General features: G+C 43.8%; 3 protein-coding genes across 8 annotated transcripts; 2 read left to right on the top strand and 1 right to left on the bottom strand.

The window, feature by feature from the left end:
* Positions 1 to 3248: 3248 nt before the first annotated feature.
* RTP4 (receptor transporter protein 4) lies at positions 3249 to 6693 on the bottom strand. The gene is made up of 2 exons (XM_060100119.1): positions 6465 to 6693; positions 3249 to 4318 (listed from the first exon to the last, which is right to left on the bottom strand). The coding sequence occupies exons 1-2, from the start codon at positions 6644 to 6646 to the stop codon at positions 3325 to 3327; spliced, it is 1176 nt and encodes a 391-aa protein (XP_059956102.1). The 5' UTR covers positions 6647 to 6693; the 3' UTR covers positions 3249 to 3324.
* A 27972-nt stretch (positions 6694 to 34665) lies between these two features.
* LOC132490516 (olfactory receptor 8K5-like) lies at positions 34666 to 60344 on the top strand. The gene is made up of 3 exons (XM_060098844.1): positions 34666 to 35257; positions 35895 to 35941; positions 60063 to 60344. Exons 1-3 carry the CDS (start codon positions 34666 to 34668, stop codon positions 60342 to 60344), a joined length of 921 nt encoding a protein of 306 aa, XP_059954827.1.
* A 19067-nt stretch (positions 60345 to 79411) lies between these two features.
* Positions 79412 to 142052, top strand: MASP1 (MBL associated serine protease 1). Of its 6 annotated transcripts, none has more exons than XM_060099277.1 (16): positions 79779 to 79866; positions 85861 to 86092; positions 104861 to 105038; positions 106680 to 106811; positions 108955 to 109151; positions 110721 to 110868; positions 112406 to 112524; positions 113507 to 113585; positions 119841 to 119978; positions 120773 to 120847; positions 129892 to 130029; positions 133155 to 133268; positions 134139 to 134324; positions 136129 to 136196; positions 138203 to 138302; positions 142002 to 142052. In XM_060099277.1, the coding sequence occupies exons 1-16, from the start codon at positions 79862 to 79864 to the stop codon at positions 142034 to 142036; spliced, it is 1944 nt and encodes a 647-aa protein (XP_059955260.1). In that variant the 5' UTR covers positions 79779 to 79861; the 3' UTR covers positions 142037 to 142052. The 6 variants fall into 6 exon arrangements, with proteins under 6 accessions (XP_059955258.1, XP_059955260.1, XP_059955261.1 ...); XM_060099278.1 differs by having other exon boundaries at positions 141998 to 142032; XM_060099274.1 differs by lacking the exon at positions 142002 to 142052 and adding an exon at positions 138747 to 139241.
* Positions 142053 to 144179: the final 2127 nt, after the last annotated feature.

Raw genomic sequence — 144179 nt, 5'->3', positions numbered from 1 at the left:
ACACATCTTACTTTCCTTGCATACAGAATTTTTCCCCTTATTATTTCTAGTAGTTTACATATACAGTTGACACTTGAACAACATGGGTTTGAACAGCATGGGTCCACTTATACACAGATTTTTTTTCAATAAATATGTACTACAGTACTATATGATCTGAGTTGGTCATTTCATTGGAGGAACCCCCTTCCCCGATTTCAGTATATGTATTTTTTTCTCTCTCTTGAGCTGATCAGTTTTCCCAATGAGGAACTGTCCATTCTTTGTGTATTTGAGGGAAGGGTTAGTAGGATATAATGCTGGCTCCTAGATTTGGGCTAAGGGAGGGCCTCTAGTCAGTATGTAGACTTTCACCATCTTTCTGATTGCTGGTTGTTACCCCCTCCCTTAACTATGCCCAAGTCCCTAAGCCCAGAGTCCCTCTGGGTCAATGTCTTCAGAGAATAAACATCCATTCCTCACCCTGGAATGAGTTAAGAGTGGGTACAAGGCTGCATCGAAGTGGGGAAAAGGAACTTTTTCTAAAGGCTTTCAACCAATCCTTCCACTTCAGGCTTCCTAACACCCACATTCAGAGCTACTTGTTGCCTACAGTTTTTTTTTTTTTTTTTTTTTTTTTTTTTTTTCGGTATGCGGGCCTCTCACTGCCGTGGCCTCCCCCGTTGCGGAGCACAGGCTCCGGACGCGCAGGCCCAGCGGCCATGGCTCACGGGCCCAGCCGCTCCGCGGCATATGGGATCCTCCCAGACCGGGGCACGAACCCATATCCCCTGCATCGGCAGGCGGACTCTCAACCACTGCGCCACCAGGGAGGCCCGCCTACAGTTTTTGAACTTTTATGAAATTGTGCCACATCAATTGCCTTGCACCTTGGTTTTCCTTTGCCTAACTTGTATTCCAGATCTCTCTGCTAAGTCAGTAACCCATCACTAATCTATCTGTTTTGTAGCTTCCACCCATGCTCTTTGCCTTGTGAATTGATGCCTTTTTCCCCCCTTTTACTGTCACGCAGTGGGATTTCAAGAGTGATCAGAAGGAAATGTATGTGTTCAATCCTCTATGTTTAATTAGAAGTCATTAACCTGTTTTACAGATGGAGAAACTGAGGTTCAGGGAGGGATAATGACCTGCACCAGTCATATCTCATAACCAAGCCAGAAATAAAGTCTCTAGTCCTCATGTGTATGTTCTTTATGAAAGAAGCAAAAAGGTATGAAAACAGGAGGAATGCAGACATTTAGTAAAGTGGTTTGAGGATGGGGGCATGTATAAATGGAGAGTGCTGATGGGAGGCAATGAAAAGAGATGGCCAGAAAAAAAAGGAAGTGTTTTCATCCTTGGGTTTTCTGCCATCTTGCATTTCATTGTCTTCAAATTCCTTCAAGATATTTATTGTCTGCAAGAACCCCTCTCTGTGTTTACCACTCTCCTATTTCAAGCCAGAATCCTAACTGGTTCTATCCTATACTCCGTTCTTTTCCAGAAAGATATAATATTTTTAAACGGTTATTCTACTCAAATTGCCCATATTCTCAAATGCTTGCAATGACTCCCCACTGTCTATGAGGTAAAATCCAAATCCCCTCATTATTTCAATAATCCAAGTCCCTGAACTGGTTGGGGAGAGGGGTTGATAGGAAAACTTAGTGGCAAGAGATGGGAGCAACTTGACAAAAGAAGGGACAATAAGCATTGGTGAAAAGGAGAAGTTAAAAATGACTCTAAGGTGATAAGCTTGAGTGACTAGGGCAAATTTGAACAAGAAAGTCAGAGATGTTGATGAGCTTGATTTTGAATGTGGGAAGGTAGAGATGGTAGTACGAGAACCATGTAGAAATGCCTAGCAGGCAGATGGAAAGAGAGAGTGAAAGATGTAGCTATGCATCACAAGATCTCAGGATTGGCATGTTCTTACATGATTCCCAATCCAATGCTAGAAGGAGTGAGAGAATATGATAGCTCCAAGGGTCACCAAACTACTTAAGCCCACCCAAATACCTCCATTTTAAACAGATTCCCTTTGATTTGATAAAGCTTTAGAAAATCTCTTTAGGATGGGGATATTTGGGTGGGTTTATGTAGGAGAGAAAAAAGAAAAAGAGGGGATGTGTATGTCAATATTTCTAATCTATACTCTTTTTTGTTGTTGTTGTTAAAGCTAAAGCATACCCAAAACATAACTGCCTGATCCCTGCAGTGATACTGATAACTGTATTAATTTCCTTTTGCTGCTGTAACAAATTACCATGAATTTAGTGCCTTAAAACAACACAAATTTACTTTCTCATGGTTTTGGAGGTTAGAAGTCAAATATCAGCCTCACTTGGCTAAAGTCACGTGTCAGCAGAGCTGGTTCCTTCTGGAGGCTCTAGGGGAGAATATATTTCTTTGCCGTTATGAGCTTCTAAAGGCTGCTTGCATTCCTTGGCTCGTGACCCCTTCCTCCACCTTCAGAGCACATCACTTCAACCTCTGGTTCTATAGTTAACTTTCCTTTTTCTGACAGTGACCCTCTTGCCTCCCTCCTATAAAAACTCATGTGATTACACTTGGCCATTTGGATAACACAGGATAATCTCCTCATCTCAAGATCCTTAAATTAGTTACGTCTGAAAAGTCCCTTTAGCCATGTAAAGTAACATATTAGGACATGGGCATTTGGGGGGAACCATTATTCAGCCTACTACAATAACTTTCTGATGAAACTCAGGACCCTCAGTTCTTGTCAAGATATGGTCTATATATATTGATATCAATGAATGAGTGAATGCATGAGTAAAAATCTTTTAATGATTTAACAAATATTTATTATTGAGTCCATTATCTGCTAGGTCATGGTTTTTCTTTTTTTTTTTTTTTTTTGCGGTATGCGGGCCTCTCACCACTGTGGCCTCTCCCGTTGCGGAGCACAGGCTCCGGACGCGCAGGCTCAGCGGCCATGGCTCATGGGCCCAGCTGCTCTGCGGCATGTGGGATCTTCCTGGACCGGGGCACGAACCCGTGTCCCCTGCATCGGCAGGCGGTCTCAACCACTGCACCACCAGGGAAGCCCTAGGTCATGTTTTAAACTATCTGCAAAGGAGGTCCAGGAACCAGTTCTTATTCTATAAATTTGACCTTGCATTGGTCCCAAAGCAAATTCTGTCATATTAAAATGGCAGCCAGTTCATTGATTACCATGGAATTAAGACAAGAGAAGACAAGTCTTTTTTCATCGTTCTACTTATAGGCATTTAGATACCAAAAAAAAAGTTAAACAGAGCAACAACATAGACATAGCCCCAACTGAACTGCTGCTCTTGGTTAAGGGAATTTTTTGGTGGCCTACATGTAGTCATGGGGCCTGTTCCCCGTGTGGGCTGTGAGTTTGACCCCAGTGGTGAGGGACCTGCCCTCCTTGTAGCCTGAGTGTCTGACCTTGATGTGGCCCTTGGGATTGTCCCCCGTGTGGGCTGTGGATCTGTCACCTTTGTGGCCTGACGACCTGCCCCTTGGGTGGCTTGTGCGTCCTGTGTCAACTGCTGGCCTGACATCTTTATAGCCTGAGAATATGTCAGCCCGGGGGGTCTGTGGTCCTGTCCCCAGTGTGGATTGTGAATGTGCCAACCCTTTAGGTAATGGACCTATTGCTTGTCTGGGCTGTGGGTCTGTCCACCCTGGGGGACGTGATCCTGCTACTCGGATGGGCTGTGCGCCTGTTCCCTGTGCAGCCTGCCGGTCTGCCCCTGGTGTGAGCAGTCGGCCTGTCTCCCATTTGAGCTGAGGGCCTGCCCCAGGCACTTGGATCCCAGCAGTGGCATGGCTGGGCCCTGGGCCTCTATGGGTGCAGGAATACCCACTTCCCTGAGTCTCCTGTGCCTCAGCTGACTGGTTCCTAGCTTGGTTTTGGCCACACACGTCACCAAGGTGAGGAGAGGAGCTCCCAGTCTTCATGTAGGAGAGAGAGGATCTGGCCGGCTCTGTCATGCAGTTATATAAGTTCTGTATACAGAAGCCCAGAGCACATGCCTCACAATTGACCACATCATGGTGCCCATCCAAAGGCACCTCCTGGATCACTGGCTTCTCCAAAATCTTCCTGATGCCATTTCTGTAGAATCTCTCCAGAATACGCTGCACCAGGTTGTTCAGAATCCTCTTGGTGCTATCCAGGGAGAACTCAGGCTTCTCAAATTGAGACTGGGAACACTTCCGGCACCTCTGACCAAAGAGCCGCACAAGCACCTTTCCCTGGGACTTCTGTTGCTCCAGGTACATGTGAAATAGGATCTGCACTTGGGCGGAAGCCCAGCTTCGATGGCATGAGGAACACTGGAACCTACAGAGAGAAGATCATCGTGCCCTCAGCTGATTGTTGACCAAGGCCAGGGAAATGGGCCTGGCCTCAGTCTCTAAGAACCCCTTCAACTTGAAAAAGTGTATGTGATATTGCCAATTTGACAAGAATGAGAGGGACTGCATTTCTAGTAAAGCTTTCTCCTGTGGCCCATTGAACTCCCACCTATATGTGGTACCAAGTCTGCCTCTTTGCCAGTAAAACACCTCTGGATGTCTCAGAGGGAAAAACATTTCTGCCATTTGCCAGTGAAATTTGGTCTTCACAAGGTCATAGAAAACTCTTATAAAGTACCTATTTTGAGGCAATGTTTTATAATGTTATCCCATTTTATCTTTAAAGCACTCTTCTGAGGTAGGCATTATTGAGCCCAATATGCAGATAAGGAAACTGAATCATAAAACAATACACAACTTGCTTAAGGACACACAAAGTTAAGTGGTAGAGCCATGTTTCCAATCCCAACATTATCTACCTACTATACCACATCAAATCTATTGAGCAATGTGGTTAGTTTTGTACCTGACCTAGGACCTGGAACCATAATACATGGGCTGGAGACTCAAGTCCATAGTTTACAACAGGGGGAGTTTGGAAAAAACACTACTCTAAGCCTCAACTTTTACATCCATAAAATATTCAAGGGAAAAATATTCAAGGGTTATATTGTCAACATTAAATGAGATAATATATGTGAAAGCATTTTGTAAACTACAAAGTGCTTTTCAAAAGCTGGTTGATATTTTTCTAAAACTATGCTGATCCGTTGCTTTTCCCAACTCAGAATGATTATCAGGTCAATTCATCTGAACAAGAAAAGCACCTGTCCATTTGTGGCAGTGCCAAACTGATAGAAGACATCATGAGTCCCTCAAAGAGCTCTGGCTGGTGCAAAGAGAGACTCTTACATAGTTCACCAGGTTCCAAGCAGAACAGAATGACTGCTATGTGGGCTGTGGCCAATGGCTTGAAAACTGTGTAGAGCCCCGTGAAGCTTCATGTAAACAATGGATTCTGCAGCTAAAAATAATTATATATAAATATATATGTTCTGTAGTATGTAATATATGAACATATGTTATTTATAAATGTATTAGAAACATATATATATATATATATATATATATAGAGAGAGAGAGAGAGAGAGAGAGAGAGAGAGAGAGAGAGAACCATTCACTATCTTATGGGAATGGAGAAGGAAGAAAGAACACTTACTCTCCCTAGGAAGACCAGGGTTCTTGAGTTAGTCCTTGAGGGACAAGTAGGGAGAGAGGGAGGGAGGAAGAAAGGGCCTGCTGAACAGGCAGAACATCATAGACAAGGGTATAGAAGTCTGAAAATTTATGGCATGGCTAATAACCCATAAGGAATGGAACAGAGGACACCTGAGGCAGGATGGGGGCAGGCAGGGAAGCAGGATAACAGGTGAGGTGGAAAGTGAAGCAAAAGTCCCTGCATGCCATATAAAAAGAGAAGACTTGATTGTCCAAGTCTTGTCCAAGTCAGCATTTCTCACCCTTCTGCATGGGCAAGGAAGCTGGCTCCTGCAACTTAGAGGCTCATTGGAAGTTAAAGAGGGAGACAGACAATAAGGGAGGGGCAGTATTTAGGGACGCCAAGAACCAGGTTTTAATTTCTTGCAGCATCAATCCCTCCGATTATCTTCAGGCCTTCAGTAAAGTAATGTTCAAAGCCATTGCTTGGCCTTAATCAATTCTTGGGGCTATAAAGGAAGGCCCCAGTCCTAGGCTGGTACTGACCAGGACTAGGCTCTTAGGGCTCCTGCAGCCAGGGGAAGCCAGACAGGACTGATGGGGGAGAGCAGGTCTCTATATAGAAGCAGTCTAGAATAAATTGTGGTGAGCGAATAGGAGGGCAGATTTATGGTATTCCCTGGGGATTTCCAGAAATACTTAGGGAGGAAGCCTAGTAAAAGAAAAAATTTCCTACCATTAAGCAAAATAGAGGCTTAGAGCCTTATCATTTCCATCTTAAAGAACACTGTGATTACAAAAGCATGAAGAGCCTGTTGAAACATATTCTTTTAACAAGCTCTCAGAAGAATCATCAGTGCTCAGCTGAACCTCTTGGCTCAGAAAGGCCCATGGCTGGACAGACTCTCACATACCTGCCAAATGCTCTCTGCTTGTATTGCTTCCACCCTAGGGCTGCGCAGTCTAGCCGAAGGTTCTCATCTATCTTCAGGGTCCATCTTGCCTGGGGTTTCTCCTGCCAGATCAGTCCTTGAAATGTCTGCTCCCATGTCCCAACATCCAAAATCATTCTCTTGCTCTGAAGCCTGGCGTCCATATTGACAATAACTTTCAGTTTCCAGCAGGAAGAAAAAACAGTTTCAGTTTCCCGGTCAGGACACACGTCAACTGCTTTTTTTTTTTTTTTTTTTTTTTAACATCTTTATTGGAGTATAATTGCTTTACAATGGTGTGTTAGTTTCTGCTTTATAACAAAGTGAATCAGTTATACATTTATATATATCCCCATATCTCTTCCCTCTTGCGTCTCCCTCCCTCCCACCCTCCCTATCCCACCCCTCCAGGCGGTCACCAAGCCCCAAGCTGATCTCCCTGTGCTATGCAGCTGCTTCCCACTAGCTGTCTACCTTAGGTTTGGTAGTGTATATATGTCCATGCCACTCTCTCACTTTGTCACAGCTTACCCTTCCCCCTCCCCATATCCTCAAGTCCATTCTCTAGTAGGTCTGTGTCTTTATTCCTGTCTTACCCCTAGGTTCTTCATGACCTTTTTTTTTTTCTTAGATTCCATATATGTGTGTTAGCATATGGTATTTGTTTTTCTCCTTCTGACTTACTTCACTCTATATGACAGACTCCAGGTTTGACTTTTGTTTCAGACTGTTTGAGTACACAGAGCAAGTTTTTGTTCTGAGGACAGGGGGCAGCAGGGATTTGCTAGTTTGTGAACAGGTTTTGCTAAGGGATGTCTGAGTACAAAACTCTGGTCTGGATTCTGGAGGCACCTATAAGTTAGTTTTTATTTTATTTTTCTCTTATTTTTACACTAGGCAAAGCACTATGCTCGGCATTGGGACAAGTAACATCGACTAAGAATAAGTTCCTACGCCCATAGATGCTCACGCCCTCGTGCAGACACTGGGTAGGGGGGGTCGGTGTGGAGGAGCACGTGTCCAAGGCTCCTTTCGTGCACCTGATGAGACCTCACCACAGTCCCTTAGGGGGGATTATTCCTGGTATTTTTCAGGTGAGTGGCACAGAGAGTGGAGGTACCTTGTTCAAAGCCACCTGGTTGGTAAGCAGCTAAGTGAGACTTGAACCCCGTCCTGTGAGATTCTAAACCTGTGATGTCTCCAGCCACCTCCCTCCCTGAGGAGAGCTCAGAGGGAGCTCAGAATGGTGTTTTGGGTTCCAGGTTGGCACTCTGGAGCCAGTGGGAAGAGCCATTGCGAAACCCTGACCTAGTGATTTGGTCTAGTGAGATATCCTGGGTCATGAGGCAGGACTCTAGGCCAAATGAAAGGATTACTTAACTCTGCCTTTCGCTGTGTAAATTATCATGTAACACAGTATACGAGCAGGTGTGAGAGCCATCTTTGGATGTCACGATAGAGTTCCCATTCCTGGGGTGAGGGATTGGAGCTAGATGACCTATAAAGTCACTTCTAACTCAAAAGAGTCTGAGATTCTAGAAAGTAAGCTCTGTCCCTCTGGAGTTCAAATTCAAATGGGGGAGGTAAGACAAGCAGGATGCTTATGTCCTTAGAAGCCCCTACAGTTATTGTGTCCCAGACAGGATAAGCCTAAGTCTTCTCGTGCTTTCTGGATTTTAACGTGTTCTATTTGGGAGTCAGAAACCCCCTCCCCTGTCCCCCCGCCCAGGATATTCTGTTCTGTACAAACTCTCTCTGCTTTTATAACTTTACACATTGAGGGTGCTTATGTCTGCATAGACAATATAGGAAACTCTTGTCTGCACAGATAGTTGGAGGAACTTAGAATTAAACCCATGGGATATTAGAACTGGAAATCCCTTAGGAATCAACTTGTCCTCTTTTCTCTCTGATTATTATACATAAGAAAATAGAGACAAAGAGGAAAGAAGTCTCCTGCCCAAGGTCACACAGAAAATTATTGCCAATAGAGGGCCAGAACCCAGACGTCCCGTGTCCTAGCTCTGAGCTCTGCTCACCTGCTCCAACCATGCCTAGGCTCTTTCCCCACCCTTCCTCTCCTACTTTATGCCGGGTTGAAGAACCCAAGCCCACTCTTTTTGTCCTGTATCTTCAGAGCATCCCTGTCTCCTGACTCCTCAAATGGTCTTTTTTCCCAAAATGTAGCCTTGACTGATCCATTGCACTCCCTGCCATTTCCCTCTGCCTCTGCTTCATGTGCTTCCTTTGACACACACAACTGCTCCAGGCCAGCCTGGTCCAATGGACAAGGGCATGGGGAGACCAGGGGTATGTATTGAGATTTGAGGGCTGGAGGAAGCCCACTACCTTCCTCACCACCATGACGAAAAAAAGAAGAAAGAGAAAGAAATTACAGCCCTTTAAAAACCCCATGGATCGGGCTTCCCTGGTGGCGCAGTGGTTGAGAGTCCACCTGCCGATGCAGGGGACACGGGTTCATGCCCCGGTCCGGGAAGATCCCACATGCCCCGGAGCGGCTGGGCCCGTGAGCCATGGCCGCTGAGCCTGTGCATCCAGAGCCTGTGCTCCGCAAGGGGAGAGGCCACAACAGTGAGAGGCCCGCGTAACGCAAAAAAAAAAAAAAAAAAAAACCCATGGACCCACTCACTGTAAGCCACTTGTTTCCTCGTACCAAGGCATCGTGACTTTAGGATAATCAAATCATGGAACTTGTAGTTGGAAGAAACCTCATATATCATCTTGTGACCTCCCCCTCCCATGTCATTGATAGCCAAGGTGTCAAAACGACTTACCCAAGTCACACAGGGTGGTGACCTCTAGGCTTTCGTCAACAGTTGGTGCCTTATCACAGATTGGCTGAAGAGTTCCTGAGAGACAGTCAGAAAAGAGGAAGGATCCTCAAAGGACACAAAGCACAGGTCAGTTCTGAAAAAGGAAAATTTAGATTCTCAGCAGTTTTGAGCTGGAATGAAGCTACAGGGTCATCTAATCCTTGGATGGCGCATCATGTCACTCTCCTATTCTTTTTCAAGGCAGACATTGCTAATCGATGATTGCACTCTTCTCTCTGGGTCTGGGCATAACTTCAAAATCTCTTTCATCAATGATCTAGGCAGCCACTGCCAACTGATTGATAGATTACAGTTTTTTTGCCATTCCTGCAATAGTCCAGCTTCCTTATTTTACAAGTTGCAGAAACCAAAGCCAAGATAGATTTAATTTAACTAGGACTAAAGTACAGTTTTTGTAATCTTAGGCATGTACCCATTTTCAGAATATCACATGACCTATTACAAATAGGTCTAGCACAAAGTTTAACACAAAGAGATGTATTCTTCTTGGGAACATTTTAGGCAGAGGAAGAAAGGAGGTTAGACATTAGTGATAGGGATTGAGGGGGTGGGACTGAAAAAGGAGATGGAGACCCTATCTATGGAAGTAATCCATTTGATACTTTATTTCCATAATTACTCTAGCTTGCGAGTGGATGGGATGGAGGGATTAGCTTGGTTAAAGGAGAGAAACAAGAAACAAGAAATGTAGTCCTTAATGTGGTAATAATTTTACATTTTAAACATCTCTTTTCTGGAGAAAACTCTAATTCTGAAAGATATATGCACCCCAATGTTCATAGTAGCACTTTTTACAGTAGCCAAGACATGTGAGCGACCTAAATGTCCACTGACAGATGATTGTATAAAGAAGATGTGGTACATATACACAATGGAATATTAGCCATAAAAAAGAATGCAATAATGCCACTTGTAGCAACATTGATGGACCTAGAGATTATGATATTAAGTAAATCAGAGAGAGAAAGACAAATATCATATGATATCATTTATATGTGGAATCTAAAAAAAACCAAAATACAAATGGACTTATTTACAAACCAGAAATAGACTCACAAATAGAAAACAAATTTATGGCTACCAAAGGGAAAAGGGAGGGGAGGGATAAATTAGGAGTTTGAGATTAACATATACACATTACTCTATATAAAACAGATAAACAACAAGGACCTATTGTGTAGCACAGAGAACTATATTCATTATTTTGTAATAACTTAAAAAATATCTCTTTGATTAGTTAGCACAAATACTATAGGTATATGGAACATAGATACAAAAAAATTTTAAGGTGATTGATCTGGGGAACAATGAGGCTGGATGATCCCTAACCTAAATCCGTGTCTCCTGCCTCAGTGCTTCAGAGTAGGGAGAGGTGAATTCTGGACTAGGAGTCCCTGCTGTGTTGGTGATGCCAGACAAATATCTTCATCTCTTGGACCCTGGCATGACTTGTCCAGTAAGTTGCAGGACCAGGCCTCAAATTTCTCTGATGCCACACTAAGTCCCATGAAAGAATGGGCATGTCTAAAGAAAGAATGAGTTGCTAATGGTTGAAGAACAGGCAGAAGGCGTGGGGAGCTATTTGGGGGAATCTAAGTGGGGTCTTCATGCTGCTCCTCTAAGGGTTGTGCTTTCTGAGCTGGGGCCCCTGGGCACATCCTAGGAAGAACTGCCATTCCAGTTAGGATGACTTCTCAGCAAAAGGTCAGCCTGGAGGGGAAGGGAGGTGTTGAACTCACATTGCCTGGAATGTAATGGAAGGGGCTGTTTCTACTCTCATCATTGCCCCTTCGCTGCATGTATGGATAGTCACAAGCACAACAGGGAACCAGCAAGCTCAAGGGAAAGCAGAATTAGACCATTGCCTTGAAAAGATCAAATAACACATTTATCAAATACCTATAACCTGCGGGTCCTTATCCTCAGGCAGGGAACAGCCCAGCAGGAAAGACAGGTATGTATATAAAAGAGCATCTAGCCTTACTTTGCCCTGTCTCACTTTTCTCAGCTTATCCTTTTAGTTAAGAGCGTAGAAGTAGAGCCAGCCTCCCTGTGTTGAGTGCTAGTTCCACCATGTACACCTTGGTGGCCTGTGCAAGTCCCTTTAACTTCTCTGTGCCTCAGTTTCTCCATCAAAAGAAGTAGGGATAATAACACTACCTACCTTATAGGGCTGTTGTGAGGCTTGAATGAGTATAAAAATAGTTATTGTCATTTAGTAAGCAAATAGAAGTGTTCGCTAGTTTTCTATTGTTGCTATGTTGCATGTTTCTTTGTAAGTTACCATAAAGTCTTTCACCTCTCTATCTATCTATCATCTATCTATCTATCTATCTATCTATCTATCTATCTATCTATCTATAGTAGTACAGGGTGAAAAAAACCACAAATAATTGTGTATATAAGGCCTCCAAGAGCACAGCAGTCACTTAGGAATCCAGTCTGAGCAGAGATATGTATTCCTATCATATCTTACTATCTATCCCCAGCCCCACTCTGTTCCATGCAACTCCCTGGGCGGGGCCAGTGCTCCCCGAGGACTCATGTCCAGCCCCTGTCTGGATAGTCAACTCCCCTGTAAAAGTGAAGTAAGAGTTGTGAAAGGAGCAGGAAGACCAGAGCCTGCTGCCGCTCAGGCCCAGGGCTAGGCCTCCTGGGAACACCATTCCAGACAGCAAAGATCACGCTCAAAGGACAATAAAGTAAACCTTTTAGAAAGAACAAGAAGTAATGTGTAAAATCAAAAGAACTGAAACAAAAGCTCACCAATTTTCAAAGAGGCAGTTTGTTTCACAGTTTCTGTGAAAACCTGTTTGGTGTCAGGCCTCGCACAGTCCATCTGGGAAACTGGGGTTTGCCTTGATAGACAACTATTTGGATACTTTGGGGGTAAAAAGACCTTCTGTGAACTTGAAGAAAGCTGACCCCAGAGAGGAGAGTGGCCAACCCCAGGCTGCTCAGCCTACAAATAGAGCCCCAGACTCCCATTCTTGACATCCACCTTCTCTTTTTCAGCACAGGTTGTTTTAAAACCAGAGTCAGAAATATTTGGACTCTGTTCCAAAGCTGTGGTGAAGATGTGATAAAGCAGAGTCTTTAGACCCCCTTCCCCTGCCACCGCAGGCCAGGCCAGGAAACCAGTAGGTGGAAGCTATACCCACTCATTGGCTTTTCTTTTCTGACTCACTTTACCTAATTCCTCCCTCCTGCCCCCAGGGATCACCCCTCACATTAACCACCTGCACTAAGTTCTTGTCTTGGGCTGTGCTTCTAGAAGAACCCCAGCCAAGACAAAGAGCAACTTAATTTTCCTTCACTTCCTGCCCATGTGTAAAAAAGGCATTTTCCAGTCTGACATGGAAGGAGCCTAGAAGTCATCACTTCCATCCCTACAACAAGAAAAAAGCTGAACAAACTGAAAGTCAACAACCCTTCTTAGATTCATAAGAGAATTTGGGGTCACAGGACAAACCACTGCCCTGAAAACTGGAGGGACAGATGGGTGGATACAGAGGATCACAGCTTACCACAGTCAAATGCTCAGAAGCAGAAGCCCCCACGGGAACCAGTACCAGCAGGAACAGTTTACACTGTCAATGGCCAATTGCTGGAAGCTCAGTGGACAAGCTTGAGAATTAAAAAATCCAGGGGACCCAGTCTTAGGGGGGTTTCCCACCTTTTTGTGAGTTTTACCTCCAGGAAAATCTCACTACAAAGATGGAGAAAAATCTTCCTGTGCTTCTGACAGGGGAAGGAGGAAAAAAAGATTTTTTAAAACACCCAGAACTCTCTGTTCTTAAAGTCTGCCTTTAAGGAAAACTGTTTCACTGGAGCATAACACAGCTGGGTTTTACAGAAGCCTAACTGACCTGGGGGAAAGGAAATACCCAAATGCCAGCCCCTTCTACCCTTCACTGTGAGGGATGGGAATGACTTCACTCCTTTTCTGATCGATAATGAGTACAAAGCCCACCAAACTTGCAGTGACAAGAATGCAGAGCCTGGCATACACTTAAGGGGGCAGGGCTACCCCTGTGCTGCTTTCTGGGAGAGGTGCCAGGTCCCACACAGGTCAAACTAATTCTCAACTCATCTGATAATATTTGGGGGAGGAATAAAGAATTTAGCTATCAAGATTTCTAAATATACAACTAGAATCATTAAACCACCAAGACTTGGAAGAGATTTTAGAGGCCCTCTAAGTCCTATTCTTTACTTGCTTGCTTTGTAATGGTTACCATTTGAATTATGAGTAAAAATTCAGATACTGTTTCTAGACTGACTCAGGGAGAAATGCATTGGATTTAAAATTAGAAGACAAGGTTATATGTTCCAACTCCAACACTTATTGAGTTACTTAAGATCTTTGAATCTTTTTTTTTTTTTTTTTTTTTTCTTTTTGCGGTATGTGGGCCTCTCACTGTTGTGGCCTCTCCCGTTGCGGAGCACAGGCTCCGGATGCGCAGGCCCAGCGGCCATGGCTCACGGGCCCAGCCGCTCCGCGGCATGTGGGATCCTCCCAGACCGGGGCACGAACCCGTATCCCCTGCATCGGCAGGCGGACTCTTAACCACTGCGCCACCAGGGAGGCCCCAGATCTTTGAATCTTAATGTCTTCATCTACCAAATGGAAATAATAATACCCATACCATTAGATTTAATGGTATATGTACTGATATGGTATAGATATGAACCATAACTACAAAACATCAGTATTATTTCAAAAAAAGAAAGAACATGTAGAGGCTTGAAATAGTAGCTCTTGGATGGAAAGGAATATTTGAACCAGATATTTAAAGGGTAAAAAAGAGATAAGGACCCTTATATGTAAAGGAGAGAGATATGTAAGACCAAGAACCTAGAAAGTGTTTGTGTCTGTATGTTATGGAGAAGAGAAGCGGAAGATAAAATGCATAACTAAATTTTAGAGCACTTTGTCTCTTAGATATGTTTATCACCATATCTTTGTTGTTCCTACAATAGCCCAATGGCTTATGACCCTTAATAAACAATGTTTCAGAACAGGTGCATATAATGGAGCTTTGGAAAATACAGAAGTCCAGGCCTACCTTTGGAAATTCTGATTCTACATGTCTGGGGGTAGAGAGGCATGTATTTTTAGAAAACTCCAAGAATGATGCCAAAATACACTCCTGCATAAAAATCAATATAAATTAAAAATCTGAGGCTCAGGAAGCTTGAGCAAATCCTAAGATCTAACATATGAGTGGCAGAGATAGGAGATGAATCCCAGTGCTTTAAATCCCACTTGTGTGCTTTTTTCCACCATGCAGATCTGGAAGGCAAGGTCAGCCTTCATTAGTCTAGTCATCATGGCTGAGTTGACCTGGCACCAGAAAGCAGCTTGCTCTCTGATGGAAGGAGGCCACGAGATGGCCACAGTCCTAATGTACGAATTGAATTAACAGCAGCACACATTGAAACCCAGGGAGGGGAGCTATTGAGAAATGAAGGCAGATCATCCAGGGCCAAGGCGACATGAAGCTGGGAGTTGCTGCACAGCCTGCTGATGTTCACACCAATAAGCCAAACTTGGCTTTTCACCTCTGCGGCTTCAGTCTGTCCATGAAAGTGCAGCTTGGGCCTCGGTGAGAGCCCTGTGGCCCCTCCTGATGTCAGTGAGAACTTTCGACTGTGCAAAGAGCAACCAGGGCCCCAGGCCAGTAACAGGAAACAAGCAGGCTCAAAACCACAGACTCACCCAGGGGTGGTTTGGTGAGTGCATTAAAGGTCACTGATCTTGACCTCAATGTAGGTGTTTTGCAAAAATTCAGGATTAACCCCCTAAAGGATAGTTCATGAGATTTATGCTGGAGTTGTTTTACAGTCTGACCTAGAGTCTTGCATTGAAGTTATTGACTTCTCCCAAGTTCATTCTGACAGGCCATTGTGATAGCCTGTTTTGTGTATCTCTCTGTGAGGCATTCTTCATTCTCAGCCACAGACTGAAGATTAGGTTTTCCATTGTTGTTGGGGAAAAAGAGGTCAATGCTATCTCTCTCCCTGCCAACTCTTCAGAGATTTTTTTTTTCCATTTTGTTTTAAAAAATCCAGGTACATTATAACCCTGATTCAATGAGGAGGAGCCTGTCTGGCCCTGTGATCACCTTTAATTACTGGGAATCAGTTGAACGTGTCAGGTCTGCAGAGAGAGATCAGTAAGGGCTACTGCTTCAGACCAAAACCTACTGTGCACATGACCTGCTCAGAAGATGGAAAGGCTGGGAGATTATAGGTGATGAATGCTGCTTGAGGCATCAGCACTATTGTACTCTTTTCTCTCCCTGTTCTTCCCTTACAGTCCCATGATTTATAATGCTCTGTCATGTCCAATTTTGGTAGCGGCCTGATGATTGTCATAAGGCTGTAAACACGCTGAGGGTTTACTTTCTTGTGTGTTTTCTCCCACTTTGTATTTGTTGTAATCCATGTCACCCAATAATGGATTAATTTTTTTGATCCATTTTTCTGTTCTTGTTAAGCTCCTGAGGTTTGGGAAATGAATATTCAGAGTGTCAATATGTGGAACTGAGCTGAAAAATTATTCTGCCATAGATATTTAGGGAGAAGAAAGTGAGATACTGTTCCAGAGAATTTGATAAGCATAAAGAGGATCAGATTAGGGGCGAGAGGATCTGGATTTGAATCCAGGCTGTGCCACTAGCTGATTGCCATGATCTGGACACGTTGCTTCAACTCCCTGCCTCAGCTTCCCCTCCTGCATAATAAAGCATTGGACTAGACGATCTCCAAGTTCAGTTGCAATTCTGGCATTCTGTGGATGGATCAGGACTCTGGATCTACATTAGGGGATGTGAAAGAGTCCTCCTGTGTCCCATGCTAGTACTATTGACAGCATCAGGTTGTCCCAATGTCCCAAGTGTGCAGTAGAGTAGTGAACTTGAGTGCCATCCTCCAGAAGGTTGTATCTCCTGGTAGGCTTTTCCCTCAGAGAAAAGTGGGGAGTCTGTAAGCTAAGGAGGAGATCTGGAATGTACCTGCTGGAAGAGGAGAAAGACAGCATGTATGTACTAGTCAGTGTCTGAGAAGAGGGAAGAAATGGTGAAGTAAATGGGACTACTTACCTTGAGGAAGGGAAGATGCACTAGACAGGTGGCTACCTGGAATGACCAAAGATTTTTCATGTGCAAGAGGAAGCAACCTTCAAGTCATTTAGCACATCATGGGCCGTACTCATTTGTAGCCTTCTGAAACATTTCCATTCTTCTCTGCATGATTTCCTTAAGTGTAAGTGCTAGAGAGATTTGAAGTGTAACAAGTACTATTGAGTCTAGATTTAAGGATAAAATCCAATTGAGAACCAAAAACAAAACATTACTTAGAATCTGCACATACCCCAAGAGGCATGATATAGTTTTATTCTGCCAAGACAAGTCAGCTTCAATGAAGAAATTCCATCTTAAATCCCTGACCCCATTCATTTTCAATGACCTTCACGTCCATTTATTTGTCACCCGATCCCATGGCCATGTACTTGACCTTGTCATGTTCCAGATTATCCATCTGCTTCCTTCTCTTTGACTCTACTATAGCTATTTCAAACTGTGTCCACTCTCCACAAAATTCTAACCCTGCCATTTCACTGGCTCACCCTCAGATGACCTTACCTCATCCATGGGGAAATTTGAAAACTTCAGATGAAAATATCCTCAATTTTCTGCCACCAAAATTATAAACTCTCTTTTGTCTGCATCCATACTTTTGTCCTTCTCTAGTGATAGCAGAGACGTCCTTCAACCAAAGTTAAGCAATGACTTCAGTCCCTCCCCCAAGCCTTGACATTTTAATTTCTCTATTCTTTTTTTTTTTTTTTTTTTTTGTGGTATGCGGGCCTCTCACTGTTGTGGCCTCCCCCGTTGCGGAGCACAGGCTCCGGATGCGCAGGCCCAGCGGCCATGGCTCACGGGCCCAGCCGCTCCGCGGCATATGGGATCCTCCCAGACCGGGGCACGAACCCGTATCCCCTGCATCGGCAGGTGGACTCTCAACCACTGTGCCACCAGGGAGGCCCTTAATTTCTCTATTCTATATCTCTAATCTTTTTGTCTGCCAACCCCTTCCACTCAGCTTTTAAAGTGTTGAAGTCTTGGGTTTCCCTGGTGGCACAGTGGTTGAGAGTCTGCCTGCTGATGTAGGGGACGCGGGTTCGTGCCCCGGTCCAGGAAGATCCCACATGCCGCTGAGCAGCTGGGCCCGTGAGCCATGGCCGCTGAGCCTGCGCATCTGGAGCCTGTGCTCTGCAACGGGAGAGGCCACAACAGTGAGAGGCCCGCATACCGCAAAAAAAAAAAAGTGTTGAAGTCTTTTTTCTCAAAAAGCCCCCAGTCTGATCCCCACATTCCCTTCCAGCTACCACTGATCTCTCTCTGCCCTGCCATGGCCGAGTCACTTACACTTACTGCACCAACTTTCTTACCTCCCACTTACTCTCCAACCCACTACATCTGACTTCTATCCCCGACACACCACTGAAACTGGTCTTACCATGGTCTCCCTCAAACTGCTGTTGCTAAATCCATTGGGTAATTCTCAGTCTTCATATTATTTGATCTCTGTGCAAAATTTTCTACTCTTGGCCTCTTTGAAACAATCTTCCTTTGACTTCTATGTTACCACACAGTCCTGTTTTGTGTTGTTTTGTTTTTCTCCTCAACTTTCTGGCTACTCTCTTAGTCTCCTTTGCAAATTCCTTTTTCTATGCCTGTTAGTATCCCTCAGAGTTCTTCCTTCTCATCTCAAGCCTCTCTCCTTAGGTTATCCCAGGAATTCCCATGTACAATTGCCTTATATACCCTGATATCCATCTACAGTTCCAATCTCTCCCGAGTTGCATAACTTTATCTTCAATTATCCCCTGAACATCTCCACTTTGATTTCCACAGGACATTCCATGCATCTAGAATATAATCTCTTATTTTATTTCACAAACCAACTCCCTTACCTTTGTTTCCTACTTCAGTCAATGGCATTACCACCATCCAGCTTCTAGCACAAGCTGGAAGTCTAGATGCCAACCTGCCCCTCTTTCTCCATATTTTCCTGAACTCTGAATCAAACAAATCATCACATTCTGCCAATTGTTCCTCCTAAGTTAATATCTTTCAAATCCCTCCATTTCTTCTCCTGCCATCCTAGTTGGGTCATCGTTATCTCTATCCCCCTGCCTCTTCAATCCTTTTTCTAGGCTGCACCGTAAGTGATCTATCTAAAATTCAGATCTCACCATGCCAATCCCCCATCATGGTTCCTTACTACTCTTAAGAGGAAGGCCAAACTCCTTGACTTGTCCCCATAACCCTTCATGACCTGAACTCTGCTTGCCTCTTTAGGCCAGGATTTCTCAACGTCAGCACTACTGACATTTTGGGTTAAATAATTCTTTGTTATAGGAAGCTTTCCTGTGCATTCTAGGATATTTAGCAGCATCCCTGGCCTCTACCCGCTAGATACCAGTCATATCACCTCCCCAGTTGTGATAACCAGAAATGTCTGCAGACATTGCCAAATGTACCCTGGAGGGCAAAGTCAACCCTGGTGGAGAACCATTGCTTGAGACTAATCTGTCACTACACCCTACACCCTATATGTTTGAACTTCTAGCCATAGTAGCTTTTCCTTATTCCTCTACTGAACCATTTTTAATTTATTTTATATTTGTGACAGTTTTTTAAACATGTAACTCACATAGCATACAATTTATCCAAAGTATACCAATTCAAAGGTTTTTAGTATATTCACAGAGCTGTAAAACCCTCATCACAATCAATTTTAGAACTTTTTCATCACCCAAAAAGAAGCGTCATACCCATAGACAGTTACTCCCCATTTTCCTTCAACCCCCTGAGCCCTAGGCAGTCACTAGTCTATTTTATGTCTCTATTAAGTTGCTTTTCCTGGACATTTCTTATAAATGGAGTCATGCAATTTTATGGTATTTTATGACTTAGCATAAATGTTTTCAAGGTCCATCCATGTTGTAGCATGTATCAGTACTTCATTCCCTTTTTTTGTTGAATAGTTTTCTATAGGATGATATTTTTGAGGTTTGTTTTCTTCACATTTTATGGATACTCTGCTTTTTTTTCTCTTTCATTCAGACACTGTCATTCCTTACCTTCATTATATGATTCTGTCCTTGCACACTTCAACTCCTTTCTAGAAAGAGTGATGTTATGAAGTAGCTTCAACAGGCCACTCTGGAAGCCATCTTGCTCTGATTTTATATTAATACTTGTTTTTCTTCTCAGTGAAGACTCTAAATACATTTTTCTCTATCTCTATTTTCTCTATGCCCCCTTTCCTTGCCTCTCTCCTCACCCTTACAACTGGACTTGGTAAGGTCAGAATTTTGGGATCATTACCATGGTGCCCTGTGAATAGTTTTATCAAAACACTACATTATTTAGTCTGTCCTCTCACTAGTCTCACTAATTTAAATCTTTTGAAGACAAAGACATTGTCTTATTACTAATACTTCCAGCACCTGGTGTGTTTTCTGGCACATGTTAAGCATTTTAATAAATTTTTCTGTGGAATCAATGAAAGAAAGGAGGAATCATTGCTTTGATAACTTGCCTGGCATTATGGTTTCCCTGGATCTGGACCTGGCTTTGTCCTGGTCAGGCTTCCCAGAGATGGAGTCTTGCCTCTGTATGGGGTCTGGAAGCGTTGACAAGGACCTGCTGTCAGTCTCTCTGACAACCTGCCCAGATGGCTGACTGCTGCTTTGCCCCTGCTTTCACCTTCAACATATACAACTCTCTCTCCTGGATTCCTCATTGACCTTCCTCGCATTTACTTGCTGCCCTAGCTGTCAACTCCCACTCTCACTGTTCTCTTGTGATCTCACACTTTCGCCTCTCTTGAATGGACAAGGGGTTCAGTCCAGGAGGACTGAGTGGACAGTCTTCTTCATGCAGCTGGACCCACTATTGTGGAGGTTAGAGAAAAAGCATGGCTCTCTTGAACAGAAGACACCAAAAAGTAACTTCTTTCTTACTCATTGTTGACTGAAGCAGTGTGGAAAGATGTGTTTTATGGTTTATGTAAGATTTATTTTGTTTCCTATGTAACAAGCGGAGCACTGTTCTTAGTGCTTTACAAATATTAATTTATTCAGTCTTCATAAAGGTATGAGGTCACTCCCATTCTTATCTGTTTCTCAGATGGAAACTTAAACGTTCCCTCTCACACAGCTGCTAAGTGGCAGAGCCAGGAATCAAACCCATGTGCTCTACCTCTAGAATTGCTCTGCTGCCTCTCTCACTTCTGGGCCTTTCTACACACTAACCCTCTAACTAGAAGGCTCCTTCGTCTCCTCTTCATCTGGCCAACCCTTACCCATCACTTAAGTTTTAGCTCAGATGACTTTTTTCTCTGATAAGTAAGCTTTGACTGCTTCCTCAAGCCTGGATTGGGCACCCACCCTGTGTGGTCTCATAGCAGCTGGTATTTTTCCTTTTATTTCACAAATCTATTGACTTTGCTATCATCTTTTTTATGACTTAAGCTCTTTGAGAACAGGAGCATTTTCTAGCTGGTATACCACTGTATCCCCACATTTAGGAATGAAATGCCTGGCAATTAGTAGGTGCTCAAAAGTATTTCTTATATATATAAATGAATCCAAATGTCCAAAATCTAGTATTATTTTGTGAGATTCTCCTAGTCCAGTTTCCTTTCTCCCCTCTGATGGATTTTGGATTGACAGAGTATCAAAGTGAAATAAAACCAAAATAATAGCTAAGGGGCTTTCCCAAACTCTCATTCTCAAAATTGGATTTTAATAAACTGAGTAATTAATATTATAGACTTACATAGCCAAAGAAATTTATCCCTGCATTGTTTAGACCAATTCTGGAACTTGTCTCCAACTCTGAGAACACACTAAAAGGAACACTAAAAATCTGAATATATTATGGGTGACTCCTCACCACCCGTTGTTTCACCCTTTCCCCTGGGTAGCAGCCGTGTGGTGGGGTAGGGAACAGTGAATTGCCCATCCCAGCCATGGGGGCAGGAGTGCCAATATTGGTCTAAGCTAATTAGTGAAATTGCATTCCCCTTCAGAAGTCACATGAAGTTCAGGTGCCCTCTTCTGAGCTAGTCAGCTTCATCACCTGCTGTGCCATGTGGTCTGGAACTGCTGCAGCTACCTTGTCTCCTTAAGGAAGTTCAGCCTAGGAGTGGAGCTGACACTTCAGAGGCAGAGAAGGGAGATCAAAAAGAAACTTGGTCCTTGACAACATCACTGGGCCGTGGCAAAAAAAACCCCAAAAGCCGAAAAACCCTTGTGGAGTTCACCTTATCTCAGTTAACTGAGCACATCATTCTCCTTTATAGCCTGGAACTATTTGAATTAGGTTTCCTGGGCCTTTTAACATAAAGGTATACTGGTAACTGGTGCATGTCCAAGGACCTATGAGCCAGGTGCCATGGGACCCTGAAGGTGGGCAGATGAGGCTACTGCTAACTCCCAGATCACGCAGAATACAAGAAAGGAAAGGAGCCCTGCAAAGAATGCAAAGATCCCAACCATCACTGCCCCTGGACTTCTGCCTCCCCTTCCCAGGCTTCAGGAATGCAGAACCAGAAAGGAAAAGTACTGCAAATCTAACCTTTTCTGGTCTCTCCTTGTTTAGACCTAAATGTCTAAAAGGTCAGCATATAATTGTTCATAGATTCAGGCTCAACATCTGATATTGAGAAAGCATGGACTTCTGGAATCAGAGCATCATCTTTCTATTAAATAAAATTGCTAGGGAAAGAAAGAGAGGATACTGTATTTAATTTATATTCTGAGAAAGTTTAACTAAGTAGATATTTCTTCTAACAACATCATGCAGTTTTATAAAGGAAGGCCTATCTTCCCTATGTTAGCCTCACAAAGAATAACACCAACAAAATACAAACAGCAGGGATACCAAGGAAAATCAAAGTAGGAGAAAGTTTCAAAAATGTCTCCACAAATCCAAAGAAAGGGAGAACAAGGTGAGCAATTGAAGATAAAGACATAGGGAAAAACTTTAGAAGATGCATTTAGTTATTAAATAAAACCTGGAGGAGAAAAGTGCAAATTGAGTAGAAACAATAAAAGGGAAAGAAGAAGAAGCATTTCTTGAGTCAAAGAAAGACAACGTTTCAGTTTGAAAGGATTTCAAAAAGAGCAATCAAATTAATTGAGTCCTGTAGAATTCTTAATTAACTGAGTGGGAGGAAATGGCTTACCTACAAAGAAACAAAAATTAGGTTGGCTTCAGATAATTCCTCATTAATATTAAATGCCAAAAGGAAAAGAAGCAACATTTGCAGAGTTTAAAGGGAAAATATTCAAGACTGAGAAATCTTGCAAGTTATTTTTACTTGCAAGGGCAGGAAAAGATATTCTTAACAAGTAAGAATCCAGATAATATATACATTGCCTCTTTCCAGAAATCTTACTAAAATTGTGCTCTGAAAGATAAGTAAAATAGAAATCCTAGGATGAGAATATCTTTTTTTTTTTTACAACTTTATTGGAGTATAATTGCTTCACAATGGTGTATTAGTTTCTGCTTTATAACAAAGTGAATCAGTTATACATACACATCTGTTCCCATATCCCTTCCCTCTTGCGTCTCCCTCCTTCCCACCCTCCTTATCCCACCCCTCCAGGCGGTCACCAAGCCCCAAGCTGATCTCCCTGTGCTATGCGGCTGCTCCCCACTAGCTATCTACCTTAGGTTTGGTAGTGTATATATGTCCATGCCTCTCTCTCGCTTTGTCACGTCTTACCCTTCCCCCTCCCCATATCCTCAAGTCCATTCTGAAGTAGGTCTGTGTCTTTATTCCTGTTTTACCCCTAGGTTCTTCATGACATTCTTTTTTCTTAAATTCCATATATATGTGTTAGCATACGGTATTTGTCTTTCTCTTTCTGACTTATTTCACTCTGTATGACAGACTCTAGGTCCATCCACCTCATTACAAATAGCTCAATTTCATTTCTTTTTATGGCTGAGTAATATTCCATTGTATATATGTGCCACATCTTCTTTATCCATTCATCCGATGATGGACACTTAGGTTGTTTCCATCTCCGGGCTATTGTAAATAGAGCTGCAATGAACATTTTGGTACATGACTCTTTTTGAATTATGGTTTTCTCAGGGTATATGCCCAGTAGTGGGATTGCTGGGTCATATGGTAGTTCTATTTTTAGTTTTTTAAGGAACCTCCATACCGTTCTCCATAGTGGCTGTACCAATTCACATTCCCACCAGCAGTGCAAGAGTGTTCCCTTTTCTCCACACCCTCTCCAGCATTTATTGTTTCTAAATTTTTTGATGATGGCCATTCTGACTGGTGTGATTTGATATCTCATTGTAGTTTTGATTTGCATTTCTCTAATGATTAATGATGTTGAGCATTCTTTCATGTGTTTGTTGGGAGTCTGTATATCTTTTTTGTCTATTTTGTCTATTTTGTCTATTTAGGTCTTCTGCACATTTTTGGATTGGGTTGTTTGGTTTTTTTTTTTTTGCTATTGAGCTGCATGAGCTGCTTATAAATTTTGGAAATTAATCCTTTGTCAGTTGCTTCATTTGCAAATATTTTCTCCCATTCTGAGGGTTGTCTTTTGGTCTTGTTTATGGTTTCCTTTGCTGTGCAAAAGCTTTGAAGTTTCATTAGGTCCCATTTGTTTATTTTTGTTTTTATTTCCATTTCTCTAGGAGGTGGGTCAAAAAGGATCTTGCTGTGATTTATGTCATAGAGTGTCTTCAATATTTGATGTAAATTTTGCTGTTAGCATGTGTCAGATACTTTTTACCATATTTAAGATGGTTCATATTCTTACTATTTTGTATAGAGTTTTAATCACTGATATGTAGCTTCCATAAGGCAGGGAGTTGTGCCCATTTTGCTCACTCCTATATCCAATGACTAGAAGAGTGTTTAGTTCATAGTTGGTGTTCAGGAAATACTTGTTGGAGGAATGAATCAATTACCCAGAAATAGATGCTGAATCAAGTCCAATGCCTTTCCTCCATATTTTTTTAAATAATTAATGTTATGATTTGCATTCATGGACTTCTTAATACTGAACCATCCTGCACTCCTGGAATAAACTCTTCTTATTGACAATATACTATTCCTTGAATATGTAACTGCATTTGATTTGCTAAGATTTTATAAGCAATCTTAAATTAGATGTTGTTTTATATTTTTTGTCTGTTGTGTGTGTATGTCTTTTTTTTCTTTTCCTTTTCTTTCTTCTTTTTTGGCTTACCCTGAATCCATTCTCCTATTCTCCCTTCTCTTAGAAAGAGGTTCAGTTTTCCTTTGGAGAATTACTGCTTTCTCACTCCCAGACCAAGAGGATCAGATCAAGCTAACTCTATCCCTGCTCTAGGAGTGGACACATAATCCACTCTTGGTCAAGCTGGAGTACCAATCTCCTGGCCACAATGAACAGTTCAGTGATGGGCACTGGAGCCAAGCCAGACCAATGAGACTCCTTATCAGGAGTTGTGCTGGAATTGTGAGGAGAGAGGTTCTCTTATTCTGCTGCAGTTCCAAGCTGATAGAATGTTAGCTTGTACAACTGGTAAGCACCTTGCCACAGCCAGGTGGAAGTGTGATTGGGAATGAAACCAGCACAAAGGGAAGCTTTACGCACTTGTTCTAGTGTGCCAAAAGACATACTCCCATATTTTTTGGTAACATGGACATAAACATAAGCTCCCCTTTTCCCTTAAGTCAGTTGATACAATGTAACATTCATAAACTAGAATTGTCTGTATTTTAATTTTTTGTGCTCTCTTTAGCAAATGTTGGTGTCAGGTCTTTGTTGGTCTCATAAAAAGATTTGAGAAATTTTTCATTTCATTTACACTCTAAATATGTTGGAAAGCTAATTACTCACACTTCCTTCTATTCATATTCAGAATGCATTGAAAAATAGACACTGGACCTAGGAGGGAATGAAAACACAGTATACCCTTTATTACTGGCAAAGCTGGACTGAAGAACATAGGGAGCTCTGCAGCTCTAATGGTGAACTGAACTTCCCAGTCACTGAAAGGTACTGGAGAGCAAAGGCCTCTTGCCCCGATACCCCTGTGCCCACATAGCCAACGTAGGAAAGCCAGAGAGCCCTGTTGCAAGTCAATTTTGGTTATTTCAACTTTCCTAAAGAATTATATGTTTCACTTAGCTTCTTAATGTAGTTATACCTTTCTCATTCCTAATGCTTTATATTTTTATTTTCTCCCTTTATTCAAAGCCCAAATTCCTAGGGACTTGTTTATTTTATCTTCTTGAAGAATCACTTCCTTTTTTCATTAATTCTGTTTTATTAATTCTTTTATTTTTAGTATTCTAGGTTATTAATTTCTGCTTTTATTAATTATAATATATAATTTTATATATTTGGCTTATTTTATTAATTTTTCTGTTGTCTTAAGTTGAGAGCTTGGTTGTTATCTTTGGCCTTTTTTGATTAATAGTAAAAAAATTTAAATCTGTAGTAGCTCTTGTTAGCATCAACCCATAGTTTTGCTATGCACTGTTCTTATTTTTGTTGATATTTAGATGATCTCAGAGTATGATTTTGACATAATTTACAATTACTTTAAAGAAATTGTGGATTTTATTTGTTTGGTTTTTGTTTTGTTTTGATCTACCATTCATGTGGCTCTAGTTTGATTGTGTGATAGTCCCAAAATGTGGTAAGATTTTTACATTTTGAAAAGTATTATTCAGGATTTTCTTTATGACTAAACACATCTTTCTTCTACTTCTATGGGCATGTGAGAATATATATTCTCTATAAAGTATCAAGTACTAGATTATCTAGTATGTTTATCCTACTAATTATAGGCTTAAACTCATTTATATCCTTTTTATATTTTTTTTGTCTTATTTGGTCAATCAAATTCTGAGACAATGATGTTTAAAAAAAACCTCTTCAATTCTGTTTTTATCAAATTTTGTTTTTGTCTCTAAGAGTTGTGTTTTGTATATCTTGCAAAGTACTGTTTAGTGTATAGTACATGAAAGTTTATGACAAATATGTAATCTTGGTGGGCTTTTATTTTTTTTGTTTTTTGGCCACACCGCGCAGCTTGTGGGGTCTTAGTTCCCCAACCAGGGATTGAACTCGAGCCACAGAAGTGAAAGCACCAAGTCCTCACCACTGGACTGCCAGGGAGTTCTAGTCTTGCTGTTTTTAATCAAACAGGAAATATTCTCTTTTTCCATTTTTACTCTCGGACTCAAATTTTACTACATCTGATATTAACATTGCCACTCTTAGGTGTTTCTTTTTTCTTTTTGTATTTTAAGGATATACATTAAATTTTTACTATGAAATATACAGAAAAAGATGCATAGAATACAAACGTATGGCCTAAAGAATTGCTCGTCTAACCACTACCCAGTTCAAGTAGCTGAATGTAGATCATTGACAGAACTCTAAAAGCCAACAGTTATTCTCAACCTTCCCCTTGAATGTTATCATTATCCTGATTTGTGTAGGAATTTCCTCCTTTCTCTTCATATTTTAACCACCAAGCTGTATATTCAGTACTTTAGCATTTAGATTTGCCTGTTTCTGAAATGTACATAAATAAAATTATTCTGTATAAATCTTTCATGTCTTACTTCCTTTGCTCAGTATTACATTTTAAAGATTTATTCATCTTGTTATGTGTAGCTATAGCTTTTGGTTGTTGGTGGCGATGCTGTATAGTATCCCATCATATAAATACACAACAATTTATTTTTCTTTTCCACCATTGTCTGACATTTGGGTTAGTTCCAGCAGCTTGGGCTATTTTATAATGTGGCTATGAACATTCTTGAACAAGTTTCTTGTGCACACATTTCCATTGGCTATGTAACAATAAATAGAATTTTTTGAGCATGGTGAGTATCTTTAAATTTAGTAGAGATTGCCTAACTTATGTAAAGGGATTGTGCCTGTTTATAACTCCCACACATATGAGTTCCTATAGCTTTACATTCTCCCTGATATGAGATATGGTTAGTCTTTTTAATTATAATCATTCTGGTGAATATGTAGTGATATCTTCCAGTGATTTTAATTTTTTATCTCTGGGATTACTATTGAAAGTGGGTGCTTTTTCATATATTAATTTCCTACAATTTTTTGTCTTTTGTGAAATGCCTGTTCCAGACTCTTGCTCACTCTTGAATTGTCTGCCATTTTCTTACTGATTTGTTTCTTAATTATATTTTGGGATACGAACTCCTTGAAAAAATATTCTCCCACTCTATGGCTTGTATTTTCACTCACTCAGTGGTGTCTTTTGATGCACGTAATTTCTTCATTCTAATATACTCAAATTTTTCATTCTTTTATTATATGATCATTGCTTTCATGTCCATTTAATTAATTAATTTATTTATTTATTTACTTTTGGCCATGCCGCGCAGCTTGTGGGATCTTAGTTCCCCAACCAGGGATTGAACCTGTGCCCCATGCCGTGGAGGCGCAGAGTCCTAACTTCTGGACTGCCAGGGAATTCCCCTTTCATGCCCTCTATAAGAAAAATTTACTTTCCCTGAAGTATAGAGAAATTTGCCTGTTTTATCTTGTAAAATGTTTTTTGTTTGTCTTTTGCATTTAGATCTCAAATCCCCTTGGAATTAATTTTTGCATATGTTGTAATGTAGGGGTCAAGCTAGCACCATTTACTGAAAAAACTGTCTTTCTCTACTGCTCTGCATTGTCACCTATATCACATATCAGACATCCATGTATACTGGAGTCTGCCTCTATGCTCTCTATTCTAGTCCCTTGGTTTATATTCCTGTGCTAAGTTTACACTGGTTTAATAACTGTAACCTCATAATAAGGCTTCTTTTTTTTACATCATGTCTTCCTACCTTGGTTTCTTTTTCAAAAGTATCTTGGCTATGCTTGACTCTTCATATTTCATATACATTTTATAATCAGCTTATCAAGATAAGTTTTAAGATTATCATAATCATAAACATGATCATAATACTTTAAGATTTTGATTGGCATTGTATTGCATATTTAGATCAATTTGGAAGAAAGGTCATGTTTACAATAAGTCTTCAGTCCGTGAGTATACTGTATCTCTCCATTTAGTTTGGTCTTCCTTAACCTCTCAACAATTTTATGCTTACCTGCAGAGAGGTTTTGAACATCTTTTATTAGATTTTATCCTAGATATTTCATATTGTTATGCCCTTATAAATGACATACTTTTAGAATTTTATGTTTTAACTGCTTGCTGCAGGTATGTATGAATACATTTGATTTTTGTACACTGTATATGCTTATAGTCCCTCAAGAAGAGACTTTTAGAATGCTTTCCCTCACTCTATCTTCTTTCTGCCTGTTAAGATGATTGGAAGTTTTACTCTGAGTTGTTAAAACATTTATTTCAGTATTCTATTCTAAGAAACCTGATTTATTCTTAAAAATGAATTCATTGAAAATCAGTATTTTTCTTACATATTTTATCTTCCCCAATCTGATATTTTTTTTCTAATTACATTTTAATGAAGAAGGCATATTTCTTCAAGTCCTTTGTAAGAAGTCCATGACTGCATGCTTTTTGAGTCCTTGCAGTTCTTGGTTGGCAAACCAAAGAATCACAATCCTTTCCCAGTGATATTCTTTAAATATTTCTCAACGTCTTCTAGCTTCCAGTGTTGTGATAAGAACTCTAGTGTCAAAATAATTATCTTGCCCTTGTAAGTAAGCTGTTCTGTCTTTCTAAAAGCTTGTAATATATGCTTTCTATTTCTGGAAATTAACATTTTCCCAAGAAAATGTTTGTTTATATTATTTTTATTAATCTTGTGACTCTGTGACTTTTAATCCAAAAATGGTCTTTTTTTAGCTCCAGAAAATTTTTTTATTTCTATTTTTTAGTATTGTTTCCCCATTTTTTATTTTGTCTCTTCCTGAGCTGCTTGTCTTGTCAGTTATGTATCCTGAGTCTCTCCTCCATTTCTCTCATTTTTACTAATAATTTTCATTCATTTGTCCTTTTTGCTCTGTATTCTGGAGTATATTTTTAGGTCTGTTTTTGAGATCAGTAATTCAGTTTTCTGTCCCTCCATATATTTTCACTCCTTCTACATTGTTTTAATTTCAGAAATTGTTTTTTAAATTACTTTTCCTAATTTTTGAGAGTTTTCTTATCATCAGCTTTCTCTTTGGTAATATCTTCTTGAATCTCATTGAAAATTTGTATCAGAGAATTCTCTTTCTTGCTCTCTTGCCTCTATTCTATTTAAACAGCCTCCACTTTATTTATTTATTTATTTTGCAGTCCATGGGCCTCTCACTGTTGTGGCCTCTCCTGTCGCGGAGCACAGGCTCCGGATGTGCAGGCTCAGCGGCCATGGCTCACGGGCCCAGCCGCTCTGCGGCATGTGGGATCTTCCCGGACCGGGGCACGAACCCGTGTCCCCTGCATCGGCAGGCGGACTCTCAACCACTTCACCACCAGGGTAGCCCAGCCTCCACTTTATTTTGATTTCTCAATGTTATAGCTCTCCCTTTAGGCTTTTCATTCTTTCAAATTTCCAGTCTTTCTTTCTCTTCTTCTTCTTATCATTCTTTCTCCTTCTGCTTCCTCCTCTTCCTCCTCCTCTTTTTCTCCTTCGTAGCCTTCTCCTTCCCATCCTCCTCCTCCTCTTCTTCCTCTTCTCCTTCTCCTTCTTCTTCTGTATGTGTGTATTTTTATTTCTTATGAAGACAGGCCTAGATGTACCAGCACCATCAGCCAGTGTAGGTTCGTTCAACACTGTTGAGGTCAGGCTGTTGGTGACTTGAAGGTGTTGGACCCTTTCCAGGTAGATCAACAGCAAAGGGTAGACAGGCTAGGATTCCTGAATTTAGGAAAAGGAAAGGCCACTGGGTCCATGAAGTTGTCCAGGTTCATGAGAAGAAAAAGGGGGCACTGAAAAAGATCGATGCCCCTCAACAGGACTGACCCACCTAGGACAGCTGGTGCCAGGATGTTCAGCTCCTCCTGGCACTGTCAACAGCACACTAACTGGAAGGCTGGCTTTTCCTGGGCTTTACCCCTTGCCCTCTGAGATGAAAGCCATTATCCACTGCAAGCAAATCCCAGGTGGTTGCCTGAATCATCTCCATGGAAACTGATACTGTACTCAGGCCAGTGGGGCCTCTTCCAGGCTTCCTTGCTTCCCTGGACTTTGGTCATAGGGGTTAAGCCATCTCAAAAGAGTACTGAGCTGGGAGTGAGTTCAAAACATGCAGTTAGAGTATTTTATTTTCCCTCTACATCTTCAGAAAATATATTTCATTATTTTAAAATTGAAGGTAAAAATAACTTTTATTTGTTAAAAAGGGAATTCATGGCATAGTAGAATCACCTCATGTGTGGACTCCAATACCCTGCACAAGATCCATGACTTAGAGCCATCCAGCCCTAGGTTCCTCCTCAGTGAAGTAGGGGTGATGGAACCAATGGGTCCAGGCCTCTTCCAAACAACCTTGTGAAAATCAAACATTATGAATGTGAAGATACTTTCTTGGAAGTAAATCACCATGAAGATGCAAGCTGATGTTACATCAATAAGAATTCAAGTTATAATAAAAAAGAGGGCTTCCCTGGTGGCGCAGTGGTTGAGAGTCTGCCCGCCGATGCAGGGGATACGGGTTCGTGCCCCAGTCTGGGAAGATCCCACATGCCGCGGAGAGGCTGGGCCCGTGAGCCATGGCCGCTGGGCCTGTGCGTCCGGAGCCTGTGCTCCGCAATGGGGGAGGCCACAACAGTGAGAGGCTCACGTACCACAAAAAAAATAAAAAAAAGAAATGGGCTGTCTCATGTAACAGTAAAACTCCCTATCACTGGAAACATGTATGAGAAAGTGGCTCAGCGCTTAGAGACATTTGGAGAGATGGATGCATCAGACATTAGAATCATTAATTTCTGAGACCCTTTTCAATTTTCTAAAAGTCTATGATTCATCCAGCACTTGGAAGTATCATAGGCCTGGGAACCAAAATTTCTCTGAAGTTAAACTCAACTCCATAAATGTGAAATCAAGTAGGACCAAATATATATTCCAAATTGGGGTAAAGTATGGCCTCGATATGTGGCTAATGCACACAGACTTCTCTCTCACTAATAACAGAAAAAAATTACAGTGGGAATTCTTTAGTAAAATGACTAGCTGCAGTCCATTGTCATCATCCTGGCAGGCTGAGGGAGAGATGGATCCCAGGCTTAATTAGCAAAACTTGACAAATTCTCTCTCGAGCCCAAGGCTCTAAGCCCACCTGCTCCTGCTGCCTCATAGGCGTAGAATTCCAGTCTCCAGTCTGCCTAGATGTGGTATAAATGGATGAGTTCATAGGGTACAAGTTATCAAGAAAAACCATCCACCCATACTCAAATGAAACCGGAGTGAGAATCACATCTCTGTCAGTTATATATGTCCAGTATATTCTGAAAACTAATGAGCCTGTTGTTAAACTTCTACTGGAAACTGACAGTAGAGTCACATCCTCATGAAACCAAGTATCACAATGCAAAATGAAAGGGAAAATAAAAGCCGGCTGTTGAGACTTTTCTTGATTTACTTCATTAATTCAACCAACACTTACCAAGAATCCTTTATGTGCTGAGGTACTTTGCTCAGCATCATGGAGGGGATCCAGAAAAGAACTGGTGACACGTTCCGTCCCCAAGATATATATAGTAATAGGTGCCAAAAAACTATGACAAAGTAGAAAATTACCATGAGAAGTAGAGAGAGAGATCAAGGTATGAGAAGGTTATTTGTCCCATCAAGGACATGGGAAGGTTATTTCTTACCAAGGGGTTCAGGGAACTCTTCCTGGCCAATCAGTATTTGAGCTCAATCCTGAACAATGGGAAGAATACAGATGGGCCAGGATGAAGGTGAGCCAAGGCCCAGAGGCAGGTAAATATGAGGGATGTTCATGGACAAGGAGATACTAATGGCACATGTCAAGTGCTTACTGTATGCCAGGTACTATGCAAACTCTTTAAAACTAATTATTTCATTAGACTGAGAAAACTGAGGCATAGAGAGGTTGAATAGCTTCTTTGAAGTCACAGAGCTTAGAAGTGTTGGAATTGATACAACGTCTGGTGGTGGTTACAGGAGGGTATGTAAAAGCCACTGATGATAAATCAAGAGGATATTGGATGCCAAACTTAGGAGACCAGTGTGTCCAGCTCTTGATATATTCTTCCCAGATGTTGTTATTGAAAAGATTCAACACATCTGTTACTAACTAAATTTTCCACTCGTCATAATGGTTTGGGAAATCTTGAAAACCTAGACTTCTTTGACAGAGTGAAAATGGTCAACTGTTACTACCTGCTTCACCACAAGGTTCTTAGCTCTGAATTCAGCAGAACTCTGAGATGATCTAAGCAAAGGCTTACTGTAAGTTGGGATCACTTTACTCTGGCAGAGGAGGAGTAAGGAGCTTTGGTGAGAGTCTCTTCATGAGATAGGCAACTGAGTGGTATAGAATGGAGTCCCCCCACTCAGTTCAGACAGAATAAGAAAGTCCTACTATGTGGAGAATAGATAGACTAGACTAGAACAATAGTCCACAAACCTGGGGTCAGCAAACCAGATTCAGCTTACCACCTGTTTTTGTAAATGATGTCTTATTGAGACAAAGCTGCTCATTCATTCATGTATTGCTACTTTCATGCAATAATGGCAGCACCCAATAGCTGCTACAGAGACTGTGTGGTGTGTGGACACTAAAATATTTGGCCCTTTACAGGAAAACTTTGCCAACCTCTAAAGCAGAAAAATCGGAATCCTAGCACATTCATGTTGGAAGGAAGAATGGAGGTCATTTAATCCATACTCTTCTCCCCTCTCCACTCTACAGCCCCTGCAACATACTCCACACACACAGATAAAGAGGCTGAGCCCCACAGAGAGGAAGAGATTTACCTAAAATTACCGAACTGGAAGGGACCATGATTGGGTCACTAACCATTAGACTCGTGTTTCTTCTACCACACCAGTTCTGAAAGACTAAAGTAACTTCTAAACAATTACTCAATAACTAGGTGCCCAGCACCATGCTCTCTCAGGGTTCTAAGATGAGAATAGTAGAAGATCTGGGGCCTGCCCATCCTGTGGTCCACACCAGACATGGTGATAGACCTTGCACAGTGGAGTTGTACCTTGATACCCTCTAAAGTCGGCATATGAGGGAAAAATCAAACAGTACCTAAATTCCCTTTAAACTCCCGCTGGAAGACCTCACAACAGAAACAGACTTCATGTCTCTCATAGGGTTCAGCACCACCAGTCAGTCCTTTGAGGCTGGAACTGATTTCTGCTTTTTGGTGATGCCTCAGCTGCAGTAGCTGGCTTGTGTTCAGCAGCCCTATATTCAAGATACCTCCCAACTCTGAGTGGCACACAGGGAATGAGACACAGTGAGGATACGGTGGCAGGCGCTCACTTCCCATCTTACCTCCGCTTGGCCTGGGGCCTCTGCTTATTGAGTGGAAGACCAGGAGTCACCCCCATGTTATTCAAATTATGTTCCTGCTCTCCTTCCCCCTCTAGCTTTTATAGATGAATGAGTGTAAGATGTGCCTCCACCAGATATTTGAAGCATTTGACGCAGTGTGTGGTAACATGCTCTGTGTCTCGTAGAGATTTCCATGTCAGGGGCGTGTGTGGAGTGTGTGTGTATGTGCATGAATGGGATTCAGACACAAATGTGCAGAGAGGTGAGAGAATTTCCCAAACAGGAAAGTCTCTGTGGAAGCAGCAAGACTTGATGTGGCTTTTGTATCAGAGATTTACAGAATCTTGGAATTAGAATGTCATTTGAGGGCCAAAGACTCCCAGACCATGCCCAGTGCAGGAATTGCACCTATGGCATCTTGACAGACAGCCTCTGCCCGAATCCTCCAGGTGATACACTCACTATTTCCTGGGGGAGCCCACTTTGTGCTCAAATAACTTCAGTGGTTATGACACCTCAGAATGCATTTTGGGACTCAGTAGAGCATAGGTCTGTCTCGGTGCAGAAAGAAAGCAGCGAGAGGCAGAGTGATAGGTAAGGAAAAATTTATTAGTATAGGACGCTTGTGAGAAATACAAGTGGTAGGCAAGGGGGTGTCACCCCGAAAGCTTAGTGGGCTACAGTTTTTTGTTTTTGTTTTTTTCTGTCTATACATATTATACTTTATTTAGATGACCCACAAGGAAGCTAATAACAACCTGTTTCTTTCCAGAAAAGCTAATTGGACTAAATGGGCCAACAGAATCTATCATTGCTGACTAAATTCATTCTGATGGGAGTCACAAGGCATCCTGAGCTGCAGGCCCCACTTTTCAGGGTCTTCCTCATTAGCTACATAGTCACAGTGGTGGGAAGTCTGGGAATGATCATCTTGATCCAAGTGGATTCCCACCTACACACACCTATGTACTTTTTTATCAAACACCTGGCTTTCACTGATCTTGGTAATTCTACTGTCATTTGTCCTGAGATGCTGGTAAATTTTGTTGTGGACCAAAATACCATTTCCTATTATGCATGTGCCACACAGTTGCCTTTCTTCCTTATGTTCATTATCTTGTCAGCCATGGCCTATGACTGCTATTTGGCCATCTGTAACCCTCTGCTCTACAATGTTATCATGTCCCAGAGACTTTGCCATGTGCTGGTAGGCACTCCATACCTCTACAGTACCTTTCAAGCACTAATGTTCACTATCAAGATTTTTACATTGACGTTTTGCGGCTCTAATATCATCAGTCATTTCTACTGTGATGATGTTCCCCTGTTACTTATGCTGTGCTCAAGTGCACAAGAAATAGAATTGTTGGTCATACTATACAGTTTTATAATCAAAGGAAAAGGGAGGAGGGGGAAAAGACCACCTTCCTCATTTTTGAATAGACATCAAACTTCCATCATCAGCTCCTCCTCCACATTGGGCTGGGGGAGTTTTCTTGTTCCTACTTGGTCATACTGGGACTTTCATGGTGCTATGGAAATGGTCCAAAAGGTGGTAACATACTAAAATATGGTAAATCATCTCAGGTTTCAGTATAATGTCACCTTTTCCCTATATTTTTGTTTTTAGTTCGTGCATAGAAGCATGTCCTAGGAATTGATAACTTACTGACCTCACTGGGCAGGATGTGGACCTCATTCCACCATTGTTTTATTGTTTGAGGAGCATGCCTCATGCTTTTGTTGCATGGTTTTCTTGCTACAAAAGTGTACTTTCTTGAGTGATGATTAACTTACAGGGGTCTCCCATACTTTTTTTCTCTATTTACAATCCCCTCGTGAGATTAACTATTTAATCACGTACTTTGTCCCTTTACTCTGTCCCTATCAGTTAAATATCTATTCTGAATATTAAAATGAACTTAATAGTTTCTAGTCCCATCTTCCAAAGTCATAGAGAATGAGTCCCTTCTCACTTTCCTAATGATTGTTCTTAGGGTGCTTGCCCAAGTCAATCAGATCCCTTTCCTGCCCTGTCTTCTGTTCTCCTGCTCATGGAGCAGCATGTATGGATGGAGTGCATGTGTGTGTGTGCATGCACACACACACATGTACATATGTATTGGGACATGTAAGGGAGGGAGGAGAGGAGAAATTTACAGCAGTTCTGAATTTAAAACCATGTAAAAACCATGTGAAAGAGGGAGTAGAAAATTAGGCAGACCACACTGCCCAGGACATTATGTGCCAAGCTAAAAAGGTTGGGCTTTTAGGTAGGAGAATCATACAGCCTGATTGGCAGTTTAGAAAGATTATTCTTCCTATATTGCAGAGGAGACATTTGCAGGACCAGGACAGGAAGGCCCATTAAGAAAATACTGTAGGAGTCCAAATGAAGGACGATGAGGTCTGATCAAATCAGAGCCACAAAGATGGAAAAGCAAAGACACGTTCAAGAAGTGTTCAGGTGAGAACTAAAGACTTGGTGATGGATGTAGACTTTGAGGTGGGAGGGAGCAGAGATGATGCCAAGGGGTGGTGGGACAGGCAGCAGATGGAACATCTCCAAAATCCTGCCACTGCCAGAAATGTTCATTCCAGGGCCTCAGAACCCTCCCAAAGGAGTCTCTGCAGAGAGGGAAATGATACATTAACTGCAGGAGCTGGCAAGGAGTGAGGAATAGGAAACACTAATTACAGGCCAGGATAATTAACCAGCAGGCCTGGGATCAGCTGCATGTAACCTCAACTCATCTGCTGCTGCAAATGGCCAAGGGAGGATGCGAGGGGAAGAGTGTGGGCAGGACATTCTGCAAATGCTAAGGGAGCAGCTGAGTGCAGAACTTGGTGACGTGAGTTTGATATGCTTGGCACTTCGGCTCTGGTTTCTGGGACCCTTGGGGTGCCAAATGCACTGTAGCCAGCTGGCCAGTTGTCCAAATGTCATTTATGCCTCTAGGCCTCTAATGACCAGGCTCCCCTTTAGCCTTATAGCTACACTCCATTAGGGGCTTGCTGGCCACGTGCACAGGAAATGGATTTGAGGCCATTAGACCATCCAGGATGAAAAAGGTCAGGTCTTGCCTCCTGGGAGAAAAGACTAAACTCCAGCTTTGTAATGTGCTGCTTGAAGCCAGAGAAAGATCTCAGGACTAGGAAAGAGTCCCAGCCCAGCTATATGGGCTTGAGCAAGCAAATTGTTTCACTTCGCACAGTCTTGGTTTGCTTATGGGGCATAAATAAGCAATGTTCCCTAACTGAGAACATCGGATATGATATCGGAGCCAGGGGGGTATGCATCTCAAGAGCTGTTGCTGATGTTAACTGCTAACCTGAATGTATAGGTGGTGGACTGGGAGTGAAGAAACCAAGGTTTTAGTCCTATTTCTGCTAGTGTCCTGTAGGACCTTGGGCAAGTCACTTCTTCTCTCTAGGCCTCAGGTTCTTCATCTGAAAACTGAAGGGACTGGTCTAGCTCAGTGATTTTTAACCAGAAATATACACTAGAATTGCCTGTGGAGCCTCTTAAAAATGCAGGTACCCACATCCCACCCTGTTATGTTGAAGCAGATTCTCAGTGGATATTAGATGCTCACTGAGAACCACTGGAATGGATGGTCAGGTGCCACCTGCCTCCCACCTCTGCCTACCTGCTCCCCCCACACCTGGAACGACTTGATCCTTGCCCTTGAGATAAGCCTCCCCACAGCCTCCAGCACTGATCCTGTCCTCAAGCTCTGGATCTCGGCATCAAGCCCCCAGTGCTGAACTGTCTCTGACCTCCTGATTTAGTCTGAACCCTGAGCCCGAGCCAGCTGCTGAGATGTGGTCTCACCTCGTTTCCTGAGGGAGCTGCACTGCTGGGCTTGTCCAGCACTGATTGGCAGAGCATTGTTTTGCTTTTCTCAGCATCTGGGGTCCCATCCCCCAAATCCAGACTAACGGGAGGAGACCTGCTATTGGCTGAAAATTGCCTTGCTCTGGACCACCTGCTAGGAGCATCAAAATATCCCCTGCTGTTGGACCCCTCCTGTGGTCGTGCCACACCAGTCTCCATCTGCCTCACAGAGAACCCCACTCCCATCCAAGATCCGTGTTGGACCCTGTGATGTGGCTTCCTTCCCAGGACTGCTTGTGGCCTGTTGCCTGACCAGGCAGGTGGCATTTTCTGCCTTTAGTGTGCCTTAGGCCTATGGCTTCATTCCTTTCCTATTTCAACCTGATTTCTGCTCTGTCCAGCTGCAGCTGTGGTCATTTTAATGAGCTCTGTCCCACCATGTGATTTCTGGTATCCCTCCCAGCTGAAAAGTCAGAACCAGGGAGGTTGCTTGGGACCTAGTCTCTCTGGGACTGGGTTCTCCTCTGGACAACATGAGTGCCAACATCTGCCTTGTAGAAGCACTATATCTCTTACTCGAATGCTGCTCGCCATCTACGAGCTGAACTAAGTCCTACTCATCCTCAGGCCTCCGACCTTAGACGTTGCTTCTAAAGCAGGTCTCTCTTACCAACACTGCCCCACCACTGTTATGTGCTCTGATGCAACCTGTACTTTTCCTTTCACCTCCTTAAACTCATGTAATTGTTAATTACACACTTTGAAGTCTCTCTCCCCTACTAGGTCATAAGGTCTGTGAGGGCAGAAACTGCCTTACTCACCAACATTAAACCCCCCATGCCTGGCACATAGAAGACAGGGGACGTGTCTAATGACTGACAGATGAGACATTGGATGTGCCTCGTCACAGAGCAGGTGCTCAGTGAACATTATCCCTCCTCCCTGCTCCTAGAGAATACCACTGAGCCAATCCCAGGATGTGAGCACCCACCCAGCACAGGGGAGCACCAGGGCATGGCTGACCTGGTTCTTGGGGTCTGTGCTGGCCTTCCTTCTGGGCCCTGTGCAACCTGCCACCCTGGCAGGAGCCACAAACACCTAGAAGTCTGGTGAGAATGATACCCATATAATTCCCAACATCAAAAGAATCCCACCTGAGGATCTTTTTAAAAATACCTGTACCTACACCCAACCCATAGATACTTCGTTTTAATTCATCTGGAATGCAGCCTGGGCTTTGGTATTGTTCAATAATCCCCCAGGTTTTCCCTGTATACAGCCATCAATGAGAATGATTGGTTGGGTTCCATTTTCCAGATACAAAGGTGAAGCACAGGAGGGCAAGGAACTGGCCCAAGAACACAGAATAGCCATGGCATAGCTGGATGGAGCTAGAACTTAGAAGACCTAACTTTCCACCACGGCTCCTCCCACTGTACCAAGTAACAAACTGAAATTCCCTTTATCAATTGCAGAGGCAGCTTTCCTGACATCAAACAAGGCTGCGGGCAGAGAGCTTGTTTTTTCCTACCCTGGAAAATCTGTTATTAAAAGCTTGTTGATGCAAGAAGGGTATAATTAAAAGTGAATGAGTGTAATTCCTTTATCGCAATGAATATTAATTAAAGGTGAACACAGCATCAGTATTCATTTAGAGGAAGACAGAGGCTGAAAAGAACACTGCTCGTAGTATGGTTGTCCATCACCTCAGAAAGTAACAGATGACAGGACCCCAATAGCAGAATGTTGCTCTATTTTTCTCACATCCTCTCAGATTTAGAAGTTAGCCAAAATACAAACCTTTTGTCAGGTTGGGCTCCATGACCAGGCACAATTGCATGGGCACAGCCCTGTCTTGTTCAGGACACAGCTCTAAGAAAGTTGTGGGGGTTTTTTTGTTTGTTTTTTTTTTCCTGTGGTACACGGGCCTCTCACTGCTGTGGCCTCTCCCATAGTGGAGCACAGGCTCCGGACGCGCAGGCTCAGCAGCCATGGCCCACGGGCCCAGCCGCTCCGCGGCACGCGGGATCTTCCCGGACTGGGGCACGAACCCATGTCCCCTGCATCGGCAGGCGGACTCTCAACCACCGCACCACCAGGGAAGCCCGTGTTTTTTGTTTTTTTTAATACATCTTTATTGGAGTATAATTGCTTTACAATGTTGTGTTAGTTTCTCCTGTATAACAAAGTGAATCAGCTATATGCATACATATATCCCCATATCTCCTCCCTCTTGAGCCTCCCTCCCACCCTCCCTATCCCACCCCTCTAGATGGTCACAAAGTACCGGAGCTGATCTCCCTGTGCTATGCGGCTGCTTCCCACTAGCTATCTATTTTACATTTGGTAGTGTATATATGTCAATTCTACTCTCTCACTTCATCCCAGATTACCCTTCCCCCTCCCCGTGTCCTCAAGTCTATTCTCTACATCTGAATCTTTATTCCTGTCCTGCTCCTAGGTTCATCAGAACCATTTTTTTTTAAGATTCCGTATATATGTGTTAGCACAAGGTATTTGTCTTTCTCTTTCTGACTTACTTCACTCTGTATGACAGACTCTAGGTCCATCCACCTCACTACAAAGAACTTGTTTATTTTTATGACTGAGTAATCTTCCATTGTATATATGTGCCATATCTTCTTTATCCATTCATCTGTTGATGGACACTTAGGTTGCTTCCATGTCCTGGCTATTGTAAATAGTGCTGCAATGAACATTGTGGTACATGACTCTTTTTGAATTATGGTTTGCTCAGGGTATATGCCCAGTAGTGGGATTGCTGGGTCATATGATAGTTCTATTTTTAGTTTTTTAAGGAACCTCCATGCTGTTCTCCATAGTGGCTGTATCAATTTACATTCCCACCAACAGTGCAAGAGTGTCCCCTTTTCTCCAGACCCTCTCCAACATTTATTGTTTGTAGATTTTTTGATGATGGCCATTCTGATTTGTGTGAGGTGATACCTCATTGTGGTTTTGATTTGCATTTCTCTAATGATTAGTGATGTTGAGCATTCTTTCATGTGTTTGTTGGCAATCTGTATATCTTCTTTGGAGAAGTGTCTATTTAGGTCTTCTGCCCATTTTTGGATTGGGTTGGTTTTGTTTGTTTGTTTTTGTTTTTTGCAGTACTCGGGCCTCTCACTGCTGTGGCCTCTCCCATTGTGGAGCACAGGCTCCGGATGCACAGGCTTAGCGGCCATGGCTCATGGGCCCAGCTGCTCTGTGTCATGTGGGATCTTCCCGGACTGGGGCATGAACCCGTGTCCCCTGCATCAGCAGGCAGACTCTCAACCACTGCGCCACCAGGGAAGCCCTGGGTTGTTTGTTCTTAAGCTGTAAAGACTATTCGTTATTTGGGGTCAGCATACTGGAGGGGCAACTGGCCTCATCGGCCCTCTTGGAAAGAGAAGAGCCAAACAGACTGATAACCAGCTGTGTTGTTCTGGCCCCTGAGCACTGGGACAGTGGCAAAAGTACATCATTTCCCAAGGAAGAATTCCCAAAGCCATGGCAGGTCCCCAGATCTTACAAATCAGACTCAGTGCAGGGGGGTGGGGAGGACAGGACTTTTGAAAATACAGATTGCCAGGTCTCACCCTGGTCCTACTAAATCAAAATCATTTTGGACTGAAGCTTAGGAATAAGCATTTTAACTAATTTTCGTGTTAATGCTGATTGCTAGAATTTCTAGCCAAGCTGAAGAGCTTTTTTTTTTTTTTTCTCTTTGGCCAGGTCCGTTAGGGTCTTATATCATTTCATTTATTGATTCATTCATTCATCTGATAAATATTTATTAATCACAAGGCACTGTGCTAGCCATGGTGAAGACAGAGACCAGTACTCTGTTGTCTAGTTCCTTCTGGTCTATCAAGAAAAACTACACCTTAGAATTGTAATTATAATACACAGTGACGACTGCTGTCACAGAGGGAGGAATATAATAGCATAGGAGCACAGAGACAGGTGAACTGAGCTCTGAATGGGGAGTCCAGGAACACTTCACAGAGAACGTTAATGGAGCACTCATGTGAGTAGCATGTTCTCACAGCAGGGATGGTGTGGAATCTTGGTGAGACTGCTGGAGAATGGACTTAACTGGAAGGCAGAGAAAGTGATGTTCCGTGAGGTTGATGAGTACTAGGTTGTGAAGAGTGTGAATGCCACGCAAAGGCATTTGGATTTCATCATGTCAGAGGGGGAAAGACATTCAGGAGACTGACCTACACATTGGTGGGTTATGGTGAGAATTCATTGAAGCACTGCAGGCTTAAATGCCTCTTCATTGCATCAGACTTAGGCTCAAACAAGCATTTGGAGGATTTTAAAAAGAAATATCAAATAGGAGGTTGACATCTACTTAGGAGCCAAGATAGTGTTTACCAGGAGTTGAGAGAAAGAAACCATGTCTTCCTAGAGAAACCGAGTGTGTCCTAAATAGGCAGGGAGGAGAGAGAAGGTATTTCAGGCTGGGCAAGGCTTGGCACTGGGTCCAGCAGCACTTCTCAGCAAGGGCACTAAGCGTTATCATAGACCGAGAAGGTCTTGATAGGTTTTTTTACCTATAGCTGTGGGCAAGCTCCTAATGAGAAGGGGTCATGTTTGGCCACAACAGTGCAAATGGAGCAACAGTGTGGTGCCAGCTCTGAGGACCAGGTGGGCGTGAGCCCTATACTCATACTGGTCCCATGTGGTACATTTTAAAAGGGAGGAAACACATTCTCTTCTTTCTGAGACTCGTCTTACAGAATCAGAGTTCCTCAGCTCTGGAGGGCCCATAGAGCTCCTGCATACCAACTCTTACAGCTCAGAGAATGTCTGAGGGTGCAAGGACCTGCCCACAGTCACTCTGCCATCTAATCCCACCTGAAGTGTGACCTTTTCCCTAACAGTACCCTCCTCTATTCCCTGGTTAGCACACTCAGAGGCACATTGGAGTAACCTGGAAAGTTTTAAAAATATTTACGCCTGGGTCCCACCCCCAGTGATACTGACTCAATTAATGTGGAATGGGGCCTGGGTGTTGAGAGTTATCAACACTACCCAGGTAATTCTAATGTGCAGCAAAGCGTGAGACTCACAGCTCCATTCTTACCTTTAAACAGTCAACCAATAAGTATTAGAAGGAAATTAGTGACTCAGTAATTGAGGTGTTAGCTAAGAATGCTATTCTCATTTTGATGAAGGATTCTTATTTTTCTTTTATACATATCTTGCTGATTTTCCTTTCAAACTCTGAAAGCAATCCACTTATTGCTGCAGTCCAAACAACACAATAAATATATTTTTCTATGATATAAAACTAAACCATGTCTATATTTTCCCCTATTTATAATGATAAAAATGGTAACCTCCTCTTCGCCACATCATACATAGGAATCATTTTGCATTTGGGATCTAGCATAATATTGATTTATTTTTTATAGTCAACAGTTATTAGGATTTAATTTAAAATTCTCTCTCTGCAATAATTTTCTCTTGTATTCATTTCTCATTTTGCTGGACTATAGCTTTCAGAAATTCTTACAATAAGAGTTGTTGTACAGACTTTGTATTCTAAAATCCTTTTATTTTGACCTTACATTTTAATGTTTATTTGGGTTGTTAAAGAATTCTAGGCTCAAAATTATTTCCTCTCCTAATATTGAAGATATTATTCCATTATCTCTTATAGCCATTATTGGTCATCAGAAACTTGTTGTTTATTTGATTCTTCCTTCTTTGTAGGTAATATTTTCTGAAGCTTTCAGATTGTTTTTCCGTTCGTTGTCCAAAATTTCACTAGGATGTGTCTAAGGTTGAATTTTTGTTTTGTTTCATTTACTCAGAAGCAAGGTGTCCTTTTTTGAATCTAAAAACATCTTTCTCCAGCACTGGGGTATTTTTTTCTACTATATTTTTGATTTTCTCTCTTTTGTTTTGTCTGTTCTCTCCATCTTCAACTCATATTCAATAAATAGATAGTGGACTTTTGACTCTGTCTTCCACATGTCTTAACTTTCTCTGCATGTTTTGTCTCTTGGTCCTTCTGTTCTAAAAACTGGTGGAATTGCTCATCTCCAGCTTACAACACTCTCATTTTCTCTTCAACTATGTCCAATGTGCTCTGCACTCATTGGTTTACTTTTTCTTTCCAACAAGCATATTTTATCATTTCCGAAATCTCTAATTGGTACTTTTTCATAACATCTTGTTCTTGTTTCATAAATGTAAATATTAATTACATTTTCCCCCATTTTTATCTATTCCACTTTCTCTTTCCTAGGGAGCTAATTTTTCTGTTTGTTGAGTTTTATTCCCTTCTTATACAATGTTTGTGATCCTTAAATCTTTAGCAATTCTTAGTAACGTGCTCAACTTTTATTAGAGGTTGCCTTTAATGCCACCTGAGGTTGCATTTTCTTTACCAAAATCTGACTCTAGCCCTGTGGTGGAGGGGCGGGATGTGCTGTAGACAATGAGTTGTGCCTGTGGCCAGACTTCTGGATGTGGGAGCTCCCAATTGCTCCTGGTTGTTGCAGGTACTGCCCTTCTTTGCAGCCCCAGCACTCAGAGGCTCCATCCTGATCTAAGGGCACTCACCCATGCAGCTTGCTGTTGGCTCACTGAAGGGAGGAAGTGGGGATGGATAGCACTAGCAGTGGGTCTTGAGACCGTCGGGACCTGGGGAAGTACACAGCTGATGCTCACATAAAGAGGAAGTGTGTCTCTCTTTGAATTTTATTAGAACTGGGCTCAGAGACAGATGAGGAATATATAGACCCAGCCAGAACTTAACTCCAAGTCAAAAGGACCCCAAACACTTCACTGTATTTCTTCTCCTTATTCTAGGAATATATCTATATCTATATATAGATATCTAGATAGATAGATAGATAGATAGATAGATAGATAGATATAGATATAGATATAGATATCTATCTGAATATCTATATAAGGTATATGCTATGTCTACAGATATATAGATAGCTAGACATATATACTAAATATTTCTACATATATATTTAAATATGTACATAAAGTGTTTTACATAAGACTTGGCACTCAATAAATGAGAGCTACTATAAAGAAGCATCATCAACATAATGTATTACTGCCACCAAAAGTCAATACTATCTGCTTATTTTCTCTATCTCTACTCTTCCTTTAAAATCCGATTTTGAGCTGGAATTGGTCTCAGAAGCCATTTACTTCAATCTCTTCATTTTTAAAGGTTAATAAATACATTAACATTTTCAGGTTAATTAAAACATTCTCATTGCAGAAAATACAGAAAATACAGAAAAAGTAAAATAATTTAAAGAAAAAACTTTTATCCATAAGCCCATCACAGTTAGCACTATCAGCTCCATAATTTATGAACTGTGGCCCACAGAGGAGAAATGGTCAGCCAAAAATCTGACCTGTCAACAGGTCATTGGCCAAGTGTCCTCCATACCATCCTCTGTCCTTCTCTCTGAGACAGGAAGGCTGTGCTTTGTTCTATTGGTTAGAGGAACACATGACTGACTACAAGCCTGGGTAGAGTTACTGTCCCTGCCTGCCCATGCCCTCTTTCCTGCCCATAATCACGTTGGTCACAGCAATGTCTTCCTCTTGAATTCCATGACCTCGAGGAGCTGAAGAAATCATTCGGCTCTTCGCTTGTCTTAAACTATTAGTGTGGCATGTGTTTTGTTAGTACAGGTGTAGAGGTCATGCTAAAACCAGTCTGGGGGAGAGGAATGGAGAGAGCTGCGGGACTGTGCAGTTTTTCCCCTGCACCGCCTGGAAAACTCCTCTAAGAAGCTCCAATGTCACCTCCAACTTGAAGTCCTTCTTCCTCTGCCCAGGCAATTGGTCAGTCTCAGCTCTGTGCTCCTTAGCAGTTAGTTCATTTCTCCCTACAGCATTTATAGGGTATGTGTCTATAGGTCTGTATCACCTGTTGGATTATGAATTTCCTAAAGACAAGGATCCAACACCTAGCACAATTCCAGGCTCATAGCAAGGGCTTAATAAAAGTCTGATGAATGAATGATTGAATATTTGAGTGAATAAACTTCACTGAGGAGCTTTAGCAAATATTCCAGAAGCATTTTGAAATATGTACCGTAACTAAACCATTTAACTAGCCTTCCTTCTATTAACATAGGCGTTTATTCCCTGACTTACCACCGAGTCAGGGGTGGAAAATGGGAGTGGCATGTACTCTAACACCATAATTTTTGCTTGAATTTGTTCTACAGAATCCTAGAAGAGTACTAATCTATGTTCCTGAACTTCTCCAGTGTCAGGGATACACCTGCCCTCCAATTCACCCTATTTCAAAATCAGAAAAATCATCATTTTTAAAGAAAGTATCCTAGGAGATAGAAAGAGATTTGAATTTTAAATTAAAGGTTTAGATTTGAGGCCCAGGTCTACTATTAACTGGCTGTTGTGTTCATCTCTTTACTATTCGAAGCCTCATTTCCTTATCTTGAAAATAATAATAACTGCCAGAGCAGGGTAGCAGTGAACACAAAGTGTGAAATGAATACAAAAGTATTTTGTGAACAATGAAACAGTGTACGTATTTAAGGGTGGAAAGGAAGGGAGGATGGGAGGTTAGTAGGGACACAGATATCTGTTTTAAATGAAAGAGAATATCTGTCAGAACAAAAGAGAAAAGATTCTTCTCCAAAGAGGAGGAAATCACTGGAATCATGGAATGCTGTGTCACAGGGGATTAGAATGCCTTGCTTACAGTCACATGGGGTCAGTGGAGAGAACAGTTTCATAACTACTGATGCCCCGTCCTTCCTGCCTCCTTCCTCCCACCTTTCTGGTCTTGTCTCGAAGAACACAGGCTCTGAGATGCACTGCCTAGATTTGGGTTCTGATTCTGCCACTGACTGAACCCTCAAAAGTACTTCACTTCTCTATCTGTTACTTTCTTCATCTGTGAAATCAGAGTGATAATAATATCTCCACATAGGATCCTCCCTTCCCTGTTATCCAATTTTATTTCCACAGTCTATCATTGCAACTTCCTTGTATTTACTCTCATCTCCCTTGCTGCTCCTTCTCTGTGTGCTGTACTCACTTTGCAAGATCACACCCTAGTGAATCATAACTCTCCCCACACTCTCTGCCTGCCCTTCCGCAGCTGAGTGGAGCTTGAGAAAAATTCAGGACCACACTGACTGACCTGCCTTAGATGCAGGACCAAGGATCACAGGTGTGCCCTTAAGAACACCCAGCTGCTGTATTGTATCCCCTTAGAACACCCACTCTCCCCCCCTGCTAGAAACAACTTCACAACATCCTCCTCCTCAGTCTGCCTTTACCCACACTCTCAGCTAATGGCCTTGCTTTTCACATCACTGAGAAAATAGAAGCAATCAGAAGAGTATTTGCATGGACTCCCACAAATCTATCTATAAATCTGCCAGCATTTTCAGTGTTCTACCTTCCATTCTGTTACTAAAGATAAATTGTCCACCTCTTATTGAAAGCTATTATGGTTGAACTGTGCCCTCCAAAACTGTATATTGAAATCTTAACCCTCAGCACCTCAGTGAGCTTATTTAGAAATAGGGTCATTGCAGATGTAATTAGTTAAGATGAGGTCATACTGGAGTAGGTTGAGCCTCTAATTCAATACCACTGGCTGGTGTCATGTGAAGGGGAAATTTATTCACAGACACACACAGGAAGAATGCCAAGTGAAAAGAAAGGTAAGACCAGGGTGATGTGCCTACAAGCCAAGAAATGACAGATTTCCAGCAAACCACCAGAAGCTAGGGGAGAAGTTGCAAACAGATCCTCCTTCATAGACCTTGACACCTTAACCTTGGGTTTCTAGCCTCCAGGACTGTGAGAAAATTAATTTCCACTGTTGGGCCTCCCTGGTGGCGCAAGTGGTTGAGAGTCCGCCTGCCAATGCAGGGGATACGGGTTCGTGCCCCGGTCTGGGAGGATCCCATATGCCGCGGAGCGGCTGGGCCCGTGAGCCATGGCCGCTGAGCCTGCGCGTCCGGAGCCTGCGCGTCCGGAGCCTGTGCTCCGCAACGGGGGAGGCCACAACAGTGAGAGGCCCGCATACCGCAAAAAAAAAAAAAAAAACAAAATTTCCACTGTTGAAGCCACTCAGCTTGTGGTACTTTGTTCTGGCAGCTCTAGAAAACTACAACAAAAGCCAACCCTTCAGTCACCTAAAGTGACTAGATTCTACCCCGTTTAGACTACCCTGAGACATTGGTCCAACAGCATTTTTCTCCTATAGCATTAGTATCATTAGTATCATTCTCATCGGCTCCACACAGGCTGTTATTTGTCCGATCTCAAAAAAAAAAATTGTTTTTAACTTCCCTTGACCGTGCTTTCCCTGCCTTCTACCATTCTTTTCTCTGCAACACTTTGCAGCAAAACTTCTTATGTTGATATACTCATTGTCTCCGATTCCTCTCTTATCTTTTCTTAAACACACACAAACAAGGCTCTCATGCCCTTTACTCCACATAAAGTGTTCTTGTCAAGGTCACCAATGGCTTCCACATTGCTACGCCCACTGACCAACTCAGTCCTGCTCCTACCTGAGCCACCAGTGACATTGGACACAGCAGATCATTGCTGCCCCCTCAAGACACTTCTTCCATTGGCTTCTGGGACTACACACTCTTGGCTTTGTCCTCCCTTTCTGACTGTTCCCGTTCATTCTCCCTGGATGGTTCCTCATCTTCTCCCAGACTCAGGGTCCTGTCCTTGGTCCTCCTCTCTATCTACCTACAACATACAGCCCCTCAGTGAGCTCATCCAAGCTCAAGGTTTCATTACCATCTATGTACCAAAGACTCTTAAATGTATACTTCCAGCTGAGCCACTCCCCTGAACTCCAGGCTCATGTAGCCAACTGCCCACTCCAAAAAATACCACAAATGTAACATGTTCCAAACTGAACTCCCGATCTTCCTCCAAAAGCCTGTTCACCTGCATTCTTCTCCATCTCGGCTAAGGGCAACTCCATTCTTCTAGGTGCTCAGACCAAAACCTGGTATTCATTTTTTGTTTCTTTAAATTTTTATTGGAGTATAATTGCTTTACAATGTTGTGTTGGTTTCTACTGCACAGCAAAGTGAATCAGCTATACGTATACATATATCCCCCTTTTTTTTTTTTTTTTTTTTTCTTTTTGCGGTATGTGGGCCTCTCACTGTTGTGGCCTCTCCTGTTGCGGAGCACAGGCTCCGGATGCGCAGGCCCAGCGGCCATGGCTCACGGGCCCAGCCGCTCCGCAGCATATGGGATCCTCCCAGACCGGGGCACGAACCCGTATCCCCTGCATCGGCAGGCGGACTCTTAACCACTTGCGCCACCAGGGAGGCCCTATCCCCCTTTTTTTTTTTGGAGTTCCTTCCCATTTAGGTCACCAGAGCATTTGTATTCGTTTTTAACTCCTTACTTTCCCTCCCGCCACAGATCCAAGAAGTGCTACTGACTCAATATTTAAAACATATTTGGAATCTAAACCTTTCTCATCCCCTCTCCTAAGCTGTCATCATCCTTCACCAAGATTATTGCAACCACCACCTAACTGGTCTCCCTACTTCTTCCCTTGCATCCTACACTCTATTCTCAACACAGCAGTCAGGCCCTGTAAAACATAGCTCACCTTAAGTCAAGTCCTCCCATGGCTTCCCACTTGATAAGAGAGAAAGCTGGGCCCTTCCAATGGCCTCCTGGTCCCTTCATGGCCTCTGACCTCATCGCTGGGCTGCTCCAGCCACAGCAGTCCTTGCTGGTCCCAGATCATCCAGGTTGCTCTCACTGCAGGGTCTTTGCACTGGAACACTGGTCCCCCAGGTAACCACATGGATAACTTCATTACCATCTCCTTTTCCTCTCAAATGTCGCTTCCTCAATGAGACCTACCTGGACCAACTATAAAATTGTGATTCCTGCTCTCAGATGCTCCCTTTCCCTCCCCCTGCCCCATCACTTCCTAGTGTACAATATAATTTACTTATTCATTATGGTCCTGTATTTTCTGTCTCCCTGTACCAGAATGTAAGCTCTGGAAGGTAGGGGTTTATTTTTCTGTTTTGTTTTATTTATAGATTTATTAAGTGCCCAATAAATATTTGTTGAATGAGTGAATAAATGAAAGGATGAATATAAAGTGTCTAGAATAGTGTCTGGTGCAAAATATGTGCTTAAGAATTATTAGCCATCGTCAGTATTACCTCGCATTATTGAATGGGAAATCAGATTTTGCAGGAGGAGATCTAGGTACTTGGCTGTCAGAGTGCCCCTTATAGGAAAGACACTGGGTGAGGAGGGAAAACTTGCGAGTTAATGAAGCTTATCCAAGGCTCATTTATTTCCAGTTGACTTTGCATGGACTCTTTTGTTTTTCCTCTGACTGCTCTCTTGTGCCAAACTTGGATGAATCCCTTGGACCTACCCTGGCAGGGCTCTGCTAGAATCACTGCTCTGTGCTTCTCAGGAGAACCTCAGGCCCAATTTAGCTAGTGGGAAACAGAAATTAATAACCTCAAAGAAATCTCAGCCTATCTCTGCTGCTACCTTATTTCCAGGATTTTTCAGTCTTTAAGAGGCTATAGGAGAATTAGGTCCAAACCCAAGAGCTGGTAGTAGTTAATACTACTGAACAAAGGACACATAGATTCTGCCCAGCCCGTCAGACATTCCCATGGTCAGTAGAGAACACAAATGGTTTATAAATTTTTTTCGATGGAAGGGTTTGCCGGGAAACGGATTGAATGTGACTTAGGTTTTATAGGACCACTCTGGCTGTAATTTTTTTTAATAGAGTGTAGAGGGGAAGTAGGGAGAGCAAGTAGGAGGCTATTGCACTAATCTTCCTGAGAGCTCAGATCACAGTAGAGAAGTAAGAAATGGTTGGATTCTGGATATGTTTTGAAAGTAGAGTCCATAGGATTTCCTGACTGGTTGGATCTATGGTATGAGAGAAAGAGAGAGGTCACAAAGACAGCATGGTTTTGGGGCTGAGCCCCTGGAGAGATGGGAGCTGTCATAGCACCTCATGTGACCTACAGGACTCTCTTGGTATTGAGAAGGTGTATATGGCTGGGAGGCGGGCAGAGGAAGGGTTGCATTAAATTGTTTTATACACAAATATTGCAAATATGTCTTCTTTAAAGCAGACAGACAAATGTTCTTCAATTTTTCCTGGAAACAGGAGAGAAGGTTTTGTCCTCAGAATTCCTAATAATTAAATTCTCCTTTCCCTACTCTTTTTTTTTTTTTACTCTGTCCGGGAAAATTCATTTTCTGAATAATTTGCACAGAATAGAATAGCTCAAGTCTAACATATTGTTGAATAAAAAATGCAACTTTAACAATGTCCACACACTCACACCCCTTCCTGAGTGAATTCAGACCCTCAACATGCAGGTCTTGTCTGAAAGCATCAGTGATGATTTAAAGCCCACCCAGTGAGAGGGGTGGGTATTCAAAGGACTGAGAGGGCTACTGGGGAGAGAGAGGGGCTATACTCTACATTCCTTAGCATTTGGGGTGAGGATGAGCCCCATTTTCTCGTCCAGAGTCCCCTGGGCTGTCAGACTTCTGCCACTACACAGTGTCAGCCTGTCCACTGACAGCATCTCGCCCAGCAGGAGCCTAACCCGGAGGAAAGGGCCTTGTTGGAGAAGAAAGGGGAAAAGAGTGGAAATGAGGGTCAAGGGTCTCCCAGCTCCCCATTACTAATATTAAACTTTTTTTTTTATGTTGGGGTAGGAGTTTATTAATTAATTTATTTATTTCTGCTGTGTTGGGTCTTCGTTTCTGTGCGAAGGCTTTCTCTAGTTGTGACAAGCGGGGGCCACTCTTCATCGCGGTACGCGGGCCTCTCACTATCGCGGTCTCTCCTGTTGCGGAGCACAGGCTCCAGACGCGCAGGCTCAGCAGTTGTGGCTCACGGGCCCAGTTGCTCCGCGGCATGTGGGATCTTCCCGGACCGGGGCACGAACCCGTGTCCCCTGCATTAGCAGGCAGACTCTCAACCACTGCGCCACCAGGGAAGCCCCCTATTAAACTATTTTGTGTATGTAACATATGACTTGAAAATTCGGGATCACATGGAACAGTAAGATCAAACGGAAACTTTCAACTGGTTGTCTTAGGAATCAGTTTGCCTGGGAGGCTCAGGGCACTGTGGGGAAGAACACATACAGACAAGGGACGTGAGACTGGGGGGTGTCCTGGGGTGCTGCCCTCGCCAGCAGCGTCCCACCTACGTTCTCCACACGATGGCGCTTGTCTGCCCAAAGCTCAGTGGAAGACTTTGGATTTTGTTTGAATAATGGAGGCTGCAGTCCCATCCACTTATCTTCCAGGAGAAAGACTACGAAAAAGGTCATGAAGAACCTAGGGGTAAGACAGGAATAAAGACACAGACCTACTAGAGAATGGACTTGAGGATATGGGGAGGGGGAAGGGTAAGCTGGGACAAAGTGAGAGAGTGGCATGGACGTATATACACTACCAAACGTAAAACAGATAGCTAGTGGGAAGCAGCCACATAGCACAGGGAGATCAGCTCGGTGCTTTGTGACCACCTAGAGGGGTGGGATAAGGAGGGTGGGAGGGAGGGAGACGCAAGAGGGAAGAGGTATGGGGATATATGTATAGCTGATTCACTTTGTTATAAAGCAGAAACTAACACACCATTGTAAAGCAATTATACTCCAATAAAGATGTAAAAAAAAAAAAACAAGGAATGTGGATGGGCAGGGCCAGCCTGGTTGCAGTTTCCCACCGAGCAGGACTGAGGTCCATCAACTCTGCTTGAAGGTAACTTCCTCATATTTGTGATGTTTGGAACCCTGCGTCTGTGTCTCCTGCCACAATAGGCCGCAAAACCATTCTAACAAAAACAGAAGGAAGATTGTATGTCAGCAGAGCACTTTGTAGTGAACACAAGGTGTTCAGATATGTTTTATGATTTGATTTTCAAACTAGCCTGGACTGGAAATCCATGTCTGTCTCATTCATTGTATCCACAGTGTTTGGAGCAGGGAGTGGCACATAGGCTCTAATGCATATTTGACAAGTAAATGAACACTGTGAGGCCAGAAAAGGAATCATTATCCACATTATATATCTGAGGCCCAGAGACTCACAGTTAATAAATGGCAGAGCCAGGACCAGACCGAGTCTCCCACCCCAAGGTCATTGCTAGTTATTCTGTCCTCTGATGCTTCTAGGTCACTAGCCTCAGGAAGCAAAGAACCCCAAAGCCATGAGTGTGTGGAGCCGCTGTACAGTGCGCAGAAAAGCAGGCAGCAGGGGTTTTCTAGCAAAGAGAAAGATATTCAAAGAAAACTCAGGACCAAGATGTGGACATATAGCTGGCAAAAAGCTCCATCTCCTCCCTGTGCAGCCAAAGTGTGTTCCAGCAGGCAGGCACTGGCTGGAAACATCCGCAGCTCTTCAGCCTCCCCTGGAGCAGAGCTTGAGGATGCAGCCTTTTGCACGGCTGAAGTGCTCACAGGAAACCCAGATCCAAAAGCATTACAGTTATATCTAACGGATCCTTCATGGTCCGCTAGTTAGTTATCAGCCATGGTAAGACTCGGGATTCATCACTCCTGCTACTTCTTCTCTAGGGGAAATAACAAAGAGTTTAGTCTTACCACAGATTAGAAAGCTAATGTGCATAGCTGACCACTTTGAGTGAATACATGACATTAGGTTCTTAAGGCTGAGAAGAACTCTGAGTGGTCCATAGTCTGGGTCCCTAGACACAAGGTCTGAGAAGCTGCTGAAATAACATATATATTACGAGTGTTCTGGAGGACAGGGTCTATGGCTTCCATCATATCCTCACAAGGGTCTCTGCTCCAAATCTAGCCACTGAGGATCAGAAATTACCTCCTTAGCCCCCCAGCTGCCCAGCTTTGGTCAAAGCCCCAGGGGTAGGGCATAGATACCTTGCAAGACAGCCCATCCATTTCCTGTGATCAATACCTACCCCCAGAGAGTGAGGGGTGGGCAGCTTGTTCCACTAGGACCTGAATAAAACACCTCCCTCCGTGTGTCCAGCACACGGGATCAGAACCAGAGCTGCAGCATAACAATGCTGGGACGGCCTCGGAAGTATATCAGTAGGCATCACGGGGGCTGCTTTTCAAATATGCATATTTAAAGACAACTAATGACTAGTTCCCCCAAAGTGAGGGAAAATTCTTTTTAATAAGAATTGCTGCTCGTATGTCTCAGAAGAGCCTCTTATATAGAAGCCAGGTCTGGAGCTGGTGGCGTCCATCAGCCCCAATTCTAATGGACCACCCCCAAGGTGAGGTTTCAGCAATGGAGGTAAAGCCCCAAGTTTGTGCAAAAATAGATCCTCTCCTGCCATCTGGTGTCTAACACTATTAATGCACCTTTCACAACATATATCGTATCACGTTCCCATCTCTCATCTTTTCAAGGGTTTCAGAACTGAACTTAGTTTAAACTCCACCCTTTACTTACATGAAGTCTGGGCTCAGGAATTGTATAAGCATGTGTCACACAGTTTATCAGTGGCAGAGCCCAGATTGAGGCTTAAGCCTTTGCGCTGTCCTTCAGGAGCTCTTTCCCATCCTGTGCAATGTTCCGTGTTTAACCTTCCCTATCACTTTGCCCTTTTCCTAGGACAGGAACTTTCCATCTGGAACCAAGGTCCGGGCTGACTGTTCTCCATACTCCCACAGCTCCCCACTCTTCCCTCTGTAACAGCATTCTGCACCCAGATTATCCCCACCAACTTTTCTGTGTCCTTCACTCAACAAGAGGCCCTTGAGAGCAGAGACAGTTCACAGCCCTGGAGGCTAGCGCACGTGCACTGATGAGAGAAGTCGCCCCTCACCCAGGTAAGCAGCACCCTTGCTGCACCTGTCATCACGACCATTGTCTTCTTGTTCTGTGCTATGGAACCCCATGCTCCTGGGGTTCTGAAGAGAATGGACATGGGTCCCCTCGTGCAGAGCTCTGGTGGGTAGGAGGTCCATCCAGGACAATACTGAGTGAGGAATCTTACAAACAGGTGCCCTAAGGGCAAGAAGAGAACATGGTGAGGCCGTCAAGCTCAGGGTAGTTTCGGAGAATAATGTTCAAGGCAGTTTCTGAGACTTGAAGGTGAATTCAGGAGAACCTTGGTGGAGAGCACTTGGGCAGCAGGAACAGCCGGGCCCAGAGGTGCAAGCAGGCAGGTGTGTTAAGGGTATACCTGGAGGGCAGAGAAATTTGAGAGTTGTGGGGAGAAAAAGCCTAACCCAAGAGCCTCACAAGGGCCAAGTGATAAAGATCTTTTTATTTATTTATTTATTTATTCATTTATTTATGGCTGTGTTAGGTCTTCGTTTCTGTGCGAGGGCTTTCTCCAGTTGTGGCAAGAGGGGACCACTCTTCATCGCGTTGCGCGGGCCTCTCACTATTGCGGCCTCTCTTGTTGTGGAGCACAGGCTCCAGACGCGCAGGCTCAATAGTTGTGGCTCACGGGCCCAGTTGCTCCGCGGCATGTGGGATCCTTCCAGACCAGGGCTCAAACCCGTGTCCCCTGCACTGGCAGGCAGATTCTCAACCACTGTGCCACCAGGGAAGCCCAACAAAGGTCTTTAATGCCAGGATCTGGGAGCTTAGCCTAAGTCTCCAGGGACAAGATGCCTGTGTAAAAGATTTTAAGGAGTAGAACAATGAGATGGGGTCTGGGCAGCAGTGGGTTGGATGAATCAGGAAACATTAAAGAGTGTGGCCCAGGGGAAGTCTGTAGAGCTGCTGTTCTCGCACTTCAGTGTGCTTTAGAATTTCTAGGAGAGACAGCTTGAATGCAGATTCCTAGGTGCCCTCCAGAGATTCTGATTCAGTAGATCTGGGCTAGGGCCCTGGACTTTGCACTTTCAGCAAGAAGCAAACTCTTTGGGTGCTTCTGATACAAGTGGCTTAAGGGTGCACTTGAGAAACCACTGGAGGAGAATGAGAGGAGGAGAGAGCAGAGGTCAGAGGTCAACACGTAAGGGATGGGAAGTGAAGGAGATGAGATGCCTCCCAGTGGTCCTTGAGGGAAAACAGTTGGGGGACGGGAAAGGGAAGGGAGAAACAGCGCCTGAAAAACCAAAGGAAGAGTGCTTTCAGAAGCAGAGACCAGTTTCCCAAAACAGACTCAATGAGACAGTTAAATTAGGTATGAACAGAAAACAGGGTTGGTCAGATTTGGGCAACTTAATCTATGCTCTGCTTTATATATTTTTTTAAGTCATTCATTTGCAAACCTTGATATTTTAACTATAATTGGAGACCAATCTTCGTATTCTGTCTCAAATCTGATTACACTGATTGCACCAAGTGAAACTCACAAACCTCCCGTACCACCTGGGAGATCTTTGCAAGACTAAAGAATCCTAAAACTTCACCCCCTCGGAGGTCTTGGGGGTGAGGTGGGGAGCTGTCCATGAATCATCCTCATGATCAGTTAGGTTTGGAAATCTTTGGATGTGTCTGATTCCCATCCTAAGCTACTAAGGAGAGACAGAACGTTTTTCCTTGCACTTCACGATCATTCAGAACTATCAGATTATGCCTTTGGTGAATATGACAAACTACATGCTTGAAAGTATGGCTAATTATGGTCTACTAATAGTATTTACTGGTGTTGCATAATGTTGGAAGACTTGCTTAGATTTATAAACTCCTTTTCTTAAAAAAATTTAGTTTTCAGTATAAATCTAATCACTATATATCCTTTCTAATCTTTTCAAATGACTGTAGTTATGAGTAGTATATCTATGTGCAAGGATTCTGTGGATGTTATGAAGAGAGACAGATAAGACAGTAAGAGGTGGTTTGGAACTAAGTCATCACACCCAAAGAACACATCACAAATGAACAAATCATGCACCATCTTTATCTTTCAGGTTTAATTTGATTAGTTGTCATGTCTCCTTGAGTTATAATTTCATGTTATAAAGTTCACCCATTGTAAGTGTACAATTTGATGATTTTTAGCTAATTTATAGGGCGGTGTAACCATCACCCCAGTTTCAGAACACTGCTGTCACTCCACAGAGTTCCCCCATGCCTGTTAGCAGCCCTACAGCCCAAATAAACCTCCGAGCTGCTTTCTGCCTCTAGCGTTTTGCCTTTTCTAGAAATTTCATGTAAATGGAAACACAAAGTATTTAGTCTTTCATGTTCGTCTTCTTTCACTTAACATAATGTTCATGAGGGTCGTCCTTGTGGTTAACAAATACACATAGTTCACTCCTTACTTTTAGCTCTTACATTTCAATCTAAATCCGTTTTTAATTCATTTTTGTGTTTCACGTGAAGTAAGGGTGTAAGTGTATACATGTATGTATGTCTGGATGATGGATGGATTTTTGCATATGGATATCCAGTTGTGTCACCACCTAAAAAGGATATCTTTCCTCACTGAATTGCCTTGGCACCTTGGTTGGAAATCAGTTGACCATAAATGCGTAGGTTTATTTCTGGACTCTTTCTGCTGTTCCATTAATCTACATGTCTATCCTTGTAGGAGAGGTAAACATTGATTTGTGAAAACTTTGTTTCAGTTTTATATATTTATATATATACATACATACATACATATATATACACACACACACTAGATTACTGTGTAAAATGTATTTCTTACTAAGGATTGTGGTAAAGATATTTTCTTGAAAAATATTTATCTAGGCATTGCCAGATAATATTCACAATAAGATATTTAAAAAAGGGGGTCCTAGAATAGTCTATCGGGATGCATAAGGATGGTGGAGCATGAGTGCAGCCTCACACTTCACAGAAGGGGAAACTGAGGCCCAGGGGTGGTGGGAAGGAAGTAATTTACCCAAAGTTACACCAGAAAGCAACCCAGGTGTCCTTCCTGGAAACCCCCATCTTCCCAATGCACCAGCTGTTCCTCCCTGTTCTTTGGCAACTCCTTAAGCCATTTCCACGCCCCCCTCCACTGAAGTCATGCTGGCAGCAGCTGCCAGAGCCCTCGTGGGCACTCAGCTTGGCAGGAGTCTCCGTCTTTCCTCATCCTCCCCTAGGAGACTCACTGAAAACAGTCTCCCCAGACACTGCGTTGCCAGCAGGGCTGCCCCAGATGACTGTTCCCTGTGCTCCTGCCCCTCCCTTTCCAGGGACAGTGGAATTGGCTTTTTTTCAGGGACTCTTCTCAGAATGGAAAAAAGAAAGCCGTGCCATCGATGTCAAATGGCTCTTACGCAATGGCGGCATCTTGATGAGAATCGTATAAATAACCCCAGAACATATGGATTGTATTTCCCTCGATTTACCCGGGAATGTAATATGGCCATGGCCATGGAGTAAGGCTGCTACCCGGCCCTGGCCCTCGGAACACTGGAAAGAGTCGTCTCCCCACCCCAGGGACCTCTTAGCCGGGAACTCTCCTATCCACCTCAAGTTCCAAGGGCACCTGCCCTCAGCAAGGCACAGGCTGTGCTGAGTCACGCTGACAGCATCCCAGACAGACCCTGACGCCCTCCTTCAGAGGAAGCTTGTGCTTCTAACCACACAAACTGGGCAGAAGATCTGCTCATTAGTTCATTCACTCATCCATCCATTCAACTAGTATTTATTGAGCACTGTTGTGGGGGGCGGGTGGGGGGAGTAGGAAAATCACAGTGAACAGAAATCACAGTCCTGCTCTCATGTCCAGTGAAAAGACTTTCTAGCACTCCAAGTTATCAAAGCTTTTGAATGGGGGCGAGTTCCCAGCAGAGGTTGATAGAGACTCAAGCACCAAATGAAGAATTGGGTGGCTGATTTCCAAGATTCCTCCCAAGGGCAAGGTTTCATGAGGTTTTAAGTTCTTGGAACACTGCCACTGCTCCCCTGCTGCCCGCGCAGGTATCTTTGGATGACACCTGCAGAAGCTTAGACCCAGAGGTTTTTGTTGGAAGGCCTGGGCGGTCCCTGGAGAAGAAATAGTGGATCCAGGAAAAGCAGATGCCCATCTTTCCTGCTGAGAAAACCCTTTCCATTCTTATTTTTATATCCTGTTCTTTCTGTCTCTTCAGAAGAGATCTGAGAACTTTCTCCTGAGTGAGGAGGATGAACCTGAAGAGTAAAACAAAAACACACAAGCATAAAAGTTCTGGACAAAATGTTTCCATTGGGGGAAACTCCATAAAGGACGCACAGGATGCTCTGTATTATTTCTTTTCTTTTTTTTTTTTTTAATGCGGTACGCGGGCCTCTCACTGTTGTGGCCTCTCCCATTGCGCAGCACAGGCTCCGGATGCGCAGGCTCAGCGGCCATGGCTCACGGGCCCAGCCGCTCCGCAGCACGTAGGATCTTCCCGGACCGGGGCACGAACCCGCGTCCCGTGCATTGGCAGGCGAACTCTCAACCACTGCGCCACCAGGGAAGCCCTGTATTATTTCTTGTAACTGAATGTAAATCTACAATTACTTCAAAGTAAAAAGTGTAATTAACTCCCCCAAAACTTTTTGATTACTATACTACACATATGTAAGATGTTACCTTTAGGGGAAAAGCAGTGACGGACTTAAGGATATCTATACTTTTTTCCAACTTTTCTGTAAATCTGAAATTAATTCAAAATAAAAAGTTTGAAAACAAGTTTTAAAATGCAAGAAAATGCTTTTGATTTTCTTGCATTTTAAAGGGTTGGGGACAGAGCACGGGGTTAGGAATTAGTAGACACTGACTTTCTGTGTGACCCTGGGCAAGTCCTTTCTCCTCTCTGGCCCTCAGTTTCCCCATCTGTACAGTGCAGGTGTTCCACAAGACGATAATGTCCTATCCTATCTATGGTCGTACATTTATGGTCCTGTATTGGTATCACTCTCACCCTATTCTCTTTACCCTTTCCCAGCCCAACCTCTCAGAGTCTCCATCCATAATGTAGGGATAAATAACATTTACTTTTTAAAAAAAATTTAAATTAAAAGTGAAAGGAAACAGTGGATGCCAGGTACCTGCTTAGTAGTAAGCACTCAGTAAGTGTGGGATTCCTACCCCTTGCCCCTTCCTTTCCCACAGAACAGAGCTCAGTCTCTGAGCTCCTCCCCCTTCCCCCCATCCACCTCCACAAACCCCTCCCTCTCCATCTCCCACTCCCCCACTCCGTCTACATTCCTCTCTCCAGCCATCTCCCTGTACGCCCCCATCCTCCTCCCCACTCCTTCCTTCTCCCCCTCCCCCTCCCCATCCTCATTCACCTCCCCCTCCCCACCATCTGTGCCTGGAACTAGCACATAGCCTTTAACCACAACTTGGGGGGCTCTCACTGTGCTTGTCAAGAAGCAGAGCTGAATACTCAGGTCCTCAGCTTCCTTTTGCATTGTTTCCCTAGAACAGTGGTTTTCACACTTTGGGTGCATCAGAATTACCTGGAGAGCTTCTTAAAATGCAGATTGCTAGGGCCTGCCCCTGGAGTTCCCGTTCAGTAGGCGTGGTGCCAGACTTCAGAGAATGTGGGTCTCCAGCAAGTTCTCAGGTGATACTGCTGCTAGCAGGGGTTCCCTGCAAACCCAGAGGAGAGCTAGAGGCCCCATGTTCCAGAGGAAAAGCAGACTTGTCAGGGAGCTTGGCCCTAGGGCCTGAAGCCAAGGAGGAGAAGGAGATGCAGGCCTGACAGATGGGACGGGGTCTGATAGGAGATCAGGACAGGGACCGCCCCCCCAACCCCAGGAGAGGGGTTTCACCAGCTTTTCCTCTTTTTTCTCCCTTCCCACCTGAAATGAAGCACTGCCCCCACCCCCGCACCCCTCACTCCCACCCCTGGGAAGTCTCCAGAGCCAGGTGAGGACAGGCCCAAGCTGAAGTGCTGACTGCCAGGGCAAAGGGAGGGAAAGGGAGCGGTGCGGGAACATCTCCAAAGCCCAGGACTCACAAGCTGGGAGGGGAGTGGAATGGAGTCCATTTCAGACAGGTTTGTTGGGGGTGTGTTCCTGGTGGTTGGGGGACTGCGTAAGTAGAAGCTTGCCTGTGGCTGTATTTGTCAAGACGCCTGTGTGCTCTAGTGGAAAGTGAGGTGGGAGATGAAGAAGGAGAAGAATAGCCAACTTTTATTAAGTATTTATGTAAGTGCCAGGGCCTGAGTAAGCACATTCTAGTCTCCAGGAAGTAGGTATTATCCCCATTCTCTCATAGTTACTGTTCCTCACTTATGCAGGTACCCACCCCAGCCGACGCCTGTCATGTCACAGTCAAACTGTGCTCTCTGCACTGTCATGACCTCTTCAGCTCTGCACCCACTACAAGTGGTGAGACTTTGACCAAGTCAATTTTTCTGAGAACCAGTATCTCTGCCAGTAAAAAAAAAAAAAAAAAAAGTCAATATTGAGTGCTCCCAAAAGAATTTTGAGGCACAGATAAAACATCGAGGTGAAATGATGAGGTGAAATGCAGGTAGCTGTGCTGTGTGTATCTCAGCCCCCCACCTAAAGGTTAATAGCAATGACCCTGGCCTCTGACATTCACAGGATAGCCACTTAGAGGTCTTACATTTGGTTCTGGGCACCACTGGGTTAACATTTCATCCTGTTTAAATAAAACCATTACTCACCAGTGTAACTAATGTTTTATTATTACTAATTCCAAAACCATTACACTGTGGAGCCAGAGTTTAAAAAGAATTTAATTGAAGACCAAAACATGCCCAGTAGCATTGCCTATTTCATAAACAATTTCTGTTCCAAATTCTAACTTGGTACAGCTTTTTTGGTATATTTCATTTTTCAGTGTGTGATATAAAATGTTTTCATTGTATCCCTGTGCAGAATCCTGAAACATTCATAAAAATAAGAACAAAAATAATAATCCTTCTCATTTTTATAGCACCAAATGGTAGGCTGAATGACCACTCATGTCCTCTTGTTACAGATGAGGAAACAGGCCTAGGCAAGTAACATAGGACGCTTAAGTTCTTAATGCTAAATCCATCCATCCAGGTAGCATGGTTGCAGACCCAGTGCTCTTTGTTTTGTCCATGTTACTTCCACAGAACATTTGAGAAAAGAGGATGCCACCCTACCCAGCACTATCAATGCAGCTCTCTTTTCATATGAGTGTGTATAGCCATCCACTGGGAAATGCTCCCTTAGAACCAACACCCATCCCAACCCCCAGCTGCTAATTTTATAGAGCCGTTTCTCAGGCTCTGGGAATGACTTTGGGTGGCCTTGACCAACCAGCTGTGTTGTGGAGCTTTGTTGATTGTATTCTCTATAAGCATGTCTCTGAGGAGTTGTATGGTTTCACAGGGCTCCAAGAGTTTCCTGTTAAGACCATTGTCCCAGAAAGAGTCTGGAATGACTTTCAAGTGACTTAATTTTTTTTCTCAGATATATAAGTATGAGACACTTCCTGGAGTGTGTACTTATATGTCCTCTATTTTCTTGATAGACAGCAGAATGTTGTGGTTAACATTAGAGACTCTAGAGAACTGTGAATGTCACTTTGTCACTTGTTGGGTGTATGACATTGGAAAACTTAAATTTTTTTGATCCTCAGTCTCCAAGTCTGTATAATGCAAATAATAATAATGCTTAACTCAGAAGGTTGCTGGCATAAACTAAGTGCTTGATATATGTGAACTGTCATCTTAATTATGCCTTTCTTCACACTCAAAATAATATAGACCCTTCTGCTTCCATGAGAATATTTTTTAAAACAAAGGCAAGGTGAAGACTTTTCCAGATATGTAGGTTTAAAGAATTCATCACCAGCAGACCCACACTAAAAGAAATATTAAAGGAACTCCTTCAGGCAGAAGGAAAATAATACCAAATGGAAATATGAATATATACAAAGAAATGAGAGCACCAGAAATGACAACTACCTGGGTAAATACAGAAGATTTTTTAAATTATTTAAATCTATTTTAAAGATAATTATCTGTTTAAATAAAATAATACCAATGTATCAAGGGGTTCAAGACACATGTATAAGGAAAATTAATGACAGCAATCATATAGTGGCATGAAGGGGAAAGTGGAAGTACATTATTTAAGGTTCTTATAATACACATTATGTTGTATAATGTCATTCGAAAGTAGACTGTAATAAGTTAAAACCCCAAGCAACAGTAAAATAACAAAACAAAGAATTATAGCTAATAAGCCAACAAAGTAGATAAAATGAAGTAAAAACAAATATACTAATTCTAGTCTAAATTAATCTGAAAGGGAAAAAAAAACAAAGAAAACAAAGAACAGATGAGACAAATAGGACACAAAGAGCTGTATGATAAACTCAAACAAATGATAATCACATTAAATGTAAATGGTCTAAATTGGACAAAATTGAAAGGCAGAGGTTTTCAGATTAAATAAAGAAGCAAGACCCAACTATACGCTTCATACAAGAAATGCATTTTAAATATAAATATAGAAATAGATTAAAAGGAAAAAGGTAGGAAAAGATATACCATGCTAACACTAATTAAAGGAAAGTTGGAGTGGCTATATTAATGTCAGACAAGTAGATTTCAGAACAAAGAATATTACCAGGGATAAAGAAGATCATAATGGTAAACAAAAGAATTAATTCACAAAGTGGATATAACAATCTTAAGTTTACACATCTAATTACAGAACTCCAAAATATATGAAACAAAACCTGACAGAACTGCAATGAGAAGTATAAAAATTGACAATATAGTTAGAGATTTTAACATTCCTCCCTAAATAGTTGATAGAACAGGCAGAAAGAAAAGCAGTAACTATACTGACCACTTAAATAACATGATCAGCCAACCTGTCATTTAAAGACAACTCCATCCAACCACAGCAGAATATACATGCCTTTCAAGTGCATGTGAAATATTTACCAAGATAGATCATATTTCAGGGCTAAAACCAATCTCAGTAAATTTAAAATGATTCAAGTCATACAAAGTAAGTTCTCTGACCAAAATGGAATTAAATTTGAAATCAATAACAGAATAATTTCTGGAAAATTACCAAATATTTGGAAACCAAATAGCACATTTTTAAATAACCAGAAGTCAAAGAATAAAAAGTAAATGTTAAATGAATAAAAACAAAAACACAGCATATAGATATGTGTGGGATGCTGCTGAAGCAGAACTTATGGGGAAATTTATAGCACTAAAGATCAAAATTAAACTCAAAGTAAACAGAAGAAGGAAAATACTAAAGATTTGGGAATAAATCCACAAAATACCCAACACAGATATGTTGGAAAAAAATCAATGAAATCAAGAGCAGCCTCTTTGAGGAGGTAATAAAGTTGACAAACTTCTGTATAAACTGGTCAGCACAAAAAGAGAGAAGATACACATACCAAATTCTGGAATAAAAAAGTGACATTACTAAAGATTTTACAAATACTAGAAGTACAATAAAGGAATACTACAATGAACAATGTTATATCCATAAAGTTGACAACATAGATAAAATGGACAAATTCCTTGAAAAACACAAAAGTTTACTCAAGATGAAACAGATAACTTGTATAGCCTTTTATCTATTAAAGAAATTGAATTTGTAGTTAAAAATCTTCCCACAGAGGAGAGGGAGGGGAGAAACTCAGGCCTACATAACTTCACTGTGTTTTAAGATACACTTAAGAAAGAAATAATACCAATTCTACATAAACTCTTCTAGAAAATTGAAGAGAAGGGAATACTTCTCAGCTCATTCTATGAGGCCAGTGTTTTCCTGATACCAAAATCAGATTAAAATGTTATAAGAAAACTTCATACTAGTGTCCCTCAAAACCATATATAAAATAATTTTTAACAAAATTTTATCAAATTAAATTCAACAACATACAAAAAAGATAATATATCATGACCAAGTGGAGTTAATGCAAGATTAACTTTCTGGAAAAGTCAAGAAAATAAACCAATGTAATTTACCATATTTTTTTTTTTTTTTTTTTTTTTTTTGGCGGTATGCGGGCCTCTCACTGCTGTGGCCTCTCCCGTTGCAGAGCACAGGCTCCGGACGCGCAGGCTCAGCGGCCATGGCTCACGGGCCCAGCCGCTCCACGGCACATGGGATCCTCCCAGACCGGGGCACGAACCCGTATCCCCTGCATCGGCAGGCGGACTCTCAACCACTGCGCCACCAGGGAGGCCCTACCATATTTTTAATATGGTAAATTTTTAACATTGGCATTTTAAATATTAACAAATTAAAAATGAAAAATCATATGATCATGTCAATAAAGGCAGAAAAGGGAATACCCTGGACATCCAGTGGTTAGGACTCCATGCTTCCATTTCCCGGGCCTGGGGCTCTATCCCTGGTCAGCAACTAAGACCCCACGAGCCATGCAGCGTGGCCAAAAAAATTAATAAATAAAGGCAGAAAAAAAATTGATAAAATCCAACAGCTATTCCTGGTACAAATTCTCAGCAAACTAGGAATAGAGTGGAACTTCCTCAGTCTGATAAAGAACAACTACAGAAAACCTACAGTTAACAACTAAATGCTGAAAGACTGAATGCTTTCTCCATAAGATCAAGAATAAAACATTTATGTTCACACTCTCCACTTCTATGCCATATTGTACTTTTGGTTCTAGTCAGTGCAACAAAATAAGGAAAAGAAAAGAAATGAAGAAGTAAAACTGTCTTTATATTCTTTTGATGATATGATCCTCTATGCAGAAAATCTGATGAGATCTTAAAAAAAGCTATTAGAACTAAAATATGAATTCAGCAAGGTTGCAGGAGACAAAACCAATTTACAAAATCAATTGTATTTCTATATATTAGCACTAAGCAATCAGAAATCATGATAAAAATGTCAGATACAATGAAATTAAAATTTATGAAAGACCTAGAGATAAATATGACAATAGGTAGACAAGAACTGTTTGCTGAAAACAACAAATCATTATTGAGAGAAATTTTTAAAGACATGTAAATTAAGAGATATACTGTGTTCATTTAATATGAACACTCAATATTCTTAAGGTGTCAGTTCTCCTCCAATCTGATGTATAGATTCAACATAATCCCAATCAGAATCATAGCAGGCTTTCTGGTAGAAATTGACAAACTCTTACTAAAACAACTTTGAACAAGAACAATGTTGGAGAGCTAACACTACATATTTCAAAATTTTTCTAAAGCTACTATAATTAAGACAATGCGGTATTGGCCTAAAGATCGACAAATAGATGAATGGAATAGATTGAGAAACCAGATATAAATCCACACTTATAAGGACAACTGAGAAAGATGTAAAGGCAAATCAGTGGGGAAAGGATAGTCCTTTTAACAAGTGATGCTGGAACAACTGGATATCTATATGTAAAAAAAATGAACTTCAATTCATATCTTGTGCCATATGTGAAAATCAGCTCCATATGGATCATAGACCTAAATGTAAATCATAGGGATCATGGACATAATGTAAATCTAAATCTAAAAATTCTAGAAGAAAATACAGGAAAAAGTATTGTGACCTTGGTGTTATGGACTGAACGTTTGTATCTCCCAAAATTCATATGTTGAAGCCCTATCCCCCAATGTGATAGTACTTGGAGGTGGAGACTTTGGGAAGTGATTAAGCTTAGACGAGATCATGAGGGTGGGACCAGTGATTAGATTAGTGTCTTTATAAGAAGAGACACCCTCTCTTTCTCCCATGTGAGGACACAACATAAAGGCAGTCTACAAACCAGGAAAAGGGCTCTCACCAGGAACCAAATCTGCTGGCTCCTTGCTCTTGGACTTCCCAGCCTGCAAAACTGTGAAAAATAAATGTCTGTTGTTTAAACCCCCCAGTATGTGGTATTTTATTATGGTGGAAACTTGGGTTGAGAAAAGATTTCTTTGATACAATACCAAAAGCATGATATATAGAAGAAAACATTGATAAATTGTACTTCATCAAAATTAAAAACTTTTCCTCTGCAAAAAACACTAAGATAATGAAAAGACAAGCCATGGACTAGGGGGAAATATTTGCAAATCATGCATCTGATAATGGACTTGTATATATAATGGTCTCATATATAGATAACTCAATAATTAGAAAAAATTATTTCCCATTAATATCCCATTAAGCCATCCTGTGGTATAAAAATTGTAGGGAGTGGGAGACTTTTAAAATGTATTATTATGGAAATTTTCGAACATACACAAAATTAAAGAGAATTGCATAAAGAACAGAAATAGAGACTTTTAAGGTAAGATCCTGCCTGTACTCTTGCCTCCCTCTTGACTCCCCTAATTCTCAGTTTCCTTATCTCTAAAGTGGGGCTAACAATACCTCACTTGTGAAGATTGACTGAGATCATGCATGTAATGTCTGGCACATAGCTAGGGCTCAGCAAATGGTCAGTATTATTACTCATTAGGCATAATCCCTCCATCACTGATTCTCACTTCACTTTTTGCCATTACTGTAGCTCTTGTTCTTCCTTCAACCTATTGAAATCCTACTCATCTTTTTAGTCCCATCCTGAAGGCCACTTTCTACATATATGTTTCATGATCCTCCTACCATTACTGTCTAATTATATTAATAATAATTACTATCAGTTGAGTCTCCACAAAGGGCCAGGAGCTTTGCAGGTGATTTATAACATTACCAAGGATTAATTACCAGTCCTATAAATACCCAGATACATGTATATTTTATACTTTACTCCAGAGAAGATCAACTTTCATTAGATCCTCAAAGGTGTTACTCATTCAAAAGGCTTTAAGAACAACTGTGTCCTTGAAACAATATGTAAAAAAAAGTACTATCATTTCTCCCATCTTATAGGGAAAACAAAACAAAATAACTCAGGCCCAAAGAGTTGCCATAGCTTACCCAAATACCCTCACTGTCCTGATGAGTGTAAGCGTTGAGTATCGTGATCTCCTGCTCAACTATCAGGGTCTGCTGGCATGTCTCCAAAAGAGTCACCCTTATTCATCGTCAGATATGGGTAAAGGCAGATGGTCCATAGAGCTCTGTTCCCCTTCCCTCTTCAGCCCCTTCATCGGGGGGCTGAAAATATTTTGAGGCCCACCTTTTAAAACAATTGTCCCAAAGATAGCCAGCTTTCCTGACGTGCTTTTTTGTGAAGTATTTCAGCTTTTAAAATCCTGCTTTTAAAAAGCAATTGTGGTCAGGTTTGTTGTCTTGTGACAACTGAACATTTAAATTAGCACTGTGGTTTGGCCAGAGAGAATGTTGATGGCCCACGTGCTTCAAATGCCCCTGGCCTTCAGCCAAGCTGTGCTCTGTACTGGGTGTGGCTGGGAGGTCTTTTCAGCTTTCTTCCAAACTTCTTTAGTTCCATTAAATTTTTCTGAACCTGGGAGTGGCCTGAGAATCAGGGGGCCTGGGTTCATTGGGTGTTGTAGCTACTGGTTATCCTCCAATCTCTTGCCAACTCGTTTCCAGCTCCCATACTGCTTTCAAATATGAATTTGTTTAAAAACGCTATCTGATCATGTCATTCTCTGTTTAAAAATCTTCTGTCTCCCTGTGGCCTAAAAATTCAGCGCTCCTCAACCCTTTCAAGACTCTGGGTGGGATCTGGTCTGGGAGTTGTTGCAAAATTTTGAATTTTTCAAGCTCCCATGTGACTCTGTCATGCATCCAGGGTTGAGAATCCCTGGCCTGTCTAGTAGATTTTCCACATCTAGTCTGGCATGCAAGGCTCCTTACACCCTGACCCCTGCTCACCTTCCACCTCTCTTCCCCATGTCAGTAAATGGCACCAACACCGTCTTGAGTCAGAATTCTGGGAGTTATCTTTGCTGTCTTTCTCTCCCTCAATTCCTCACTCTCAATTTATGGCCAGGTTCAGGCTTTTCTTCTTACAAAATATATTTTGTCTTTATCCTCTTGGCTCCATGTTCACTTGCTACCACTCTGATCCATCCAAGCATTCTCTCTCCTAATCTCCGCTTTATTCATAAAATAAATAAATAAATAGAAATTGTATTTTAGTGCTTCATTGCTATAAAAGTAAATGGATTCTTTATTATATATTCATTATTATCTTAGTTTTTAATTCTGATTTTAAAAGAATTAAAATTAAAACATTTTCATGGCCCCAGGCTGTGTGCCCACTGTGCCTAACTACTGCAACAGCCTCCAAACTGGTCTCCCTGCCTCCTATCCTCCAAATCCATTTTCCTCACAATACCCAGAGTCCTCCTTTTATTTTTTTAATTTCTCTTCCCAGTCTTATTTTTATTTATTTATTTTGTGTGTGTGTTAGTTTCTGCTTTATAACAAAGTGAATCAGCTATACATATATCCCCATATCTCTTCCCTCTTGTGTCTCCCTCCCTCCCACCCTCCCTATCCCACCCCTCTAGGTGGTCACAAAGCACCGAGCTGATCTCCCTGTGCTATGCAGCTGCTTCCCACTAGCTATCGGTTTTACATTTGGTAGTGTATATATGTCCATGCCACTCTCTCACTTCGTCCCAGCTTACCCTTCCCCCTCCCCATGTCCTCAAGTCTATTCTCTAGTCGGTCTGCGTCTTTATTCCTGTCCTGCCCCTAGGTTCTTCATGACCTTTTTTTTTTTTTCAGATTCCATATATATGTGTTAGCATATGGTATTTGTTTTCCTCTTTCTGACTTACTTCACTCTGCATGACAGACTCTAGGTCCATCCACCTCCCTACAAATAACTCAGTTTCATTTCTTTTTATGGCTGAGTAATATTCCATTGTATATATGTGCCACACCTTCTTTATCCATTCATCTGTCGATGGACACTTAGGTTGCTTCCATGTCCTGGCTATTGTAAGTAGAGCTGCAATGAACATTGTGGTACATGACTCTTTTTGAATTATGGTTTTCTCAGGGTATATGTCCAGTAGTGGGATTGCTGGGTCATATGGCAGTTCCATTTTTAGTTTTTTAAGGAACCTCCATAATGTTCTCCATAGTGGCTGTATCAATTTACATTCTGACCAACAGTGCAGGTGGGTTCCCTTTTCTCCACACCCTCTCCAGCATTTATTGTTTGTAGATTGTTTGATGATGGCCATTCTGACAGGGGTGAGATGATATCTCATTGTAGTTTTGATTTGCATTCCCCAGAGTCCTCTTTTATCCTTAAAATCCCCTGCCTAAACAGCTCTGACCAGACACTAAAGGTTTTGCCTATTACAAATATGAATAAAGCCTCTCACCACATCCTGCATACAAGTAACTAGTTGTGTTTGGTATATTTCCTTCCATGCTTTTTTCAGTGATATATGGAAAATACATGCAAAATATCTATGGTTTGTGCAAAATATGTATTGCTGGTTGAGCTTATTGCTTCTTCATTAAATAAATGGTATCCTAATGCATGTATCATTCTTCAGCCTGCTCTTTTCACTTAATAGTAAATCTTGGAGATAAATCCAGGTTGATGCATAAAGATCTTTCTCATCCCTTCTAACTGGTGCTCTGTGTTTCATAGTATGACCATATTATATTTAGCCATTACTTTACTGATGCCCATTTTTCACCTTGACAACTTATGCTACAATAAACATGTTTGCAAATGAATGCTTCCCTAGGACAGATATCTTGAGGTAAGATTGTTGGTTTGTAGGATATGCAAATTTTTATTTTATTAATACTCCCAGATTGTACTTCAAGTAGCCAGGCCACTTTATATTCCCACATGCATGGTACAAGTGTGGTTATTTCTCCACAATTTCACCAACACTAACCAGCTCCAGCATCATCCAGTAACTCTTTCTGAAAGGGCCTGTGAATGGTAGGCTTTTTAGAGTCTGAAAATGTCTTTATTTCAGCTTCATTTACATAATCCTTCAGCTAGTATAGAATGATAGGTTTAAAAGTATTTTCCTTTTGTACATGTGGGTATTCTCTATTTCCCTTTTGTTTCCAGGTGGCTGGTGAGAATGTCTGAATGATAATCTAATTTCATTCTTTATCTTTGATAATTTTTAAGATTTTAATTTTTTAATTTTATCCTTAGTACACTGAAATTTTGCTGCAAGGAATCTAAGTCTAATTTTATGTAAGTATCTCACTTGGGCCTTGGTAGATCTTTTCAGTCTGAGGATTCTTATCTTTTCTCAATTCTTAGAAAACTGAGGCCAATATTCTTCAAAGATTACTTCCCGTTCCCCCTCTTTATTCCTTTTTTTTTTTTTTTTTTTTTTTTTTGCGGTACGCGTGCCTCTCACTGCTGTGGCCTCTCCCATTGCAGAGCACAGGCTCCGGACACGCAGGCCCAGCGGCCATGGCTCACGGGCCCAACCGCTCCGCGGCATGTGGGATCTTCCCGGACTGGGGCATGAACCCATGTCCCTTGCATCAGCAGGCGGACTTTCAACCACTGCGCCACCAATGAAGCCCTCTTTATTCCATTTTTAATGAAAGTTCTATTAGACATAGGTAGGACCTTCTGAATCCATACCCCCTTTATTTTTTTCACACTTCTGATCTCTTTATCTGGGGGAATTCCTCAGCTTGATTTTCCAAATCATTAATTAATTCTTCATTTGTGACCATTCAGCTGTTTATACTTACAATTGCATTTTATTTTTAATTTCAATAAATATATTTTAAAATTATATTTAATAAATGTAAAATTGTTATTTTAATTTCATTAATTATCCAGTTGCTTCTTTTTGCATTTCAACCTGTTCTTGTTTCAAATCTTTCTCCTCTTCTTGTATTATAGATGATATCCCCTCCTTTAGCTTTATGGAAACAGCTTATTTTAAAATCCTGTTCTTATGGTTCTATTAACTCTATTTCCTTCCATGAAATCCTTTTCTTATTGAGTTTATTACCCCTTTTCCATATGCAGGCTTTGAAAAATATTTGTTGATTTTTGTTTGGCAATTTTTCTGTGGTGGTGATTCTCACTCCTTCCCCAGTGACTTCACATACAGCCCTGTCAGCCCCCAGCTTTCCAGCAGGACTGTGAAGACTTCCCACATGGTCAGGATGGGTTCCCACTGTGGGAAACTCACTGCCATAGCTTCTCATCTACCACCTTCCTTTTGCAGACTTTCCTACTTCCTCATCCACAGGAAATACCTTTTCTTGATTCTGAGTGCAGCTGTTCATTTATTAATCTCATTTCTATATCTTTATTATTTCTGTGAACTGGGATATAAAAATGGGGAATTTCCACATGTGTGGAAGTCCAGGTAGTGTAGTCCATCACTGTGAAATCACCAGCTCTTCACTAGCGAACTTGTACTCATCCTATTCAGCTTAGATACCACTTCACCATGACTTTGCTAACCACTCTGTGTAAATTAAGCCCTTCTATTAGCCTCTCTCATAGAGCTCTGCTCTCTTTCTACATGGCATTCATCGCAATTTATAATTATAGACTTAGTTGTGTGTTTACCTGTCTTGATGCCTTTTTAAAATTTTATTTAGACATCTATGTATTCAATAAACATTTACTGAGCCAAAGGTACAAAGGATATTGTTCAGGCCCTCAAATTATTGTGATGAAAGGATGACACAAGTAGACAAAAATTTGCTCTATAATTTGACACATGCAATTTAAAGTATAATTTAAAGTTTAAGTGTAAGGAACAAAGATAGTTTTTACTTCCGTGTTGAGTGGTTGGGGAAGATTTTCCAGAGAAGCTGACATTTAAGCAAGATTTCATATGATAGATAAGAGGAAATTGTACAGACAAATGAGGAAGAAAATAGCATTAAAGACCAAGAGAACCAAGTATATCAGTACATACAGACATGAGAGAGCATGATAAAATCTGGAATATGCAACTAGTTTGGTACCAGTTCTAGACATAAAAGTCTGTATGTGTAAGTGTGCTGGTTGTAGGAGAGAATATAGAGGTGAAAGAGCAATCCCATATAAGAGTATTGTGTCAGTCAGAATAGGCTAAATTATCTGTAGTAACAAATAATACTAAAAGCTCAGTGGCTTCACACAGCAGTTCTTTCTCACTTATGCAAAGTCTGCTGTGGGTCCAGGCTGTTCTCCAGGGCAGCTGTCCTCCACATGTTGGCTCAGCACTGCAGGCTACTTCAGTTTCACTGCACCTCATGTCAACATTAAACTTCAGAGTTCAAATGCTATTCTAAGGTATTTTTATTTTATTCTGTAAGCAAAGGAGTGATCTGAATGGTTTGACAAAGGGAGATAATTAATGAGACTTGTATATTTATAAGATTGGTACTAAGGGCAATGAAACAAATGAGAAGTTGTTGAAATAATCCAGTGAGAACTAATGAATCCCTTCACTAATGCAGGGGCAATGGGGAATTGAAGTTATGTATAATGATGGATTTGAAAGATACTTATATGTAAACAATAGGAGTTATTGATTGATGGCATATGAGGAGAAAAGGAAAATATAAATCAGGGATGACACTCAAATATCTGGCTTGAATTTCTGAGTTGATGGTAGTTCATGGACATCGTTGGTATGAGAGAATGAGCAAGTCAGGAATAGAAAAATAATGACCTCTGCCCAGTGGAACTTTCAGATGGAGGCGAGAATAGACATTTGATTTGAGGGTGAGGAACTATGGGAAGACATTTAGACTAAAGAAATAGATTTGCTAGTGATCAGTATGTAATGGTATTTAAAACTGCAGTGGTGGGATGTATGAGAAATATTCAGGAAGAATGGTTAAAATTGAGCTTCTGGGGCTTCCCTGGTGCCGCAGTGGTTGAGAGTCCACCTGCTGATGCAGGGAACGCGGCTTCGTGCCCCGGTCTGGGAGGATCCCACATGCCGCGGAGCGGCTGGGCCCGTGAGCCATGGCCACTGGGCCTGCGTGCCTGTAGCCTGTGCTCTGCAATGGGAGAGGCCACAGCAGTGAGAGGCCCGCGTACCGCAAAAAAAAAAAAAAAAAAATTGAGCTTCTGAGCTTCATGGCTCCAGAAGAGCCATCAAGTCCCTGAAATTATATGCCAAAATTCAAGAATATGTGCCTATTTAAATGTTTCTTGGAAGATGGCTCATTCCACAAATGTTTATTAAGGTCCTACTTTGTGCAACTCAAAGGCATTATTGTTGGCACTGGGAATAGAGCAGTAAACAAAAAATATAAAAATACTTGTCCACTTGGAGATTGTGTTATTCTAATGGGGTGGGGAGCCAGTAACAAACCAATAAAAACTTAAAATAAATACCATCTTAGCTGATGCTTACTGCCATTAAGACAAGTAAAACAGGATATGGGGAGAGCAAAGCTGGGTGGAAATAGAAGTAACAGAATAGATTGGCCAGGAAGGACCTCACTGAAAAGGTGACATTTTTAGAAAGAATTGAAGAAGTGAGGGAGTAAATTACATGGCTTTATTGGTGGTATTCCAGACAGATAATCTACCTTTCATTAGATTCTCAGTGATTCACCAGAAAGATGAGGAATCATTCCTCTGAAGTAAGAAAAGAGTCAAGAAACTGGTAGAGAAAGAAGGATCCACACAGGAGTGCTGGTGATTGGTTGTGGGGTTCAGAAAAGATATAAAGCCAAGAGGATCTGATAGACTGGAAATGGAGTGGTGTCAGAGGACTGGATGTCTTGATGAGGTTGAAATCTAGGGTTATTGAAGGAGTCAAAGACTTAGAAAGATAAGAGATGGTGGTCAGAGAATGGGGTGTTACAAGTTTAAGATTTCAGAGGTGGATGTGGCTTTAAGTAGAGTAGATGGTTACAATGAAATGGAAGAAGTCATCGTTGAAGTGAGGAGAGCAAGCAATGAGGGTCCAGTGTCACTCAGGATGTCAGGAGGAATTGGGAAGGAGAGGTAAGCATGGTGCCACATGCCTAAGTTCCTAATGAAAGGAACAGAGGATGGGACCAAGAGATTGGAAGGTGACAGTAATAGAGATGAGTAGTGTGTGCCAGAATGATAGAAGAGCGGGCTAGTTTGGAAGGAGGGTGGAAAAGTCATGGTCATTGAAATAGCATTAGGGAGTTAGAGAAGTGATAACACTGACTCCCCTGATCTGAATCCTGCCTTTCACATGGTCTAACCTCAGCTGTCCATTTGCTTCTTAAGGCCTAAATAATCCTGTCCTATGGCTGAATCTGCTTGGGCCATGTAGTCTTAGCATCTGAGGAACTTCTGTGGGAGGGGAGACCTAATATGAGTGAATAGCAACAATAATTGCTATCAAATGGATTTAGGTGAGCAAAGGTAAGGGAGATGTGGATGCTGTATTCGCTTCCTAAGGCTGCCACAACAAAATACCACAGACTGGGTTACTCAAGTAGTAGAAATTTATTTTCTCACAGTTCTGGAGGCTAGAAGTCTAGGTGGTTTCTTTTGAGACCCCTCTCCTGGGCTTGCAGATGGCCACCTTCTTACTGTATCCCCACACGGTCTCCCTGCTTTCTGTGTTGTCTGTATCCTAATCTCCTCTTTTTATAATTAGATGAGGCCCATTCTAACAGCCCCATTTTAACTTAATCACCTTTTTAAAGCCCCTATCTTCAAATAGTCATATTTTGAGATAGTGGGAGTTAAGGGTTCAACATATGAATTTGGGGGTGGGTGGGTATAATTCAGCCCATAACAAATGGTCTATGTCTCAAGTACTTAAGAACCCCTGGATTCTTCCTTACACATAGCCTAGCTCCTAAGAACGGCAGAACAGAAAAAAAGAAAATGTCCCCAGGCCCACCTACAGCCTCACTTCTTGCTAAGTGAGGAAAATAAACTCTATTTCAGCTTTAGTCAAGGTTTCTCTTATTACCTACCAAACAGAACCTTAACTGACCCAGTATTTGTTAATTCTGGGCCTGCGGTGCTTGAAATCAGCTTGACACTATGGTGGTATGCGCTCACGCTTTGGGAGAACTTCTGTTAGAGAGCCTGTATTAGTTTGCTAGGGCTGCCTTAACAAAGTACCACAGACTAGATAGCTTAAACAGCAGACGTGCATTTTCTGACAGTTTAGGAGACTAGAAGTTCAAGCCCAAGGTGTTGGCAGGTATCTTAAGGAAGTTCAAGATTGAGGTTGGTATTTCGAGGCCTCATCTCCTTGGGTCACAGGTGGCCACCTTCTTGCTGTCTCCTCACATGGTCGTTCCTCTGATTGTCTCTGTCTTAATCTCCTCCTCTTATAAAGATATCAGTCATATTGGACTAGGGCCCACCCTAATAACCTCCTCTTAACTTAATCACCTCTTTAAAGGGCCTGTCTCCAAATAGTCACATTCTGAGGTACCAGGTTTGATATGTGAATTTTGAAGTGGTGCAATTTAGTCCATAAGAGAGCTTAATAATTTATTTTTTGAATGTAAATTATATTTCCCTTCCCTGAAATCTTGCAGTCACATGACAGCATGGCTCATGGATGCTCAAAGTCCACAGGCAGGATCAAGGGGCTGCAGATGAAAGAGCCCTGGATTTAGGGTCAGGAGTCCTGGGCTCTAGATGTCCATCATCCTCTTGCTGGCACACTTAGTCTCTCTGAACCTCTGTGTCCTCACCTGTAAACACATGTAAATATTACATGTAATGATGTATATGAAGGTATCTGGCAGATACTAAGACTATATCATCAAATCTAAGATGCCATTAATTACAAGATGCACCATTATAAATACCCAAAATGACAAAATCATCCATGGGAGCTTTTAAAATTACAGATTCAGGAGCCCCACCCAAGATTCACTGAATTTGAATCTTCTGAGATGAAGCTCAGGCACTGATTTTTTTGCTTGTTTGTTTGTTTTTCCCATATTATTCTGATGATCCATTAGGTTCTGAAGCCAGGGTTTCCAGCATACTGTCAGCCAATGTGTTGAATAACCTAAAATTTAATTCTTAGGTGTAACCTTTGGGGCTATTTATCAGTTCTTAGATACTCTATAGGAAGCCTGGATTTCACACTTTGCCAACAAAAACTCATTGCCCAAATATTTTACATTTTCTAGCGCATTCATGGAATTCCAGAAATTCTGGGCCCAGGAGTTGCATATAATAAATACTTTGGTAGAACATGTAAACCAAGCCCAGTTCTAGTTGTAGGAGTGCTGTAGTATTTACTCTCTTAGTAGTAGCTTTCTGATCCCTTTCCCTGACTATAAACGAGATGTTGGGCCCACATCCGTCATTCTACACTTCTATGATTCTAACTGACATACTGTTAGTTCCTTATACTCATATGTTAACCTTTTCATCAACATTTTAAAAAACGAGTTGAATCTTCTTAAAAATTATCTTTCTGAATACCTATGATTGAATCCTGAGTAATGTAATGCTATTGTGACCACAGATAAACCAAGTGTCAAGATTAGAAGGTCACTCTGGACTCTGACTCTCTTTACAGATCATTAGCAATTCACCTCCCCACCTCCACTGCAATTTCCTAGTCCTCACTGCCACATTTATATGTGCTCCATGATCTCAACGGACTCCTCTCCCCTGATTTTATAGCGGAGCAAACTGGTGTCACTCCTTCCCCTCCTCCAGCAGAGAAAGTAGGTGGCTTGCCCAAGGTCCCATGAGTTAGCCTATGGGACCTTGTTGAGTCTATTCCTAGACCACTGTCTTTTCCATTCCTCCCACTCCCCGTGATCTATTCATGACACCCCAGGAAGTTTTTATCAAGGGGTCAGGAAGGGATCACCAATGCAGCCCAACACAATGGGAAAATGCCCTAAATCCCACCCAGATCAGTCCTGAGACACACAGTTCTCGTTATCATGCAGATTCCATCTGAGCCTTGGCTAACTCCCAGGGAAGCACATATCAGCTCTGCTGTATATTGGCAGAACTTTGGCTCAGAACATATTTCAAATGCCTCCCATTGAGCACTGGCAGCCTTAAAGAAACATGGCCAGGAAATTATTCCAGGAGGCTCAGTTACTCTATGACACTTTGCAAGGAGAAGCTGATGGCTTTCCCTCCCAAGCTCTCCCCTCTGTGCCCAGAACAAATGACTGCACTTCCCTGGATGTGCCCTAAATTAGGAGAGGGTCAGCTCAGCTGCAGTGTTGATGGAGGGAATGTCTTTACTGGGCAGGGCCCTCTGCATGGCGCAGGATGCTTCGTGCCAAGTTCTTTCTCCCTTGGTTTTAAAACCCTTGTATATTCCAAGAGAAATGTAGTCCATGTGTTTCTGATTCATTTGCACTTAAATCATCAAAATGTTGTGTGAGAGTTATTTGATGTTTGAGGAGCCTGTGAGTCTTCTTAATGGGACCTTTAAAGGGATTTTTTTCTATCCTGCCTAACACAGAAATTTTTAGGCCGTTTTGCCAGAACGGTGCCTAGGTTCACACATATTCTCTCACCCCATATACTTGCACTCACATTATCAAACACAGCCTCTTAATAATGCCCAGATTAGCAAAGCTGACCTTTAAAAGTGATAAAATAGAGAAACTGGAGAGAAAATGGAGCCAGGAGAATTTCAGCAAGATGCAAGGCATTGTTCCCCAAAATGTGCCAAAGCAGTGTTATCAGAGGGTGGAGAATGCATGTGTTTGCCGCCTTGGTTAGAATGGGTGGGAGCCCTCTCTTGGGTACACTGAACAGCTAAAAAAAGGACAAGGATAATTTCCTTTAAGTCTCAAAGCAGCCCCCATTTTCCAGATGAGAAAACAGGACCAGAGATGTTAACAATTGGGGCCAAAGTGCACAGCCAGCTTGGATAGAAAGGGAAGATTATAGCCAACTCTGATGCTGAGTCTAATTGCTCTTTTCAAAATGCCCCAAATTGAGTTTCTTTGTGAATGTGGTGTGTATTTGAAATGCCATATGTACTATAATATTCTGGTGAGAAGCAGTGCAATATTGTGGGTAAGAACTCAAATTCTTCCCCTATCGCTTTCTAGCTGTGTGATCTTGGGTAGCTTACTTAAACTCTCTGGGCAGTTTCCTCATCGGGAAAATGGGGATAATATTACTACCCAGATACACAAAATGTAAAGATGATCAAAAGCAATCAATACATTACTAGAGCAGTACCTGACACACAGTGCTCAGTAAATGTTAACTGTTTGCGTTTGCCGCGGTAGCAGTCAGGAGTAATAAAGGGCTGGATAATCCAGGCAAATTGTGTACCTCTCTATGCTTCAGTTTTCTTATTTGTAAAATGAGTATAATAGTATGATCCTCACAGGTTTGTGGGAGTAATTGAGATGATGTTTGCACCTAGCCATGTGCCTAACACAGAAAAGGTTCTCAGTAAAATCTACTTTTTATACCCAGATGTCTCTCTCCCTATTCAGGACTGGTGGTCATTGTGAAGAAAGGAATTTTCTTCTTATTCAGTTTGGCTTATATCTGATGCTGCTTTTCTCCACAAACTCCGGGGTAGCCACCTTTACAGGCCCAGATCTCTCTACAGCCATGGCATGCGGGGCTTTCTGTCTGTAGTGGGTCCTCCCCGGGCTGTATCAGGCCTCTGAATGCTCTGAGTTGGTAAACAGCACAAGCCTTGCTTTTAAGTGACAGTGACGAAGAACAACTAACCAACTGCAGGACTGACTGCTCCCCTCACATACCGGGCCAGCCGCTCTATTCACAGGAAAGCCTGTAGTTGTTTGCAGACAGACAAGCTTTGGGATTTGGTTCTATTTTCTTGCCTAGTGTAGATGTTAGAATTGCCCTCTTAGTTGATCATCCTGTTTAATTGGTGTCCTTTGCCAGTGTCCTGAACACAAGCAGAAAACTATAGCCGTCTGGCAAGGGAGACAGAGAGGTCAGACTTTGTCCCCCTCCACCCTTTACATACACACACACACACACACACATATACACACACACACATATATCCACACACACATACACACACATATCCACACACATATCCACACACATACACACACACACACACACGGTGATACAAATACCTATTCGAGCTGCTCAGTTATTCTCTCTCAGGAGCTGGAAGCAGCCGCATGGGATGAAGGAGGGACCTGGAGAAGCAGATCTTTTAAGGAAGAAGACATTCTGTTCTGTCAGGTTCCTCTGAGTGTGTGTACGAGCAAGTCAGAGAAGAGAGAGAGGAGAGAGAGAGGAAAAGGCAGAGGGAGAGAGGGGGAGAGGGGATCTGTTGCAGGCAGGGGAAGGCGTGACCTGAATGGAGAATGCCAGCCAATTCCAGAGACACACAGGGACCTCAGAACAAAGATAAGGCATCGCTGACACCACACCGGGGACGAGCTCGCAGACAAGTCAGGCCGGGGGGACCAGGCAGCCAGGAGCACCCAAGGCAGGAAAATGAGGTGAGTGCCAGGACAGGAGTGGGCACAGGGGGTCCTTCCAGGGACCAGGTGCCAAGTAGCCCTGGAAGGTCTGACCTTGTCTCTGGGCCGACTCACCTGCGAGTCCTGTGGCTGGTTCAGGGGGTTCTCATCACTCCCTGGGGCTCTGAGAAGGGAGACGGGCTGGGGCCTTCCCTGGGACTCCGGAGACATGCAACTTGAAACGGGAGGCTGTGTGCAAATGCCCCTGACGCCGCTGGAACTCAGATTTCTCCCTCTGCCAGCGTAGGGTGCTGTCTGCTGGCCAATGTGACTTTTCTTCTGTTGCCCACAAGGCTGAGTTTTTGTTTTCCTCCTTTGTAAAGAGCATTGCTTTATCTCTTCCAACACTTTGTGAGTTAGATATGTGTTTGTGTGTTTATTTGTTCTGACCGGAAAAGAAACCAGATTCCCATAGCTCAGCTCTGTGGCTTCTTAAACCTTCAGAAGTTTGCTAGTTTAAAACCTCAATTTAGAAAACTAAAAACCTGTCCCCGTTTTACATTCCACTATAAATTTCTGCATTTCTTACTGAAATCAGAGGCCGCCAGTGGCATGAATCAGGCTATGAATTGCACCAAATGGCTCTTAAAGAAATATTACAAATTGAAAAAAAAAAAAAGTCTTTGGAGTTCTGAAACTAGGACTTTAAATTCTAATTGTTTCCAAGCTCTTCAATATTTCCCATTCCTCAGCCTATACTTAGAGTTACTTGATGCTTGTTACCAGACATTTCTTGTAAGTTTTTCCTTCCAAGTGTCAAAATCCGACCACCATAATTACTTTTACTACTTATAAGTGTTAATACTGTTAAAAATACAAAAAAGAAAAAAAAAACACTCTGCAGATGTGTTGTCTCTAAACATCTTTTCCTGTTAATTTTCTTCTCAATTGGAAAAGGGTTCTATTTGTTTCTCTTCTGCAAAGCCACCTAGCAACTTTTCAGGGTCTGGGGCCAATGAGGGGCTTCGGGCTATGTTAACTCTTTGAACTCAGATTACCTGTGGTTTAGAGAGATAATCAGGTCTTTAAGGTTAATCCAATCATTCTGTTCTTTCTAAATCCATTGTAATGTTAAACCTGCTATCTAACTTCATTTTCCTTTCTCCTAAAAGAGAGGAGATTTATGCCCATCTACATGGAATGACAATTTGATTGATCTGTCCACTATTCAAATCTCACCCTACCACCCAGTGCCCCAGCCATACCAAACTGCAAGGCCAGTGATCAGTTCTGTATCTTTGTGTTTGCTGATCCCTTAAGCCAGAATAACTCTCCCTCTTATTTCCCCTATTTCTAGAGGACCCGATTGTTCAAGCTGGCTCATACATCACCTCCTCTTCCCTGCCCAGTATCCCCAGAGTCAGCATCTTCTCCTTTATGATATCTCTGTCCTTGGGAGCTACCTTTCTTAATATCTCTTTGTTGAAATGTCCACCTCCTCTTCCAAGACTGAGTGTTCCTTAAGGAATAGGATCTATGGCATATTCGTCTTTGTATGCCTAGGACCTAGCATAATGTCTGTTTCCTATTAGGCATGCAATAAATATTAGCTGAATTGAATTCAGTTGTTCAATAGCAAAACTACTACTGGAAAAGTGCTCCACTAGAAGTCTATAAAAGGTTTTCCCTCACATAGACACAACACTTCAGAGTTTGCAAAGCCCTTTCATAGGCACGGTCTCATCTGGTCTTCAGATTTTGGATGAGGTAGGATTTATGGAGAAGTGAGGATAAAAGAGTTTAGCAACTTGCCCAAAGCCACACTGATGATCTTGAAAAAGCCCAGACCCAAATTTGGATCTTTAGGCTCCAAGTTCAGGATGTTTTTCTACTATATTTTGCCAGACTCTCAACCAAGTATATTATTCTACACCAGCGGCTCTCAATCCTAGCTGCACATTAGAACCATCTATGGTGCTTTAAAAAAATGTAAGGGCTTCCCTGGTGGTGCAGTGGTTGAGAGTCCGCCTGCCGATGCAGGGGACACGGGTTCGTGCCCCGGTCCGGGAAGATCCCACATGCCGCGGAGCGGCTGGGCCCGTGAGCCATGGCCACTGAGCCTGCGCGTCCGGAGCCTGTGCTCTGCAACGGGAGAGGCCACAACGGTGAGAGGCCCGCATACCGCAAAAAAAAAAAAAAAAAAAAAAATGTCAGTGACCAGGCCTCACTCCAGACCAATTAAACTAAAATCTGCTGGGGAGGGGCTTTGGTATTAGTATTTTTTTTAATTTTCACATAAAGCTACGGGTTTTTAAAATTATTTTTCACAGGATTAATTGCTTTGGCCAGATGCCTGGGCATGATATGGGCATGGACCCAGCATCCTCTGTGAGCTTTTGTTATTCCCTTCTTCTGTTGAAGCTAATTCACCATATGGTATTGGGCATGACATGTCCCCTCTTGGGGTATCCTTTTCGTCATCTGTCAAGTAAGGGTGTTGTCAAAGGGATCTATATAGTCCATTTCAACTCTTCTACCCCAAAACAGTCTTGGTGTAGTGTAGGTTGAAGTGAGGAGTAAATGGAAAGGATAGAAAGTGCTACTCATTCCACAACCATGGATATATGCCGGCATTTTTTAAGGCACTCCTGAGAGCTTGCTCCTACAGTAGAGCTTAGGAAATCCTGTCGTTATATATTACTTTTGACATTTCAAGCGAATGTAATTAAACTTTTTGATTAGTTGGAGAATAGATAGCAGGTGTCAGAATTTGTACAGCCGGTGCCTGGTGGATAAGAAGCCAAAAACATTCAGAGAGTGTGATGGGAAATGAAAGCTGTCACTTACATTCTTTAATTTTCAGCCCTGAAAGCAAGCAAGCAAGCATATGCTCAGGCTTATTATGTGAAAAGAGAGATTTGTTTCATATGTTTGAAACTGTTTTGAGATGCAAACAAAATAGAACAGAAAGCTTCACAGGCCTTCCTCCCACGATGACCAGTTGCCTACTACATATGGTCCTAGGCCTCTGAGGATAGATGGAGCCATTAGCCTGGGCCAGCCCTTGACAGAAGCAGCATTAGGAAGCTCAGAGTCTCCTCCATGTGGTCTGGAAAAAGCAGATATGGAGAAAGTTGACCTTTCAGCCTTACATAATCTGGGTGTCGCTATTGCAGGGAAGTCCAGTTGGGGATCCAAAGCTCATTCCTAACCCCTGCTTTTCGGGAAGCAGCATGATGGAGTAATCATAACTAATGTTTGCCTAGGGCTGGACATTTAACAAAATACTTATTTTCCAATCTTCCTTTATTCTGATAGCAGCCCCGGGGGATGTCATTATTATCACCAATTAAAGAATGAAGAAACTGAGAGGGAGACCTTACGTGACTTCCCCAAGATGGGTCAGATAAATAAAGTCAAAGCCTGGACTTGAATCCAGCTCTTCCAACCTAAGACCAGTGCTCTCCCCTCCCCAGGCGGAACTGAACCAGAACTCCTAGCCCAGGTACCATCGGTATATTTCCTCACTTGAAAGTGGGGCTGCCTGAGCCCTGCAAGCCAGAGTTTCTAGACTCAAGCTTTCCTACTAGTTCACGGGAGAGCTTGGACCTGTGCCTCCCCTTCTCTCTCCTCCACAGATTGGTTTATAAAAATATTGACCCTGGCAATTGGATTAAAACATTTTGTTTCCTTAGTTGCATCTCACATGTTGCTATTGCAGGGGCCTTGGAAAAAATTTAAATAACTCTATTTTTTTAATTGAAAAAATAGCACAAGGCCCTTCTAGACACATCTGAACATTTTATATACACAAAAGTAAAATTAAAAACACTCATATTACCACTTCAGAGATAACTACTGTTAATATCCTACTGACACCCTTGTAGGCCATTTTGCACTTAACTATTTACCTTTTATGTAAATATTCTATAAGACAGCTAGATAATCTCATTATAGTTATCTCATTGTGTTTACACACTCAAAAATTCATATGTGTGCATATATAAACATATGTGCATCTGTTTACTGAGCAGGGTGGGGCAGCTTGGGGAGAAACAACTTCTTGATTAGCCAAATTGTATCTTAATCTTAAGATTCTGGTATAATTTCCCAGAAGTTACTTTTTAGGCTATATAAGACTCTGGCCCCACTTTCATGCTTTTGTTCATTCATTCGTTCATTCATTCATCATCTCTTGTATACCAGGCTTTACATTAGGTCCTTCACATACATCATCTCCAATGTTCATGTGAGCTCTGTAAATTAGAGATTATAATCTTCATTTTACATTTGAGGAAACCTGAGCTCAGAGACTAATTATCCAAGGTTTCATAGCCAGTAAGTAAGAGAACTGGGATTTGAACCCAAATACACCTAACTTCAGGGACTGTGCCTAAAGCAGTGCTCTAATTGGAAGCATGTACAGGGAGCTGGAATCTGGAGTGAAGGATACTCTGTGGTATCTTGGGAAGCTTTGAGCTGCATGGTGGAGGATAAATAAGACAACCAGGTGAAGAATGAGCAGGGCATGTGCAATGGGACCAAGGCCTGGATGGGCATGGCATGCTCCCAGAATGATCTGCCTCAGCATGGCTGCTATGAGATGACGTTGGACAGGTAAATCAGCACTAGATCAAAAAGGGCTTATCAGCCATCCCAGTAGCAGATGCTTTGCCCTGCAGGCACAGTGGAGCAGTGTGGACACATCTGTGTTTTAGAAAATCAAATTTGGCGGAAGATTGCTGAATGGTATGAAGTGGTGGCCAGGGAGATCAGTTAGGATGCAATAGCAACAGTCCGGATAAGAACATTTAAATTAATTGACTGGAGAGAAGCAGAGGGGTTCCCCAAACATAGGAAGCAGAACATATAGTATTTTTTTTACATCTTTATTGGAGTATAATTGCTTAACAATGGTGTGTTAGTTTCTGCTTTATAACAAAATGAATCAGTTATACATATAGAACATATAGTATTTAACGGAGAAGTTGATGAGCCAGGATTGGGATGTTTGAGTTCAAGGTCCTTGAGTCTCACAGAGGGAGCAATCTAGTAGATGCCTTGGTTGTGTTGTATACTGACCATTAGGTTTTTGACAAGCCTTTGACACAGATGGGCATTCTGCCTCATTATTGCATCAGCCACTTTGGGTGTATTCTGCAAGTTTTGTTGAATTTCCTGTGCCCCTTATGCAACTCTTTTCACAGTCTATCATCTCTCATTCCTGCAGCTGGAAATAAACTGTATGTTTGTTTTTTTGTTTGTTTGTTTTTGTTTTTGCGGTACGCGGGCCTCTCACTGCTGCGGCCCCCCCTGTTGCGGAGCACAGGCTCCAGACACGCAGGCCCAGCGGCCATGGCTCACGGGCCCAGCTGCTCCAAGGCATGTGGGATCTTCCCGGACCGGGGCACAAACCCGTGTCCCCTGCATTGGCAGGCGGACTCGCAACCACTGCGCCACCAGGGAAGCCCTAAACTATGTTTTTGATCCTTTTATAAAAACACTTGCCAAAAGGAAAAACCTTGTTTTGCTCATTCCTTCTTAATTCAAAATTTTGCATTTCTTGATTGATTTTGTTAAATTTGTTTTAGGTACTACAGATCCCATCATTGAGTATAAGTCTTATCTCAATATTACCATGTTACTATTACTTACTTTTTAGAAAACTGAATCAAGAGTTTATGATCCTTAAATAAAGCTAAGGTAAAGAAATGATATCAGCTTTTACCTAACTATGAAATTTATATTTTCAACCAAAAAATGATACGCCTCTGAGTCCCAAATGTGGTATTTTCTGGGAAAGTTTAATACTATTGTCAAATCTTTAAAAAGAGCACAACTGGAAGCAACCTTTAAAATCAAGTTACCACCCTCCAGTATTATAGGCTGGGTAAGCAAGACCCATAAGGACAAAGTAATTACAGCAGGTCAGTGGCAGAGACATGCTGGGAACTTGGTCTCCTGGCTGTTGATTTAGCTAAATGGCAAGGACCAGTGTCTGTGAATGTAAGTGAATCCATTCATGTCTTTCAGGTGGCTCCTTCTCTCTCATGCTCTGTGCTTCTCCTTGTTGAAGGCTTTGGCCCACATAGTGGAGCTTAACAATATGTTTGGCCAGATTCAGTCGCCTGGCTATCCAGACTCTTATCCAAGTGATTCAGAGGTGACGTGGAATATCACTGTCCCAGAGGGATTTCGGATCAAGCTTTACTTCATGCACTTCAACTTGGAATCCTCTTACCTTTGTGAATACGACTATGTGAAGGTGAGACCCCTAATGTTCCCTAACTGGGCCAGCTTCTCTACAGGAGAATCTGCTGGGAGTTAGAGGAGCTTAGATGAATTAGATGCTGTGTTTACCACCCAGGCTGGCAGTCCAGTGAGGGAGACATACAATGTTATAACATTATGAAGGAGGGTTGGGGGTGGCATGCTGGGTGCAGGCTGAGTAGGAAGACCTAGAAAAGACCTTGAGGGAAACTGAAACTGGCAAAGTGTGACTCAGCCAAACACAACCTTGCCCTTTCCTTTCTGATCTCAAAGTCTTTAACGTTTCCACTAACCTCTGCTTCAATGTCACCTTTAACTCAACAAGCAGAAAGGGGCAGAGACCCCAGAGTCAGCATTAATCAGAGTAAGCTAGCATTATATCCAAAGCTGAGGCATTAGAAAGCATTGCCCTGTTCCCTAGGTAATGATCAAGTGTTTGAGAAGTGTAGAGTATGCCACAGCGGAGAGTAGGAGGTGAAGTTGGAAGGTTGGATTGGGGTGAGGTTCTGAAGGGCCTTGAATATGATGCTGAAGAGTTTGGATTTTATCAACAAAGAGTATGGGCAACAGTGGGGGGTCACTACACAGATGGATGTAAAAAACAAATGGAAGAGGAGCAGAAAATGATTACAACATCAAAACAACATTTCCCAGAATTTAAGGAGAGCCCACAAACAATGCTATGGGTGGGAAGCTGTTCTCTTTTAAAAGTGGAGCTAAGAAAGATTAAAGTACTTCTGAGAGATGACACTTATTAAAGTTGTATCTGGTTCAAAAAGATGTGGAGACCTAAGAACCTACTTTATAACCTCTCTCTGGCTTCCTGGAAGAAGTTCTCATCAAACCACTCAAGAGTAGGCTTTCTATATTTTTGGTATTAGTATTGTCTCACTTTTCCACAGCCTGTAATTCAACAAGAGTTAACCTTGCATTTACCAGAATGTTTGATCAACAGCAAAGAAGTGAGTTGACAAGGTGATTTACACTTAAAATCTCATTCAACCTTTAAAACAATCCTATGAGACAGGTACTACTATCCCATTTACAGGCAAAGAAACAACCCCAAGAAAGTGAAGCAACTCACCCAACGTTGTACAGCTAGTAAGTGATGGATCAGGGTTCCAAACATGTCTTGTGACTTTCAATACCATGTTCTTTTGGCTCCACCAAACTGCTCACAAGCTGTACTCCACTGAGCCCTAGGATACTGCAGGGCCTGAAAAGAACAGTGGGATGGGTGGGGCAGAGGCCTGGTATAAGTGGGGCTGTGAACCCCTACCCTGATTAACTCATTTTAAATGGTGGGTGTTGCTAATTATATATGTTGCGTATGCATCAAGTATCCCATTTAAAGCACATTTTCTGTGACTGAAAACTTTCTAAAATTGGTGCTCCATGACAGTTTTTCAATTTTAGCACTATTGACATTTTGAGCCAGACAATTATTTGCTGAAGAAAGCTGTTTTGCGAATTATAGGATTTTTAGCAGCATCCCTGGCTTCTACTCATTAGATGCCAATAGCACTCCCACTCCAGTTGTGACAACCAAAAATGTCTCCAGCAGTTATCAATATCCCCAGGGGAGTAAAATCTCTCCATTTGAGAACCATTGCTCTCTCTATGTGATGCTGCCCATATCTGAATGTCCTGTGCTAGAAACTGTGAGAATTTTAAGGACACAAAAATCTAGTCCCTTAAAAAGAGAGATGAGCCTAGAAAAATAGCAATTGCACAAGATGAAAAAGAGTAATGACAATAAAAGATTGACAAAAAGAATGAGAAAAGGTAAAACTGGTTGCTCTAAGAGATGATGTGGCTTGGTAATCTAGACTGACATACAGTTTCTATAAATTCATTAAAAATGGAGCCAACTTCTCAGACTCGCAAGGATCAAGCAGAGAGTATTCACCAAGATCCTAAGTGTTCATCATCCTAAATTGAAATTTCTAACAAACAGGTTAGTTATGTCTTCTAGGACATAATCTAGCCTCTGGCAGAACCAAACTCCAGGATCCCAGATGCATTTTGGGTAGGGGACATTAGGTTAGCAGAATCCCCCAGCCCATTCCCCTAGCTAATGCTCGCTGTACAACCATGGTATTCTCAAATATCTAGGTTGGAGAGAGAACTTAGCAGAAGGAAAATGACCAAACACTGGCTTAATAGAAGAGTAAATTCCATAGATTTAGACAAGTCTAGATGTGAACTTCCTAACTGCTTTTTTCTCTACTTTCAAATATGTCAACTATCTAGAAATTTTGCCAGCGGAAACACTTGCCTTTATTAGTAGCTGGGGCCTCTAGACCACGGAAATTAGAACTTTTTGCTTTAGCTGTGACAATGACTTATTTTCATTATTCCTCCCTGCCTCCACCCTAAGAATTCACTCTCAATTCATATTCAATCATTTCTCACAAGTTTTTCTCTTATTTATATGGATGCCAGGTTTGACCTTGTTAGGACTCCTTTATCGAGATGATAAACACACAATAGAGGATTTAACTCATTCCTTTGCCCCCAAATAAATTGAGTCTCCTGGCAAGGCAGATTAAAGAGTTGACATCAGCTACACTTTGTAGTGGAAAAAAATGATACTTTTCAAGGGCAACAATAGACTGTGAAGACCTCTCCTGACCCTGAATCAAGGACACTGAAATTTCTACCCAAAGTTTGGCCTTTCTGGTTGGAGAATATTTTGGAAATTGATTGATGGTTTCTATCTAGGGTGGTGAGATACCTTCCTGATAGCCCAAGGAGATGGGACTAGGCCCTCTGGAAGGGCAGCATCATCCTGGTTTCTTGACTGGGATTCAGGAAATGCCTGTTCTAGTCCCAGATCTGCCACTAACTCCCAAATGATCTGGAGTAGAAAAGACAATCGTTTAGCACTCTCTCTGCTCCAAAATTAGACTTGTGACCTCTGAGCATAGCAAAGAAACAGTCTGTGTGAGGCAACACAGAGACTGAGCTGCCTACCTCAAGTGCCCGACAGTCCTTGCTTCTCTGATTCCAACACATTTTTCCAGTTCCTTTAGAAGAAGAGATTAACATATTGGACAGAGAGGTATTACTTTGCTTGGGCTTGCACAGCTCACTTCCTTCCAGAATGCCATCCCAGCACTAGCATTGGCCTCCCTGCAGAGGTTCTAGCAGCCATGGGGCCTGAGCAGGCCTTCCTTCACAGGACGCTGCACCCTGGTCAGCTGATGACTAGTGCTCACGTGGAGACAGGCCCTGTGTCCTTGCCCACACATGCCCGGCAGAGTTCCCCTCCTGGACTCAAAAATTCACAGGATGTCAGGCCACAGGGGCCCTCTGGAGACCCACCTAATCCCATGTCATTGTTGTTATTGTTGTTTTTCAAATACTTTCTCCCTAGTGGACATTTTCTTCTTACAAATCTTCTAGTAGTCCTGATATAGGAAACAGAAGTGAGGCTGCTAGGGTTGAAGGTGGCTCAGAAGCTCACTCTGCTCACTCAGCCTTCTTGGTCCCCCTGAAGGTCACACCTTGCAGGAATTACAGCTTGAATACTCCTTAAGTTCCCAATACAGGGACAAGACTAGTACCCTCGCCTGTGAACCCTAAAACCCAGAAGCCTTCAACATATAGTCGAAACCTGTTGACTTTTTCTAATTGTGTTCTCTCCCTAACCCTCCACCCCCAGAATATGTGGCTTTCCTGGCTATGAATGAGAAGGAGGCTCTTCCCTTTTCATCTGAATGAAGCATGAGCATGCCAGCCATGTCACCCTTGGATAAGTCAATACCCCTCTACAAAATTCTGTCTTTTCATCTGTTCCATGAGGAGTAGAATGAGATGATCCCTAAGGTCCCTTAAATTCCAGAATTTTAATCTTCATTCTCCTTGCCAGAGCTTTCCAGATGACCCCCCCAAACCCTCATTATCCTAGTTAGTATAATGCCAGAAAACGGTAATAATATGTTACAGCGGCCACTTCTTGAAGTTCCGTGGCCATAAGCACTCCATTAAGAGACTATAGTCTGCTGGAGTTGCCTTAGTGACATGTCATTTGAAGAAAACTTGTAAATATATCATGCAGTGCTGTCCTTTTCCAAGGAACTTGGAATATCACTCATTTCCGTCTGATGGGATAATATCCCCTGTTTTGAGGCTCTTTCACTCTGTGACTGAATTCCCCTGGCAGGCCTGGGAGTGGGTTTAAAGGACCGTCCAGTTTACAGGAATCCTTTCAGCCCAGCCCCAGTCCACAGACTGCCCTTCCCACCCTGGCCCATCAGGGTGATGATGACGGAATTGCTGACACTGCACATCAGCAGCTTGAAGAAGCGCAGGACCCCAAGGCTGTGGTCTGGATGCTCTCATTTTATGAAAATTCCTCTCCAGCCTGACTTCCCGCAGTCTTTGGTCTTCAAGGCACATGCACGTCTGCACGACAGAATTTGCTTCCTTGGAATGTGGCTACAATGTGTGGATTCCTACAGTGCACAGATGAGACATACGAATCACAGCTGGTTAATGCTGTAGGCGAGGGGCAGAGCACAGACACTGGCCAGGAAGCTGGAGGCCTAGATTCTTGTGGCCATTCTCTACTAACTAAGTAACCCTGAGCAAGTGATTGCTTTTAGAGTGGACTCTTTCCTCCTGTCTCAAATACAGGGAGTTGAACCAGATGTTCTCTAAGGTCCACCTAGCCCTGATATTCTATGTATCTAAGACCTCAGGAATCATGATTCAACTTCATGATCATCATGCTGAAGCCCTAGAAAGGGCAATTCATTGGCCAAGGTCACACGGGGACCAGAATTTATATCTCAAAACTCTCAGTCTTTTCTTTTCTTCTTTTAAAACTATTAAGTGACAGTGGAGTCCCCCATCTTATGGATGCTTAGGTTTTTAAGTGTAATGTAAGGCAAATATTGTCTATAGTCAAACTTACTCTCTTAAATATAGTAGAACACTGTCTTTTAGAATGTCCAGAGGAGACTTTTTTCCAAGAAATTCAACAAATTATATAGTTTCTTTAGTTGAGCATCAGATGAAGTAGTTTGACTTGTGCTGAGAAATGAGCCCTGGAGCTATAGTGACTGAAAAAGGTACTCAGAAACCAGAACCACCAAGGGAACAGCAGATTCACATATCTTATTTTCAGGTTCACTTCATGGTATCTGTTCATTGGAAAATGAGATAATAAAAACCTGCATTTGGCTTTTTTTCTCTTTCTCTCTTTCCCCTTCTTTTATTGAGTGCATATAGCTCAACTGGCATCTGTTAAATGCTCATATGACATAACACCACTTTTCTCCTCTTAACTCTATATTCTTGATACATTCAACATTTCTTCCATTCTCTCCACTTTAGCCCTTTAGTTCCAGTTCTTATTCCTCTCACTTAGTTTATTGCAATACCATCCTAAATGTCTACCAGCTGTGGGTCTCTCCCCAACCAGTCCACCCTCTACATGTGTCCAGAGAGATCTTCTTAAACATTGCTTTGATTGTGAAACTCTCAAAACCTTTCAATGGTTCTCCTCTGTCTATGGAATGAAGTCCAAGAATTTTATTGAAAATCTACCATAAGTTGGACACTGCACCAAAGACAGGCCCCATGAAGATGAGTAAGACAGTACCTGCCCTCCAAGAACTCATGATTTCATAGTGTGTCATAAGACAAGTACATAATTAATAAGCTAAAACTGGGCAGAGTAACACAAGAGTATGGGGCAGTATATAAGTTGTAGAGTGATCATTTCTGGGTGTTCAAGAAAAGCTTTGGAAATAGTTAATGTCTGGGATAAGTCTTGAAGGGTAAAGAGGAATTTAACAGTGTAATTCCCTAAACTTCTTGATCTCCCTAAGCATCGGTTTTGTGATTGGTACCAAAAAAAAAAAAAGACTCAATGATACAGTACCTTCCTTGCAGTTTATGCAAGGGTTTAAATGAAATGATGGCTATGAGTGGAATCAGTACTGAAAAGGCAGCCATGTTCAATGGTTTGGAGTTCAGGCTCTAGAGCCACTCAGACCTAGAGTCAGGTCCTGCCTCCACTATTTATTGTAAAATAGGGATAACAGTAATGCCCATCTCTTGGGCTTATTGTGAATGTCAAGTGAGGTAAATGCTATATTGACATATGTCCAACACCTATGTAATTAGTTCAGTAAGCATTATTAGAGTGGTAATGATGGCAAGGGTGTGAGCACTAAAGTGCCTGCTGGTATCACCAGATGCTCAATGAGTATCAGTTTTCTCATCTGCTCTGACTTTACCACTAATTGGCTGCCTATGACCTTGCACATATCACTCAGTTTTTCAGGCAATTTATGGAAAAGTACTCTGAAAGGACTAATCAAATGCAAGAGGTTGTTGTTTATTTCTCCTGTGTATTCATTTGTCATAACACAAGTTTGTGGCACTTTCTGATCTATTGCCTCCTTTGATTCTCATGGACTAGGGAGAGCCGGGACTACTACACCTAATTTACAGGAAAGGACACTGAGCATCAAGAGCTTAAGTGCATTTGTTGTCCAGGACTTTAGAGCAAAGCCAGGTTTCAATCCTTGTTCTTCTTACTCCTAAGTCATGATTGTGTTTCTCCATTTGGCCCTTCTCAGAACAAGTTTTATCCTGGTAGGGATTTCAGGATTTTGATATGCTTCCTGGCTATAAGAGAAATTTAGTAAAATCTTGTAAAACTGAAGGACCTTGAGGGTCCCTGTGTTGTCTAGATTTTGTTAAAGAACTTTCTCTTTTATTCTGACTTTGAGAGAAAAAAATATTTATAAAAATGGAGTCTGAGCTATGAAGGCTGGGAAAGTGCTCAATTTATCTGTTTGTGGTACACAAGTCTAATGGTGAACTCAAGGACATTGCACTAGACTGTCAGCCCCAGGAGTTCAGGGCCTATGTCTGTGTTTATTTCTAGTAGTGAACACAGCCCTGGGGGCAGAACAGGAAAAAGCAAAAATCTCCTGGTGGTAAGCATAAAGGAAAGGGCTCTGGTCTAGAGATCAACCACTGACTCCTGTTGAGACATTGGGCAAGTCACCTGTCTGCTCTGGGCCTCAGTTTCTCCATCTGCCCAATGAGGAAATTGGACTGGCTGGCCTCTCTAAGCCCTTCCAGCCCTGATGCTCCCTTCCCAGGCCTCGCTGGGTCAGTCTGCATCCTGCTGTGTAATTGACAGATAAGTCCCTCCCATGGCCCTGCTCCAAGACTGACTCCTCTGAACCCCGACTCCTAATTTCTGTGCAGTGCTCTGTGTTTACTCTGAACGTGCCCTCGACCTTCAACTACTGCCGAAGCTCTGTTCATTCTCTGGGAGTAGACAGGAAGCCTTGCCCCTGAAGGAAAAGAGGAATGGGTAAATGTTTCTCATGAATTTCAATTGTATTCCCTAGTGGAATTCTTCACTCCAGAGATACCAGGTTTCCAAATCCATTCTAGCTGATTCAGAAGAATCAGGAAGTGAAAATGAGCTTCAGAAAAAGCATGACAAAAGCTTATTTTATGAAGGAAGTACGAACAGCACAGGCTCTGGGGTGATGGAAAACGGAAGGTTCCCAGCGCTGGGGCAGAGAATGTGGGCAAGTGTGGGTGAGTGTGAGGTGGGAGTGCTCTGGGGAATAGGTGCCCCAGTGTGCAAATCTGTGTGCTTATGTGTACACAGGCCGCTCTCAGACACACCTTGGTAAAAAGCAGGGCTTGAATTTGCTTTGATGTGCTCATAGAAGAAAAAGTAGGGAAGGGGAGGTATTCATTTATTCAACAAATATTCATTGAATGCCTACCATTTACTAGAGCTTGGGGTATAGCGGTAATCAAGACAGAAATGCCCGCCAGCGGGGTGCTTACATGACACTGGGGGGAACAGACAATAAACACTAAACACAATCCACAGGTTAATTATATAATGAGTAGCAAGGTGATAGGCAAAGAAGTGGAACAGAGCGGGGTAAAGAGGGTCCACATGAGATGGGGTGCGTGTTACCACTGAAATATGTTGATCAAGGTGGTCCCTGTTGAAAGGGTGACATTTGAGCAAAGACTTGAAGAAGCTGAGAAAGTCAGCCATGTGGCTTTCTGGGGAAAAGCATCCCAACCAGAAAGACCAGCCAAGACCTTAGTGGGAAAGTGCCTGGTGTGTTTGAAGAAGAGCAAGGATGGCAGTGTGGCTGGAGCAGGAGGGACAGGGATGGGAGATGAAGACAGAGGTACAGGTGGGAGCCCCATCACCAGGAGGCCTGGGAAATAGGGTCCCTGCTAAATGCGCACAGGCAATGGCAGACTTTACAAGCTGCTTTCCCACCCATGTGTCATTTGACCTCCTGACTCTTAGAGGATAGAATTGAGGTCCACCTAGTATGTTTGTGAAAACTGAGGCTGAACCCAGTGGTGCACTTATCAATGATCAACAACCTGGTCTGGACTGGGGAGTGGTTTGGGAGGGCAGAGGAGAGATACCTTGGTAGCTCTCTATTCACCACTCAGATATTCTAGACATTAGTAAACTCAAGTGCCGAGATAATAGTAAAATGATAGAATAGTTAGGAGATGATGAGTTTTTATATAATTTATTTCTGTTTAATATAATTTATTTAATTGTAAATTTATGAAGCAGTTTTTCACGATGGCTATGTTTAACAACAGCATTGCAAAAATCCCTGAAAAGTTGACAACTGGCCCCTGTAAGTTGGTCAGAGCCAGCTCCAGGGCACCAGTGCCTGGGGAGGTTAAAGTGACACATGTGAGTGGCAGGGCGGTGACCAGAAGCCAGGCCTTTTGGTCCCTATTCTAGCTCTCTTGAAAATTTTCCAAGATTTGAGGATGTGCATTCGGGCTGGGGATGGCAGGGTCCTGGGCAGTGGCGGAGGGACATACCGGCTTGCACATTCCTGGAAAGTGCCTGGAGACGCTGGCCCGTGGCGGGTCCCTTCTCTCCGCTCAGCACTTACTTAATCACTGCTTTCACCCCAGTGCTGACTGTGACCGACCTGGAGCCAGGCTGCCTCTGCAGGAGAAGAACAAAACAAGGCTTTGTTTTTGCCTGTCCCCAGGCTATTTTCCTGTCCTGAACCTTTTGGGGCTCAGCTTCCCGGTCCCAGAGGGTATTTGCATGTGAATGGGCCTGGCTCTGAAGTCACAGAAGGGGTGGATGGGGAGTCTAAGCCATTCACAGGCCAATGAGAGTAAAGTCCTTCCTGGCCCCCCTTCCCAACCATGATTCCCAGACGCTCCCACCCACACCCGCCAGCCCTGCCGCACTGAGATGCCAGGCGCCTCCAGTTTCCCACCTGCGGGATGCTTGCTTCCGGAGCTCGCGGCCACCCCTCCCCAGCCAGCTCTTTCTTCTCCCCGTGCTCTGCTGCCTAGAGACCATCTCCTTTTCTGCCCAGAGCCCTCCTAGTGACTGGGCAATCCTCCTGGTAGCAGAGGGATTCAGGGACTCTAACACCTGCCAGCTGGGTCTCAAGGTCCTCACACTGTTAATGGCGTCTAGCATTTGCATGCACATGATACATACCTTCCTAGGGGCTTACCCAGCTCTGTTAGGAGGTTTTTACTCCGACTAACAAATGTATAAGAACACTTTGCTGAGACTATCAGTATATCTGGGCCCTCATGGTAGCTCTGCCATTATCTGGCCATGTGACTTTCAACCAGTTACTTCACTTCTCTGAGCCTCAGTTTCCCCATCTAAGAGAGGAAAATGATAGGTAGCCTTTAATGTCCTTTCTATCTCTGACCTTCTATGGTCTTGTAATTCCAGTTACTGAACAAGGCTGGAAGTCAGAACATCTGGATTTTTATCTCAGGTCAGCTACTCCTAGGCTATGTGACCTTGGAAATTCATGTCACCTCTCTGGTCGGGGAATCACAATGTCTACCTGAAGTGCAATCATTACAAGACAGCCATCAGAAACAAAATAAAGAAGGTGAAAACACCTTGTCAACTAGAAATTCCACATGGGGGGGAGTGGGAATTATTACTATTACTACCACTACTACTACAATTATTATTGTTATTATTATTATTATCATCATTATTATTTTATGGCCAAACGACTTGATCCAGGACTGAAGCAACAACCTGCAGCCCCTCACAAATGTGGCCAACTTGAGTCTTAACCCCACCAGCTGTGCTATTTTTATTTACATGGCTTTCAAGAGCTTCTGAAATGCAATACACACACACACACACACACACACACACACACACACACACACACGTCTCCTTTTTTTTCTAGACCCAGGTTCTTGTCTGGCATCTGGTACCTTTACTTTGCTCCTTCTCATGATCTTTAACTGCAGTTTGGGCACCTGGATAAAGTAGCAATTTGAGCTGTTAACCCCTGGCCCAGTCCCTGGAGGGTGACAGACTTGTGGTGAAGGCGACCACAGGGGCACAGAGCACTGACTTGTGAGTCAGGGGTCCTGGGCCCAGGGCTGTCACTGAATCACTGGCCTAAATTCACACACCTAGAGAAATCCTTTGAAACACAGGAAAGTAAAGGGATTCCTGGACTTGCTATTATTCTCTCGTGGATGGAAGCTTTCAGAGATCCCTTAAATTACTCTGGTCCTCTCTTATAAAATTAGGATAATATCTTTTCCATGTCACCCACTTCCCAGGACTGATAGGAGGTTTGTAACTTTCAGAGAGCCAAAGGGACCTAAGATGCCACCTGCCAAATGAAGAGGCCAGGTTGCAAGGTCTCCCTAGGTTCCCTGCCTGCCCCATCAGCCTGGGATCTGGGGGGACTCATAAAAAGAGATGTCTGTGCTAATGACCCCAGTGAGATTAGGAATGAAAGAGTGGAACCAGGAAACAAGAGAGTAACCAGGGACGGTTTCAGTCTCTTAATTCTTCTTCAAGTATGTGAAATTACCATGCCCCACTTAGCTGGGAGTCCAGAAAGGTGTCACCTCAGTTGGTTGAATCTCAGTGGTCCTGTTTTTCTCACTGATTTACTGAGTGCTGACTATATTTCAGGTAACTTTCTAAATATTTTACATATATTAACTCATGTCATGTTCACAAAGTCCTATGATTTATAAATACTATTATTTTCACTATTTTACAAATGAGAAAAACCTATCTACAGAGTGTATTCAATTCCTAGGGCTGCCGTAACAGATTGCCATTAACCTGGTGGTTTATAACAGCAGTTTCTTCTGTCACAGTTCTGGAGGCCAGAAGTCTGAAATCAAGGTGTTGGTGGGGCCATGCTTCCTCTGAAGGCTCTAGGGAAGGATCCTTCCTTGCCTCTTCTAGCTGCCTGGTGGTTGTTGCCAGTCCTTGGCATTCCTGGCTATGGCCGCATATCTCCAATCTCTGCCTCTGTCTTCACACTTCCCTCTGTGTATGTCCCTGTGTCCAAGTTTCCCATTTCTTATAAGGACACCAGTCATTTGGTTAGGGTCCACCCTAATCCAGTATGATGTCACCTTAACATAATTTCATAGGCAAAGAACTATTTCCATATAAAGTCAAGTCCAAGAGTTAGGACTTAAACATATCTTTTAGGGAATACAATTTAACCTAAAACACAGAGAATTTAAATAATTTTCCTAACATCTATTAATTGGTGAAGACTCATGTGCAACTTATATAACGATGAGGTCCCACATGATCCAGTCTCAGTAAGGGGTTACATCCAAAAAAACAGAAAACTTACACAATTGAAAGCAACTCACAATTTGACTCACTCTCTTGAGAACCAAAAAAGGGCAGAGATGTTCTTATCACAAACATTCTTAAATGTTCAATCCTCCATGCCCCCTCTCTTCCTCTCCTCTTCTTTCCCCTAAAGTCTTCAGGAATTTCACACCAAGGATCTCTTCTATCTCCCCTCATACCTCCACTTACACCCCATCCTCTGGGTCCCTCTTGGACTTGACAATCACAAAAACTGTTCCCTGACATGAGACCCTCCCTGCCATGTACTGCCATATGTGAATTTTAGTTGTTCCGAGTTTCTTGATTGTTTTCTCAGAATTTTATTTTTCACCGTATTGTTTGTGTGGAATTAAAGCAAAAATTTTCACCTCTTTTTCAGCTTTGTTGGGACCCAAGGGCTAGAAAAAAATGAGAGAAGGAAGTGAGAGAGTGATGAGGGGTCTCCATACATGACCATGAGGAAGGGAAGACTCAGGTGGTTATAAGAGATGGAGAGACTGGAAACCAACCCTGTACTTCCAGGCTGGTTCAGCTGCCCCACCTGTGTGCTCCCTTTGTTGGTTGACCTGAACCAACTGATGTTGTGCCATTGTGTAGAAGCTAGAGGGAAGTAGCTGTGGGCCCAAATTTCTTTTTAAAATACTTTTAAAATATAAAAACAGGAAAAAGAAAAATTACCTATCATTTCACTAGCCATTGTTGTTTGCTCTAATTCCTTCCACTTTTTATTTTCAATGTATACTTTCAACATAGTTATAATTACATTGAATATACAATTTGTCCTGCTTTTTCACTTAGTATAACCTACTAAGAATGTTTCCAGATCACTGAAAATTCTCCATTAATGCAATAATTAATAGCTGCTTAACTAAGCTAATGCTAATGCAACAGTTCCCCTAGAATTAGGTATTTACATTGTTTCCAGTTTTCTATTATTATATATAACTGTTGGAAACATCATTGTTCATAAGTTTTTACCACAATTGGAATATCTTCCCCTAAATTATATTACTAGTTATGGGGCCAGGGAAGAACTTTCTAAGCCAAAGATAATCCAAAATGGCCTCATCTATCTTGGAAGGTAGTGAGCTTTTCATCTCTGCAACTGATTGTGAAAAGCTGGTGTGAATTTTTCAAGGGTGTGGTAGAAAAATAAGAGGTTAAATGAGGTAACTTTCAAGGCCCTAAGACCCCATGAGACTGTAATTCTCAAAATTTCAGTTCACAAAGGTCAGTGTCTCTCTTTGTCCCAGATGACTTCCTTACTCCCTATAACATGTCTAGTGCTATGTAACAAACCACTCCAAAATCTAGTAGCCAAAACAATATCCATTTTATTTGCTCATGATTCTGTGGTCAGAAGTTTAGGCTAGACTTGGCAGGATGGTCCTTTTGCTGGATTTGCCTGAGGTCACTTCTGTGGCTCCAGGCTGTATCAGTCAGAGTTCAGTCAGAAAAGCAGAGCCTCTGTGAGTATAGCGAGATAAAAGCTATTTATGGGCATTAGAACTCATATAATTATAGGAGGGACTAGGAAAGTAAAGATCCCAGCTTCTCCTAGACAGAGAGTTGGAGGACCAAAGACAGTTCACTTATCCATTTTTGTGAAGCCCTGGCATGAGTGGAAATATTGGCATCTTCAGAGAAATCTGAGAATTCAAGCCTATTGAAGAAGCCAAAGTTGGGCCATGAAGGGGGAGCTCATGGAGAGAAGTCTATGAGAAGCTGTTGGCTCTGAGCAGCTACTATGCCTGTAGGGACACCTGCAAGCCTCTGGTGGGCCTGGGCCACTCTTAGTCATCAGAGCCAGAAGCAGGAAAGAAGAGCTGGATGCAGAGAGGAGGAGAGTGAAGACAATTAGAACCTATTGGCACATCTACATCTGTCCATCTCTGTATCTGATCATAAACCAACCTCCAGAGAGTAAGGACTATTGCCTTCCAAACTCACACAAGTTCCTCTTTTGGCCAACAGTAACCTGGAACTATAGAGAGAAGGAGATTCTGTGGAACATGTTTCCGAGGTTAACTAAATTGACAGCAGGACAATTCAGCACACTCCCTGAATGCCTTAATTAAATCTGAAAAGCTCTTCAAGGGCCCAGAGAAGATGTCAGTGGGGCTCCAGGATGAAGCTTGGGAACATCCACAAGCAAAGCTCTCAGGCATTTGGGCTTATAGGATGGCCTCTTTTTCTTTTTTTTTAATTGAGGTATAGTTGATGTATGATATCATATAAGTTACAGGTGTACAACACAGTGATTCACAATTTTTAAAGGTTAAAATCCATTTTATAGTTACTGTAAAATATTGGCTATATTCCCTGTGCTGTACATATATCCTTGTAGCTTATTTATTTATACATAATAGTTTGTACCTCTTAATCCCCTACTCCTATGTTGCCCCCCCCACTGGTAACCACTAGTTTGTTCTCTGTATCTGTGAGTCTGTTTCTTTTTTGTTATATTCACTAGTTCATATTATTTTTTAGATTCCACATATAAGTGATATCATACAGTAGAGGACAGCAATTTTTGTTTGCCTCCTGTCTTAATGGAGCATGAGCATTATTGACTAGGGAATCAGGATGTGGCATTGTGAACCTGAAGCCACCACTCACTAGATAATGACCTTGCTTGATTCGTTTAAATCATCTGGGCTTCAGGTTTCTCATTGGGTGGCTGTCAGTGTATTTGTTAAGCTCTGGTGAGATAACCTTATGGACATGTGGAAAGCAGCCATAGCTGTCCTCCCACAGAAATTTGACCAAGTTTTCTGCTGCTCTGCCTTAGTTTTGCCTAGGAGGTTTGTGCTGTTTCTACTAAGGTGGAAAATTCATAGAAAACAGGCTCTGGCTTCTTTTCCTTAGATCTCTCTCCCCTCTTCCCTGTCCTCAATAGAACCCCTTTCCTACATCAATAGAACCCCTTTCCTACATCAATAGAACCCCTTTCCTAGGTGGTGGTGGGAAGGGAGGGGCAGTTGAGACTCCTAATGCCCCCGGGACTTCGCTATTCCCTCTGCCTGGATGTCCTCCCCTCTGCCCCGCAAACCCTCCACCTACTATTTCTACCTGCCTAAATTCTACTCACCTTTCAGTCCCCAGATCAAAGAACATTCTCTTCTTCTTAAGTGTTCTCTGATTCCTCTCAGCTGGATGCAATATTTTCCCGTCTTATAAGCCCAGGGGCTTCCTAGCTTTCATTGCAATAACTACAATCTGGTGATTCCCTAACACATACACATTTGAGTACTTATTCTCCTACTAAATTTTACATTCCCAGAGGCAGGGGGACTTCCTTATGAAGCACGTGCAACAAATAAGTAATTTTTGACATCCTTCACATTATAATGCAGACAGAACTTGCTATATAAATATTTGCTGAGTTGAGTTGAAAGAAAGCAAATTGAGAACATGCATCCATGTGTTGGTGCCCTAAATCACAATAATCTGAAAGGACATGGCTGCCCATAATAAGAAGTAGAAAAATGAAGAGTCTGTGATCCTCAGCCAGATGGTTCTCTATTATTACGAATTTTGTGTTTTCATTTGATAAGGTATTTCCCTCCATCATGTTAATACGATGACCCTAGAAATGGGATAGTCTGAACAGAAGCCAGAGCTCAATCATCAATCTGTACTCAGAAGTCAATGGTTTTTGTAGAGTTTTACAGTCATAGCAAGGGCTGAAGATATTAAGTAGGGCCAGTGACCCCTCTATTTAGGTTATGGCCAGAGCTGTCACTGAGCCACATCCTTTCTGGGAGACAGTCCATGCACCCAAGATAAAGTTTCAAGAGGCCCTTGAGCCAGAAAAGTTGTTTGGCAAAGTGCCTGTGTCTTTTGCCTTGCACTGTCTGGGTTGGTGGGTTTCTTTCTCCAGGGTCAAAACAGTTCCAAAAACAAAACAAGTATCAGGGAATCATGATTATCTCTCTACTCTTGAGCAAGTCACTGCCCCTCTTTGGACCTCAGTTTCCTCTAGAAGGATGGGGATTGAAACAGCTCTTAAGGGTCCCTCCTTCCATGCTCTGATATTCCAGGACTCTATTTGGAGCTGCAGGCTGAATTCCCAGGGCCCTGGGGCCTTTTCTTCCCTGCTTCTAACGGTATATCTGGCTCAGATTTCCCCATGGGTCTCAGCTGGGGCATGTTTACCTATCCTCTGGAATAGTGAGGTCCTGCAGGTGATGATCGTTTACCTGCCATCATAAACGGTCCTTAAGCCTGGAAGTTACAAGGAAGGAGGTTGTTTATCACAGACTTTCATTAGGTCTCTCCCTAATCCAAATTATCTCTGGCTGATTTCACTTGAAAGTGTCCATGCTACAGGTACTAAAGAACCCCAGAGACTTTGGGAATACCGAATTAGGAAGGAGGCTGCTGTGCCTGGAAGTGTTAATGCTCAAGGCATGACTCTTCATTAGTAATTGATTCTGTGTCACACGGTTATAGACCACAAACAAGTTCAAGTTCATCAAGTTCTTCAGCAGGACGCAATCTGTGTGTTGAAATTCCTGCTCACCATCCTCTAGTTGGTTTATTTAATGTATGGATATGATGACTTGTTAGAATACTAGTATGTCAGGACTGGAAGAGAGTGTAGAGCTCAGCAAGTTGAAACCCCTAGTTTACCAGGTGGATAATGGAGAGCTACAGGAGTCATCCACATAACAGTTTATGGTGGAGTCAGGAATAAGGCTCAGGACCTCTAAATGCCAGGTCCATACACAGTCCAAAGCAGAGGTCACCAAGATAGTGCATTCCAGCCCATGCAGTTACTCACAGAAGAAGCCTTCTCCCAGGCCCTCACTCTAAATCTATTTTGTCTTATTTTTATTAAGTTCTAATGATAGCAGCTTAACTGGTTTCTATTTTACAACATATTTCAGCTAATAAACTGATTTTAAAACAGTGAATAAAACATTACATAAAGAAGACATAAGAATTGCAGAGACATAATAGTCTGGGGAACTTCAAAGCAGGGCAAGCAACATTACATAACTCAATATCCCTAAGATAGTTGATGTTCATAACAATGTCCCTGGATCACCAAGAAGGATTAGCATGTTTTACCTGAGAAAGCAGGGATTTGAATAAAGCACTTTTAAAAGCATTACACCCCACTACCCCGGAAAAAATTTTTTAGTCATAGCTAGGTAAAAACTTCAGCTACCTGGAAAACTCAGGTCATCAAAACAGCAAAACAGCTGTGATGTTCAAGGAAGTGACATTTCAGCTGTGTGCAGATAGGCACATTCTATAGCAATAAGGCTGGTGTGAGTTGGGCTAGTATCTGCAGAGAAGAGGAAAAAATAGCAAAGCTATGATCTCATCTTCTGTTTACACTTCAGTTCCCAAAGTTAGTGATTAATTGTCCTTGTGTTTTGTTGCCAAGGCAAATTGTTTTTCTTTAAAACTCCCACTTATTTTAAATAAATAAATCATTAGTTTCAAAACAGAAATGTCAAATGTTAAGATACTTCTGACATACTAAGCTAATGAACAAAACAATGAATTCATTAGAAGCTACTAGAGATAGGCAGCCTTTGAGAACTTTCCGTTAATGACTTTGAAAGGCAGCAGAAATCATCCTTGGTCAGAGATTTTTCTCATGCATCTTGGTTAAAATACCAATCTAGAGGTTGCAAACAGAAAAACTACCTTAAAAGGATCGCGGTAGGTGTAAATGATAGAGTGGTAGGTAGGCCAAATATTGGTAGTCAAATAAATATACCAACCAGCTACAACACTGTGCTTCCCAAACCAAACACACAAATTCTGCTTTAGGCAATCAGTTTAGAATCTCTCCTTGGGTCTCTGAATTTACCCAGGGCCTCAGACTCTTGCAAAGTAGAGAATTCTTTAGCAAATAGGCAATATTTGCATCTGAGTCTTAACACAAATGCACCTATTTCTGGGTGACTCCAGTAGTTTCTGTATTATTAAGACTACCTATTAAATACAGTTCTGATTACATCTTCCTTTACTCACAGAATTGAGTCACTTGTTATTATGTCATTCAAGGTCAACTGTAATCTAGTTTCAACTTATTCCTCCAAATATATCTCCTACAATCCCCACAGACTCCCTGGCATCTCATTGTTCTCAGAATAGGTCTTGCACTTTTAGTTCTTAATGACGAATATTTATTGGGTAACTGCTATGTTCTAGGTCCTGCACCATGCACTGAAGATGCATCTATGAAGAAAAGAATCTGAAAAAGAATAGATGCATATATATGTGTAACTGAATCACTTTGTTGTACACCTGAAAATAGCACATTATTAAGCGACTATACTTCAATAAAAATAATAAATAAAAAGCATAGGCAATTTTTTTAAAACTTCCACTTCTGATACAGATATTGTATCATTTTATAAATAAAACTCAGATATATCAATAAGTAATTAAGTAATTAATTAAGTAATCAATTAGGTAATTAATTAATTAAAGTCTCACTCTCTTGCAGCATACATTCTAACGGGGATCCTTCACCTCCTTCTGAGTGCATCCTCAATGAGACACTTGTCACACTGTGTGATAGCTCTGTCTCTGTCTGTTTTTCTCCTCCTGAACACTGCCTCCCCATGACAGCTCTGTGTCTTACTCATCTCCCATCATCCCCACCCAACGCTTTGCTCTGTGGCAGGCACACACTGAATGTTCAATGAATGACTTATATTGTGTATAAACTTTCTTTTCCTGGAAATGTAAGTTCCTGTTGCTTATAGAATCTATCTGTGAGATTATCTAGCTCTTCTTATTTATTTATTCTATTATCCAATGTTAAAATTTATGTATTTTAACATTGAGCAATTTTTAACAAATAAGCCATTTTGTTGTCAACAGGGATGACAAATGCCAAGCTACTTCTGATGGACCTAAACAAAATGAGTGAAACAGTGGCTGGATGGCCACATTGACTTAACCTGTAATGTGTCTTTCCTCAAATCCCAGAATCCCTAAACCCCTTTCTCTGGCTTTCCCAGGCTGCCTGTTCTACTTGTGGGCAGACCCTCCATCTTTTCTCCTGGAGACCAGCAGACAAGCTAACTTGGGAAGCTGCTCATCTTGTTCCCTTTCTTTTTGACCCTAAAGGTAGAAACTGAAGACCAGGTGCTGGCAACCTTCTGTGGCAGGGAGACCACAGACACAGAACAGACCCCTGGCCAGGAAGTGGTCCTGTCCCCTGGCTCCTTCATGTCTATCACTTTCCGTTCAGATTTCTCCAATGAGGAGCGATTCACAGGCTTTGAAGCCCACTACATGGCTGTGGGTAAGTTAGAGGAGTGGGTGGCTCATCCCCGGGTCTCCCTTTCTCTCTCAAGATTAAAAGTGCCTTGTGCTCTCTTCTTTAAAATGAACACCTTATACTCACCACATAGATTCTACCAGTAATGTCTTACTGCATTTACTCTATCACTTATCTATCCATCTATCTATCCTCTATCCATTAATTCATCTTTTTTGATGCATTTCAAAATAAATTGCAGACATCAGTACTCTTCTTCCTAAATAACATGCATATTGTTTATCTAATCTATTCACACTTTTTTCTTTTAATGTAAAATTTACATTCAATGAAATGCACAAATCTTAAGTACATTTAAATTTTCAAACATTTATATTTGTGTGTAACACAAACCCCTAAAAAGATGTTGAGCTTTATCATTAACCCAAAAAGTTCCCTTGTACTCCTTCCCAATTGCAACCCACTCCCACCTCCTTTAGAGGCGGGATTTTTTTTTTTCCACCATAGATTTTTTTCCACCATAGATTAGCTTTGCCACTTCTAAAACTACATATAAATGAACACATACAGAATATATTTTGTGAGGTGAGGATTCTTTTACTCAGCATAAAGTTTTTGATATTCATTCATGTTGTTGCAATGCATCAGTAATTGTTTCTTTTCCTAGCAGAGTAATTGTCCATTGTATGAATATACTGCAATCTATTTATCCATTCTTCTATTGATGGACACCTGGGTTCTATCCATTTTTTGACTCTCAATAAAATTTCTATGAACCTTTTTGTACAAGCCATTTTGCAAACATGTTTTCACTTCTGCTGGGTATATATGTAGGAGCAGAATTGCTGAGTCATAGGGTAGGTATATGTTTAGTTCTATAAGAAATTGTCAAACTTTTTCCAAAGTGTTTGCACCATTTTGTATCTCTCCACCAATGTATGAGAGTTCTGGCTGCTCCTTATCCTCACCAACATTTGATGTTATCAATTAAAAAATGTTTAACCATTCCATGGGGTATGTAGTGGTACTTCATTATGGTTTTAATTTGCATTTCCCTGGTGCCTAGTGATGCTGAGCATCTTTTCATGTGCTTCGTGGCCATTCCTGTATCTTTTGGGAAGAAATATATGTTCCAATTTTTAAACTGGGTTGAGAACATACATCTTTTTATCCTTCTATTTCCAATGCCTAGGATATAGGGCTTGACCCCCATAGGGACTTAGAAAGAGAGAAGCATCATGGAGGAGAGGTTAAAAGCCCGGATTCTAGAGCCAGCCCGCCTTGATTTGAATGCTGACTCCACCACTTAACTCTTGGTGTGACTCGGAGTAAGTTCTTTAATGGCTCTAAGTCTCAGCTTCATCATCTATAGAAAGGGGATCATAATGGTCCTGCTTGCTATTATCACAACCGTCAGAGAACAGTGGCACCACCAGGAGTCTGGTTGCCTGGGTTTGAACCAGGCTCTCTGTGATCTTGGGTAAGTCTCCTCATTTGGAAATGGAGATAGTGGCTACTTATGGGCCTTCGGTGAGGCTTAAATGAGGGACTGCAGGAACCTCCCAACACAGTGAGTGGCCCATACTGAGTGCTCCATAAATGCTGGCTGTTGTCTTCACCATCACACATGAACTGGTTGACTGAGAGGCTCTACCTGCCCCGCAGATGTGGACGAGTGCATGGAGCGAGAGGACGAGGAGCTGTCCTGTGACCACTACTGCCATAACTACATCGGCGGCTACTACTGCTCCTGCCGCTTCGGCTACATCCTCCACACAGACAACAGGACCTGCCGAGGTGGGGCCCAGCGATGATTCTCTGCATCACCATTATGCGCCATATTTTCCGATAAGATTAGGGGAGGCTCAGAGGAAGGACAGATATGAAGTAGGGATGATTTAAAATGAAATCAGAGAGCTGTGCCTCAGATACCACAAGGATAAAGATGCTGAAATGCCCACCAGCCTGGAAGTCGGGTTCAGGTTCTCAGAGGACTGCATTTCAGAAGCCCTAGCCTCCAGTCCATCTTTCTTCCTGGGCAGCAGGAATTTCTGCTCCTTAGTCCCTATTTCCTCTTCTACTGTAAGTAACTGGCCAAGTCAAGGGAAAACCCAGGTTTCCCAGTCCTGAACCATGAACTAGGCTTCACCCACCAGGTCCTTTTTTCCTGCTCTTTCATGGCCCCTCAAGTTCCTCTGTGATAGAGAGAACCTCAGTGAAAGGGAAAGAAGAGGGAAGAGAGGGGCAAAGACAGAGGTGGCAAGAAAGTGTCCCATTCCTTCGAGCTCCCTTTGCTTTCACCTCTCATCAGTGTGCTTTCTCTGCCACAGTCTCCAGGTTGAGGCAGGGGTGGGGAAATAGGGGAACTCGGCCACTTTCCATGAGGACCTCCTGGCTGGCAGGTAATAGCCACACAGGAAAATGGTAAAATGTAGTAAGTGCTGTAAAAGAAGTGTGGACATGGTACCATCAGACCTGAGTCTGCACAGAGAAGTGAGCAAGCACTTCTCAGAGATGGTGCCCTTGATGAAGGAGAAAGAACAAGGAAAGGAGGGCACTCCAGGCAGAGAGAACAGCTTCTGCAAACATTCAGAAGCATGACAGAATTTGGAATGTTTGGGGAATTGCCAGTAGATTAATATGACTTCAGGGTAAGGATCTGTGTTTAAGGAGGGATCATTGGAGGAGGAAAAGGCTGGAAACAAGAATGTTTTTCCTTTCTCCTTCAAAAACTTCTACTTATTCCATATAAAACCCTATAGGACCCATCAGTACAAAGCAGGCACATAACAGGAGTTTTCTTGAAGAGGGTTGTATTTTCCATGGTTTTCATTCAGTAAGTATTTATTGAGTATCTACTATGTGCTGAGTACAGAGGGGCTAAGAATGAGCAATGTTTCCCAATCCTGTTTTTCATTTTCACTTCTGCCCCCAGGAGCCTTTTTAAACATTCTCTTCCTAATTGCCTCACCCATGAAATTTTAATACCACAGACATACTGTATATATGCTTATGCACTGTATGTCTATCTGTGTATTATGCATAAAAAGAGTAACAACTCCCCCTCCCAAAGAACCAATTTTGGCCCCCTTAGGGGCGATATTCTCCCCATGAAAGTAGAAAATGAAAGCTTCGGGATTCAGAAACCACTCTAAACCTTGTTCTGCAGCTCATAGCTGTGGGACTTCAGGTTAGTCACGCCCCCTTTCTGGCCACAGTTTTCTCGTTTACAAATAAGCAGGATAAACAAAGGCTTAGGGAAAATTGTCATGCCAGATCCAGGATGGGTCAGCCCAAGGACAATGGTTCAGTGGCAAACAACAGGGCCTTGGCAGGGCTCAGCCATGGCCAGGATCCAGGACCCTGGGTGCTGGGTTGCAGCTGTGGTGAGGAACAGAGCAGAATCCCTGAGCTCAGGGAACTTACAGTCTGGTGGAGACAGGAAAATCCACTGACAAATATATTTCATACTGGCAAGCAGTGGTCAGCAGCATGAAGAGAAACAAAAGCAAGACCAGGGCCAGAGAGTGAGGGTACGTGTGAAGGTCCTGTGTTATATGAGGGATCAAGAAGGCTTTGAGCAGAGACCCCAGGGAGTCCTGGGCTGAGGGGAGAGCAGGACAAAAGAAGACCAGACTTTCTACCAGACCACTCCATCTCAGACCCCTCCAGCCCCCCACGAAGACCAGAGAATTTGACAAGAAAGCTTATCACACTCACTGCCTTCGAGTATTGACTCTGCAAATTACTGGGTGTGTGACCTTGGTTAAATCACTTCCCCCCACTAAACTTCAGTTTCCCCATCTGTAAAATGGGGATAATGACTCCTTCCCCACTTGCCTCTCAGGACCACTGGGAAAATTGTACAGTAGCAGATAAGAAAGGGGTTGCTGTGGCCATAGGTGTGGTGTGCCACTTTGCTCCGGTGTGTTTCCCACAGTGGAGTGCAGTGACAACCTCTTCACGCAGAGGACTGGCGTGATCACCAGCCCCGACTTCCCCAGCCCTTACCCTAAGAGCTCCGAATGCGTCTACACCATTGAGCTGGAGGAGGGTTTCATGATCAGCCTGCAGTTTGAGGACATTTTCGACATTGAGGACCATCCTGACGTGTCCTGCCCCTATGACTACATCAAGGTAAGAAGACAGTGGGCATAAGCCCTGGGAATGCTGGAAAATCTTGGATGAATTGGGAAAATTGACATTCTTGGCCCTCCCTTCTTCCAGGAGAGGGGGCCAAGCAGGTTTCTTCCTTAAAAAAATTATTTAAAATAACATCTACCAGCTTAATTGGATCCAGTCTAGGGATCTTCCCTGTTCCCAAACTAACCCTTTGCCCACCTGCAAAATCCCTTCTGCCAGGTAACATAGCATCATCATGAAGTAACACCAGGGTGAAGGTCATGGGGACCATCTTAGAACTCTGTCTACCACACATCATATCCTGGGAGCTATGCTATTAGCCTTATCCAGGCACATAACCTCTTAGGGCTTCACTTCTCCCCCTTGCCACAGTAAGGCTGACAAGATGAAGATGTACCCAGGATTAATAGAATTCATCAAATGAGGGTTAAAGAGTGCTGGTCCTCAGAGGTGAAAGGAGAAAGAGTTAAAGGCATAGGCAGGACTGGGCCCGGGAGCTGGGAAATCCAGACCAGCCCAGAGTGCGTCTTCCCTTCTCTCCATCCCCACTGCCTCCATCTGAGTGCAAACCCTGCTCTCTTCCGGTCAACTGCAAAGCTACCTGGCAGGTTTGCTGGCTTCCACTCTTGCTCTACACGGTCTGCTCTCTCATAGAATCCAGGGTAAACTCTATGAAAGCCAGCTTACATCAAGATTGTATTTGGAGTAAACATAAATTCCTCAACACAATATGGCCCTTGCCTGCCTTTCCAACCTTTACATTCCCACAAACAGTGCAGGAGGGTTCCCTTTTCTCCACACCCTCTCCAGCATTTATTGTTTGTACAGACTGCCAACAAACAGATGAAAGGATGCTTAACATCACTAATCATTAGAGAAATGCAAATCCTTCCTGTTCTTGATACTTGCCAGGCTCTTTCCCACCTTTGGCCTCAACCTTCATATAAGTTGTTTTCGCTGCCTGGAAAGTATTCTTCCCTCCTCTTCCAATGAGAAGCTCCTTCTCATCCTACATGTTTCAAATCCAATGTCACCTCCTCAAAGAGGCCTTCCCTGACTTCCTATTTAAAGTTGTTATCTATTATATTAATGATGAATTATACAAACTACATAGATTTTACCACATAAATAGTAAACATATAGCATATATTTATATTATATATGTACATCATCCTGATTATTTTTATAATGCTTACCACAGCCTGTAATTGTTTTGTTTATTATCCGTTAGTCTGCCCGACTAGGCTGCAGGGTCTTTGAGAGCAGAGACCTTTTCTGTGCACCTGGACAGGGCTCTGCCCCTTTCTGAGCCGTAATGTATTCATCTATGAGCAGAGGATTATCAGCCTGCCTTGTCCACTTCCAGGGTCACTGTAAATTGTAAATGGGAGAGTGGAGATGGAACCCTTTGGTGAATGGTAATGCCCACTAAAAATGTGAGTGAACACCATGGGCTCACATTGAAGCTTCCAGAAAACCCCGGGTGCAGTGTAGAGACAATCCCTGCAGCAGCCACTGCCACTCAGGTGTGACCCTGCTTCTTCTCTGTCTTGCCCCTCACAGATTAAAACCGGTCCAAAAGTTTTAGGGCCCTTCTGTGGAGAGAAAGCCCCAGAACCCATCAATACCCAGAGCCACAGCGTCCAGGTCCTGTTCCACAGTGACAACTCAGGCGAGAACCGGGGCTGGAGGATGTTGTACAGTGCAACAGGTAACACGGCCTCTCCCCTCCTGGGTCACACTTGGCTCCCATGCTCAGCCCTCATGGGGCAATGGCCAGGTGGTGACGGGGAGCAGGCCTGGGGCTCCTCCCGGGATGTGGCAGAACTCCCAACTCTGCCAGTGAGCAGCTTTGGACCGAGGCAAATTCTCGTTGCTGACTCAGTTTCCCATCTGTAAAATGGGCGCAAGGGCAGCAATGATGGTGGGTTTGGACTAGATGTAGATTTCAAAACTGGCTGCACTTCAGAATCATATGAGGAGATTTTAAAAAAAAAACTGTTTCCTGAACTTCACCCCTTCACGCTGTAATACACTGGGCGTGGGGAGGACCCCTCCAGTGCCAGCCCTCCTCACGTCTGGGGCAGGAATTTGGGTGAGAGTCTGTAGCTCAAAATGTTTCACCATGGCCGTTTGCCTCCATGTGTCCCCCAGACTGACAAAGCCCACAGGCCTCATTCCCCAGTACCTCAAGGCACCCAGTCCTGGTCCATACTCTGCTGGAGGTATTTGATCCAACGGGCCTGCAGTAACTTGAGAAAGAAGGGGGTAGACATCAGTGACAAGACCACAGCTGTGTGTGACTAATCCAGTTCAGAGACTATCCTGGCCTTGCCTGCATCATCACATTTAGTGCCTGCTTGTGGGGAGAGGCAGGAAGAGGATATTAACAAAGGAGAGTTTGTCCAGGAAAGAGGAATCCTATCCAATTTAGCCTTTTGAAGAGAGGGCTCAGGGGCATATAATCACAGTCTCTCTAACACTTTGAAGAATGGTCTTGGGAAGAAAGAGTGGGGTCATCGTGCGTGGCCCAAAAGAGCAAACTATGCCCACTGAGTAAAAATTACAAGGGTATAAATTTCAGTTGAATATGAAAATTCTGTTCCTTTAATCAGAGGAGTCTAGTATGAAAGATACAGATTGGGAGGTATCGAGCTCCCTGTCCCTGTAGGAATGCAAATAGAAGTCTGAGGTCTACTATAGAAGATGTAAAGGGAACATTAAACAAGAGTTGCGGGCTTCCCTGCTGGCGCAGTGGTTGAGAGTCCGCCTGCCGATGCAGGGGACACGGGTTCGTGCCCCGGTCCGGGAGGATCCCACATGCCGCGAAGCGGCTGGGCCAGTGAGCCATAGCCGCTGAGCCTGCGCGTGCGGAGTCTGTGCTCCGCAACGGGAGAGGCCACAGCAATAGGAGGCCCACGTACTGCAAAAAAAAAAAAAAAAAAAAAAAAAAGAGTTGCACTCAGTGACATTTAATATCTTTTCCAACTCTGAGTTTTGATGAAATCATCTGGCCAACCACTTCATTTTACAAATGAGGAAATAGAGGTCCATGTTGGAAAGTGACCTGCTCAAGTTTCCAAAGTAAGCCTTCTTCAGGGCCTGGTAGGTCCAGGCCCCCATAGCCTGGGGGTATGGTTTTTGTGTGGCTTTTCCACCTTCATCAGGCCTTGCATTCTAGGGAATGGCCTCTCGTGACCAGACTTTTCTTTGTTTTCTCACCTTCTCCTTTCATTGTTCCCTACCAGGGAATGAGTGCCCCAAGCTGCAGCCTCCTGTCCATGGGAATATCGAGCCCTTGCAAGCCAAGTACTTTTTCAAAGACCAGGCGCTCATCAGCTGTGACACAGGCTACAAAGTGCTGAAGGTACAGGGTCCTGCCGGGGGAGGGAGGTCATCCAGGCCAGAGAAATTCTCCAGAGCCTCCCAGGGCAGATGGGCTTCTAGAGCTTGTCCTGGTCGCACCACAGTATTTCCTACCTTCTCCATAAACCTCCAAAATGCATCAGAGATTCCAGTCTTCTAAAAATTCAAAGTGTGTGTCCCAGACTCTCATTTCTAAAAGTGACACAAAAGTCAGAGCAAATTAAATCCATTCAGCCCGATAACCAGTACAAACAACATTAACAAAGTTTGTCAGGCTTCTGGGGGGAACCTGGGATAGAAGTAGAGGTTTTAAAGGTGGCAGGTGGACATTGCTTGCTCTCTTGAAACAGTCGTTCTCCTAGGAACCCCATGGTTAACTTAAAAACAACAGCAACAACAACAACAACAACAACAACAAAAATCACCTCCCAACCCCACCTGAGATCAATTCAAGCAGAATCTCTTAGAGGGGGGTGCCCAGTGACTGTTCTCTGTTTAGTTGCCCAGGTGAGTCTGATGTGAGCCAAGCTAGTGGACTGCTGCTCTCAGGGAAGGATAATCCAAGTGAGGACCCCACGACATCAGCACATCACTTGTTAGAAATGCAAAGCTGTGGTCCCCAGGCCAGACCCACTGATTCAGAAGGGCCCAGTGACCTGTGCAGAAGCCCTCAGGGGCTCAGGGATGCTGCTGCTCACTCAGGTTTGAGAGCCGCTGCTCTGAAGGAGTCACAGGTCCAAGTTTCCCTTCAGAGACAGCCTCCCGGACCCCTTCTTGCACACAGTCCTGGCCTGTCTCCAGAGTAGGAGCGGGGGGATACAAATTCAGCATCTGTCTTCCCCTTAGCTTCAAGCCCTTGGAGGCGCACGGTTGGGAAAGCTCAGGGGAGGGCAGCCACCTTTGCTGTTCGAGCTGCTTTCACTGGGAAAGACCACAGACCCCACCATTCCTCCTTCCCATACTTCCTTCATGTTTCTTGCCAGGATAATGTGGAGATGGACACATTCCAGATCGAGTGTCTGAAGGATGGGACATGGAGTAACAAGATTCCCACCTGTAAAAGTAAGAAAACACAATCGGTTGATTCTAAGGCTCATGAGCTCCCCAGCACTGGTGGGACCCGAGCAGAGCCCATACAAGGGGGAAAACCTGGCAGGTACACTCTGAGCGGGTTAGGGCAGGAATTCCACAGACACATCGGGGTTGGACCAAAGTTTATTAATGTTTCTTTCAGCAATAAGATGTTAGAATTCCAAAAGGACCTTGTGGGTCCCAGTTTGTTTTCTAAATACTAATTTTACCTCTGCCTGCAGGCAGGTTGCCAAATTTGCTAAAGGAATAGCTTGTTTCCAGGTTCGAAACTAGCTCTGGTAATTGCTAATTCAGGAAACTATTTTGGCACTGGTGCCCAGAGCCCAGTGACCTTGCCAGTCTTTACGTGGCCATCAGCTATATCCACTGTCTCCTGGGACAGCTCATGAGCTGGGGCTGTGCAGGAGGGGCTGTGCAGGAAGGGCTGTGTGGTCAACACAGTGGACCTACGTGAAGCAGTGGGTCCAGTTCTGCACTGGTTCTTGGGACCCAGAGTTCTTGCCTTGGTTCTGCTCCTAAGCCATGCTGTGACCAGGGACAAGATCCTTCACCACAGCTGTAAAGATTTTGGATGAGCTTTAATAGTCTACAATATATCCCACTGGTTCGGAAATAATGTAATCCATATAAAGCACCTAGTGAGCTTGTAAAAATACAAATCACCAGCCACCACGCCCTCTGCCCCTAACCAGGTGATTTCAATGCAAGACTTGTGAGGACCACAATTTTAGAAAACTTATCTGTGGCAACAGTGATGAGAGGAGGCCTGGCGACAGAAAGGGAAGAGAAAAGAGGGAGGGAGGGAAGGAGGATATATTTTCGAATGGAGAGGTGAGGAGTTGTGAATTAGGGTGGGTCCTGCCCAGCCCCATTTCATGACCTCATATAAACTTTAGAGTGTTGTCCTCTTCCCTTCTACTAAATGGCTCGGGTCCAGTAAGCAGGCAGATCCACTCCCACTGCCCCCAAGGGGACACTGTCAGGGTGGGGCTCCCTTGAGGCAAATCCCAGGCATAATTTTGGAGCAGAAAGTGCTTGTTTTCAATGTTCTTTTCTATATGATGATGAGGCTGGAGTCAGCCCAGTGTGGGAAATGGGTGCACTTTATGGCTGCAACAAAAAGTCTCAACAGACATTTACTGGATGCCTGTACAGAGGTCCACAGGGAATTCAGATGGAAAAGACAAGGCCCAGGCATTGAAGAACTAAATGCCAACAGACACATCTGCCACCTCCTGCTACACGTGGCTCGTGTGTGGTGCTGTGACTAAGTTCTGTGTGAAGCACTTTGCAGAACAGGACAAGGAGGCGGTCTGAAGGACGAGGCAGAGGATGAGGGGTAGAGAGGACAGGGTGCTGCTTTGGAGACAGGAATTTCTAGATTCAAATCCAGACTCTACCAGTTAAATATGCATGAACACTTGACTGAGACTCATTTGGCCTGAGTTTCCTGCATTCTTGACTGTCCTGTGGACTGAGTTAATGTACGTATCATACCCATGGAGCACCAGGAGTAAGTAAAAGCTCAGTAGAAGCTTGTTTCTTTCCCCTACCCAACCCCGTCATAGGAAGAGGTTTGGTTTCTCTCATTCATACTCTCGGAAAGTAGGAAACGTTGGTAATAATTTTTTGTCCCTGATGAAACACACACTTTTTATTGTCACGGAAGTATTGATAGAGTAAGGCACTAATGTATCTGCTGGTGCTCTTTTATGTGACGTATGCTAGTATACAAAGGTATGCTGTCATTTTGTACTAAAGAAAAGAGGAGTTTTTCCTCCCTAATATGAGCTGGTTCTCCCAGCATAGCCTGAATCAGGACTATTAGACTCCCCACTCAGACACAGCCGGCCTCTCTGCTTGTTCACTGAGTAGGTATTTATTGAGTACTTTTGTCCCAGGCATGTGCTGGGTCCTAGGGGAGATGCAAAAAAGACAAAAAGACTGAGAAGTTGTGAGTCCCCAGGGACTGTGGGGAAAGTGGTTGGGAACAGACAGAAGTGTGTGTGTGCAGTGAAGAAACTTGCACCAAAACAGGAAGTGGGAATTATGGGCTGTGGTTCTGGCCCTGTGTCCACCTTGCTGGGTGACCCCAAACAAGTCCTGCTCCACTCTGATGCCATCTGCCAAATGAGAGTTTGGACCAGATGAATGCAAAGCTTGCTGCACAGGCAGAATGTTATCCTTGCCATGAGCCAGGATTTATGACTGTGCAAATTCTCAGAATGGTACGCATTCCACAATCCCAAGCTGTCCTTCACACTGGCTGTACCTACACTATGCATTCTTAATCGATTCTGGTGGAGTGATTTCTGTATTTCCTGCAGAAACTGTTTCTGCTTTGCTTGCTAATTTTTCTTTCTCTTCTTTTTCTCTCTCCCTCCTTCTCTCTGCTTCCTTTCTCTTTACCTCCTGACCCCTCTTTGATCTTCATCATGGTGGCAGAAACGGAAATGGATGTGGAGAGCGAACCTGAGTCAGAGCAAGTGGCAGAGTGAATGGCGGGACCCCACACAGTGCAGACATCCAGGAATGGACCACTCACAAGACCCCTGGGTCCCAGAGCTCCTCCATCCCTCCCCATCCTGCCAACACTCCATTTCCCATTTCAGCGTGGATTAGAATGGATGCTGAACAAGGCAACACAGGCCTAAGCAGTTGAAACCCCGGCATATATAACAGCTCTCCTTTTGAGGGTTCACCCATCATACAAACATTATGCTGAAAAGATAATGAAAAGATAATGGAGGATTTTTTTTTTTTAGCACTTCTATGTGGACTATACTCTTCTCATAGGAAAAATGGCTTTCATTCTAGAGACATTCACATGGTCTTAGGTGGACCAGGTCAAAGTGGGCCCTGATTTCCACTCCACACTTCAAGTTTAAATGGGCCAGAATGCCTGTGACTTTATGACTTTAATATTTGTCCCCATTGCTACTTTCTTAATAACCATGAGTAGGTGAAACTAACAATAACTCATATAGCATGGATTTTTAGGAAACCTAGACCTATTCTCATGCCCAAGAGCTTCTCTTCCACCTATACCTAACACAGGGCTGAAATTCCATCATCAGAAGATCTTTCCTCTGGGGTTTACAAATTTTGCATTTCTGAAAATTCCCTAATTAAAGTTTTTCAAAAGATAGGTATCATGCTTGAAAGCAGCAATCCTCAGCTCTGGTGCCATGGGACATCAGTGGGTCATAAATAATGATAAAGGGCTGTGGAGGGTGGAAATCTCTGCTTCAGCCTGAACAAAATCTGGGTAGACATATCAGAGCACCCCTGCATTACATGGTGACTGCTCAGTCTATTTGCTGATTGAATGGCCTCTTGATGAAGGCAGAATCCTGCAAAGTCGGACAATGAATGGTCCGGAGACTGCAGCACCATCCTAGGTCAAGGGTACCCTTGAGAGGGGAGATGGGGCAATCACTAAAGTTAAGCATCAGTTGAATCAATATTTTTAAGACCACAAAGTTTAACAGGTCTTGTACTCAATGTGAGTGAGGGGATCGTAATTTAGACAGAAGATATGATATAAACCCAAATAATTGCAATACCAGGCAACTTAAGATACATGCCTCAGAGAGCAATGAATAAAGGGCCATGCAAGGAGAAATGAGGAAGCAGCCCTATCCAATTAGAAGAATGAGAAAAGCCTTTCAAGAAGCAGCGATGTTCGATCAAGGCCTGGAGGGCAGCCAGAGCATGAACCACGGGGTTTCCTGTGTAGGGAAAGCAACAGCACAGTGAGGGGTGTGTGACGCTGGAATGCAAGGGCACCGCAGGAGGGACGAAGAAGAAAGTGGGGTGGGACAGGTCAGGGGCATCCCTGGGACCTGAGGGCCAGGTGAGATGATTGTGTGTGGTTCCCTAGGAAGCCCCAAGACTGTGTCAACGTATCCTCAGGGTGGCAGGTCAAGAAAGACATGTCTGAAGGAAAGTAAATGGCAGGAAGAGTGACAGTGGAGACAGGGTGTGGGTGGCACAACCCAACCCAGAGACTGATGAGAATGGGAGGCCAAAGGAAAGGGGAAGGAAAGAGCGTTTTGATCCCAGAGTGTGGAAGTGGCCAGACACACTTTAGAGAAGATGATGAGACCCTTTCCCAAGCAAAGAAGATGGACTAACTGAGGAAGCAGGGTCTGGATCTAGCATCTTGGATTGTGGCAGGCAGAACTCAAAGGGTCTTCCGAAAGAAAAGCTGTCTCTAGGTCCCAGAGACGCATGGCTCTTTGCCTGCCAGTGTAGACTTGGGGAAAAGGTTCACCTCTTCCCCACTCACTATACCCAAGCTGAAATGACCCTCTATTTTCCACTATCTGTCACCCCCTGTGTCTGGTTGTAAAACCAGCTTCATCAGTGGGCAAAGTTACTTCTCTGGAGTAAAGTAAAAGCAGGCCCTCCGTCCAGACAATCTCTCTGCACCAGTGCTGGCTGCATACAGGCTCTCAGTGGCCTGACCACCTAGCCATGTCTACGACTGACCCTGGAATCCTCCACCCAGAACTAGGTATTAGGTCTTGAGGATAATTTGGGCAAAATAAATTGCTAGACCGAAGTTAAGGGACTCAGAGTAATACAAAGATCCAGGCACTAATCAATGGTATTTCCTAAAAAAGGAAGAAAAATCTGCTTAGAGACTCTGCAGGAAAATTCTTTTAAAATTGTTTATAGCTTTAGATAGTAAATATTATTGCCTCTTGTTATCATAGTGCTGACCCTTACATGCTTTCTCCTCAGAGCAGAAGGGTGTCTCTACCTTTGGGAGAGCAAAACAAATGGGAGCGATTTGTCCAGGGGGATTGGAGGCCAGGAAACAACGCTAACCAGTTCTCTTGGCGTTTGCCTTCCTTGTAGATAGGAGGTACCTACCTGCTTTTACTCCCATGCTTCATCCCTCTCCTCCACCCTGAAGGGTCTTAGAATCATCTGTATTTTCAGTTAGATAACTCTCTGTTCAATCAAAAATATAAATGTGGAGTCCTAAAGTTAAAAATCACAATTTCTGAATAGCGTCTCAGGGATAAACTGCCCCTATCTCTGTTTCCCAAGATGACCAGGTAAAATTCAGGAGGAGGGAAACTCTGGCTTTAGAATGTGATCCTCTGAAATTATCAGAAGATGGACAGCTAATGTCCACCATTACCCAGCTAATATTGATTACAGGCCGTTTTCACTAGAAAACAGATCCTAAGAACCGCGAGTCTGGTTTACTTAAAAAAACACTGAGTTTAAGGTCATGTCTAGTTCTCTGACTGTAACTCACTATGTGACCTTAGACCAGTCAAGTCTCCCCGCTGGGCTCATCTGTAATCAAGATGATGTTCTAGGTTGCCTGACTTCAGGTTCCTTTCCACCTGCGAAGTTCTGAGTCCTCTGGGATTCTTCAATTCTGGCAGAGGCTGTTTGAACTAAGATTAGGATTTCCTTAGAAATGAGCACCATCTTCTAACAAAGGCCCCTGAAGAGACATTGACAAATTGCATCCTCAGCTCCTGACCTGGCTCCTGGCTGACTCGTGCTGGCACCTCCCCTAAGACTTGGCTGGACTGGCAAGCTCTCCTAAGGTCACCTCTGAGGAGCAGCCATCTTTGGTCTTGCCCTACAGCCAGCCCCAACGTCCAGCCACCAACAACCAGAGAAAATGAGTAGGTGAAGACTATAAGTTGGTCCCTCCTGACCCCCTTTCTGCCTTCTGTGCCTGCAGAGAGCCAGCAGGGTGCGGCTGTGTACTCATGCAGGAGCTGGGTTTCTTTTTGTTTGTATTTTTTTATGCCAAGCTCCAAAGTGAGCACAGTAATTGCTCTTACTCAGCATGTGGTTGGGTCTGGAAGAACTGAAGGTTCTTTGGTTCATGTGAGCCAGAATTCTCTCCCTGAGACATGGGCTTCATGCTTGGACAGAAGAGGATAAGAGGATTGCACAATAGAACTGGAAGTCAAGGAAAGGGCCCTGGTGGGGAGAAGACTGGGATCTGCTTGAATCTCAGCAGACCTGCCCCTGCCCTGGAATTGACACCAGGCCAGGTGAGTTGACCACACAGTGGTCATAGAGGGGAGATGCCCCAAATGCAGGGCCACCATGTGCATAGACTATAATGTTGCTCTCTGGAGTTGTGTGCAGTGTACAAGCTGCACATCATATGAGACATGCACCAGATGGCCCCAAGAAGAAGAGGAAGGGGTAATTGAGGGGTCTCACTCTCTTCTCTCTCAGTTGTGGACTGTGGAGCCCCGGCAGAGCTGGAAAACGGGCTGGTCACATTTTCCACCAGAAACAACCTTACCACATACAAATCTGAGATCAGATACTCCTGCCAGCAGCCCTACTACAAGATGCTGCACAGTATCACAGGTGAGCCTTCTATGCTATACCAGCGCACTCCGTCCTCACACGCTCTGGGTCTCAGGGTTAGTCTGGGGGCTGAGTCAGCCAGTCTGTTGACCACGGTTTGGGAGGAATTGGGAAGAGAAACCCTTGGAGACATGCCTCACCTCTCCCTGCCTCAGGCCTGCACCCCGAGTTAAGCTGCATGACATCCCCATACCCACACAGACATACAGCCTCTGGCAGAGAAGGAACCCTCAAGGAGATGTGAAGGCCAGTCAGTTCTGCTTCCACCACAGACTAGCACTAAGAAAATTCTCCTAATTTCTCAAAGCCTCCAAGTCCTCCTTCTAGAACGGGAATAGTGATAGCACTCACAGAGCTAGCGTAATCCTCATGAGATGGTGGGCACAAGTGTGGTTTATGAAAGGGTTTGTTAAGTGGAGAAGCGGGGGCAGGGGAAGGGCGCCACAGAGAGCTGGGTGACTAATGATGAGAGGTGCCTTCCAGGGGCTGGGCGGGGCCCCGACAGGCAGGAGTCAGATTGCTCAGAGCCTTGGACACAGTACTGAAGAGCATCCTGTTTATTTTTGAGGCCAGTGGGGAGCTATTGTGATTTGGGGCAGAAATGAAACGATTCCCAGTTTAGAAAGATGCTTCAAGTTGCAGACAGGACTGGCTCAGAGAGAATGGCATCAGAAAGACTCTTTGGAAGACTTGCAATGATCCACAACAGAGGAGTTAAAAACCCGGATCTATTTTCCATGTGCTATAAATCACCTATGTTCTCCTTCTTCTTCAACCTTTTCTCCCTCTCCCAGATGTATATACGTGTTCTGCCCAAGGAGTCTGGATGAATGAAGTCCTGGGGAGAAGCCAGCCCACCTGCCTGCCAGGTACCTCACCCTCAAGTTCTCTGCCTCAAGGTCTCCCATGCCAGGCCCTCGGGCCGCAGGTGCTCTGGCTGTTAATGGAGTCAGGGGTGGGGGGGTCATGATGCTTCGATTGATTTTTAAGAGATAATGTCAGAAGGTCAAAGGTCAGAAAAGCCTAGCCTCACATCTTCTCAAACCAACCAGCCTCTATGTTCAACCTGTTCTGTCACACCAGGAGCCTTCTTGCCTCTTCTCTCTGCAGTTCTGCACCCTTCCCACCAGGTTTTTCATCCCACACAGTTGGTGTTTGCACTGGCTGTGCACCAGGAAAAGTGAGAAAGTAGACACCTCGTCCTCAAGCACTCACGGTGTTTCAGAGGAGGTGGAGATCAGACAAATACCAAATGACCATAGGACAGAGCAACAAGTTCTTCCAAAGAGCAATGCGTTCAAGTCTTTGTGACTGCTACCTCCCCCAAGCCTGTCTACTGACCCCACTTTAAAAGAACAAAGGACGTTGTGGTAATAGGAAAGGTCCCTGGCCATCACAGCTGCTACGAGTTCCCAGAGAAGGAGGAAATTCCTGCATGTAGTTGTCTGTGAGTAAAGGGATGGGGACTGGTTAGGAAGACTTCACTTAACAGGGCTTTAAGTCTAAGAAAGAACGCAAAGAATTCGTGAGGAGCTGAAACAGGGGAAAGGCCAACCTATCCACACTCTGCTGATCCCCATCATCTCAGTTAGGCTTAACCAGGAGCACACCCAAGGGCCATGGCTGCAGAAGCCTCAGAGAAGATGGGGAATGGTGGAGCTGTGGCAAACTGGAGGCCAAACCCCCATTTTGCTAAAAGAGTAGGTGGGCCAAAGAAGACGGCACTGCAGTGGATTCCATCCCAGGCAGCCATGTTGCAGTGTCTAGAAGGGGAGGAGGCACTGAGCTGGGAGTCATGGGCCCGGGTCTTGGTCCCGCTGTTGTCTTTTCCTAATTGCAAGCTTTGGTAGGTAACCTCACCTCTCTGGGGCTAGGGTTTCGTACCTCAGAAGTGAAGGAGCAGTACCAGGTGATCCCTGACATTCTATGACTCTTCATGGTCATCGTCCTCTAGATTCATACAAAGCATCTTGGATACAATGAGTCATGAAATTCTTTTAACACCTGGTATCGAGCAGAACATCGTGTATCATTGAACCAGGCTAGGGAATTCTAAATTCTCCACCCCTAAAACACCAAGATTGAACCCAAAGGCAAGCCAGAATGGAGAAAGCCATTTCATCTGGCATCATAATATCCCACCTTTCCAAGGAAACTGTTAAGAAAATATTATTTGCCCCTTATTTTACACATGAGAAAACTAAGGATCAGGGAGGTGTAATGATTCATCCAGGGTTACCTACAAAAAGTTAGAGGCAGAACTGGAAGATGGACTCAAGACTTTTGATGTCAACACCAGCAATGCTGAGCCATTCTTGACTCTGCCATCCTCATGAACCCGGAATTCTCGAATATCACATTTCTGTTTTTAGGACCCTCCCTCAGTACCTGCAGTCTTCTAGAGCCCAAATCTTGACTTCAACACAGCTGAAGCTCTAGTATTTCAAGGTGAATCCTTTGCCTCAGGAAAGACTGGATGGAGAACGGTAGCAGCCTAAAAGAATGGCCCCATTTCAATGAGCACTCTCAAAGGCTGGCTGCATCATTCAACCTCTTGAAAGGACAAGAGCATATCAAGAAGAAAAACAGTCTTTAGTGGGAAAAAATGAAGCCAGAGTCCAAAGAAACAGGCTCCATTTCTGGCTCTGCCACTAATAACTTTGAATATGTCACTTGCCTTCTTTGAACCTCAACTTTTCCATCTTTAAGTTAGCTGTTCTCCAAGCTTCCCCCGCTCAGACACTCTGTGACCTGGAGTATGCCACTGGCACCTTCATGGGAAAAAGGCACCATCCAGTGCTGGCTTTGCTGTGACCATGGACTGAGCCACAGACGTGTCCCTCACCAGATGAGGGCCTATGAGCACTCAATGAGCTATTTTGCAGGGCCAGTCACAGACCTGCCTGGAGAAGTCACTTTGTAGGCTGCTGCTTATAATTGGGAGTCTGGCCTTCAGCTCTGAAAGGCCTGCCACAGACAATTAGTAAAAACTACCTCACGTCTGGCCTGGGGCGAACAGCAGGGTGCCTCAGGATCACGTAAGAAGCATTTGGCATCCAGAAGACGAGCATCTGAAAAGCATTGGGTTGCTGGAAGCCTGACCTCTCAGAGTTGCCAAGAAAACTCAAATGCTCCTTGGTCTTTAAAGGACTGCTGAAAGTATTGAAGGCCAAGAGGTGTAGCCTGGCAATTTGCAACCAAGAGGAGGTCCACGCTCATACCAGGCTTAGCCCCCAGGCCTAAGCACCCTGCTTGGAGGGGCCCTTGTGAGCTTGTTCTTAGGCAGCGGGGGGCTGGCTCTGAAGACCCTCTGCTCATGGGCCAAAGGCGTTTGGCTACAGGAGGCTGGTGGTGCATGTGCATGCTCGGGGTACAACTCGGTAGAACGAAGTTTGATCAGACCTTTCTTCTTTCCCTGAAGGTACTATGGGGTTCCCAGGTGCAATGATGGGTAGAGCAGAGCCTATGCATCATTGCTTGTAGATTATGCCACCTTTCCCTAACCTTGGATGCCCTGGGCATCCCTTCACATCATGTGTCCTTTAGTCCAGAGAAGAAAAGGTTCTTTATAATGTAATGAGGCACTGTGGGATACAAGGACAAGACATTCATCTCAGAATCTAGTTAAGCCTCTGCTACTCAACTTAATAGCAATGTGGTCTTGGGCTAGTCATTTAACCTCTGGAGAGTTCTACTCACCTATAAAATGGGGGTGGCCAGGGCAAATGAAATAAAAATCAAAGGAATTTGGAATTTAAAGGATCCTTGGAGATCATCTTGACCAACTGCCTCATTTAGCAGATCAAAAATTGAAATCCAGAGAAGGAAATTTCCTTACCCAGAGTCACACAGGACAGAGGAGAGAAAAGCCAGTTCAAGGCCCCAGGTGTCTCAGTTCCCAGTCCAGTGTTTGCTGTGACCTGCTAGACAGTATTTTAATTTCCTTCCATCTCTCAAAGCCATTGACCTGTGGTTTTCAGAAGTTTTCTAAGTACCTACAGCATGGACCACGTCTGGGTTCTGAGATGCCTTTCTAGGGAAGAAAGGGGTAAAGTGACCACTGCTAGAGATAGTCCTGGCTAAAGATGATCCAGGCCACAAGTGATCTTGGCTGGAATGGTTCAGGATGGTGAAGGCCCACATATAAAAAGGTCTGGTCCATAGACAGCCCTGGCTACAGAAGGGTCCAACTACAGATGGGCCAGACTAGAAAGACTTAGGCCAAAGATGAGCCCACTCAGAGCTTTCCCAGGCTAGCATGGCTCTGTGATGTAGAGTAGGGGCCGTGGTGGCATAATCTACAGTGGGTGAGACGTGCACTTCTTTCAGAGGGTCTCTCCACCTGGCTGACCTGACGTGTCTCTGTCCCTTGTCCCCGCTCCCTCCTTCTCCTTGCAGCGTGTGGCCAGCCCTCCCGCTCCCTGCCAAACCTGGTCAAGCGGATCATCGGGGGCCGGAATGCTGAGCCCGGCCTCTTCCCATGGCAGGCCCTGATCGTGGTGGAGGACACCTCAAGGGTGCCCAATGACAAGTGGTTTGGGAGTGGGGCCCTGCTCTCTGAGTCCTGGATCCTCACGGCAGCCCACGTGCTGCGCTCCCAGCGCAGAGACAACACGGTGACACCGGTCTCCAAGGAGCACGTCACCGTCTACCTGGGCCTGCATGACGTGCGGGACAAATCGGGGGCTGTCAACAGCTCGGCCGCCCGAGTGGTGCTCCACCCAGACTTCGACATCCAGAACTACAACCACGACATCGCTCTGGTGCAGCTGCGGGAGCCCGTGCCCCTAGGGCCTCACATCATGCCCATCTGCCTGCCGCGGCCCGAGCCCGAAGGCCCGGCACCCCACATGTTAGGGCTGGTAGCTGGTTGGGGCATCTCCAATCCTAACGTGACGGTGGATGAGATCATCAGCAGTGGCACGCGGACCTTGTCAGACGTCCTGCAGTACGTCAAGTTACCTGTGGTGCCGCACGCCGAGTGCAAGACTAGCTACGAGTCCCGGTCAGGCAACTACAGCGTCACAGAGAACATGTTCTGTGCTGGCTACTACGAGGGTGGCAAGGACACGTGCCTGGGGGACAGCGGCGGCGCCTTTGTCATCCTCGACGACTCGAGCCAGCGCTGGGTGGCCCAAGGCCTGGTGTCCTGGGGGGGCCCCGAAGAATGTGGCAGCAAGCAGGTGTATGGGGTCTACACCAAGGTCTCCAACTATGTGGACTGGGTGTGGGAGCAGATAGGCTCCCCACGGGGCCTGGGGGAGCTCCAGGTGGAGCGGTGAGCTGCCTGCCGTCCTCGGGGCGCCTGCCCTGGCCAGCCCCAGCGAGGCTGCACCACACACTCCCAAAGACGGCACACTCCATGTTACTCACGTGACCAGTGGGATGGACCACGCTGTTCCCACCCTCCCAAGACAGCCCCTGGGACCCTGAGAGGCAGCAGTGTGGTCCAGGGAAAAGGCCCTACACAGGAGGCCTGGGTCGTTGGCCCTGGGCGAGTCCCCTCCCCTCTCCAGGCCTCCTCCCCACAGTACAGTGAGGGAGCTAGACGGGGGCCAGTACCCCCCACTCCTCTCCCGAGTGCTCACCCCAGGGGCCTCGTTCACTCCTAGTCATTTGTCAAACCCAGTGGCCCTGGTCTCACTCTTGGCGTAACTGAGCTTGGACCTGACTGTTAGAAAATGTTTCCTTGCCTTGAGCTAAGTCCGTGTATTCTCCCAGCTTTGCCCTCTGGGTACATTCTGGCAGAAAACTCCTCAGGTTTTTGGGGACAGGGATGACACCCCAAGGCCCCTCTCTCCAAGTGTAATGCCTTGTAGTACTTTTGTCCCTGGGTTTTCTCTCCCAAAACTTCTTGCAGTCCAAGCCTTATCCTTCTGTTCCCTGTTAAAGGAATTTCAAAGAACAAAGAGAAAGCTGGGAAGCTCTGTGGTGACTGGGGGGAGGAGAAGAGCAGTGGGAGGCTCCCCAAGCCCGATAAATTCCCACCAACCACTCAGAGCACATCATTTGGACCCACACGTCACTCCCGAATACCAGCTGACCACATGGGTGTCCACACCTGGCACTCCAGACGAGCACGAAGCAACCTTCCAGCCTTGAAATGTGTCATCTGAAAAGGCTACCTGAGCCTCAGCCTCAGGTGTGGAGACTCAACTGGATTGTTCGGAGAAAGAGAAGGCTCACACCATGCTCCGCTGTGCCTCTGGACAGGGAAACAGAAGAAGGAGGGCTCAGGACATAGGAGTGAGCCAATCCCACCAGACTGCCCAGCGTGTCTGTGGTCTGAGCTCTACAGAGAACACACCCAGCATGGATGTTGAGAGGGATCCAGTCCTCCAGTTTCCAGGAGCCAGAGCCAAGAGAAGCAAGGACCTGCCTGTGGAAGACAGTGAGAAGAGAGGGAGAGCCCAGAGTCCTGGGTTCTAGCCCCAGCTCTGCCCCCAACTGGCTGTGTAACCTTTGACAAACCACTTTCCCTCTCTGGGCCTCAGTTTCCCCATCTGTAAAAGGAAGGCATCAGATCCCCCTCAGGGTCCTTCCAGCTCCAGCGTTCGGTGGTTCCAATGCCAGCACAGGGCCCTCACAGGGCTGATCATCCTCCTTCTCCCCAGGCTCGCTCTCCTGGGGACTCTCCATCGGAGAAAGAAGAAGCCCTGAGAGGGATTCCAAGAGAGCAATTGGGAAGCGTCCACTTTTCCAGTCGGGTCCTGGAAGCACACTCCTATGTGTATGAACAGTGCATGTAGAGGATACTATATTTTGTTTATTTTATATCACAAGCTTCACTCCTCTGTAAGTTTCCTCTGCACTCCGTTTCTCCCATCAGGGGACTAAAGTGGAAATAAACCCTCTGTGGATAACCAACAGCCTTTGTTTTGGGGTTTGGTTATTGTTGATGTTCATTTGTTTTGACTTTTTGAAGAAAACCTGGCCCCTCATGAAGCCTAAGTCTCTCCCATTGCAGAAAAAGTATAATTTTTGTCACCTGGACATCATCCAAGAAAGCGTGATGAGGAATGGAGTCAGTTATGTGTCCTCTCGAAGGCTGCCCGTTCCATCATGGAAGTGCCTGCCATTTAATTCCTTGAGTTCAAAGAGCTCGAATGAGCACGCAAGGCAAGACCGTGTGCACCTAGGTCTCACACAGGCAAAGGGAATTAACGTCATTAGAGGAGTGGAGATTGCAGTATAATGGGAAATTAAGGAGGGGGAGGTTCATACAGCTGAAGATGATCTGGATAAATTTGCAGAGAGGTTACAAAGAACGCACTGAGAGATGGGAGGGAAGGGGAGAGGGGACAAAGATCAAGCAGGAAAGTGTGCCCTGAGTAGAGTGAGGACAGAGGGGATGAGGGGAAGGTGGACAGAGTCTCGAAGGTCATTCTATGTTATTCTATGTGCTCTGTCCTGTAACCAGTGATTCTCTAGTTTGGGGTATATCAGAATCACCTGGGGGGCTTGTTAGGAATTCAGATTCCTGGGTCTCACCCATGGGAAATTCTGAATCAACAGGTTAGAACGTGAGCAACATGCTGTGAAAAGTGGAGGGGTCGGGGAAGGACCAAGCTAGAGAGAGCAGTTGGGAAATTACAACAACCATTCTGGAGAGAGGTGGTGAAAACCCCTCCGGACCTAGGGTGTGACACTGCAGATGTGGGCATGAGGGAGTTTGAAAACATCTAAGTAGTGTATTGGGCAGGGCTCGGTGTAGAGGCACCGTGTGAATAGTGCAGACACAGAGGTGTGGAGTAACACAAGCTAATCTGTTAGTGAGGGCTCCCCATACAATGTGCTCCTAGTCTGCCTTTGTTTGGGGTTTGTATCATAATGAAACTGTCATGCTTTTTACACTATTGAGAGCTAAAAGAATCTTACATTATGCCTTATACTTTATATGTAGGTGATTTCAAAGATTATCATGTCCTGTATTCTATTACATTTCAGAGTTTTACTTTCCTCTAGATACTTGGACTTTATGTTGTGACATATTGAGACACAGGTGTCATGAGGTTGCATGGAGAGCACATTGTGACATTACTCTCTGCTTCTTCTGGTGACTTTTTTACCAGTTTAGTGGCTGATTAAATACGGGTGTTGAAGAAGAGGGAGGCAGCGAGGATGCAGTCCGTGCAGACATTAACAGACATCTGGAATAACAAAGGGGAGACAGATGGGTGGTGAAAGGTGGAGACCAGGACTTGGGTTTTCTGTGCTTGAGGAGTTTATGTGCCATCCAGCTGGAGACGTAAGGATCAGTTCAGAGGAAAGGGCAGATTAGAGACACTGATCTGAAATTCATCAGGGTCTAAATGGTATGATGGCATGGGAGGAGATGGCATTATCTACTGGAAGAGAAAAGAAAAGGGGGCTGAGGACTCAAAAAGGGAAACACGAGCATGGACGGCATGGAGAGAAGAAGAGAAACCCCAAGAAAGAGACAAGAAAGAGGAATCAGAAACACAGGAAGAGAGGAGCTTCAGAAGCCAAGGAGGGAAAGTGTCAAGAAGGATAAAGTGATCAACAGTGCAAATGACCCAGGACAGTCCAGAGGATGCTTCCAGGCTGGACTTTCCTGGGTGCTGGGACCCGGTCTCTACTGTCAACTCTGAGAGGGGATCCAGGGAGCAGGCCCGCACTCATGTTGAAGTCCTTAACCCTCCCTCCCTCTTACTTTAGCCTCCTTGTCCTTTATCCTCCTCCTCTTCCTCCTCCACCACCTCTTCTTCTTTTTTCCCTCTTCTCTCTCTCTCTCTTTCCCCCTCCCTCCCACACCCTCCCTCCTTCTCTTTCTCTCTTCAGGCTTCTCCTAGGTTTTTATCTCTTTCCTGAGATAGCACACTGCCCTTACATCCTCCCTTCTCTTGGTTTATATGCTCAGTTCTCTAGGTTTTGCTTCCTTGAAACCTACAAACCTCCAGCAGCCACAAGGCGAGGAGATTTCCTAAAGATGAAGAATATGTGAGATAAAATTTCAGAAATAGTGTTCTCCTATACATGTAAATATCATCATTGAAGTTCCAGTTATGGGCCCAGAGTCATTCTATCTCCATCTATGATTACAGATCTATTAAATATTCAAATGGCCACTTTATGTCCAAATTTGTGTGGAGCATGGCACTTTCTTCTTTTGAATCCACCTCCAAAGGACAGGGAAGGATGTGGACACTGGGTGTCATCTCCTCTTTCCAGAAGCTTGACTATGGAAGAGAGGAGAGGGAGAGACTGTGGAATGAATGAGAATCAGGGAAAATGGGAATTTGATTTTTAGGATGAGAGGTCTTGATCATGTTTTGGAGGCATAGACAAAGGAGAGATGCAAGACAGAGGAGAGGGGTGCGAATCCTCAAAGCCAGGTCCCCAGAAGTTTGGAAGTGAGGAGATCCAAAGCCCAGAATTCATTCTGAAGAGAAGAAAGTTTACAGAGGGAGCAGATGGAGAGGAGGATGTTGTTTGGTTTGGTTTTTCCATTAGTAGCAAGTTTTTCTACAAACTTTCCATGAAGTGATCTTTGGCAAATCTGGGCTTTTAGCCAGCAGCTTAGCAATCCCAGCAGAGAAGGACCTTCTAGCAAGATTCCCAAGGCAGGCTTTCCTTGGCCTGGCCAGGGTTACATTCCCATCTCTGAGCAATCGCTGTGACCAGAGTATAAGAGGCTTTCATTAGTCAGGTCTGGGTCACATTCCTACCCCTAGAGCCAGGGGTAAGGTCATTGCAACTCAGGCTATATGGACAAGAAATGGGGGAAGAGTGGGCCCCAGAGGAAAATTGGGGTGCTGTTACTGAAAGGAGCAATGGATGCTGGGAAATCAAAAAGAGCCGATGTTCCTAACAGAGGGTGACGTGCTAGTAGCCCTGGCAAAGGGCAAGGTGGAGCCCAGAGTGTCATCTGTCCTCCCTCCCTTGGCTGCAGTGTGTGGGATCCCCAAGTTCTCCCGGAATCTGATGGCCAGGATCTTCAGTGGACGCCCAGCCCAGAAGGGAACCACCCCATGGATTGCCATGCTGTCACACGTGAATGGGCAGCCCTTCTGCGGGGGCTCCCTTTTAGGTAAGGTGAAGGTGGAAGGGGTGGGGGACCCAGGATTAGAGGTTAGGGTAGAAGGAAATGGACATGACCCTCTTTCTGGAGACTGACAAGATTTCTTCACTGAGAATCTTCCACAGTAGTAGCGGGACACAGAAGTACAAAGTGGCAGAAAGAAACCTTAGCTGGAGCTAGGAGACGTGTTCTGTTCTAGCTGGCTCCTTCAGCCAACAACACTTCCCGAGCCCTGGTCATTCTCTGGCACTGAGAAGGGTGTGGGAGTCAGACCCTTAAACATGGATTACAACACAAGGCACTTACATGCGGCTCAAAGTGAGGGTGTGTCAGCGCCGTGGGACCAGGGACAACCAGGAAACCCACCCTAGAGGAGTCAGAGAAGGGAGATTTACAAAGCCTTGAATGCCATGCTTGGGAATTTAGATCTTTTCTTGAATGCTGCTCCAGGTTTATAAGCATATTCTGGAAAGTTCTCTCCTGAGACAGCATGGATTGAAAGAAGGGTGAATCTGGAAGCCAAGAGTCCAGTGAAGCAGCTATAGTTCAATAGTGGGGAGGGAAGTCATTAGCCTCAGAAAAAGGACAGGGGATGAGGAATAGAAACGAGGCCGATTCAAAGCCATTGAGAAATAGGATTGTCAGAATTTTGTAATGGACTGAATGTGATTGGCAGTGAGAGGAAGGGCAGGCAAGAAATGATTGCTGGCTCTTCCTGCCAGTTTAGTCCAAATGATCTAAGGTCCATCCCAGCTCTGACATCATAATGAAAAATTAATAGCAATCTAGAGTCCCTCTGACCCTATCGCAGAGGAAGAAGGCATGGATGGGTCCACTTCTGCCTGGGCAGCTCTGGGGCTGCCGGTCTCGCCTCGCACTGACCCACCCTCCTCCTCCAGGGTACACTCAGGTGAGGACAGCTCCCTGACCGGGATCCCCGAGGGGAGGCGCAGGCTCTGGTGAGACTGCAGTCTGGACAACCCGAAATGTGTGAAATGGTAACCCAGCAGAGAGTTTGGTCCTTATATTCCCACAGACACAAAGATGAGTGGCCTCACGCTATGGAGCCTCCCAAAGGGGCACAGAGAGTGAGCACAGGTTAAAGGGGAGCCCAGTGGGGAGCAGGCAGGGGAGAGGACCAAGAATGAGAAGGGGCAGAGAGACAGAGAGAGGGCTTAGAAGGACAAGGACAAAGATAGAGAAAGAGACAGAGGGCATATGAGAGAACTAGAGAGGGAAGTGAAGAGAAGTTAAGGGGAAAATGAAAGGAAACAAATACAACCGGAAGAAGAGAAACTGGTGGGGCATGAGACGAGACAGAGAGACAGAGAGAGAATTGTGAAAGGCATAGAAAAGCAGGGAGGACCCAGAAAAGAACGCATCAGAAGAGAAGCAGACAGAGGGAAGGAGCCGGCAGGGAGAGCAGAAGGGAGCAAAGACATTTCTGGTTTTTTTAGAATGCAAGTAAATAGATGGATTACTGCCCACGGTTTTAAGAGTTAGATTAGTTTTCTGAAGCCTTGAGTGTTTAAGTTCAATGATGTTCAGAACTCCCTTGTGTCTACTGCGAGTTTATTCCCACTTCTCTACCCTCAGCCAAGCCACAAGATCTGGCTTACTCAGCCCTCCCCACAGCTCTCTTTGTCTAGAATCTCTCTCCTCCTCTGTTGTCTAGTTTTGTAGAGGGAGGGAAAGACAGGAGAGGGCAGAGGAAGCAGGGAAGGAGCTGAGGGACAGGCAGAAAGTTCCCACTCAGTGCCCACACTAAAGCCTGGGTTCTGGCTCAGGGACTCAGTATTAGCAGAGCTGCGAGGCAAAGCCATGTCTTTGGACTCACCACTGCATACCCTAGGTTCATCTAAATGTCCCAGAGCCCCGCTCCAAGGCAGGCTCCCTAATCTGGGTACCTCATCCCACTTTACCTACCTGGAAAATTAGTCAACAGCCCCTGGCTGTGGACAGGGATCAAAAATGCCACCAGGGAAAAGAGGGTGGCCTGTGGGGAGCTCTATCCAGAAGCCAGTAGCCAAGGAACATAGCTGCTCCTGAGAGGGCCAAGTGGAGCCTGGGACCTGCTCCAGAAAGGGACTCTGCCCTGGACTCTGTACTTGGCCCTGACACCCCACCCCAAAGCCCTGGTGCCTTTCTTTCTGCTTCGCTCAACCCAGCATGTCTCTGGACTCAGCTATTTATGGGTTTGTCATCTGTTCCACCTTAAGGATGAACCGAAGCCTGACCCCATATTGAGCAAAGGGCAGGAACATGCCCATCAAGGGGAAAAGACAGCCAGATGCAAGAGATGTGCTCAGCTGACCATCAGGAGACCCAGGGTCCGGCCCTGGCCCTACCACCAACCTGCAGAGTTGCCCTAGACATCCTCGCTCTCCTCCAGGCCTCAGAATCCATGTCTATAAAATGAGAGGTTTGGATCAGAGCAGTGGTTCTCAGCCCTGATGGCAGTAGAATCATCTGGGGCACTTTTAAAGCGTATGTGTACCTGTGCCTCACTCCCATGACATAGATGGCCTGGCTTCAGGACCAGGTACCATTTTGGGGGATTTGCTTGTTTGTTTTTAATTCCCCAGGTTATTCTAAATGTGCACCCAAAGTTGAGAAGAACCACATACAACAGTGCTTTCCAAACTTTAATATGCATAGAAATTACTTGGAGATCTTATTAAAACCCTCAGATTTTACTACTGAATGCAGATTCTGATTCAGTAGATGTATGGTGGGGCCTCAGAGTCTGCATTTCCAAGAAGCTCCCAGGGGAGGCTGAGGCTACTGTTCCAGGGACCATGCCTTGAGCAGCAAGGTCGGAGGGGCAGCCAGTGAACAAGAAGTTTCTTGTGGACACCTTGGGCTGTCCGGAGCTCGTCAACCCCATAGATTTAAAGGAGACCTGAAATCATCTTTAAAACATTCAATTTTGGCCTAGGTTGGATAAGGCAGATGAAATCACAGATTCAGCTCCCCATTTTCAGATTAGGATCATATGAGTTTCTGCCTTGGGGCTGTGAAATGCACGGGAGAGGGGTGCCATGGAGAGGAGGGGTCTGAAAGCCCTCAGCTTGAGGCTGTGGGAAGCAGGATGGGGCCGTGAGGACAGTGTGTGTGTACAATTCTGTTCTCAGGCTCCAAATGGATTGTGACCGCGGCTCACTGCCTTCACCAATTGCTGGATTCAGAGGACGCAACCCTACATGGCTTGGACTTGCTCAGCCCCTCTGCCTTCAAAATCATCATGGGTGAGTGCAGAGCAAGGTGATTCCTACAACCAGCTGTGGTTCTGGGGATGGGATGTGTCCACTTACTCACTCAATCATCAGGGAAGGTGCCTGGGATGAAGGATGAGTCAGGACTGGAGGCCAGGGACTTGCATCTAAGCCCAAGCCTGTGATTCTCAGGTGGTGGGACCATGAGCAGGTCATTGAAGGTGAAGCCTTAGTTTTTATAATAAAGAGCCTCATTTGGATAATTTCCAAAAATGCTTCAGGCTTCTGTGAATCCGTGGTTTCAAGTGGATCATACACAAACAATCCAAGCTTCCCCTCTCCTTTGTAAAATCAAGACCACTGGCTGATTCAGTTTAGTTCACCATATATTTATGTCCTGACACTATGCCAGGATATAACTACACAAGTTCCCGCCCACAGGGACTTAGAGTCTAATAAAGGAATAGAATATAAGCACAGAGACCTTGAACATAAAGTAGGAAGCAGTAAGTTCTTTAGGAGAGGAACAGATAAAAGGCATGGGAGATCGTAGGGAAGAGATTTATAATTGAAGAATCTAACTCAAGACTCTGAGAGGTTTCACGGAGGGAGGCAACACATGACCCAGGCAAGGAAGGCTTGGACATACGGCAATGGGCACTGGAATGAGTATTATAAGGCAATGGGATCAGGTCATGAAGAAGGACAGAGGTCAGAGCCATGAGAATATGTGGAGAAGGGTGGGTAGGATGGGATGCCTTGAAAAAGGTAGATGAAGGGCAGTATAAGGGTTAAGGCTGGACACATGGGCTGAAGGGGACAGGGGCTGACAGGGAACAAGGTGTGACCTTATCCTCTAAGCTTGCATTGCCCTCATGCCTCACATGCCTTCTTCTTGCCCAGGTAAGCATTGGAGGTACCGGTCAGATGAGAATGAACAGAGTCTCAACGTCAAACAAATCTTCCTCCATCCCCTGTATAACCCCAACACATTTGAGAATGACATAGCTCTGGTGGAGCTGTCGAAGAGCCCGGTGCTGAGTGACTTCGTGATGCCCATCTGTCTGCCCCAGGGGCCATCGCAGGAAGGTACCACCCCCACCTGTGATTCCACCTCTGCAGAGCACCTGGTGCCTCCATAGAGCCTTCCTCTCCAGCATTGGTCGGGCTCTGGTGCCAACTGAGCCGGCTGACCATGTCTGTGTGTTTCCTCAGCTGCCTCCCCTAAAACAGCTGAGTCAAAACTGGTTCCAAGGTAAACAGGCAGGCTTGATCAGTACTGAAAGCACTATATCAGTCAGGGTCCAGATAGGAAAACAGAAACCAGACCAGTTATTATATCAGAGAGAATTTAATATAGGGTACTGGAGGACTGGAGAAGTAAAGGAAGATGCTGAGATAATAGAGATGGCACTCGCAGGAAGAAACCACCACTCCTGGGGCTGGAGGAACAAAGAGAAGAAGTTGGAGATATAGAACCTAGAAGCTTGACAGGGGCCTGTGAAGCAGGAACTCAGATGCTGCAAAAGAGGCCCTGTGCTGATGGTGCTAGGGAGAACAGCTGGAACCAACCGCCACTGCTAGGGTGAGGAACCATTGCTAGGGTGATGCCAACAGGAATGGCAAGCCTTCCTGGAAGTGCCCCCTATTTTCAGGAACACCCCTGACAAAGCAGATCTGCCACTTCAGAGTCTCATTCGCAGCATCACAAAGTAGAGCGTAGAAGGGTACGTTTGGAGCTGAGAGACAATAGCTTAATCACCAGCACAGACTCAAATCCCCATGCTGCCATTTCCTAGTTGGGTGACTCTGAGGAAGTTGCCAAACCTCAGGCCCCTTCCCTCTACACTGGGGATAATATCCCATGGGTGGTTGTGATGTTTAAGTGAAATAATAATCAAACATATCCAACATAGAGTGAGAGTCCAACCCAGGGCAGCTGGCTTTTGTTTCATCCTGTTCTAAATTCAGCGGTGCCATGTCACAGATAACCTCCTTTAGTTCAAAGGTATTTTTTTAAATGGCTGAATGGAATCTGAGAAGTATTCAGGGGAAGTAAGCCAACAGGAAAGGCACAGGTATGGCTCTGATTCATCAGATGCCATGCACCTACCCTGTGCCACTTGATTTACATTAATTAATTTATGTATTACTTATAAAAGCCTTGTGAGGGGGTATTGTAGTCCCATTTTCCAGATGAGAAAACAGGCTCAGCAAGGTACAGTGACTTACCCAAGATTCAGCTTGTAAGAAGTAGATCTGCGGATAGAATTCAGATCTTCCAACTTAAAGCCCAATGTTGTTTTCAGTATCCAGGCTCTTTTACAAATGAAGAGATAAGTGTTCTATCACTGCTCAACCCATTTCCACACTGCCTCGAGATCTGCCAACTTCATAGACTTCTAGAATGTCAGAGCTGGGAGGGGTTTTAGAGAATACTAAGTCCAGCCTCTTCATTTTCTGGATGGAGAAACTGAGACTCAGAAGGGGAGGGAACATAGCACATTGTGGGCTAAGCTGGACTTTGTATTTATTCAGTTATTGATTGAGCATCTACTATGTGTCAGCACTGCTGTAGGCGTGGAGATACAGCGCTGAATAAGATATGTGAGATTACTGCTCTCGTGGAGTCTAGGTTCCAAGCTAGTTGGGAGTGGGAGAGAACAGGCAACTAAACAAATAAACCAGCTAATGTCTCATAGAAACAAATGCCTAGTCCTCTGTCGTGGGTAACCTTCAACCCAGCAGTCTTCTTCCCCACCATGCTGCCATTCTCTGAGGGTGCAAACTCAGCCCTTCCTCCATGGGCAGAGGACGATGGGGCTGCAAGATGTCACCCTCTGAAAACCCCACAGACAGCCTCTCTGCTCTCACTGTGTCTTCTCTCCTCCAGGGGCCATGGTCATCGTCAGTGGCTGGGGGAAGCAGTTCTTGCAAAGGTTCCCGGAGACCCTGATGGAGGTGAAGTTCAATTTATACCCTTCAGAGGGTGACACCTCTGCCCTACATTGGATCTTTCTGCATCAGAGTGCCCCTTAGTGGGTTAGAGGCTTCGGCAGGGGGTGGGTGAGAGATGTGCCAGGGGCCCAAACTCACCTTCAAAGTTAAATGAGACTGAATCCCAACTAGTTTGATCTGTTTGTTCTACATGTCATAGGGCTCTAGTCTTTAAACATTGCTTAATGTTTCTGTAGCTTATTAAAGTCTCAATTTATGGAAATTCTTCCAGAAAACAGCCGGCTTGGACTCCCCAAAAGGTGATCCATCTATATACATCATGAAGATTCACATAACAGAGTAACCAAGAATGGGCCAAGGAATGGGCCTTGAGAGCTGCAGTCCTTGCAGCAATGAACTTGACTGTTGCATTTAGAAGTTTACATTCTTGTCATATCAGAAAAGAACACTGAACCAGGAGTGAGGAGCCATGGCTCCAAGTCCTGGCTCTTAGTAACCTGCTGCGAGATCTTAAACGAGTCATCTTGCCTCTCTGGACCGCAGTGTAGTATCTCAAGCTGCAAAGTCAGGGGCAACACTAGATGTCCTCCAGGAGCTGCCTGGCTCGGACATTACCAGGTTCTACGACTGCCACAGCTAGTCTCTAAACCCTTCAACATGCGTTATTTTAGCGTACTTTAAAATTCTGGATTGGCAACAACAATTTAGCCCCTCAATCATGAACTCTAGAGTGTTTATTTGGTGCCTCTCGTGTATCAGACATTGTATTAACTGCTAGGTATGCTGGGAGGTAAGAGGACAGATCTGGCCCCTGGCCTCCTTGGGCTTACAGTCAAGTGGGATAGACAGAAAGCAGTTATCAATGTAATCAGTGGAATGAGGAAGAGGTGCAAGATGCTCCAGAATGTACAGCAGGGGCTCTGACCTTGTCTTAGGGGTACAGAGGGCTTCCCAGAGGGAGTGACACTTAAATGATGCATGAGCGATGGATAGAGGTCAGTCAGGCACTCAACAGTTTGCTGAGGACATGTGCTCACGACCACCCTGCCTGACTTCCTCTCCCCACTTCTCTGGGAAGGCCATGGCCCCAAAGAGACCTGAATGCCTCTGGTCCCCTCGAGCAAGGGCCAACAGGAGTTGTGCTTTTGGGGGGAGTGTGACCCATTCAGTTCTTGGTTCGGCTGAATGAAACTCATGTTTCCTCTTTTTATTCTAGACATCCATTCCAACGTTTACCCCCAAGCTGAATCAAGGGCAATAATAATCACAATACCTTACTTTATGTATCAATGTACCACCTCAATTCAAAATAACATTTCCTGAGTACTGACCATGTTCCAAGCTATGTGAGATAGAAATGGACAACATACAGACCGAGTGTCTGGAAGCTCACACTGTGGTGGGGGGAGAACGTAAGTGAATGCTTGCTGCTAGGTGAGCCTCACTAACCCTACACCACCTACTATTTATGCAGTGTTTGTAGTTTACAGACTATCTGCTCATTCATCTCCTCTTTGCACAACAACTCTATGCGATTAGTATGTCAAATATTGTGACTCCCATTATTCAGATAAGGAAACAGAGTCTCAGAGATCTGAGAAAACAGTGATGAAGGCTACGTGCCCCAGGTCCCACAACCAATAATGGTAAGAGTGAGGAAAAGAAGACTGCCCATAGGTTTTGCATACACTGCCATATTTGAGATAATGTACGTGCTAGGCAAGTATTATTATCTCCATTTTACAGATGAGAAAACTGAGGCCCAGAAAGGGCAAATGACCTGCACAAGGTCACACAGCAAGTTCATGACTAAGACTGTACCAGAACATGGATCTCCTGATTCTGCATTCGGTGTTCCTTCACCTGTACCATAGGTAGTTTCTGAGGCCAGGTCTAAGGCAGACCCAGGCTCATCCAGGAAGGGGATGGGGATGAGTCAGCTCTAGGAGTGTCAGAGCAGCAGGGCTCCTCAGCCAGGGGTGGGGACCAACAGTGGCCTTGTGTTCCAGATCGAAATCCCAGTTGTTGACCACCGCATCTGCCAGGAGGCCTATACCCCACTGAAGAAGAAAGTGACCAGAGACATGATCTGTGCTGGAGAGAAGGAAGGTAAGTCAAGAGGCCGGCGTACAACAGGGCACCACCAGCCAGGGAGGGGAGCCGAGCCTGGCAGTGGAAGGACTGGAGACCTTGGAGCTGGCAGGTTGAGCAGCAGCGGACAGGGAGGAGGGAGGACGGTCGTGAGAGGAAGGATTCCACTGAAGAAGCTGCATCGGAGAGAAGGGGGCTAAGTAAGGAATTTCCGTAATTCCCTTCTCCAAGCCCAGCTTCTCCCTTATGAAATGAGAGGGTCCTAACCTGCACTTTCTAAAATCGCTGAGGTCTGAGGAGGTCTGACCTACAACAGCTGAGTCCAGGTCTGGGTCCAGTGGTCTACTGCGCCCCCTGGTGACCGATCCTCTGAACTACAAGGCAGTTGTGGAGAGAAGGAGGCTTCTCTGGATTTGAGGCTAGGGAAGGAGACACTTTAACCTGCCTCACTTCTTCCTCCAGGCGGGAAGGATGCCTGTGCGGGTGACTCTGGAGGGCCCATGGTGACCTTGGATATAGAGAGAGGCCAATGGTACCTAGTGGGCACCGTGTCCTGGGGTGTGGACTGCGGAAAGAAGGACCGTTACGGAGTGTATTCCTACACCTTCCACAACAAGGACTGGATACAGAGGGTCACCGGGATGAGGAATTGAATTCGGTTCCTCACCTTCTTCCTCACCTGTCCATGGTCAGTCAGCAGCAGAGGATAGTTATCTGATGCAAGATGCCCCTTGCCCTACACGCACCTCATTCGGCCCATCTATTACTGGCCAATAAAGGGGGCATCTCAGCCCCCTTCTCACTCTCTTTAAAGAAGCAGAGTAGCAGGGTGGACAGAATCCAGGTTGTATCACCTACTAGCTTTGTAACACTGGGCAGGTGACTTCACCTCTTTGAGCCTCAGTTTCTTTGTCCATATTATGGAAATGGCATACCTTACCTACCTCATAAAAGTCTGATGAGGATCAAATTTAGTTAATATGCATATAGCACGTAGCACAGTGCAGGCATAAACTAAGTGCTCAATAAATATGACTTAGCAGAAGGCCGGTGTGTCTACCAGGCACACTACATTCTCTTACAAATCCTGGCTGGGCCTTAGGGCTGACCAGTGTGCACCGCTCCCCTCAACCTTGACCATCTCCTTCACCTGCCCCCGAATGCTCCATGCTTCTTTGCTATCATGCATTTCCCATCCCCAATCCCCACCCCTCCCCATAAAAAGGTAAAAGAGACGATGTTCTTAGTCTATGGCATATCCCATAGTGATGCACTTATGACCGTGAGCTGGATACCAAACTGTGAGAGTGCCTGAGAGAAGCAGGTACTCTCACCGGGTGGGGAGACTGGGAATGGTGAATTAGGAAGTCAGACACCAGGTTCTAGAACCAACTCTGCCCGCAGCTCCCTGTGACTCTATGCAACTCCCTTCCCCTCATCCCAAAGAACTCTCCCAGCTCTGACAATCTAGGATCCAATGAAGCCATTTCTCCCTGAAGAGATGAGTTAAAGCCAAAATAACAGAAAGGCAAAAATTGCCTTAGGTTCAATAGAGCTTTATTGCAGACTGAACACTGCTGCTACTGCAACACCCACCCCTGCGCACCACACCCTAGTTCCCAAGGATATAGCCCTGGCTAAGCGCTAGCCAAGGGGCCTTTCCTTATTCCTAAGCAGAGCCTCTGCTCTAGGCACTGGCCTCCTTTTCTTCCTGGGAGCCTGAGTTGCACAAGGTAGGCCCTGGGACGTTAGACTCAGGCCCCTGCACTCTTCCTCCCTGTGTCCACAGCTGACCCCAAGCCACCATTCCCCTGGTTCCTCACCCCTGTTGCTCACCCTGAACACCCCAGCCCTGCAGGGTCATAAGTGCTTCCCAAGCAGAATGCCTCTCCTCTCCAAGAGCCACCTCCTCTCTCAGGAAGCTTCCAGGGACCTCCTCCCCTCCAGAGCTCTGAGATTTAAGCCCTTCAAGGGATCAGAAGCCCCAAGTCCCTGGCTTCTGTTCTATCAAAATTGGTCTTCATGGGAGATTTCATTTCTCGACCTGCACTGCAGCTGCTGGAGTCGTTCAGGGTCTCTTGCTGAAAGAAGATGATACTGAGGAATGAGAACTTATGGACACGAAGCCCTAAGCTCACCACTCGGGGATGGCAATTCACAGCCTGCTTTTGATTCTCTGAGCAAGTCATTCTACCTCTCTGTGACCTGCTGCTTATTCTGTAAATGGAAGATGGCAATCATACTCAATCTCACCAGATATTTGTCAAGCAAACTGGAGCTCTATTTCAGACACCAGAGAAGAATTGCAATGCAAAGTTTTGGAACTACCCTAAGGCATTCCAAACACCATGCCTTCCAATTTCACAGCACTGCCTGGATGCCCCCACGTGCCAGGTTATGCTGACTGCTATGCGGACCACCAAGATGAGGGGAACATGATTCATACCTTCCAGGAGCTCCTACAGGAAGAGCTGACACATACACAAGTGTCTATGATGAACAGAATGAACCCCACCAAGTGCTATGTGTCAGAATAGCACAGAGGTGAAAGAAAGGCCATTCTAGTATGGAGACGTTGGAGGAGGGGGCATCAGGAAGACATCCCAGAGGAGATGGTGTTGGAGTTGAGCCTTGAAGAGGGTGGGCATTTCCACAGGTAAGACAGAGGGAGGCCTTCCAGGTAGAAGGACAACAAGAGTCCATGTCCACTCAGGTTTTCCTCAGATTACACTCTCTTCCCTCACATAAAGGACATGTCCAGGGCTTCCCTTGTGGCGCAGTGGTTGAGAGTCCGCCTGCCGATGCAGGGGACACGGGTTCGTGTCTGGTCTGGGAAGATCCCACATGCCACGGAGCGGCTAGGCCCGTGAGCCATGGCTGCTGGGCCTGTGCGTCCGGAGCCTGTGCTCCGCAACGGGAGAGGCCACAGCAGTGAGAGGCCTGCGTACCACAAAAAAAAAAAAAAAAAAAAAAAAAAAAAAAAAAAAAAAAAAAAAAGGACATGTCCAGCAGACCAGTGCTCTGACTCCGGGATCAGAGCCCACATCTAAAAGAAACTTTCTCCTTAAAATCAGACAACTCTGAGACTTGAAGCAGCCTCGGAATTTGTGTACAAATACTGACTTCTGGCTGGACCCAGTTTATCCTGGTTATTCCCCCAATTGCAATTTCATCCTGATTCTAAGAGATGTCTAGATGTGCTGCTGGACTTGGGCTTACCCTTGATCTACAAACATTTACTAGATGTACCAGCTCCCGCACTGATGCTAAGGTCCAAGGAAACCAAATGTCTCACAGAGTCATAGAAGCAGAGGGTTGGAGTATCTGTTAGGACCATATTGTCTAACTCTATGACCTCGTTCTTGAACATATCTAAAGATGGGAAACTCACTACCTCCAAATATAGCCAATTTCAACCTCAAAACGTGCTCTTAGAAAGGTCTCTTCTATACAACCAGAATCCACCTCCCAGAATATACTTAGCATATCTAAAGCTATGATTCCGTACCATGAATGTTGTTATCAGCAATAATAATCATGGCCGATTTCATTAGAAACAGAAGCTGTTGCTCTACATGTGTAGCTGTAACTACACATTATTTCCAATAAACATCTGTATTGAGTCAAAGCATCCTGTTTGGCTTGTATGTTTTTCACGTACTGATAGTTCTGGTGAGTGGTGTTTTCGTTTATCAACATTTCTCTGTATCCAGTTAGGATCCCTGAACCATGAAGAGAGAGAGAGAGATTGATGGGAAGATCAAATTATCAATACAAAAGCACTTCTTAGGCTTTTCAGGTCAGTTCTGATTAAATACCTTGTTCTATTGTTCCTATAAGTTATCAAAATATCGCAGGATGCCAATCTTTCAATATCCAAATTGTATTTCTTGATTGTCACCCACACCTAGAATAGAAAAAACATTTTTTTTCGGATCATGTGTTCAATTGTTTGGTTCAGAAAATATGGCACCAGGTCTATGAGTGGCCTGTTCTGAATTGGAGTTTGTACTTTCCTTCTGCCATGAGTTAACCTTATTCCCAGGTGGCAGGAATCAAAGAATCAGCAACACTAAGAAGTCCTTCAAGTAAAGGTAGGCGACAATCATGGAAGGAAAATCTATACCCCTCATGCAGCAGAGACAGTGGCCAATCTGGGTCTAGTATGGGACATGAAATCAAGAGACTTGGGTTCTAATGCAAGCATATGTTGACTTCTTGATCCACTTAATTTCTCCATCTATAAACTGGCAGAAAAATCTTTGCCCTACCCCTGTCTGAGGGTTGTTGAATCAGATGAATTAGCATGTAGGAAAGAACTTTGGAAACTAAATTAGCTCAAAATAAAAAGGTCTATGGGAAATAATCACTAAAACACTTTTGAATATTCACCATACGATTGAGACCACACTAAGCTCTTACACAATTCTCTAATTTAGTCCTCATAATAACCTATGACAAAAGTACTGTTATTATCCCCATTTTACAGCTGAGTAAACTGAAGCACGGTGAGGTTAAAAATGTGGCTCTACCTAGACACAACAACACCCCAGTAGCAATGAGCACACGTACTGTCCAGATTTTTGTTTCTAATACTATTCTCCAATAAAAGAAATAAGGGCTCCTTGAAGACATGGCTGATTCAGGACCAGGGCAGGAAATATACAAGATGATACAAAAGTATCTGGTACCAGAAATTAAGTAAGTCACACAATGATGGGGGTGTGTGACACAGGAACCAACAGGAAGAGCTCCAGTGGTAAAAGCTGGTATAATTTGAGCAGCAAAATATCATTGGATTATAACTCAAAGTATAAAATAAATACCCGTAAATATATACTTATATGAATAAATAACTGAGTAAAAAAATAGAGGAGAATGAAAAATAATTTATGTACATACTTTGACATAAAGGAGGTGGAACATAACTCCCCATCCCTTAAGTGTGGGCTGCATATAGTGACCTCTTTCTAAAGAGTACAGTACGGAAATGGGGTGAGGGGAGAGCCACTTTATAGAGGAGAAACCTGACAAAACGTTGCCTCAGCCACATGAGCACGGTTAATATCAACAGAGATGAGTCACACTGATAGTTTGTGACCTGGATATGCTGTGATGAAAATGTTGCTGTACCTCTGTGTTCTACCTCCCCAGATCTCATAAGCCCACTCTAATCCCAAGAAACATATCAGAAAACTCCCAATTGTGGGATATTTTACACAATACTTGACCAATACTCCTCAGAACTTTGGAGATCATCAAAAACAAAGAAAGTCTGAGAAACTGTCTCAGCCAAGAGGAACCTGTAATAGGTTGAACTGTATCCCTCAAAAGATATGCTGAGGTCCTAACCCTCAGTACCTCCAAACAGGACCTTATTTGGAAATAGGGGCCTTGCAGAGGTAACTAGTTAAAACAAGGTCATACTGGAGTAGGTGACGACTGGTGTCCTTAAGAGAAGATGAGACACAGAGAAACAGACACATGAGGGCAGAACACATTGTGACGATGGGGGCTGAGATTGAAATCCCACAGAGGCAAGCCAAGGAATGCCAAGGAATGCTAGTTTCAGCAAACTAGCAGAAGCTAGGAACAGACAAGGAAGGATTATCCCCTACAGGTTGCAGAGAGAGCATAGCCCTGTCAACTGTGAGACAATACATTTCTGCTGTTTTAAGCCACCCAGTTTGAGGTGCTTTGTTATGGCAGCCCTTTATGGAAACTAATACAGAGCCTAAGAAGACATCTTTAGATGACATCCTGGGACAGAAAAAGGACATTAGGTAAAAACTAAGGAAATCTGAATAGTTAAGAATAATATATCAATACTGGTTTATTAATTGTGACAAATGCACCATACTAACATGGGATATTAATAACAGGGGAAACTGGTGA

The sequence above is a fragment of the Mesoplodon densirostris genome, chromosome 5, assembly GCF_025265405.1.
Source record: "Mesoplodon densirostris isolate mMesDen1 chromosome 5, mMesDen1 primary haplotype, whole genome shotgun sequence".
Taxonomy (NCBI): domain Eukaryota; kingdom Metazoa; phylum Chordata; class Mammalia; order Artiodactyla; family Ziphiidae; genus Mesoplodon; species Mesoplodon densirostris.
This window is presented reverse-complemented; position numbering and strand designations above follow the sequence as displayed.

Coding starts and splice junctions, on each gene's coding strand:
- MASP1 (XM_060099273.1), top strand. Junction 105,039..106,679: donor AGCCCACTACATGGCTGTGG/GTAAGTTAGAGG, acceptor CCTGCCCCGCAG/ATGTGGACGAGTGCATGGAG. Junction 120,848..124,376: donor CCAGCCCACCTGCCTGCCAG/GTACCTCACCCT, acceptor TTCTCCTTGCAG/CGTGTGGCCAGCCCTCCCGC.
- LOC132490516 (XM_060098844.1), top strand. CDS start 34,666: ATGGGCCAACAGAATCTATCATTGCTGACTAAATTCATTCTGATGGGA. Junction 35,258..35,894: donor ATTGTTGGTCATACTATACA/GTTTTATAATCA, acceptor CAAGTCAATCAG/ATCCCTTTCCTGCCCTGTCT. Junction 35,942..60,062: donor TCCTGCTCATGGAGCAGCAT/GTATGGATGGAG, acceptor TTGTTTCCCTAG/AACAGTGGTTTTCACACTTT.
- RTP4 (XM_060100119.1), bottom strand. CDS start 6,646: ATGGACGCCAGGCTTCAGAGCAAGAGAATGATTTTGGATGTTGGGACA. Junction 4,319..6,464: donor AAGCAGAGAGCATTTGGCAG/GTATGTGAGAGT, acceptor TTCTCTCTGTAG/GTTCCAGTGTTCCTCATGCC.